This window comes from Pieris brassicae, chromosome 14, assembly GCF_905147105.1.
Source record: "Pieris brassicae chromosome 14, ilPieBrab1.1, whole genome shotgun sequence".
Lineage (NCBI taxonomy): Eukaryota > Metazoa > Arthropoda > Insecta > Lepidoptera > Pieridae > Pieris > Pieris brassicae.
In genome coordinates, this window is record NC_059678.1 from 4,718,561 (window position 1) to 4,851,147 (window position 132,587).

Below are 132,587 nucleotides of genomic sequence, written 5' to 3' on the forward strand. Positions count from 1 at the left end.
CCTTTGATGGAGTGCACTATAACTGTGAATACTTGAAGGGCGTGTCAGTCAGTCCACTGTTCGTTAACATCATTTATGCTAAAACTAAATGAATATTTTTTTTTAAAAGAAAACACTTTTACCGAATTGAAGCTGCACGCTGTAAAGCACGAGAAAGTTTTCTTTAAGTGTGTAAAAGCTATGTTAACAAAAGACAATACTATATTTTTTTTATTAAAAGTACACAAATTAGAGAATATTCAAGATGAGAATGCTTGGACACATGCTGGTCCTACAATCATGGAGCCTTGACAAAATCAAATTGATTGCTGATCTAAATTTATACATTTTTTAAAGTTCTACAATCTGTAATTATTTTATTTTTATCTCACACGCTGTTTTATTGTTTTTTTATTACTCTTTAACGTATAATATTCTTCGGCTTCGATATTTGTAAATATATCAGGAACATGTATACTAACAATACAATAATTGACCTGTATAGTAGTGTTATTTCAGGAGTAAATTGACTTCTCATATAATTATTTTACTAATGTATACAGATATTGTAAATCCTATTTTAGAGTAAGTGTGCCCTTTTGCAACTAGAATCATCTTAGTATTGTCTTTGGTTAACATAGCTTTTACACATAAAAAGAAAACAATTTTCACCGTGACCACGCACGCTTGAAAGCACGCGAAACGTCGGAAAAATTAAAATTAATAATTATGTAAAATAATTATAAGTTTATAATAAAACAAACAGCTTTAATCCGGTTATAACATAGTTTTCTTAGAAACATCTTTATATTTTTTTAACGTTCAAACGTGCCATTTTAGGTCGTCTAATTGGAATAAATGATTAGACTTGACTTGAAGGTGCCTTGTGTAACGGACCGGTACACATCCAGCCATCTTCAACCACGATAGTGGTTATACAATATTTCGATACCAATTTTAAAGTACGATTTATCTTCCTCAACATAGGCTTCAATTTCATTACCTCTTCATCAAAGATCAGCCTGAGAACAGGAACAAGTCACTGAAAGCCAAAAATAGATAATACGAAAGCAACACGATGACCAATCCATGGAATTTTGAAATTTTTCATAGATATTTGACGGTGCATGGTCTTGATGAAACAGTTCTTCTGCAAATGGGACCGTTGTCCAGCTATTTTGTTCTTCAAACGCTCCAATAACGCTACACTATCGCTGTTAATGGTTCATCCCTTAAGATAGTCGTAATGTTATACAATACGCGTCCTAAAACAATATGTTAGATTTAGATTTGTATGGATGGTATACGTATAATAGCAATGGTATGTATGATGACAATTTCCGAAATACATTTAGTTAAATATATGTAATTCTAGTATTGTCTTTTGTTAAAATAGCTTTTACACATTAAGAAAAACACTTTTTGAACGGATTAAAGCTGTGATACTTTTGACATTTAACACCTTTCGTCTTCAGTCACCGTGACCACGCACACTGAAAAGCACGCGAAACGTCGGAAAAAAAATTAAAATTTAGAATTATGTAAATAACTATAAGTTTTAAAAATAATACATAGCTTTAATCCGTTCAAAAAGTGTTTATCTTAATATATGTAATTCTTTTAGTAATACAGTTAATCAAAAATAATATAAATCTATGGCTCTACAACCTGTTTAGGTCTGGGCTTCAGATTTATGTATCTATCTCGTGATTTGTCAATCTAATAGGTTGTGTGTGACCTATTACGACTTTTTGGGTCTAAGGCAAGCCGGTTTCCTCACGATGTTTTCCTTTGAATGTTAACTCTCTATTCCATGTTCATTAACACCTACATAGTAATAATAAAAATTTATTTAAACAAAAACACAAATTTAAAAAATCCGGTTGTCTGTAAAGTCGATTTACTGACAATAGTTGAACGTGACAACGTCATAAGAAAATACTGATGAAAAGATTTTTCAAAAGAAAATTTCAATTTTATTTGTTTGATAGATATTTTGTATGGATATAGAGAAGGTAAATGAAAATCACAATTGAATTGATCAATTTACATTTATTTGTATGCTTAAATACAATTATGTAATTTTTTTTTAAATGTTCATAGTTTTTACAAGTATAAAAGCAGAAAATGAAAGGGAGTGTTCCCAGTGTAATGTGTCTTGAAAAATTGAACGCCTCAGAGCGAAATATTGCCGCATGAGTTATGTTTTTTCGTGCGTGCAGCCGGCTCCATCGAATTATAAGAAGTTGTCACTTTAAAAAAACATAACAGAATTGTTTCAAAGTTGACTATTATGTTATATTCTATGGTTAATAATCACTATCTTCTATAGAAAAATTCCCATTTTATTACGCATATGTCGTATCATTATTATAAACGCAAATGATAAAATTTTGAACAACAAAATGGCCAAATTACGCGCGCATTTGTGTCTGAATTAACGCGGGAAACATGTAGTTGCTACAGAACATATGTCAAGTTTTATTATCTGTTGAGAAAATAACACCTTCTTCAATTGACTTAAGGTTAAAGATATCTCTAGTAACATTATTAAATGCTTATTATTATTTCAAACGTAATTAATATACTACATTGCTTTTAATACGTTCTATGAAAGAAACAAATTTGCGACACGGGTGATACACACACCTTAACCAAAAATATATTATTGAAGTGAAACATCTTTATCGGTTTTACGATAGTTGAACTTGACAACGTCATAAGAAAATACTGATGATGGGTTGCTTTTTCAAAAGAAAATTTCAATATTATTTGTTTGATAGAGATTTTGAATGGATATAGAGAAGTAGGTAAATGGAAATTACAATTGAATTGATCAATTTACATTTATTTGTACGCATAAATACAACCGATTGTGCCTCTTTGTCGCTCGATCTGCGCTTTCGCTTGCACTTCAAGCCTTAAATGGAACACCTCAGAGAGAGGTAATGACGCATGAGTCAGGTTTCAGCGTGCAATCGGCTCCATCGAATTATAAGACGTTGTCACGTCAAAAGTTTGACCCCTGTGGCAGTGTACCTTTAACGCTGGCAGCATTTCCTCGCTGTATTAGTTGTTGAGGAAAACATCAGCTCTGAGGTCACCTACCAGACGCCAACATAAATCTTTAATCAGCTGTGTAAGTGAAACCCACGGCCCAAGTCTCTACTCCACACGGAAATAAATAAAACTACGTCCGGAAACGCGTTATCGCGATATGATTGAAAATTAGCTAAAAAGTGTTTTGACTATTAGCGACTCAAATAAAAAAGATTAAAATTTTAGCCAATTGTTTAGTTAAATATCATATATAACTGTAAAAATATAAAAAATTGCCTATCTTGGAGTGTTTCTACTTGTGTCGAGAATATTGTTCAAAAATAACTTTTTGCGATAGGAGCAATTGTTTTTGCGTTGCATTGGTTAAAACAGAAATAAATAGACACTCCCCAGTACCAGCTCCTTCCACTTGAACGTATTCAACGAAGAGCGGTTCGAATCGTCGACGACCAATCACTTTCCGTGCGGCTTGATCCCTTGGCGTTGCGTAGAGATGTTGGGTCTCTCTGCATCTTCTACGGCATTTACCATGGGGAGTGTTCAAGAGATGTTCGGTGTAATACCCGCAGCTGAGTTTCGGTATCGGACGTCAAGGCAAAATACAAAATACCATCCGTATCACCTCGAAGTCCGTCGTTCCACAACTGGGAGTTTTCGAAGGCAGTTTTTGCCACGAACCACTACTATGTGGAACCAGCTGCCCACTGAAGTATTTCAGAAGCAATTCGACTTAAGGTCCTTCAAGAAAAGAGCGTACCAATTTTTAAAAGGCCGACAACGCACTTGCGAGCCTTCTGGTAATGTGAGTGTCCACGGGCGGCGGTATCACTTAACATCAGGTGAGCTTTCTGCCCGTTTGCCTCCTATTACATAAAAAAAACACAACTTCTCCTCCAGTCGAGTATGGCAAGACCAAGAGGTGTTAGGTTCTTAGATCTCTCTCATAAGTATATCTAGTTATCTTGTACAGCTTGCACACATACACTATACAGACACTCCTGACATTTGTTACAAATCTGGCAAACTGTGCACTGCTCTTGTATCAAGCCTTGGAGTTTTAATTATGTTTTACATCTGAAATCTCACAGTTAACTTTTGTCTTGTGTCAAATAATCTTGACCTAAACTGTTTACAACTAAGTTGTTGATTAATTGTAGACAGAATAAGAAATCAAACACATGCTCCAAATCGTGTAAATTGTAGTAAGCTGATATTTGATGTGATATGGCTGTGATGGCTCGCCACAAAAAGTGCGCCTGGTAAAAATTATGAGCAAACATGTATTTTGAAGTAATTTGTTTTTTTCTTTCAACATACAAATATACAATGTTTAAAATATTCGTTTCCTACATTTGTATTTATGAACAATATTTTCGACAGACCAATTAGAAATACTTTAATAAAGGCTATTTATTTCTGTTTTATCTAAACCAAAGCAAAAAGTAAAAAACAGTTGTCCATTTTAAAACGCATCTTTTAACAATATTTAAAAAACAAGAAATCTTATAGTAATTACATATGCTTTAACTGAACTAAATCAAAAAACAATGTCCATATCTTAAATTTTATGAACAATATCGTGGGAACTAAGTATAGAGAAGTTTTATACTAGTTACAGATAATATTTAGTTATGGATAATTGGAATAAATAATGGAAATAAAGTACTTTTTAAATGAAACAAAAAAACAGTAAAAGTTGAATAATATAATGTAGTAGTACTTCCGAAAAGAACTTTTTAACTGGAACAAGAAAGTGCTTTGAAACCTCGAAACATTCAGTTCTGGTTGCGCCTACTGCGTAGATACTGCGCTAATGAGCTAAGATTTTTTTTGAATGAAATCTTTGTTGGCCTTAAGGGCCTGCCTTTACAGCTCAGCTCAAGCTGTTTTGGCGAGCGTAGCTCGGCCTGAATTGGCGTTTATCCCGCGGCTTGCGCAAGAGCGTCTCCTGTGAGACTCAAACTTCGGCTTGGGCCGTCGCAGGGTGGTCAATCGCCTGAAGGGCAGGATGGAAGCTGTCTGGAGTGAGCTAAGTACGAAGTAAAAGTCCTCGCCTTCCCCTCTGAAGCTGGTTTTTTTACCTTAATCTGTGTTTGGATCATCCGGATCCGTAAGTTGGGGCCTCCTACGAGCCTTTTTTGTCGGGAAGGACTGAGCACCTCGGCTTCCTGATATCGATGCGTCTTTCCCCTCCGCCCACGCTGCGTCACCCGCTACGCTACGCGTAACTCGTAGACCGTATTGATATGTTCTACATATTATATATGTCGCAGTAAAGTAGTTAAATCAGAGTTAATTGAATCTCTAGACAGATAATTAAATGTCGATATTCAATCAAGTCGCTAGGATTTTGATTCAAATAAAGCAGCGTCGAAAACGTTTAACTAACTGTCTGACCGAACGCCAGCGTGTTGATTAACAATGTAAAACAAGATGATGAAGAACTGAGAGCTTGGATATTCCGTGTTTTGCTTTATTATAAATGGTTAGGTTAGGTTAGTCTCGTTGCCTAGGAACGTTTAGGAATATCGTTAAACGTTTCAATCACTTGTCTGACGGAACTTTAGCGACTTGATTGAATATCGATTTTTAATTACCTGTCTAGAGATTCAGCTAACTCTCTAATTTAACTACTTTCTCTGACATATATACTCTACAAAAATTTTATATTCCATCATCAATAGTTTCGCGCTCGCGATTGTTTATGGATAATTTTTCACAGCTTGGTTAATATTATTGCATTTGTGTAATGTACAGCTTGCTAGCCAGTTGTGTACAAATTTATATAGTATATATAATGTGTGTTTTGTTATGAACAAGCTGCTCTAGATAACTACTCTCATCTCATATAGATGAATATAAATGATGATTAGGTTAGTAGTTAATTTATGTAAATTGTGAATATATATACGTAATAAGTATGGGTTGTTTGCACCCAGAGATCTAAGTTAACCGACGGAGTCCTGCTAGGATCAGAGGTTCAAGGTGGTGGGATTGTTTCAAAGAAGGCAGGCGGGCTCACCACGATGATGTAGTCTTCATCACTTTGAGTGGAAGCGAGAAATGAATAAGACAAAAAAATGTTCAAATCAAATTTATAGTTCAGACATTATCTTAAGATTTAGAACAGCCATGTGAGCCTCGTCAGCAGTTGATCAAAAAAAATTTTTTTTTTATGTAATAGCAGGCAAACGGGCAAGAGGCTCACCTGATGTGAAGCGATACCGCCGCCCATGGACACTCACATTGCCAGAAGGCTCGCAAGTGCGTTGCCGGCCTTTCAAGAATTGGTACGCTCCTTTCTTGAAGGACCCTAAGTCGAATTGGTTCGGAAATACTTCAGTGGGCAGCTGGTTCCACATAGTGGTGGTGCGCGGCAAAAACTGCCTTAGAAAACGCTCAGTTGTGGAACGACGGACGTCGAGGTGATACGGATGGTATTTTGTATATTGCCTTGACGTCCGATAATGAAACTCAGCTGCGGGTATTAGACCGAACAACTCTTCTGAACACTCCCCATGGTAAATGCGGTAGAAGATGCAGAGTGACCCCACATCTCTACGCAACGCCAAAGAATCGAGCCGCTCGGAGAGGGATTGGTCATCGACGATTCGAACCACTCTTCGTTGGATACGGTCAAGTGGAAGGAGCTGGTACTGGGGAGCCCCCGCCCAGAGGTGAGAACAGTATTCCATGTGGGGCCGTATTTGCGCTTTATAGAGTTGCAAGCGGTGGCCCGGAGTGAATTACCGTCTCGCCTTGCTGAGCACAGCAAGCTTTTTAATACTCAAATAAGATTAAATTAAAAAAATATATTTTATATACATTTTTTAATTATGTTCATTACTTACACTTCTAACTTTTACTATTATTATTATTTGTTTCTACTAAGTGTTAGTAGATTCTTCTTTTTTGCGACTGAGCCGCAAACTAGCTGCTGTGGTCTCTGGCAGAACGACCAGCGCTGTGGAACAACTCTGCTCCTCAGCATAATGCTGAGCCAGGGCCAATTACAACCACAGCACACACGCATAACACAACTAAACCTTTTTCTTTAAAAAGAATTGTTATGTCTCTATTATCATTATTGTTTATTTTTGATTATTGTTATTTTGTGTTTCTGTGTGTGTTGTTAGTAATAAATGTTATGTCTACGTCAAATCTTATTTGGACAATGTGAGTCATGTAACCAGTGGATTGATGTTCAGAACAAAATCTGAATATCAACAGTCAGTAACGATGCAGCTTTTTTATGAAAGAACTTTTGGATTCGGCCCAGTACTTTTTGTGTGACAACATTACTAACATATATACAAAGACATATTTATATATATTGTTATATTTTTATGACAAATTATTTGTATCAACACCATCTATATTTTAACGAATATATTAAGGTAAGTCAGTTGTCAGTAAAACTGCACGTTTTGACTTTTGATCGTGATAATTTTTAATAGGCAAGTATTGTTTTTGTAGATTTTTGGGTTTCCTCACCATGTTTTCTTGCCTAAGGGTCATTCATCGAAATAAAAAACATACCATACTATACATTATATATAACATATTTTTACATTGACTAGACATTTGACTAGATATAATTTGTGGTATTATAATTTACTTACAAATTAAAATAATTCTGCTAAATATCGGCAATACAAATATACTCGATTACCGAAGGACCAAAAACATCCAAAGCTGAATATTTCTCTAAATCAACACAAACTACGACATATATTTTGATAAATAGAAACAAAATACTTTACTATACATACACTTTGTAAAGGCTTATAGCAAGTATCAAGTATCATCAGGGCTTGGGGTTTGATCACGAGTTCCAGAGCGGTTCTTTGATTCAATGGTAGTCCTAAGTAACTTTAAAACACCGAGGAATACCTGAAGCTGTCTTATACCTGCGTCACTTTCGTCCCATTACAGGATTACATATACAGTAAATTTGGTGAATTGTCACTAGATGGCGTGGATACAACTATAAAGAGTTTTGACATATTTGACAGCGCTCACGACGAGATTCTTTTGATTGAATGAAGCGATAGATTAATCGGCTTTATATGCAGATTTTACGGTTCAATGATTACCAAATACATGCCATTTAATATGTAGACTAGAGCAAACATTACTAATTATTTTAGAAGAACTAAATTATACGACATTAAAACAATAATTTATATAAACTGAAGTCAAACAAAATATACGCAACACAATCATTCTGTATTGTTCACTCTTATATATTTCTATATATGACTGTCTCAATTTCGATATAAGATCCAATCTACATCATTCTTCGTCTAAGCTCACTGTTATAGTAATCCATAGAACGATATTGAAGACAAACAAAATATACGCAAAACAAGCATTCCGTCTTGGTCACTCTTATACATTTCTATATATGACTGTCTCAATTTCGATATAAGATCCAATCTACATCATTCTTCGTCTAAGCTCACTGTTATAGTAATCCATAGAACGATACTGAAGACAAACAAAATATACGCAAAACAAGCATTCCGTCTTGTTCACTCTTATACATTTCTATATATGACTGTCTCAATTTCGAAGTAAGACCCAATCTAATGCGTACTTCATCTCAGCTCACTGGTATAGTAATCTATAGAACGAGACTGAAGACAAACAAAATAAACGCAAAACAATCATTCCGTCTTGTTCACTCTTATACATGTCTATATATGACTGTCTCAATTTCGTAATAAGACCCAATCTATTACGTACTTCATCTACGTACACGGTTACTATAGCAACGAGGACAACAATAACAAATCGCGAAACCAACACGTAGTGTTTTGGACAAATTTCTTAAGTCTTACATTTAAAAACATTTACAGGCAAGGATTCAAATCCCCTGTCATATTGACATGTGAACAGGTCACCTTCTGGCCAGAGGGGACAGCGACCCTGAACAACTTACCCTGGGGCATACAAACACACATTTTGAATTGCCCAATAAGCCCACCACGTGTTAGCGGTGCGGCTATAGGTAAATACCTGTAAAGAAAAACTATACAAGTCTAAAAATGGATATCTCAAAAACTACTGAACCGATTTTGATAAAACATGGACTGTTCGCTAAGTAGGAATATAGCTGTGATAGAAGTGTGCTGAAGTCGTATATTCGAATTGTGCAATGCACTTAACTTTGTAAGGGCCATAGAGTGGGGCTGTTCATGTATTACGTAAGCAGATTTACTGCAATTTCGCCCCCCCCCCTACTCTTTTCAGCTAAAGAAAAGCTGTCAAAAATGACTATGTGTGGGTAATATATGTAAAAAAGTAAATAATTATTGATGACGTAATCACCAAATGAGAATATCAAAGTCCCCCCCCCATACTGCTTACGTAATACTTGAAAGACCGCCAGACCCCATTGTCAGGCATAGATGGCTGATCTTCCTGCCTATTATAAAAAAACATATACAGATGATTACCAATACAAAATGTTCCTTTGTTTCGTCACTGTCAATGTGTCGCAAGTGCGTTGCCGGCCTTTTAAGAATTGGTAATTATAGAACAGGGGGCAAACGGGCAGGAGGCTCACCTGATGTTAAGTGATACCGCTGCCCATGGACACTCTCAAAACCAGAGGGCTCGCAAGTGCGTTGCCGGCCTTTTAAGAATTGGTAATTATAGAACAGGGGGCAAACGGGCAGGAGGCTCACCTGATGTTAAGTGATACCGCTGCCCATGGACACTCTCAAAACCAGAGGGCTCGCAAGTGCGTTGCCGGCCTTTTAAGAATTGGTAATTATAGAACAGGGGGCAAACGGGCAGGAGGCTCACCTGATGTTAAGTGATACCGCTGCCCATGGACACTCTCAAAACCAGAGGGCTCGCAAGTGCGTTGCCGGCCTTTTAAGAATTGGTAATTATATAACAGAGGGCAAACGGGCAGGAGGCTCACCTGATGTTAAGTGATACCGCTGCCCATGGACACTCTCAAAACCAGAGGGCTCGCAAGTGCGTTGCCGGCCTTTTAAGAATTGGTAATTATAGAACAGAGGGCAAACGGGCAGGAGGCTCACCTGATGTTAAGTGATACCGCTGCCCATGGACACTCTCAAAACCAGAGGGCTCGCAAGTGCGTTGCCGGCCTTTTAAGAAGTGGTACTTATAAAACAGAGGGTAGCTGGTTCCACCTGGTTCATGTCCGGCAGCAATAGAATTGATCTCTGCCTGTTACTGTGGACCTGCCCCCATATTACCTGACATCAATGAAGACGCCTTCCTTCCCGCTTAAAACAATGGACCCATTTATGGACTTTAAATAGATGTCTTGGTCAGCAGACCAGTGGAGCATTTTGGCTTCCATATGTGTGCCCTCAGCACCCTGCAGATGAAGGGAACTGTCTGCCCGGATTAACAGGTCCTCATCGACTGGAGACGATATACGCTTTGTTGACACTTGCTGGAAATTATTTGAAAGATATATAAACAATATAATATATTGTATGTCATGTATTTTTTTAATTATATTGTTACGAGCTAGGGGATCGGATAGAAAATGCGCGTGGATTTATTCAAGGGTTTATTTCTTGATAAATCAATGAGGAATTTATGGGCAGAAATTAACCGCAGAGATGCACTAATTACTTATCCTTAACACAGGCACTAATTACTTCACTTATGCACACTTCACACAGTACTTTATCACTTGTATTTACTTTATTCGCACTTTATCGCTTCGGTGTTCCTCTCGTGTTATCGCATTCAAAACTAAAAGCGACTAGTCGCGTTTCGGCTCGCTTATATATCCCTGGGAATAATTCTAAACAATATTCGAGAACTTTCTAGGCGGGCTTGCTACTGAGTAGCGATTGCACAATTCTAGAACGTCCGCACTCTTTGTCTCTTTCGCACATTGCTCCGTCCTTGTCGTACGGCGTTCTAGAGTGCTCAGTCTAGCTTCTAGAAAGTTCTGATCTTCTCTCTCTCTCTCTCTCGTATCATTTCGTCCTTGTCTCACACCTAGAAAGTTTGGTCTAGAATATTCCTTCATCAAAGGGTTATACCTAGGCCTGAAAACGCCTGAAAACGGGTCTCCCGAAAACTGCACCACTCGACTACACATGTTCTGAAACCGACTGAAAAAAAGGTTTCAGCTTCTTGAAAACTAGGGTAACATTATGGAAATTACAATTTTCTAATATGTGATTGACCCTCTCCTGAAACGGTCAGAAATCATATTACAGCCTGCTGAAAAGTTCTCTAAGTAGTGGAAAAACCTAGAAACATTCTGGTCGACCCGTCTTCGTAACAATATTAATATAATATTTGTTTTTACATATTTTAATTTAGCAACTACACAGATATAGTACTTGAATCAATATATAGCCTTACTAACCTTGGCAAGCAAATTATTCACAGACTCTGTGAGTGTTAACTCCGCACTGTCAGTACTGAACACAGTTTCACCAGTCACAGGTTCGTTTATTTCAAAAGAATTCACTCCGCGCACAAAGATTCCAGATGTGTTCAATGTTAGTCTCGTGTCAGAGCGAGAGAGTCTAAAATACAATAGAATTATATTGGCTTAAACAATTTAACTGTTTCTACACCACGGTACTCTCTAAATTTCACTAAATATAGTGATCCTTATGTGTTGGTTTTCTTGATATAGTTCTCTCAATACCCATAATGCTGATGACGCAACAAATTAATAAAATGAAAAATATTCGCACAGTATTCCTTTATCAAAAAATAGGACTTATGTTTTATGCTTATTTAAAGATTTTTTAACATTTCAAATTTACTAACACTATTTTACCTATGTTATCCAAATAAATATTTTATGACCTCGTCAGGAATTTATTTTAAGGAAAACCAATCTAACGCAAGATATGCCAAAATTGACTCACCTGGTCTGCAAATTAAATATAACAGATCCATTTTCACTCACAACACTCATTGGCACATCTTTAAAACCCTCAATAAGGCCATCCTTTTTATAAAGATGATCCAAGTTTGTCTCTCCAAAGAACTTGATGGCATTGTGCTCAGGGAGAAATTCCATGCTTTCTAGCCCTGAAATGACAGACATTTGTATGAAAATAATGTCATAATACATAATAAGCAAACATACATTGTAACTTATCAAGATTTATAATATAATCAATAGTAAAAACAAGTGTATTATTCTTATTAAGGTTCTACAGTTGAATATTTAAGTTATGGGTTTTACAAAACCTAAAAAAATGGTTTTAGCACACCTCGATTACTCACAAGTTAGGAACCACATAAGAATAGTTTTGCTTTAATTTATTAAAACAGTTATTGTATAAACTTGTTTATCAACAGCTGCGTAAGGCCTCTAAATAGACCAGAAACATACAACAGACCTAGTGAGAGTCTAAGTGCGGAAACCGAGTCCACAAACCATGCCATAGACCATTAGAAGTTAAGTAGGTATGTAGGTATTTCTCTGAATTTAAAGTAATTAAAAGTTATTTACTTTCTGGAATATAGTTAGAGAAAAATGTTTACCTTGGCCCAGTCTTAATACTGCAAGTATTGTAAAGGTTAAAATAAGATTTCCAATCGCCAGAACAAACAATAAACAAACCAGCGTCCAGAAAGCGAAAGTTTTTCGTCCCTTGTACACATTTTTGCAAACATCGTTTCCATTTTTATCAGAATAATTTCGCAATCCAATGTTCTTGTGAGGCAAAGATGAGGTTTTTGAGATTAAAGCTTTCTCGGCACGTTGCCTTTCGATGGTATTATCCGACATTGTTTCGGACAGCGGTGATACCCCACGTAAATTCGTTAGCATCTCGATGTTTATAATTCTCCTTATATCAAAAATAGAAATGTATTTATACCACAACACAACACACACAAAATGCAAAGTCAAACTCAAATTATTGAGCGAAAAATACGGATTCTCATTGGCTATGCATTTACCAATCACAAAAGGCACATAGCTATAGTAGCAAACAACTCTTTAGTCGATAGTCGATACATACTAGTATATTAGATTTCTGTCTTCTGTTAAGTTTGAATATTAATAATTTTAAGACCAACCATAGATAGACCTCTAGAGTGATAGCACATCGTAAACACAATTAGAAGGAAAAAGGTAGAACATACATTTGTTATCCCTTTCTACTCTATTATCTATCTGTTACCTAATAGAGGCACTCCTGCTTGATGACAAAAGTTAATTATCTATACACACGCGATATCTACGAAAAAATCAGTAGATATCGCGTGTCTGTATGTCTTAAAACGATTAGGTTGGTAGGCAATTTATTATTATCTAGCTGTATGTAGATATATACACGTTAATCTTTTAAATATTTACGATTTTTTTGTAGCCGTACCATTTGATATTGCTTTGTTGGTTAGTCGATTTATATAGATGGGTGGACTAATGGATATAGCAATTAAATAAAACGTAAATAATACTTGAAAACATTGTGTTAACTTGTATAAGAGAAAATATATAATTTATATCCTATAAATGACACCGGACATTAAAAGTAAAAAACAATCCAAATTCGAATGCAGTGCATCATATACAAGTATATTTGCGACCATCCAACACCTTTTACTGATGTACATACATTAATCTTGCAGTGTCCTTCAAACTTTACTTTTGACAATGGTTTTGTCATTGCGTCAGGTTAATTGAATTTCTGTGGGATAGTAGGTAATATTTATTAATCCATGCACGAAGTGTTCATGTATAAAGTACTGCACGTCTATGTACTTCGACCTTTTGTTGAAGGATCCAGACTTTACAACTTCTAACTTTGATAATCAACATGCAAATTTATTTTTATTTGAGATACAATGCCTCTTTGCAACAGTCTGCTGCGGCTGTGTACTCGGATTCAGTAGGACTCTTGGATGCCCATGATATTGGTCCATCGTCTATCATAAGCACGCAGCCAGAGGTGATTCTTCGCGTCAATGGGTCTCCAGCATAATCTCACTTGCTGTAAGTATCGATATTCTCTATCGGTATGTTTCTTTTGAACAAAATGCCTTTATCTTTGAAACACACTAAATATGTGAATATTTTCTTGAATTTTGTGACGTCTTCTCTAGTGGAGTTTTCGACCTTCCTGCTAACTAGATTGACGCTTATACGATATCTGGTTCTTGTACAGGACAGGTACAGTAAACTTTCCACTGCTTCCCTATAGTGATATTTTTACTGCATCTGCCCACAATTTTGCAGGGATATTGGCATTAGCATCAGATGCCAGGTGGGCTTTATCCATCATCGATCGATTATTTCTTTCACTCATGCTATTTTGCTGTGGGGTATGGGGTGTAGGTAGTCTTCGGCTTATACAGTTATCTTTTAGGAAATTATCGAACGCTTTAGACCTGTATTTGCCTCCATTATATAGATTTTGATTTTTTTTCTTATGAAACAATTAAAAATAGTTTTTAATATTCTTTGAATTTATCGATTACTTCGCTTTTTTCTTTTAAGAAATATACACAGCAGTATCGTGTATAATCGTCAATAAATGTTACGAAATACTTGGATCGTCACACGTCACTGTGGAGCATCACGACCTTCCAACAACATCACGTGGAGTATGAATAGAAGATGTTACGAAAATGGCAATGATTGATCCTATTTAAGATCTTCCGTTGCGTTAGTCAGTATTGATGGTTATGGATGTCATGTTTGACATAATCGTTTCTTTTTAGAACGACTGTCAAAAGCTACCAACAAATATTTTAAAGTAAACTTACTATTTATTTTTGAAGTGAAACTTCTTTATCGGCGTTGGTAAAAAAATTCCTTCACATTTTTCCGTTACGCGTCAAATTCCACATGTACAACAAATCTTGCAACTAATCAATAAACTGGATCCGAAATCGCAGGACGCAGAATCAAGTTGTCATACTGTGTTGTGCAGTATGAACAAAAGTTATTTAATACCAACTACAAATTGCTTGATCGATCACAGGTTGAATCCGATGTTTTATTGAAAGTTTTGAAATGGAATGGTCTCGGAAGAAAACCTTGAAATTAGTCGGATTACTTCAAGTAAATACAGCGCTTTGGAATCCTAGCTATTGTGAAACTAGGCGCGAGAAACAAAAACGCAAACGAGAGCTTCGTTCGATTGCAAATGTATTTAGAATATCGGTTTTCGACATAACAAAGAAAATACAGCATCTGAAGATTCAATATAACAGAGAATTAGCTCGAGAGGCTCTAGCCCGTTCTCAAGATCCAAATGATAGATACGTTACAAATTGGTATGCCTATGATTACTTACACTTTTTAAAGGACTCAAATAAGCCATACAGACTTATTCATTCGGTAAGTTGTATTCCTATAAAAAGTATATTCAAAAGAAATTACTTACTGTCATGGCAATTATACAATTAGCCTTACTCGTAATTAAGTTTAGGTTTGTATTTTAATAGTTTAGTTATTGCCCAATTAAGGAATGTGACATTTGAAAGACTACTTTATCTCCTATTACTTTTCAGGATATTTATACATTTAACAATACATCAACTGATAATGCAATATCACCAGATTTAATTAAAAATTATGCCTTATTACCACCACCAAAAATGGCAAGAACTGATAATATATTGGATTCCGACTTAGTTTACTCATCAACAGCAAAGAGAGATGAATTTTCAGTATTTGGTGAATACATTGCAAATGAACTGCGTTCACTAAAATGTGAAAGAAGCCTATTACTTGCAAAAAAGAGGTTACAAGACGTAATATTTGACGTTAAAATAAACATGTATTTATTTAGACAAAAAATGTAATTCATGATTACATAAATTTGGTAAATTAATTCTAAATGTATATAGATAGTTGTATATAAGATCCAGTATTATAGATGTTTCAGTTACCTTAAGCCATTAATAACTAAAATATATAATAATGATAACAATGATAGTAATCATTCTATTACAATTAATGAAATTCTGTAATAATCTTAGTAGTAATAAGGTAAAATGAAATAATTGTATTATTTGTATTCATGTCTATGATAATAAAAGCCTTTTGTTAAAATTTATTTAACCAATTTCTGTAGTTACCTAAAAATAAGGTCATAAAGAAGGTTCACTTCTTCTGTGTATACACTAATACACACACACATAGTCATCCCTAATCAGTATTTTATAATTGAATCGCTGTGGATGCGTCGTCATGGCGTCATTTATTATTTTGATAAAGATATTTGTATTTTCCACTCATATATCACTTTAATTAATATAATCAAAAATAGATACTTGCCGCCTATTATTAAATTATAATTATGGCTTGTATCTATCAAATAAGTGTGTAATTATGATAAAAAACAGATTAGTTATACCAATATATTTTATTTTAATTCTGGTTTGGATTGGTTCATTTTTCGTAGACAGTTGTTTAATTAGTAAATTTATTTCAAATAAATCCTTGCCTGTCGCCTATAATTTACAAATAATGGCCGCTTAGCTTTGGCCTCGAGCTCACTGATCAAAAGGAATAAAATAACAGTAAACTAAAGGAGTTTATTTTGGTTGAACTATAAAACAATTGAAATTTCATACTGAACTTTATGCTATAGGACGCTTATGTGACGTTAAAAGATACAGCCGTCCCTAGACATTCACATTGCCAGAGGGCTCGTAAGTGCGTTGCCGGCCCTTTAATAATAGGATATAACCCACACACAAATACACAGTATTTACAATATTTTTATCCAACGTATAATAATTAAAACAAATTTAAACAATTCTATGTAGCAGGTTTACCTTTGAAGACTGGCTGTATTGCGATATTAATTGAACGAGTGAAACACCAGCTCTCAGGTCAGCGGAACTATATACCAGTTTGCGTCTTGTTCCCACGAGAATGTAAGTGCGTGCTCCTATTTCACCATGCCTCCTGCTGATAGAGGACAATTTTTTTTATTATGATTAATTAACTATTAATTACTTAAGCTATCGTGTGGAACATGGTGTAATGGTTGCAGCTCCCCACAAGCGTTGTGTAAAACAAAAAAATTGGCGATTAAAAAGAGTGGCGGAGAGTTTATTGCCTTTATTTCAGAATTGGCAGTAAATGTAAAATTAGAAGCATTTAATATGTACTTAGGTAACACTGAAAATTTTTAGAAAATGAAAAAATGGCTGAATGTAGAAAGTTGCCAATACTTTATTGTTTTTCGGAGCAATCTCCGTTCCTCTCTACACATTATCGCATTCGATGGAACCACTGAGAAAAGCAGTGGTCCCTCTTCTGTGGCATTTTCGTACACCGCATCTTCAGGGCTCGTAAAGCGAATACCTCGAATTTTATCTTTAGTTCTTGGGTATAAATGAAAGTCACACGCCGCCAGGTCAGAACTGTATGGCAGATGACTCATTATCTCGACACCTGCCACCGTCAAATATTCACCAGTCAATGCGAAGGTGTTTCTGATCGTCGGTTAAAGTATCGGGAATCCATCTGGTACAAAGCTTCCTGACGCCTAAATGTTCGTGTAATATTTTTTGAACTTGACTCATACCAATGCCGAGGCTTACCCGTATCTGCTGATAGGTCACTCTCTTATCTTCCTCTATCATGTGTCGCACAGCACTGATGTTATCTTCAGTAATCGCTGTTAAAGGACGTCCCTCACGCGGATCATCATTGAGATTGCTACGTCCACGATTAAACTCGTTAAACCAATTGTAAATAGTGGCACGAGATGGGGCTTCATTAATAAATGCTAATCGCAGCCTTTCATAGCTTTGTTCTTGAGTAAGACCACAACGAAACTCATAATAAATCATTGACCGAAAATTTTATCGCGTTAGGTTCATTTTCACGTGTAACAAGAGTTTTAGATGCGCCGCCAATTCACAAAAACAAATGACAAATGAATGCAATATACTACATTAGGTTACCAAAGAGTTCTAAAATTAATATTCAAAAAAAGGATTCTCTCTTCTTACCATGCTTTGAACAGGTTTTAAACAAAGAATATAAAAAATTGAGTATAATAATGATTTAATTCATTTTATGTTGTTATATTTAACATTAGTTCTGGAAGACCTGGAACGCAGTGAAGGCCTCCAAATTCATCCATTAGTCTCTCATATTCGCTACTATTTTGATATTTTATAATATTTTATTTTATCCCCCTATTTTATAAAAAAAAAAAAAAATTATTTTCCCGCTATATATTCTATTTTATCTTCCCAGGTCTTGGGCGTACTCTATTTTATATCCTCACTGGGCCTCAAGTAAGGTATATTTGACTCAACTGTAATCACAAACTCGGGCAATGAGACATGAGACCGGCCCATTTCCATTTTGAGTGTGTTACGACGTTATGTTTTTATTGTATTATCCTGTTGTTTTTGCCTTTAATTTTCAACTGATGAATTAATTCAGTTATGTCACTTAAAATATAGTTTTATTAACACTATAAATAGAATTAAACTTATCTCGCAAGGAATTAACCTACTTTTACAGATTATATTTAATTGTAGATAATTTTCTTAGTCAAATATTATATTTGTTACCTTATGTTTATTCTTCAGTGCTAAAGACCAGCGAGCATTTTATGGTCTAAGGACAGGAAAATTCGTTAGGGGCTTCATCTGGACTACATATGAAAATATGTTATAGAACGTATATACTACAAACATAAATTAACAGTCAACTGGTTAGGCGAGTAATGAAACCTCATCGATCCAAGCCTAGCTGTTTCATCAACTGCATATCTATCAGGCCGCTATTTAAACGGGGCCGTTTAGATAAAAGGTTAGGCTGTCACAGATACCGGCAAACTTCTTGAGTAAAAAACAAGGGAGTGGGGGAAAGTTTGCGCATCGTACACAGCGCAGGACACAAACGTTAACTGATTTACCAATCACGCGATCGACACGTCACACCACCTAAGAATCGCTTCTGCGCAGACAAGGACATTTGTTCAAGATGTTTGCCGGTATCTATAACAGCTAATTAAGATAGTTGACTGCGATATATAGATAATCAGTTGCAAAATTTTATTGCGAAAAATACGATAGTATAAATGACGTACTAATCCGAGGATATATGATAAAAATTAAGTTATCATGACCGTAAATAATGTCAGAGATACGAAACATATGTCAATTATATAACATGTGCTATCTGTTGTATTTTATTCAACATATAGTAAATTTAAATGTATCCAAAGAACATTATCAGAGTCCCGAACCAGTGGAATGATGACTTCAAAAATTGAATTGTGATTTTACCCATTATAATTTACTCGGTACGCAACTTCACAGTTTTAATTATATAGCAATTACCTAAATCATGGGAGTTACTCCCCGAGAGCTTAGCCAGACGTAGGACTGGCTTTGACTGTTAAAATTGCATCGGTACATAGCAATTAGCACGTCATTATTTCGCTCATATTCTATTGTAATACGCGAGTGGTTAATATAGAGTTGAACAAGAAACTTCTATTATCTAAAGCACTCCGATAACCCAGGAACCGTACACAATAATACAATTTAATAATTTATTTACTCATCATTAAACAATTACATTATACATAAAATCCAAAAACACCATCAAACATAATTTTAGGCTTTTATTTAAAAATATTATAAAGCCGAAACGACGTTCTCGGTGACAACTAGGATATTTATAATAAATTCTAATTACATATATATAATATAAAGGAAGAATAACGAAGCCATTATTAATAAAAGATAACAGAGTTTTATATTATTTAAAAAAAATAGTTCCATTATATATATCGTTTTGCTAGTAATATCTGAATGTATCGAACCGTATCGTACAAGACTGAGTTACGTAAATAGTTTGTATTAGACTAAATTTTAAATATTTATACTTTTTAGTGTATTTTGAAGATCACTTTTTTGCCACTTACATATTATTAGACCAAGTGTGGATCCCTAATTCTATATTTCTCTAAAAATAGTCTTAAAAAGTAGTATGTTACTAATTATTTAAAGCCGCTATAAGCTTGACATGTTTAAAATTTTATAAATACTTAATACATTTGCGGCGTCCCCGTACCCCGCGCCTCTGAATGATGTATGTTAGCCTTGACACACTCCAAGTTCTGTACAAATGATATAATCATGTTCGGTTCGCACTTCCCTCACCTGAGCGATTCCAATAAAATCCATATAACAAAAATCGTTAAAAATTCTCATAGTTATTCTTACAGTTGGTTCTGTTAATTTATATAATTGGTATTATGTTTGCAAGTTATGTTAGTACTATATTTAAAAACTTGTCTTATTAGACTAAAAATAGAGATTAATTATAATGAATCCAAGTAAGATCATTATTCCAATTCGATTTTCTTCTTTAGCTAAATACTGAATCACTCATGGTTTCGCAACAGTCATCAATGATCTGTGAATTTGTAATTATCTACCTAATCCACCAATCAATGGCCATTCTATATATCATTCAGATTTCATCACTCACAACTGTCAGTTGTCAAACTGTCAAGTCATTCGAGTTAAGAAGTAAACTTTATATTCGTAATTACCAATTCGATCATTCATTCACGTTCTGTGTGACATGGCGGTCGTGTGTTTCTCACGGACTAGTGGTTTAATCCTATTATTTTTAGTAAACACACTCGCCGTATCGCCATGGCTTACGTTGGTGAAATTAGATAACGTTACATGTAATGACTTAAAATGTGATTATCGTATAAAAGTGGTTGGTGATGTCGATCAGTGGTCTTTAACCTCGAATGAAAAAATACGCGGCGAAATATGTGATGATAAATTAATAGTTCAAGAATCAAATGTTTTAGTAGAATTTAGTTTACCTGTAACCAGAAAGGCGTATTTCTGTGTCGAAAAGGATGGAGTTTGGTATCATCAAGGGAAGAATTTGTATTTATTCGGCGATGACGTCACCCGCCTGGACTGGTAAGTTTCTCCAATTATTTTTCGTATTGTAATCCATATCAAAAAGCGAATAATTAGAGGCTTGTTACATGTTTCATAATCTTGTTAAGGTAATCCCTTGCATCTCGATACATTCATTCTGACATACGAACGTTTACAAAAAAAACGGGTAATTTTTTTAACAAACCTTAGTTATCTTTGTACAGATTAGATGTATTATTTATATAATTATTTATCACTGCTGTAAAATGTAAACAGATAGTAAAAACACTTAAAACCATGAATTCATTACAGAACATTAAAAAGTATTATTTCCATGCATTATTTTGGAAATAAATGTATCCTATTTGCTTTGCTGTTGAGAGATCATGTAGTATTGTAATGTGAAATAATTTTAAAATCGATCAAGTGGTTTTATAAATTTGTTACAAAATGTTTCTTTATAAAATTATTAAATAGGCTGTCACCGCAAAAGTACATCACACTTACCATCTACAGTTATTTTTAGCACATGATTTTAAACTGTAGATGAATCATGTTTTTTTGTGGGTAGTTATTTGCCATGTCAGTCAACTGTAAAAGGGTGTGTGAAAATGTTTTTGAAGCTTCAATACTATTATTATTAGTATTTGAAAAAATATGTGGACTTATGATGACCTTTGGAAGGACTTTATATAAGGTGAACTGGGAATTGCAGCTTGCATTGTACCACCCAGATACCCTCCCACTCATAAATTCTCATTTTTTAAACATGATATGGAAAAAAGAAACATCATGATAATTCAACCCTTCTAACTTAAACACTACATTAACATATATTTTTAGTTTTATCTTGATGATATAGCAATCATGTGAGATGTTTGGTAGCATGACTAAATAATTAAATAAAAGTTCATTTGTTTAATCAAAGTGACACAAGAGTGATAAGGGAAAATATTTAATAGTTATTTGAGGTAGTATCTAAATAAAGCTACAAGTAGTGAATTTGAAATCTATATTTGTATTGTTGAGTATTTTTAACATATAGTTCTTTGTAGCTATACTATCTGTAGTTTTGGACTGGCACTTGCCTAGATTACATCCAAAGAGTTTTAGTAATAAACCATGGTTTATATTCAAGTCTGATTGTCTTCACTGTTTATGCAATGCAGTGCATATTTATAGTAACATACAATAAAACAACTTTAGGCTTTGGACATTATACAAGAACTGGACAAAATTTAATTACAATTATTTATGTTAAATGATAAAATGTTACATTAACCGGATGAAGACAAATTTTAGCTCTAGTTATTTATTTTATATTTTAATTTATGTATTCTTATCTGGTACAACTCAAACAAAAATCAATGTTTAATTAACCAAAGCATATTTGTAAGTCCTAAGTCATTTATAAATGAAATATTGCTCTTGGCTTAGCCGTCAAAACGCTAGTTAAAGCTATCATGATACTATGTCTAATGGTCAAATCTGTGCTCTGTAACTTCCATTAGTACCACCATACCAACTTCAATATTGAGTGTTTCTTGATTTTTTTAAACTTCCATAGTGCTGATGATGCAAACTTGGGATTGCATTGTACAGAACATTGATATTACAGTCAAGATTGTCTGGCAACAGTTGCATAAGTGAGATATTATAACCATATGGTGAATGAAAATGAAATAATTATAGATTTTTTCTTGAAACATTACATTTAATTATTTACATGAAATGATTATAGAAACAACAGTTAGAGTTTGTCATATTATAAGTTTTCTTAATATTATAAGAGTTCTTAAAAACAATTATAACAATGTTATTCCTTTAAAATCGAAAACAGGAAAGTCTTTTATGGCCTGGTAACAAGACCTTTTAGCACAGTCCTATTTTCAATAAAAATTTCTTATAACAAGCCAAAAAACTAGCCTCTTTTTCACACTTTTATTATGACAAAGTTATGTCATTATATCAAAGTTTTCATATGGATCTTGGACTTACAATCCCTTCTTATGACGAAAGAATAATTGAAATTCGTCAATCTGTGCTTCTATTTTGAATGCAAACATCAAACCTTTATACTAATGCAGCCAATGTGTCGGCATTCCTGTATCTGTCACATGTAGCAAATAAATTTAGGGTTGTAAGTTTCTAGGCTAACAAATATTGCTACAGTTTTATAAGAATTACAATTATCCTTATAAACGCCAGACTTAGTCATGAGGATAAATGTAAATCACAATTAATTTATATTCAAAATTTGTGTGACATCATGTCAAGGGAAATTAGATGTTATTTACTTGGTTATCTTTAGTTGTGTTTATTTCGGCAGGTTGTGTGAATATCCGCGATTAGTATAACATAGTTGTTTCATATATATAGGGGCCATGAGGCACTAGATCAAGAGGATTTATTACTAATGTAATCTGAAATAAATAAGTTATTATTGTAATTATTATTACCGGATGGGTGAAGTATGGCTGGATATAGCAACAAATAGTACAATGGAATGCCTTGTGAATGTTCTGTTTGTATTTTCATGAAAAAAAAGGAAACTATATTATTATTATTTGCTAGATACTATATGCATGTACAATATTACGTTGTATGCCAGTCACATGGGCGTGCAGTCTATACAGGTTGTTCAAAAAGTCGTGGATCAAAAGCAACTAGGTGTTAGATGGGGTCATCAGCTGCAAAAAATTGTTCTACAGGAGGTCCTTAAACTCGACCCCTGCAGAGTTATAATTTATTTAAGGAATCACGGACCACTCTGTGAAAAAAAGAAATTGGAGCCACTTATTTCAATGGCTAATACCTTTTTAATTGTAATTGATTGGTGCGAAGTAAACAAAAAGTTATGATTTGAGAAATTTTCATTTCGTGAAACTATGTTGATGTATATAAAAACGTACGTAAATCTATAGATAGTATAAATAACATACAGGTGTAGAATTTTTCGTATCTTAATAATAATTAGTAAAAAAAGTCAATTTTCTTACAACTTTCTTAGTTGAAGAGAGAATTGAAGAGAGTCAGGTCTCCAGTTGTTTCCTAGCATCCAGTAGCTCCTGGTTTTCACTGTATCAATTTAGTTCGTTTTCATCACGTAAACGCGCGCAATTAAGATTGTTTTGATCTTATTCTAGGTAGTGTGTGGTGTCACTTGCACTGTCGAGAATCGATTCATTTGTTCAATGGCAACGTGATGATCTTTTTAACTCGGCCGATCACATATATGTGCTTGCTTTTGTGTTACGCTCGGGGTTGTGATGGACGTGTTTTTTTTAGTTTGATTACCGTTCTCAATAAAAAAAAAAGTTCACTATAACTCTTGTATAACTAAAAATACAGGGTGTATTTTTAGTTAGATTCCGTGCGGCTTGATCCCTTGGCGTGGGAGATGTGGGGTGTCTCTGGATCTTCTACCGAATTTACCATGGAGAGTGTTCAGAGGAGTTGTTCGGACTAATACCCGCAACTGAGTCCGTCGTTCTGAACTGAGCATTTCTTAATGCATTGTTTGCTCAGTATGTGGAGCCAGTTGCCTGCTGAAACATTTCCGAACAAATTCGACTTCGACTCAAGAAAGCTGCGTAGCAATTCTTAAAAGGCCGGCAACGCACTCGCAATCCCATTGGCATTGAGTGTCCATAGGCAGTCGCTTAACATGATGTGAGCCGCCTGTCCGTTTGAACCCTGGTACATAAGTACCAATTTTTAAAAGGCCGGCAACGCACTCGCAAGTCCATTGGCCTTGAAAGTCCATAGGCAGTCGCTTAACATGAGGTGAGCCCGATGCCCGTTTCCCCCTGCTCTATAAGTACCAATTTTTAAAAGGCCGGCAACGCACTCGCAAGTACATTGGTATTGAGTGTCCATAGGCAGTCATTTAATATGAGGTGAGCCCGAGGTCCTTTTGTCCCTGCTCTATAAGTACCAATTTTTAAAAGGTCGGCAACGCACTCGCAATCCCATTGGCATTGAGTGTCCATAGGCAGTCACTTAACATGAGGTGAGCCCGAGGTCCTTTTGTCCCTGCTCTATAAGTACCAATTTTTAAAAGGCCGGCAACGCACTCGCAAGTCCATTGGCCTTGAAAGTCCATAGGCAGTCGCTTAACATGAGGTGAGCCCGATGCCCGTTTCCCCCTGCTCTATAAGTACCAATTTTTAAAAGGCCGGCAACGCACTCGCAAGTACATTGGTATTGAGTGTCCATAGGCAGTCATTTAATATGAGGTGAGCCCGAGGTCCTTTTGTCCCTGCTCTATAAGTACCAATTTTTAAAAGGCCGGCAACGCACTCGCAAGTCCATTGGTATTGAGTGTCCATAGGCAGTCGCTTAACATGATGTGAGCCGCCTGTCCGTTTGAACCCTGCTACATAAGTACCAATTTTTAAAAGGCCGGCAACGCACTCGCAATCCCATTGGCATTGAGTGTCCATAGGCAGTATCGCTTAACATGAGATGAGCCTTTCGTCCGTTTGCTTCCTGTTCTATAGAAAAGGTATATACGTGGTCAAATCTAAAACTCAAGAGTTTTGACGAGTGTCAATGAACCTAACGCGAGAAAATTTTTGGTCAATGATTTATTATGACTTTCGTTATGCTGCGATCAGCATTTCTTCATGAAGCCTCATCTCGTGCCACGATTTACAATTGGTTTAACGAGTTCAAGCGTGGACGTAGCAATCTCAATGATGATCCGCGTGAGGGACGTCCTTTAACAGCGCCTACTGAAGATAACATCAGTGCTGTTCGACCATGAGCAAGATAAGAGAGTGACCTATCAGCAGATACGGGCAAGCCTTGGCATTGGTATGAGTCAAGTTCAAAAAAATATTACACACACATCAGGCGTCAGGAAGCTTTGTGACGACCAGAAACACCTTCGCATGGACTGGTGAATATTTCACTATGGCAGGTGTCGAGATAATGAGTCATCCGCCAAACAGTCCTGACCTGGCGGCCTGTGACTTTCATTTATACCCAAGAACTAAAGATAAAATTCGAGGTATTCGCTTTACGAGCCCTGAAGATGGCGGTGAAAGCGTACGAAAATGCCATAGAAGAGACTCCTAAAGAAGAATGGGCCCACTGCTTTTCTCAGTGGTTCCATCGAATGCGATGATGTGTAGAGAGGAACGGAGATTACTACGAAAAACAATAAAAGTATTGGCAACTTATAGAAAGTTAGAAGAAAGAAGATGCGGTGAAAGCGTACGAAAATGCCATAGAAGAGACTCCTAAAGAAGAATGGGCCCACTGTTTTTCTCAGTGGTTCCATCGAATGCGATGATGTGTAGAGCTAAGTGGTATTGGTACGGAAATACTTCAGCGGGCACCTGGTTCCACATAGTGGTGGTGGTTAAAAACGCTCAGTTGTTGAACGGACGTTGAGGTGATACGGATGATATTTTGTATTCTGCCTTGACGTCTGATGATGATACTAGAATGCAGGTATCTACCTGTGCAGAAAATAACCACACTTGGTTGTAATATAATAATGGGTTATAAGATGCAATATTTATAGTTGAAATTTGGAGCAGATGTTCAAAATATATATAGGTATGTTATTCCAGACAGAGATTTTAAGATATTTTCTAGGTCATGTAATAATAGTGGTCTGAAAGTGAAATTAGTGCTAAATGATTTACGCTCTGGCGATGTGCCAGGAAAGTGAGAGCGTGATGCTGCGGTTAATAACGTAAAAAGTTTTATATCTATGTTTAAAATGAGGACAATCACATATGTAAATATATAAAAGGACTAGCTGCCCCCGCGAACTTCGTTCCTCCTTAATGTGGTTTTAGTTAGCCTTAATACCGTGACACGAAAGAATAATTTCACTGTATTATCGTGACTATATTTTGAATTTAATTTACACTTCGGTCTAAGTAACACGTGGTTGGCTATGCTAACACCAAAAGTTAAAAAAGTAGAAATAATTCAATTTCACGGTATTTCGTTTACTACAAAATAAATTAAATTTATACTTTAGCCTCAATAACACGTGGTAATCATGATATTGAATTGTAGCTTATACGACACGTTTGTCGGTTTATCATAGCAGTGCCATCTATTGATTACTTACTCAATCCAGTCGAAAAGTATCGACATCTGTTAGGATCTTTTGGATTTACAGGTAATTGTGAGTGTCAATTAATTATAGACAAATAATTTGCAATAAAATAAAATTGCGACTATAATTAAAGATCTAAGCTATCCTATCTCTTAAGTTGGACCAGACTGCTCACGGTGTGCCAATTTAATTTAAAATCGGTTAAGTAGTTATGAGTCCATCGCGGACAAATATCGTGACAGGAGATTTATATATAATAAGATAAGATAACGTGGTACAATGACGTGAGAACTTAACAAGGTGCCGGACCAGATCCATGCATTCTGCAGCAGTATCCCGTGATCCCGGCTCCAGAAGATAAACAACTATCCATTAATGTACCCAACATTATTTCTCTTAGGGATGGTGGGGTACAATAAATTGGAGACCAGACGGGACTTACAGTTGGTTATGTAGTAGACATAATGAAAGCCTTGAGGGGTGTAGTGTGCAAACCAAGTGTACTCCAAGAACTGGGTTACTTGGTACCTATAGGATATGTTATTGGCAAGGTTATTTGCGATACCAAGGTCAAAGAACCAGTCTGTTGCACAGATCCCCGTCATCCAGGACGTTGCGACTACTGAATGCTGACTCCGCACTATTGATATATTTATATGTTCGCAGAGCGAATTCACAGTAGCGATATTGTGTAAGTTATATGTTTAATATTATATACGTATTTTATTATATTTTAATTATTTAATGATTCTCGACATTATTAGTTTTTCTATATATTTTTAGTTTAGTGTGGTTTTTTTTCCTGTTTAGTTTTGTCTTAATAACTGTGTATAACATGTATTTTTGCACTACTTGCCTGTGTTATGTAATTTAATACATGTTTTTACTCACAGTGGTTGCCTGGAAGAAATCGCTCGAAATCGCTCGAAAGCGCTAAGGGCGCCAGTTGCCCTCCTTTTGATTTAATTATGTTCAATTTTTTTTTATAATGTAGTGTGACGAAGTGTAAATAAATAAGTACGTTATCGTGTTGCATAGGCTGTAAGGAAAATGAAAATGTGTGTATTTTTGTAATAAACAAACAAATAAATAACACCTTATATGGAAATTGTATTCCTTTTTACAGCAAATACATTCCAAACTCTCTTTGAAGGTACAATAATCAATAAATCTTTTTATCAGACGAATATTCCAACCATAATCCTTGGAATTGATGGAGCAAATAAAACAATTTGTATGACTCAAAACTTGGTGAAATAAGAGTGGCGGAGAGTTTCTTGCCAGTTCTTGCACGCTCTACGCCCTTGACTTGCGAACTGGTAGTAAATAAGAAGCTTCCGCTCTTCCGAAAACTATATCCTTGAAATTCCATCTCATAACTCCTCCCTTCTTCGCGATTCCTTTAAGGTCTCTGCAGTTAGGCTATGGAATTCACTTCCCGTCCATATTTGCTTGGCTGCTTCTCTATCTTCCTTTAAATTTCTTCTGTACAAACATTACCTGTCCACATCGTATCCCTGACTTTCTTACTAACTGCTAAGAAGAGACTGATCTTAAATTATCGTGATTTATGTGTCCTTTTATTTTTAATGTATCATCTTTTTTGTTTAGTTTTGTCTTAATAACTGTGTATAACATGTATTTTTGCACTACTTGCCTATGTTATGTAATTTAATACATATTTATCTTTACTCACAGTGATTGCCAGTTGCCCTCCTTGTGATTTAACTATGTTAATTTTTTTTTATATTGTAGCGTAACGAAGTATTAATAAATAAACTAATGTTAATTTAGAATCATTTAACATTTGTCCTGCTGACGTTCATAAGTGTACTAGGTTAGTTATATGAATAAAGTTCATCAACTCTTTGTGTTGAAGACAAATGGGTCCGTCAATAGGTCAGCGAGATTTATAAATACATAATACATACATAATTATGTAGGAATAATGAAAATATTGACAAATGATTAACACAGCAAGGCTGCTGAAACTCGGCGAAAACTCTTCATGCAAACGCAAATGTCAACGCAAACGCAATCGTGAGACAAGCGTGTCAATGAGATATTGTATGCCAACAAGCCAATGTATGAAAGATGCACTTCATCATTATACAGTCAATATCTATTATAACGACATCAAAGGGACCCATATATACTTACAAACTGATTGTAACAGTTTTTATTTTATTATATACATGTGTCTTTTATATCATGGAACATTACGATTTAGCCTAACTTAAGACTAATAAGGAATTTAAGTCTAACCTAATTTACTAAAAAGGATTGTTATCATAAGTGTCCAATAACACTACTTAAAGTCTCTATTAAAGGCAAGGCAAGACACTCTGTTCTTGTGTTGATTCACTGTTTAGCACTTAATATTAAAGTACGAAAACAGTATTAATGTCGTAACAGATGATGTTATTGAGTACCTAATACATAGAATACAGCCGGGACTTTTTGATTTTGTTCAATATAATTAAAGCTCTTTGTATTATTATAAACTTATAATTATTTTACACAATTTTCCGACGTTTCGCGTGCTTTACAGCGTGCTTGGTCACGGTGAGTGAAGACAAAAGGTGTTGAATGTCAAAAAGTATGACAGCTGTAAGTTGTTAGCTTGAATCCGGTTAAAAATTGTTTTCTTTCAATGTGTAAAAGCTATGTTAACGAAAGACAATACTAAGAAAAATGTTAATACATAATTTACAGGATATTTAGGTAAAGCAAAGTGTGCTGGCCTCCACACTAGGAGTCCCTGTGTTGTGGACAGCCAGTATCTTCCTTTTAACATATAAACTGTGTTTACATTTATGATTTCTACATACTATATTTGCACAATACGAATATTTTTTTGTATAGGACAGGTTGACAAGATATTCTTTGAGATTTTTAGTAAGTGTATGTAATGTCAGTTTTGAAATGTTAGTGATAATGTTGTTGTTAAGGTAGTGGTTGAAGATGATAGGTCCTCGCCAGGAGAGAAAGCGTTGCGTGAAGAAAGTTCGTTTTTTGGGTTGCTTATATAAAGGTTTGCGTTGTTTGATGTGGTGTGTCAGGTGTTTGCTTCCAAAAAAGTCTTTATATTGCAATTAAGTATAAATTGTCTAACAGTTAAACGCTTTGTTCCTTTGAGTATAAGTATAATTGAGTATAATAGATATATATATATATATATACAGAATAATAGCGGACCCGACAAGACGTTGTCCTGTCTTAACTGTGAATATTGATTTCGAATTGGTATAATTAACTTTATTATGCAAAAATGCTTTATTATGCAACATTATTTGTTTGTTTTTCTGACGCGTATATAAATAGTTTTGTTGGTATTGCGACATATAACTGGCCATGTGAAAACCATGGATTTCCAAGATTAATGCCACAAACAATTAGCGACTGTAATTATTTTATATGTATTGTATCAATATAATAACTCTGACTCATTTTCTTTCATCCTCTTTGACGATATTTGCAGCACGCACTCTGTCAATGTTATGTCAAACGCCATAAGATTACATCAAAAAAGTATGAATGTAATAAAAAACATTTTTTGCTGTCGTAACAAAAGTATTCTTAAATTTTCTAATTTTCCGCGCAATTTTCTTAAGTTTTTCTTTTATAAGAACCTTCTCCTGACAATAACGAACACAACAAAAAAGGAATTAGCGAAATCGGTCCAGCCGTTGACGCGTGATGCCGTGACCAAGGGAAATAGGGATTCATATATATATATATATATATATATATATATATATATATATATATATATATGAAATATCAATGCTTGTCATCCATCTCTTGATTGTAGTATTGGACGCGCCCATACTACCTATACATACTACGGTGTCTTCTGCGCCTGCGCTTGCGTATTATTAGTACAAGAAGCAGTGTTTCTTCATCGAAATCCATCTTGTAAATGAACTTACATCAGTATTTTGCGGTCGAACACAACTGTGGAGCAGTCGGTCTTGACTGCAACACGCGGTCCGTCCATGGCCAGCGTTAGATGTTCATAAGTGTCGCATCAATGTATCATTAACATACCATCAGGACAATTGTTTTTTTTAAGATCTGACCCCGCGAATTTCGTTTAGCCCTTATAAAATTAAACTTAGCCTACCTTACCTCTGAGCGTCCATCATCGGAACAGTCAATATTCGGTGGTGGATGCACAGGCTGCCCTTCGTATTCTGGGCGGGGCAAAAACTGCGCAAAAAACTTATGTTACTAATTATTAAAAGGCCGGCAATACACTCGCGAGCCCTCTGGCATTGAGTGCGGGCCACCACTTAACAACTGAGATCCTCCTGCCCGTTTGAGCATTCAAAGTTATAGTTTAAACTGATTATCAACAGCGAATGACAGACAGGACCAGAGACAATGGCTGGAATACAGATGATTGTGAGAAGTTTAATTTTTTTTTTCTTATTTTGTGTTTCTGTATGTATTTCGTGAATGTAAATGTAAATCTTATGTGAAACTGCCGAAGTCCTGAATTGCCCTTGTCAAACGTCATGGTCTGGTATATATTGGTTTTTGGTGGAGTTTTTTTAAAATAAACATAAATTAATGTATAATTAGTAACTTTACTGTGCTATAAAAATAAAACAAAAACACCATTAATTATCTGTGTTTATGGCATGATTTATCATCTGTATTTTTTATTACACCAATGTTTGCCGCCAATTTTATTTCCATCACTGGGTCTCGTTTCTGAATATTACCACAGGTTTACCTGATGTTAAGTGATACCGCCACCCAAAGACACTGAATGCCAGAGGGCTCGCGAGTGCATTGCCGGTCTTTTTAAGAACGCGGTTCGTGGTGGTTCCACATGGCGGTGGCAAAAGCTGCAACGCAGGTCGATGCTGTGTTATGGTTGCTCGAGTCTTCGCATTGCATGAAGTGTCCTCTATACCTCCAGCTTCAGACACGAAGCTTCCAAGTATTTTGTAATCCCTGGAGATGTCTAATTTGTATTTATCACTTGAAATGACGTGATCGTAAAAAATTGGTTTCGCAACGCATGTGTCATAATCGTGGCAGTTGTAACACAACTTGATAACATTCAATTAACGGTTAATTGGTCTAAATTTGTGTTTGGTAAATTCCTATTGTCAATACACATGGATGAGACTGATGGTTGTGCCGGATACCGAATATTCGGCCAATCTTCAAGCCGAATATAATAATAATTATAAGCCTTTATTCGTCTACATCATATCGACATACATTATACATATATGTCGGTGTGATGTCGTCACTCCATCAATATGGAGTTAGTCAATAGCGGGCCTTAGTGGGCGTCATATTGGTAAAGTGCGATCACGGAAGGCAGGAATTTAATAGATTTCCTTTTAATACTACAAATAACACTTTAGCTTAAATAACGAGCAGCTTGCACCGATCCCACTTAATCACAACCATCTAGATCCAACTCGGTCCAACCTCATCACCACAATGCTCCAATGAGGACTCGATCAGTCCAGTCCTGCGTTCCCTGAACTGTCCACAGTCATGTATTTGCTCTGCCCTGATTGGTCGTAATTATATTCGTTACGTGCAATGATCCCCAACTAAGAAAACGCAAATTAAATAATAAGTCTTAAAAGATTAGAAGAAGAAAGAAGAATTGACTCGATCAGAACATTTCCTGATAAGCCGAGCATTGCCTGACATGTATACAGAATTTTACTCTACCATACGGACCCTGTCCTGGTGAAGGCCTCCTTTTTTCATACCATTTGCCACCGTCATCCAATTTCTTCCATCTATCATTCCGATCCTGTCGGCCCATCGCTCTATTGGTCTGACCTTGTTTCTTTTTCCTTTTGGACCGTTCCATTCCTTTACAGTTTTTCACCATCTGTCTTCTGTAAAATGGGCTACGTACTGCCCATCTCCATTTAAATTGTGTGGCCTATTGCGGATACAATCACTGTACTGTTTGTCGCATTGGTGCCATTGTAAGGCGAGAAGGTACTTCTCGGGTCACCGCCTGCAACTCTATAAACCGTAAGTTCAGTCCCACATCGAGCACTGTTCTCGTCTCTGGACGGCAGCTTCCCAGTACCAGCTCCTTCCACTTGACCGTATTCAATGAAGATCGATTCGAGTCGTCGACGGCCGAATCACTTTCTGAGCGGCTTGTTACTTTGGCGTTGTGTAGAGATGTGGGATCTTTCTGCATCTTCTACCGTGTTTAACGTTTTGTTCCACATGTGAAGACAGCATGCTAACTGTTCTAACGGGTATTTGTGCAACTGGTTCTGGTCCTTGGTATGGCAAACAACCTTGGCCTTCACGCATAACCCTCAGTATAAAGAAACCCAGTTCCAGGAGAACATTTGGATCGCTCATCATACAAGACTAAGTGGATAGTAGGCCAACTGTAACTGTTGTCTTGTTAAAATTGTCACGAGAAGGATAAAATGAGAATGGGAATGAGGGAGCAGTGTTTCTTGAAAATTGTCACTTAAGGATGAAGGTTGATGATGATGAGGTTTTAGGAAGTTGTTAACGAATCACACAGTAAGTAAATTTCTCTAACTTTTGAAAATAAAATTCCATATAATTTTAATAAAATTTTGGAAAATACCCCTTAACAATCACGTTGTCCCCTCGTGGGGCGTGGGCCCTACGTCGGGAAACACCTGGTGAGACAGATATGATGGGTGCATGCATGATGGGTCCGCCAAGCATCCGCGAGTTGCTGAAATTGTCCACCGAGTAGTTTTTCGTCACAATTAATAACGAAATTATTTTGGCAAAATTGTGAATGTGAAATGAGACAAAGTTGACGTCATGATACTTTCGCAATGTCTCTGAAAATAATTGTGACGTCATTTGACAAAGCGCCAACAACGGCCAGACGGCGTTTATGTGCGCCGGCGCAGATTTCATTTTGGGATAATTAAGAGGCACTAACTTCAAATACACCCATCCACTCCGAATGATATTTTAATTAATGAAACGATTTTGATTGATCTGGTGATTAGGGGTCGGGGGGGGGGGATTTGACTATGCCTACTATTTTGGGTTCTTTTTCTAGGCAAGTACTTGTGAATGGTGATCAAAGTGTCTGTGCCTGACATTCGCCGATTTTTGATAGTACGTTAGCAAAGATGTTGCCTACTGAATGCGTCTCCAACACAGACATATATACATTACATAACTATATATATAAATACCTATGTCTTCGTAGAATGAGTTCACAGCGATATTGTGTTACTTATGTATTTATTATTATATAGGTATCATTATATATTAATCATTATGTATGTATCATTATATATTAATCATTATATATTAATCATTATGTATGTATCATTATATATTAATCATTATATATTAATCATTATGTATTTATCATTATACATATATGTATTTAATTTCGACATTATCGTATTGGCTTAGGAAGTACTACAGAAAATTTGCAACCTCCACTACTAGAAACATATAGTACAAACCTATGTTGAGTTCAGCCAATGATTCGGTCTCTATATCTAACGCGTTGTAATTACTACGATTCGTAAATTTTTGGAAAATCAATATGTAAAATAAATTTCCTTACAAAAGTTCATAAGTGTACATTGTGTTACCTATATGAATAAATTATTTTTTACTTTGACTTTCTCCACATGTCTACCTTACTTCGACTTCTATATATATACATATATAGATAATATGATATATTAGCTTAATATGTTACACGATGAAGAAAACACTTTTTAAACTGATTGAAGTTATGTATTATTATTATAAACTCATAATTATTTACATAATTTTTCTTAATGTGTAAAAACTATGTTAACAAAAGACAATACTATGTTACACTATGTCTCAATGAAGACGTATTCTAAAGAAGTCTGGTACCAATTGGAACTCGTAAATTGGTGACGGCTGGCCGTGCTCGGAGATGACCTCATGCTAACAAGGAATTGTCGCGTGACTATGGTTTATCCCATTCGTCGCTTCAATATTAAAACATCGTGTATGCATACACATACATATGAGACATGAACTAGCAAGTGGCTGTCCATTAAGGAACTATACAGTCGCCAAACTCCAAAAAAAGTACATTTTTTTTCATTTTTTGTCAACGTTTCATGAAGTAGGGCGAATGGAAAAAATATATGCTGGAGTTGAGTAGTCTATGTATCCATTTTGAAAGATCGATACACGATTTAGATAACTTCGCTCGATAGAAAAAAAATCCAAACATAGCCAATTTTTGACACTTTCAATTCATTTGACGAAAATGTATATGGAACATGATTTTGAATTTTACACTATATATGCCATCGCAAGTCAATCCATTTCAGAAAATAATTGATAGAATTACATTAATTTAATGTTTTATGTAACTAATTGTTATTAAGGACAGGCGCGCCTCAGCGCTCCAGCTCTCCATTGCGTACCGCAGTCCACCACGAGACACACGTTCACAATTTTGCCAATAATGAGACATTTTTTTTGGGAAAAGCGATACTCTTCGTTAATAAAATCCCAGAGGCTCTTTGTCTCTGCCTTTTAATAAATTTAAGAAATGTATTAAAGAAAAGCTTTGTAAAAGGCTTACTATAAAGTTAACGATTGTCAGGTTGATGAAAGGGCCTGGGACTAGTGCTGGACTGGACAGGCTACTTCTAATTAATTTGCGATATTTATTTTAAAATAAGTGTTGTTTGATGATTTGCTATTTTAAGAGAGAGTTTTTTACGCCTGCTTTTTCTCTCGGCCTACATCCTCTGTCTTCTTTGCCGATGAGTAGGGATGTCTACCTTTTCAAAGTTAATGACCAGGAATGAGTGATGCCAGTATCTTATGTTCCATAATAAACATATTTTATTTTTTAAAGAAAACACTTTTTAACCGGATTGAAGCTATGTGTTATTATAAACTTATAATTATTGAAGAATTACTGAAGACAAAAGGTGTTGAATGTCAAAGCATGACAGCTGTAGAGAAAGTTGTGTTATCTGTATTTATTTCCCCGGAGTTGGTATCGACTAAATGATGAAGGGGTTTTTGCAGAAATGACTCACGGTGTCCTCTGTTTGTTTTCGGGTTTTTATTGGATCCCAGGTGTTTGATAATTTTAGGCCGTCTTCTCTATTGAAATAGGGGTGTTTTTTTTTTTAATTCAATGGCTTCGCGTACCAATCTTGGGAAGAATATTTTTTCTTTCGCAAGCACTTTCAGTTGGTCAAAGCGTATGTGAGGCATTAGGCCTTACTAGTGTGTGTGCACAGACGAAGTGTTTTCTTTCAATGTGTAAAAGCTATGTTAACAAATGACAATACAATATAGTTTTAGTTTCGATTGTAGTTTTATCAAATAATCATTAAATGCGACAGTTTAAAACTAAACAAAGACCGTTAATATATATGTAATATTGCCGCTAAGAAAGGATTCATTATCACGTTCTGGACAGTCGTCGAAATTGCCGTCGTAAAGTGTCGTCCGTAATTATGTTTAAACAGTGAAACAATCGTAAAAGGCTCTGCTCGTCAGTTTAATAACATGAATTACTGTAATAATAATCGTTTATTTGCCAAGATCCGCAATCCGCAATATCCGCACAATCAGCCATTTAAACAGGCATGCAAATGTCATAACAATTTTAACAATGTCTTATAGTGGGAACATTAACATAATGTCAAAGTTAAGCTATTTACAATTGGTGTCAAAGCTATGGTCCTAATACTTCTTCAATTACTTGCCTTCAAATATTTAATTATCTGTGTAATTGTAATGTATATTTAGTTTTTTTTCAACGAATACATAACAATAATATTTATATCGTCAAATAGGCATGAAAATAGCTTTCATGTGAAATAAATCAGTGGCGCTACAACCTCTTCAGGTCTGGGCCTCGGATTACTGAATGTGTTTCATTATCATTTATCAATCTAATAGGCAAGTCGCTGATCAGTCTCCTGTGTCTGACACACGCCCTCGTGTTGGGTCTAAGGTAAGCCAGTTTCCTTACGATGTTTTCCATCATCATTCAAGCGAATGTTAATGCGCCTTCGAGCATCAAACCTACGACGTCAGGGTTGAGAGTCGCACGCTGAAGCCACTAGGCCAACACTGCTCATTCTACTCGTTCATTTGACATATATATATATATATTATATATATGTCACCGTAAAATTGTAAATACATTTAGGTTGTAATCGTTTTTCTCGCGAGATTGTGAACTGTGTAAAGATCCTCAACGTATTGCTTATCGTACGAATTATTTTTCGGTAAATTGTAATCTATCAAAGTGAAACCGCCATTAATTAGACCGAAATTAGTATATGGACTTGGGTAACAGTCCAAGAACTTGGGAATTTTGGAGATTTCGACGAGTTTTGGGGTGGCGAGCAAACCGAGTGTTCTCCCATGAACTAGGTTACTTTGTACCCAGGGGTTATGTGCGATGGCCATGGTTGTTTGCGATCCCACAGGCCAGAATCTGTTGCAAGTAAAGCTGTTGAAACTAGCACAGATCTCCGTATAACGGAGAGTTTCCTACTGAATGTTGTCACCAACTATCGACACCTTTACGTATTTGCAGAGTGAGTTTACGGGCTGTTGTGTATCGGAGCGTTCAAGTATTACGTCACGCAATTTTTGGAGATTCCTGACCCCCCCCCCCACATGAAACGCCGCCGTAACGTTTCTGTATCCGATAGTAAAACGCTTCATGACCAACACCAGTGACTCTTTAAACCTAAAGCTTACCATTATGTGGTGTAAAGTACTGGAAAGTGCAAAATATTATTAACAATAACGCGTAATTCAATCCCCGCCCCGCATCGTAACGTTTTACAAGAGGAAAGTGGTGGGGGGGGGGGCCAAATCCGTTGCGTTATACTCAATATTATATTATATATTTTTGGATTAAACTCTAATAGTGTCTGTATTTTTGTTAATAAATAAACACATAATGTTTTACTATGTATTTCAAATGTCAATCGATCGGTGAAGTGTCAAATAAGTAACTTTGACCTATTTATTGAAGTGTGTAGATAGACTAGAATGATATTGCATATGTGTACTCATAAAGTAGGTCAAGTAATTACGAGTTTGTTCGGTTCTATGAATGATAATGTAGGCGCTGCAGCCCTATATTGGCCGCGGATTGCATTCCATTGCTTTCATAATTTTTATAGGCAAGTAGGTATTTTTGGTGGTTAAGACATCACCAAGACGATCAACAAAATCCCAAGCGAAATTAGGTTTTATTACTAAATACATTCAAAGCTCTCGTTAAACGTAAATTAATCAATAAAGGTTTTTACAAATTTGACGTATATTCCAATCCTAATCCTTGGGATTGATTTGCTCCAGTTGAAACAATTTGTATAACTCAAAACTTGGTGATTCAATAGAGTGGCGGAGATTTTCTTGGCCGCTCTACGTCCTTGACTTGCGAACTGGTAGTAAATAAATTTAACATTTGTTGACGTTCATAAGTGTAATTGGTTACCTATATGAAAGTTATTTTGTGTTTGATGTCTGCCTTCACTGTAGAAGAAAGCGTTTTTAAAGGCAGTTTTTGCTGCACCACCACTGTGGCACCAGCTGCCCACCAATTTGATGTGGGACCTTCAAGAGCGTACCAATTCTGAAAATGACGCACTTGCGAGACTTATGGCATTGAGAGTGTCAACATAACATCAGATTAGACTTCTACCCGTTTGTCCCATGTAGCAAAGAAACCTGATGAAGTGTTCAATATAAATATCTAGTGCAATGTGTTTGATTGGTTAATAATTAAAATCTGTTCATAGGTCGCAAGAGAATGAAATTGCACCAGAAGAAACAGATGCCAAATATACTATTGATCTCAGTAACCCTGATCTCGAAGACACAATCGATGTTGATAACGAAGGCAAAAGAGACAAACGTCAAGCCAACGCCACTGTGCCAGATGAAGAGGAGAAGCCAGAGAAACCCAAAGCAATTATCAAACTACTAGGCCTTCGAGTCGATGAATCTGAGAAGGAACCGAAAATTATTGATGGCGTTATACCGAGCGTGTTGAGTGAAAAGGAATTTGTACTGAGGCTGTTTGGTGAAGGTTTTACAGAGGATACGACTATCGTGTTCACCAGTCACCCACAGGAGTATGGAACGAGCTGTCATTTCCAATATGGAACTTATTATAAGGTAAATAAGGTTCTATGATAGCAAATATAATTTTTTTACTTGCAACGTGTTAAGACGTATCAAAGGCCTATGTCGTGTCAGAAAATACCTAATTAATAATTTTTCATGTATGTCAGTATGCCGATTTATCATTAAGAACTATTTTAGTGTTTCCCACCCCCCACAAGGGGCAATTAAGGGGAAAATTCGAAAATTATTTGAATTTTTATTTTTATTGTTTTGAAGACACTGCGTTACGTTAACAATTTCCTAAAGTCATATCATTTTAGTTTCATAAGGGAACAATTCAAGTTTTTAATATTCAAATTATGTTTGCATTGTTTCACTCGCGAGCCCTGGTATTGAGAGTCCCATGGGCGGTATCACTTAGCATCTGACGAGCCTCTTGTTCTGTAAAAAAAGAAAGTAGAAGAGAAGTTTAAGATATTGTTGTAATTGAAGTGGTTTGATCAGTTTAGGCTTCCTTTTAGAATTTCGTTCTAGTTAGAAGCTGATATTTTATTTTATCAGGTCTTAGGGAAGTTTAATAGTTCAGACAAAATAGAGTCTTTGTGATATCACTACTGAGTCATAATATATGATAGCGTTTATCACGGAGTTCTTAATATAGGCAGGAATTGTTAATCAGAATTTATACATATAAGAGGTAACAACGAAACTATGTGAACAAGAGTTTTGATAAATAATATTGATATTTTTTTTATTTTGACCTGTAATAAATTCCCCAGGCCTCAAAACTGGAAGGCGACTCGGCAATCTTCAAAATGAAAGTACCAGAACCTGAACAGGACCTAACCTTTTACATCTGCGCTTCGAACAATGCGACTGACGAGACAGCAGACTTCATTCATCAGGGCAAAGAACCCTGGAAGATTCTGGGTATCCACAACAAGCTGCTTCCATTATGGGCTTCCCTTGTCCTCATAGTTATCCTACTGGTCCTGGCGTCTCTCTTCTCCGGTCTGAACCTGGGTCTTATGGCCTTGGACCGTACGGAACTCCGTATCATTGCTAATACGGGTACGGAGAAGGAGAGGAAGTACGCAAGAGCGATTATGCCTGTCCGTGCGCATGGGAACTACCTTCTATGTACGATTTTGTTAAGTAATGTCGCCGTGAACAGTACATTTACGGTGATTTTGGATGATCTAACCTCTGGATTGGTTGCTGTTATTGGATCTACCCTCGCAATTGTGTTCATTGCTGAGATTACGCCTCAGGCGATTTGTGCTAGACATGGGCTGTTTGTCGGTGCTAAAAGTATATGGATAATGAAGGTAGGCTATTGACATATTAGATTCAGGATATTCGTTTACTAATTCGTTTACTACGAATCCGGTATGTGAAAATACAATAACTTTTTGTGCTCGCGTCAAACTGGATCGCTGGATATTAATCCAGAGGCAAAACAAATTCTAGGTCTTCTTGGCTATTTTCTTAATAAGCAAGTAGGTGATCAGGCCCGGCTCACGTTCTTGGGTCTAAGGTAAGCATTTCCTCACGATTTTCTTTACCTAAGCGATTTGAAATGCGCACATATAATGCATTTGTGAGGAGTCCTGAAGCCCCAGGCCAACACTGCTTTGATGTAACAGTTGTGTCGACTCTTCTGCTCAGAGATGCATAACTTCTGCGTATGTGGAAGCAAGTAGTTGATTGCTTTGAAGAAAGATTATGTATTTAGTCGTTCATGTACATATAAGAATATATACAGAAGATAGGCAACATTGAGAAGATAATGAGTACTTTTAGCCATCAGCCTGACACTTGCCATAAGCATACTGTTTTCTGTTGATTTTTTCGTCATAAGCCAGGGTTTGAGCACATGACCAGGTCTGACAATGGTATACCTGAGTACTACCATAAAATTATTACCTAGTTTGGATTAGAGCTTCATCATCGGCTGCCGAGACATATGAAATTCCACCAACTCCACGTCACGTCGTTCCACAAATGAGCGTTTTTTAAGGCAGTTGCAACCAACACTATTTGGAACCAGCTACCCACTGAAGTTTTTCTGAGACCAATTCGACTTAGGATCCTCCAAGAGCGTATCAACCTGGCAACGTACTTGCCTTCTGACAGTGTGCATCCATGTGTATCACCTAACATCAGGTCGAGCCTCCTGCCCACTTGGACCCTGTTCTATGAAAGGTACCCGTTGCTGCCGTGTGTCGTAAGCTTCTATGTATGTTACTCTCCGTTTGTTCCATAAGAGTTATTTTCAGATTGTAATGGGCATATGTGCCCCGCTCGCATGGCCGACTAGCAAATTGCTAGATTACTTCTTGGGAGAGGAAATTGGTACACATTACAACAGGGAAAGACTAAAGGAACTTGTCAAGGTATTGTAATTTATATTATTAAATTACCATATTTCAATAGTGAGATCCTCACCTCACAAATCCCCTAGGTACTAAGAAACCGAGTTTGTGGAGAACAGTTTGGTTGCTCACCACCACAAGGCTTTGAGTTGATAGTAGCTGATCTATTTATGCTCTAGAATGTGGTTGGTAAATCAGTGGTGCAACAACCTTTGTAGGTCTGGTCCTCAAAATTGTATATCTGTTTCATAAATATAATAGGCAAGTAGGTGATCAGCCTCCTGTGACTGACACAAGTCGGCGACTTTTTGGATCTAAAGCCGGTATCCTCACTATGTTTTCCTTCACCGTTCGAGGACTTCAATTGGGACAGCCGGTGTTTAACGGCCTCAGAGATGAGGGTTGCACGCTGAAGCTACTAGGCCAACACTACTCCATTTAACGGTCCAAGTTTCATTAGAAGCTGTTCTGTTTTTAATAATATTGATTTAGCTCAAGTCACGTGACACGACACTGTCACAGATAAGTGGAATAGATGACGTAACAAGCTTGTAAACAATTTCTTCGTCTGTCAATCTTAATACTGTGGAGTCTGAACATCGAGATAAAATGTGTAATAAGAATGACAGTTGGCACATTAACAACCTTGACATCTGTTTACGAGCATGGTACGTCATAGCGACGCCATTTTGTCTAGAGAAGCGTTTTGGCGGGTTTTTTTTTACAGTGTAACCTAAATTGCAGGTGACAAATCACGTGAACGATTTGGACAAGGAGGAAGTGAATATCATCTCTGGTGCTCTTGATCTTCGTAAGAAAACCGTGAAGGATGTTATGACCAAACTGAAAGACTGTTTTATGCTGCCAATCAATTCCATACTGGACTTTGAGACCATGACTGATATTGTCAAGTCGGGTAAGCTTTTGTATTACTACAATTACCGATGACGTCATACGTTAAAACGCGGTATCGAAGTAATTCCAGTTGAGTATATCAATCGATGGGGAATGGATTGGGAAATAAATAAAAAAGCTAATAATAATAATATGTAGAACTGATTACGGTAAAAAACCACTTTCACCTTTACTGCGTACTTCGCTCACTCCAGTGAGCCGAGGTTCGAGTCTCACAGGAGACACCCTTGCGCTAGTCGTGGGAAAAACGCCTATTCGGATCGAGCTACGCTCGCCAAAACAGCCTGAGCTGAGCTATAAAGGCCCTTAAGGCCAACAGCGAGATTCCTTAAAAACAAGGGATTGGGCCAGTCAGTGGTTAGAGTGGTCGAACTCGTAGATTCTCCCTTTTGGAGATTTTTCAGTTTTTGGTTTTGGGAACCTTCAAGTATTATGTCACGCAAGTTTTGGTTCATGACCCCCACCCCATGAAATGCCCCCGTAACGTTTTCTGTATCCAATAGTAAAACGTTGGTGTAAAGTACTGGAAAGTGGAAAATAATATTAACAATAACGCGTAATCAATCCCCGCCCCGCATCGTAACGTTTTACAAGTGGATCCCCCAAAATTAGTTACGAAATACTTGAACGCTCCCTTTGCTGTCGCTGGTTATCTGTAAAAAGAGCAAATGGAGGAACTCCCTGCTCTGTTCAGTTCATTATATCTTTTATCCCTAATGTTTTAATAATCCGTTTCCAGGCTATTCCCGTATCCCAGTGTACGAGGGTCAACGCGGTAACATAGTGACGGTGCTCTTCATCAAGGACCTGGCCTTCGTGGATCCTGATGACAACACACCACTGCGGACCCTCTGCCAGTACTACCAGAACCCTTGCAATTTCGTTTTTGAAGACGTCACGCTGGATGTCATGCTGAAGCAGTTTAAAGAAGGTAAGGTTTAAGCATTTAAACTAATTTTCATTCAAAAGTAGAGAGAGCCATAGACTAAAGAATATTATATTCATATTTTTTGTATTGACATTATTACCTCTTCTTCAATAAAAGAGGGTACCAAGAGGTTCTTCAAACAACGCTTGCGCATATAATATTAACTCGAAAATTATTTCCAGGTCACAAAGGTCATATGGCATTTGTCCAGCGTATTGAGGAAGGTGATGGTGATCCCGTGTATGAGACTGTGGGTCTCCTTACCCTGGAGGATGTCATAGAGGAGATGATACAGGCAGAGATAGTGGATGAGAGTGATGTCATCTGTAAGTTGGATTAACAAATACATTTCGTAGCATCGTTTCATCGGACGCCGAGGAACAATTGAGCGTTTTTTAAGGCAATTGCTGCCACCACCATGTGGAACCAGCTGCTATCGAGCCTTCGGGTAGTGCGTGTCCATGGCTATCACTTAACATCAGAAGAGCCTCCTGTCCGTTTTCCCCCTGTCCTATAAAAAAAGGAAGATAGAGAAGGATATGAGCAGATAGAATGGAATTCCCTTCCTGCAAGACTGCATTTCTTTAAAATATAATTTTTGTTTTTCAGCTGACAACAGAACGAAAAAGCGCTTAACGAGACCGCTGAACAAGTTGCACGATATAGCAGCGTTTGCTGGGCATCAGCACCAGAGAGTCCACGTCTCACCTCAGCTGATCTTGGCCACCTTCCAATTCCTTAGTACAAGTTAGTATTATCCCCATTATCATACACTCTTGCGCATTACACTCTCTCTTACGAAGGAAAACATCGTTAGGAAACCGGCTGGTCCTACCCGCCTATTCAGAAACAGACACCGAAATCTGAGGCCCAGACCTAAAAGGTGATAGAAGAATGGTGAATAGTTCCTCCTAGGCCCGAAGGTTTCAGTAGTTAAGATCGAAAAGTTGTAGGTATATATGCATTGTTGGAAACACTTCGCTACCGCGTTTTAACGTGTGACGTCATCAGCCAAATCATCTCATTTGTAGTACCCACATTATCTTACATAATTATTGTGTAGGAATGATGGTGTACTGTTCCGTCTTAAAGGCAGTATCCTAAACCAGTCTGACCACTGACAGGCTCGAAGAAGTGGAGATGTTGTAGGTATATATCCTCAGGTGGTCATTATAAGAGCCTCTATAAATGGGGGGGGGGATGTCGTTTCTTGCCAGTTCTTCTTGGCTTAATTTAAATTTTGGGTCAGATTATCATCTCTTCTGTTGAGGTTCATAAGTATACTTTATATGAATAAAGTTATTTTGGATATAGATTAATATACACAATACAAATAGGTGTGGACCCGTTCCGTGCTGATATGATATCGGAGACTGTTCTGAGGAGACTGTTGAAGCAGGACGTCATACAGCACATCAAGTTACGCGGAGATGAAGAAAAGAATGATCCGAAGAGATTCGTTTATCAAGAAGGAAAACCGGTAAGACTTTTTTATAAGGGTTATTTTTATTGCCGATGGAAATATGGAATAATGAGAAACTTGGAGAATGGAGGAAAATGGGCAGTATAGGCAATTGGGACAATAAAAAAAGCAATATATGAAATAAAAAGGGGCAGTGTAGAAATTAGCAGTATAGTATATAGGTACATTAAAAAGGAGGGGATATTTAAAAAAAGAGCAATATATGAATTAAAAAAGGGACTGTGTAGAAATTAGCCATTTATAATATGGGGGCATTAAAAAAGGGGGGGAGATATATAGAAAAAAGAGCAATATATGAATTAAAAAGGGGTGGTGTAGAAATTAGCCATTTATAATATGGGGGCATTAAAAAAGGGGGGGAGAGATATAGAAGAAAGAGCAATATATGAATTAAAAAAGGGTCTGTGTATAAATAGCAATATAGAATATGGGGGCATTCAAAAATGGGGGAGGTATGTATATACATGAACAATTTATGAATTTAAAAAAGGGGCCGTGTAGGAAATAGCCGTATATAATATGGGGACATTAAAAAGGGGGAGATGTGTAGAAAAAAAGAGCAATTTATAAATTAAAAAAGGGGCTGTGTAGAAAATAGCAATATAGAACATGGGCGAAATCGGTTTAGTAGTTTTTGAGGTATCCTGTATGAGATATACCTGTTTAAGCTACCAATTTCCAAAATACTATTACATTGTTTTCAGTCGGATTACTTCGTGCTGATCCTGGAAGGTCGTGTGGAGGTGACAGTGGGACGTGAGAACTTGGTGTTTGAAGCTGGTCCCTTCACGTACTTCGGGGTTCAGGCGCTCACGCAGAATGTTGGACTTGGTTAGTACACTTTTAGGTTATACGGGTCAATTATGACGTTCCTTTTGCGCCTTGTTTTTTATTACTTTAAATGGCTTGTCAAACCAAAATTATCTTTCTTTTCAATCCAATTACACATCCCGATTCATTTTACTTTTTTTTAAACTTTTCGATTCTTTTTAATTTTTTACACTTCGATTCTTTTTAATTTTTCACACTGTAATTCTTATACACTTTTCGATTCTTTTTAATTTTTTACAATTCGATTCTTTTTAATTTTTCACACTTTAATTCTTATACACTTTTCGATTCCTTTAAATTTTTTACACTTTTCGATTCTTTTTCATTTTTTACACTTTTTAATTTTTTTCATTTATCGATTCTTTTTACTTTTTCAGCTGAGTCTCCAGCGCCCTCTACACTCGGCTCTCTTCAAAACCTGAACATGGACTCCATGCTGCGTCACACATTCGTACCAGACTACTCCGTTAAGGCCATCGCTGAGTTGTACTATTTAACAATTAAGAGGTAAGAAAAACCATTTTCTATGTGCCCATTTAACATTCGTGTCAGGCAAAGAAAGTGAAGAAGAGTTGAAGATAAAGGTTGACAATTGACTGTTAAATGCTATAACGCCATCTGTTGATGCCCAAAAAATTACAAATATTGTTGAAAGTCCTTTTTTAAAGAGAAGGCGTTGGAAAAAATTTAACATCACATTTTTCGGTTACGCGTCACATTATTCCGTTACGCGTCACATCTTTTTGTTGTCCCTACCACGGTTGATTCGAAGCCATTAATAACAATAATATATAATAACGACAATTAATGAAATTCTGTAACAATCTTAGTAGTAATAAGGTAAAATGAAATAATTGTATTATTTGTATTCATGTCTATGATAATAAAAGCCTTTTGTTAAACTTAATCTAATTTAACTTTATTAAACCAAAATCTGTAAAGTTCTATTTAGTAGATCCTTTTCGAGACATAAGGTCATAAAAAAGTATCACTTCTTACGTATAAACGTACACGCAAACATTTTTTTTTCTTTCTCTTTATTGTTTTTTTTGCATGATTTTCAAGATTTTTTTCTTTTTTAATATCGTATGAATAACGTAGCATAGAACTAGAAATTTTCTGTTTTTTTTTTTTTAAATTAATTTATGTATAAGTTGGAAGGACCAAAAGTCCTTGTGTGGACCTGGGTATCCGGAAGCTATTGCCAGCTCCAAAAATAAAATACAATTTTGGCAGTCGCGTGTCAGTAATAAAAAAATGACTCCAAGTATTGATCAGACATATACCAGTACTTACCATCAACGGTGTCTGTTAGTACTGGATCCATATCCAAGGATCCAAAGAAAATGCGTTCTTCTTAATTCCATCTCCTCATTCTTGCGCCATCACGCTGGAACATCTACTATTTCTGGTGTGTCAAGATCAGTCATGTCATCCATGTTTGACTGACACCGTTTTAACGCAAACACCGAATTAAAAAAAGTTTCTTTTTTCCAGGTCCATGTACTTGGCAGCTAAACGAGCCACTCTGATGGAGAAGGGGGTCCTGAACAAAGGTGGAACTAATGAACAAATCGAACCAGAAGTTGATAAGGTAGCGATTGAAGAGCTATTTTATTTCCAAACCTATTCGACTTAGGGTCCTTCAATGAGCGTGCCAATTCTTAAAAGGCCGGCAACGCACTCGCGAGCCCTCTAGCATTGAGTGTCCAACGGCCTCCTTAACTCCAGTAATGGAGAGGCACCAAATTCTTTTGCTTTTTATTTATTTTCATTGGAGTAATCCTACCTAGGCCTGGATGATCCTAGAGCAACCTGCTACTCTGCAACTTCTCATTCTACACGTTTATCACATTCCAAAGAGATTACAGAATTTTATTCAGAGAAAATCGAAATTGCAACAAAAATCTATTGAAGTGCGTGCGTATACGCATTGCAACGTCTACAGGATTTTTTTTTGTAGATTTCTTAATAAATAATGGACACAAAAATAATTATATTTCTGTTTTTGACGTTGTCCTGTTACGCTCATTGCCCCTTTACGCTCATTGTCTCTTTACGCTTATTGTCTCTTTACGCTCATTGTCTCTTTACGCTCATTATCCCTTTACGCTCATTGTCTCTTTACGCTCATTGTCTCTTTACGCTCATTATCCCTTTACGCTCATTGTACGCTTGTGCTGATCCACTGGATTGGACTATGCATCCGAGGATTCACCTTGGTATCCAAACAAAATAGTGATAATTCAATAAAAAAAAATTAACGGTATTTATAAAAGTTTTGTTGTGACGTCACGATAAACTATAGTCCGTAAACCGACCTTGGGAGCGTTCAAATATTACGTAACGAATTAGGGGGGGGGGGGAATCCTCTTGTAAAACGTTACAATTGACTTTCCAGTCCTTTACACCACATAAAGGTAAGTTTTAGGTATAAAGGGTCACTGGGGTTGGTCACGAAACGTTTTACTGTTGGATACAGAAACGTTACGGCGGCATTTCAGGGGGGGGGGGGTCAGGAATCTCCAAATTGCGTGACGTCATACTTGAACGCTCCCTTTACAGGTAACCTTCTTTTTTTTTTCAGTTACTTCGTGAAGGAGATAGGCTTGATGATATAATTGAAAATGAGAAATCGCCAATTAAGCAGGTGAGTCATTCATTTATTTCCATTTACTTATAAAAGCAGGTTACATCAGCCTTATCCCTAAGAAGCTATTCCAGACAAGTATGGCAACATTAAGAAATATCTTCCGAGTTCTGAGAAAAAATCGTAAGGAATTCCGAACACAAAAATTGAGGATACGGAATGATCTCCTGGTGGAGGGCAAATGAAGCGTTTTTTTCTGAGTTTTATTGTAAATACTGTGTTACTGATCAATTGTGGTGGACGAAGATGAACTTTTCCTCCTATAAGGGAGGAATCATCACCAATTTGTAGATATATATGCATAATTGGAATCGTTATTGTGACGTCATCAGCTAAATCGTCTCCTGCAAAGTACCCACATGATCAATATTGTTCAGAAACGATGGTGTTCTGTTCTACTGTTCCTCCTCAAACAGAAAAGCCAGACCACTGACTGGCCCGAAGGCCCTAGTGGTCATCTAGAAGTTGTAGCTACAATCCATCTTATCGTCTAGTAATTGCACTGTAGATCCATACGTAGATGCTTCAGATCCGGCTCGAAGGACCAAAATGACAAGACGCAGTTTGTATCGCTACAGATATTTATGATTTAAACTCCAATGCTGCAGCGGGGGCGAGCGTGTGATGGTCTAAAGTCTCGTTCATTCACTTGAAGTCACACCACTCGCAGTACTGCTTCCGTAGCTGCACAGATTACAATATTCTTTTACACGTTTGCCTAGTCATTTTGGTCCTTCGAGCCGGATTTGAAGCATCTACGTATGGATCTAAAGTCCAATTACTAGACGATACGATACACATACACAAATTTGTGTCTTAACTGTGTTTAAACGTGTGCATATTATAACTGTTGTATTAATAAATATTACTTCTTTATGCTGCTAGAATTTGGAAGTTCCTAAAACGAAATATTGAAGGTTTGTAGAGGTTTTTTGAAAAAAAATATGTAGTTAATAATAATTTATTGCAAGAATGTGGTACAAAATGGTGGTACACAATTTGTCTTTAAAGGAGTTTTACATTATTAGTCATTAATTAAAATCTTATATTATTTGTATCATACATATCGAACGTTATTAATTTTTATCAACTACAGTGTCTCACGCAAATAAACGTTTATTGAGTAATCAATTTTTTCCAAAAGTCTAGTCGGAAGATCTTTTAATTCTTTTGGTAAATTATTGTAAACCTTAACAGCCATAAGGGTGCTTTTCCTAAACAGTTCCGGATTGATTTTTGGCACAGCCAATTTCCCCCCATGTCATCTTTATTACCGTCATTGTATGGAGCAAACTGATTTCACCAATTCAGCTTTAGGAGCGTACCAATTCCCAAAAAATTTCAAGTCCATAGATCCTAAAGTCAGATGCGCCTCCAATTCCCCTTTGCTTTATTTTTGCGTGTTGTTCCCACGATAATGTAAGTGCCTGCTCCTATTTCACCATGCCTTGCTGGTAGAAGATCTTTGACAAATCTTTATTTTTAATTTATTTTTATTAATTAACAACTTAAGTATGTCACGTGGAACATGGTGCAGTTGCAGTTTACAAACGTTTTGTAAAACAATAACTTGGCGAACTGTCACTGTCAAATGTTCAATTTGACACACAAAAGCACTCGGAATGTTATAACGTCTCGTTTATATAAATGGTTGACAAGGCTGACAGCTGTCAAGTTATGTTTTGCTGAACACATTAGGCGTCTCCTGACAATAAACAAGAGAAAATTTGCAACAATTTGTTAACGCGTAATAAAATGTGGTAATTTATATATGTCCGGGAATACTCGGGAAATGTTCTGATCGTGTCAATTTCCGGTTGATTTTTATTACTACTTTGGGTATTTGTGATTCTATTACCTTTTCTATAAAAGTATATAAGTAAGAATATTGTTACGACCAATCAGAGCAGAGCTTTTCTTTGGCTGATTGAGGATTCAGGTGATGAGACATTCGACCTAGTTAAAAGGAAATCTAAATGAAATTTGTATCATTTGCGCTCGAACTTTACTAATGACGATGAACTAGCTTCATCCTAAATAGACATTTTTTTCGCGTTTTTAAATTATATATATATATATATATATATTTATGTCTCATAAATTTACGTAATATTTTTTACAGTTTCTACCATCCAGCCTCCTCACAAACTCTACATACAAAACCGATGAGAACAATGCCGAGGAAGAAAAACTACTTAAGAAGTAGCACAAACCAAAATGATGCTTTTCGGTAACTTAAAGTGTCAACTGTCAATGTTAAATTCAGATTTTTTGCGCCATTTTTACATCACGAGTTACTGTTTTTTCGTCAATTTTATAAAAAGGTTTTAATGTAGCTTTAAAGGTATAAATTACAGAGGATTGAATGATCAATATTAAATATGAGTTATATTGTTAGAGGTTTAAAAAATATTAATCTGGTTACAATAAGGATTACCTACTAACACGATGGGCGTGGCCAAATTTGGGGTCAAACTTCAACTTAGGGTCCTTCAAAGAGCGTACCAATACTTAAAAAGCCGGCATCGCGAACGCACTGGCAGTGAGAAGGCGCTATCGCTCAGGGGAGCCCGATTGCCACTTTGGCCTATAAAAAAAAACTGTCACAGACCTAGATGACGTCTCGAACTTCGGTAACGGTAAATTGGGCATGTCAAATGACGTCAAATGTTCAAAATTCTTTGTGTGTCAAGAGACCGGGGGCGCACTACGACTGACGTATGCCAAAATTCACACATATTCGACGTACGGAAGTCCTTGGTGTTAAATCTCGCGATGTCGAACGTCATACGAAAATGGTTTGACAGCTTTTGTAACTGTTTGACGTTCCGGAATACGTGCCTTAGCTCCATGGTCTACCGCGAACCGAGACACATATTATCTCGGTTCGCGCTGTCAAATGTCAAACGTCACGCAGAAATGGTTTGACAGCTCTCGTAACTAGATTCATATTTGCCGTTCTGGAATACGTGTCTAAGATACATACGTTAATTCGTATCTCGGTTCGCGATGTCAAACGTCATGCGGAAATGGTTTGACAGTACTTGTAACTAGATTTATGTTAGAATATGTAAAAGTCTACTGAAATGTTGCCATATCCATTGCAATATTCCATAGACAACTGCCAATTTTTGAATGTATTGAATCTTTGAATCCGCTGTACTTTGTTTACAGGCCCTTATGACAATTTCGCGGCGAATGCTTAAGTAGAATTTTTGATTAGATATAGATTTTTTTTGAAGTATTTAAAAGCATTTTATACGTAGTTATTTACGCTTACTGCATTTTGAAGATGACAGTTAGTGTAAACTTGTTTTTAGATGTTCGAATAATTTAAGAAAAAAATCAGTTCTGCTGGAGACAATTTATTTTTGGGCTTCCTTGCTGTTCTAAGTAATAACAGTGCCTACTTTTCTTGGCCGGTAAGAGCATCGCTGTCATGTATTAGTATTGCCAGTAAATAAAAATTAACAATTATAAGGCTTAACTTATAATTTGTTGAAATGCCTTAAGAAAACAATGTATACTATAGTATCTAGTATAAATGTCACACAAACTTAGTAACAACTGATATGATAGGTAGTTATCTGTCAGCAGTCATAACCGTGATTAATAATGCAAAGAATAAAAATAAATACATTTTAGTTGGCTTTTTATTAGATGTTAGTAAATAGTAAAATTATTTATTTATAGTACGAACAAAAATGGTGACGGTAGTACCAATTTCAGCCGTCGGCCAAGAAAAGTATGTGGCAGTATACTAAGGTAACTTACAAAGTCGATACAATGCACCTATGTCTCCAAAACGTATTGAATTTGTCACCCTAAGCTATAAATTCCAAACTAAAATGTATTACCTGTTTTTAGGAGCTTAAAAAGTTTCTATGGAAAATGGCAACACTAATCAATGTTTATAAAATTAAATTATTTGATCCGTCTAAAGGCTTATATTCTAGTTTTTAAGTGCAATTGTGGTACTTATTATAATCGTCCATTTTAAATCAAGCATCACAATAATATTATTTCTATAGAAGAACGCTAGAATTTATTTTTGAATAAATCATGCGTAATCCTTCCAATGGTGCCTTACCTTTATAAAGTTTTATTCGAGGTGATTTTCGCTGTGTTAAACGGTCCCTAGAAATCAGATAAGTAGTAGTCTCAAGCCTAGTATGAACGCCTCACAATTATTTATCATAAGTAAAAAAGTCTAACAATTTCTTATTATCTGTAAGTGTTTTTACGTATATTAAAAAGGAAAGGTATGCTTCTTATTTTAAAAGTGATTCTACAAGATGGCGATGTAGCACCGATTTCCGGTGAAGCTACGTTGCGCGGCCAATTTCGAATTTTAAAATTTGGAGCCATTCGTTTTTCAAGATGGCGTCGCTAGTGCCGATTTCCGGTGACGCTTCTTTAAGCGGGCAAATTCGAATTTATAAATTATGAGCAAAAACATTGTACAAGATGGCGACTAGTTTCACAAGACGCTTTATTAGTAAACGTTTCCACAGCGAAAATTATTAATTTTTTATGTCAATATACTCCGGTGTTTTAGACAATTCTGTCAGTTTTAACTCACTTAGGTAATCTTAAATGTTATATTTATGAATTAATGTACAATCGAATGTGAATTATATGTTTCATTGATTACATGTGTTTTATTTAGTACCCCAAACGTTATGATATGAGTGAATAATCTCGTTAAGATATGAAAAATAATCATCTAACAGAATCATATAACAAAAAAACATATAGCCAAAGATGGAATAGATGAAGGATTCAATCATATACGAAAGGAGAAAACAATAAAAATTATTAAATCAATTTTATTGAGTAATACTATTTGGCTGTCATGTGTGATTTAGGGCTATATCCATAGAACATCCATTCTTAATACTCCTTAAGCATATATATCACGATATCTTAAGTCAAGGTACAGATACCGGCTAACATCTTGAACATCATATATACTTGGTATCTTTGGGAGGTCGGCGAGAGTTACGTGTCGATCGCGTAATTGGTAAATCAGCTGGGAATAGTTAGATTTGTTTTGCTTTGTAACGTAATGGACTAACGAAAAATTTGTATTCATATTTTGCGTTAATTTGATAAAATACATATTGTAGAATGTACTATTAAGTCTTTTAGTAAATTTAATCAAGTTTTAGTAAAACGGTTTGCATAATATGGTCCGTTACGTCACCATATTATACTATAGTACATGTAATTCTAAAACTATGTGGTTATCACTATATAATATAACTTATAAACTATAAATATTGATTATGATACAAAATAATACACGAAATCCTTTTTATTTCAATGCAATTTGTAATGGACTAAATTAGGCAAATTGTATTGTCACTTTCATATCTTTATTTTTCCTTTAACCAGTCGAAATATACATTTTCATCCTTTTATAGATTTAAAGTACAGTGCACTCATTGGTTATATTTTGAACAAAGCATTTATATATTTTAGATATCAAATATAATTGTCATCTTCCAAATAATGGGGCAGTTATTATATTTACGCCGGCCGGTATTAGATCCCAGATCAAAGATGTTTCTAACCCAAAGTTTATAAGTAAAAAGCAATCCACCAATTGAATAGTAAATTACGTAATGTGAGAAATGAATTCAATAAAACTAAGCTTACCTTTGTTTCGCAGCGTTCGTAATGGACAAATTTTTTTGACAACTACAAAACAATCCTTTACAATCGCATTTTACAGGGCAACGGTCGCTTTTTTTGCAATAAGACGTCTTCCATAGACATACTAAAGTATTATTTATTAAAATCCGAACCCAATACGGTAGTTTTTAGCTGGGAAGTGGGAATAATAAGACCGTTCCGTCTTATGGATAGTCCGCCATACCAAATTTTTGGGACAACACTAATGTCCTAAAATCAACTTTATACCTTAACCGATGGTTTAATAAGGTTTTAAATTGAAAGCTGAGTATAAAAGAGGAAATAATGATACATGGGTGCAGGAGCAGGCCTAGTGGCTTCAGCGTGTGACTCTCACCCCTCACGCAAGTTCGATCCCGGCTGTGCACCAATGGACTGTCTTTCTATGTGCGCATTTCACATAAGCTCGAACGGTAAAGGAAAACATCGTGAGGAAATCTTGATCACCTACTTGCCTATTCAATTTACAAATGATCATGAAACAGATACAGAAATCTGAAGCCCAGACCTAAAAACGTTGTAGTGCCATTGATTATTTATTATTATTATTAATCACACATGGGTATAACTACAAACTAAGACTTCAAAAAGCACCCCAATCAGCTAGCAGGACAGCTATGCCAGAAACTACACGACGACTAAAAAAGCGGTGAGACATTTTTGACCAGGACAACCCAACAGACTTAATTAAAAAGGATAGGCAGGCTCCGCTGGGAGTAGCGCCTAACACGTGAAGAAGCACTCAACGTATCTACATATAGTCTCAAAGACAGATTGTATGAGTTTAAAAAAACTACATAAAAAGATACTTAATAGTAAAATACTGTTTATGAGCCTCCTGAAACATCATTGGTTGTATAGCCGCAAAAAGTTAAGCAAAAAAAACGAACTATTCCCAGTTGACGTTTGTGTCCCGCGCTGTGTACGATGCGCGAACTTTCCCCCAATCCCTTGTATAATGCTCAAGAAGTTTGCCGGTATCTGTATAGTACTCGTGTATCCGATTGCGCGATACAAAACTGAGTTGATTTAAATAAATCAACTCAACCCCGGCTGATTTTTTATTTTAAATTGAGGTTGCTTAGCAGAGCTTATAGAGCATAAGAGCTTAGATATAAAAACGTATCGTACGAACTATCGTATGTCAAAATTGTTATAGATTTAGTATACGGTTGTTTTGTTGTTGTGTTTCTCCGGTTCGTATGGAATAAGTTTAGGGATTAAATATTATGACACTATCTGGTCAATAAATTCTTGAAGTCTTGTTGTATGTACAAAATAATATAAACGATTTTAAAACAAATGGTGACTTTCACCAGTATAACACTCGAAACAGAACCAATTTGAGTGTACGACCAACCAGGCTCCAGAAGATAAACCACTCCTTAGCGACATTAAAGAATTATCACTAAACACATTCAAAGCCTTCGTTAAACGTAAATTAATTTTATTGATTAATTTACGTTTTTTTCAGCTTTTTATAAATTTGACGAGTACTTAAATGATCCTAATCCTTGGGATTGAATTGCTCCAGTTCAAACAATTTGTATGACTCAATACTTTGCGATTAAAAAGAGTGGCGGAGAGTTTCTTGCCAGTTCTTCTTATCCGCTCTACGCCTTTGACTTGCGAATGTAAATTTACAATTAATTTCTTGTTTAGCTATATGAATAAATGACTACATACTACTATATGAATGAGAAACTTTTGACTTTGGGTTTATAATAATACATCCCAGAAACGATTCTAGATAGTAATTCTCATATGTTGCACTATGATAAACTTTGTATCGAAATTGTATTCGTTTTTGCAAATTAAAGAATTATCACTGATCTGCACAACCCTCGTAAAACGTAAATTAATCAATTAGCTTTTTATAAATTTGACGAATACTTTAATAATCCTTAATCATTTAAGTGTTCGTCAAATTCGTCAGTTCAAACTATTTCTATGACACAAAACTTGGCGATTAAAAAGATTGGCGGAGAGTTTCTTGCCAGTTCTTCTTACCCGCTCTACGCCTTTGACTTGCGAATGTAAATTTACAATTAATTTCACTTCTTTTTGACGTTCATAAGTGTACTTGAATAAAGATATTTTGAGTTTGAGTTTGTGGTGAGCAGTTTTGGATTAGTGTTACGTTTTACATTCGCTGGAACGATAACGCAAAACATTGTGAGGAAACCGGCTTGCGGAGCCCAAATATTAGCTAATCGCCTCTTTATCTATTATTATTTAATTATTTTTAAGAAAAAAATATATAATATCCCAATCTATATCTATAAAATAAAGGGTTGTACAGCACTGGATTATTTAAATTTTATTTTAACAAAAAAATAAAACAAATACGAAAAATATATTATTTTTATTACGTCGCCAATTTGCTAATATCTTCGTATTGTACATTCTTCACTATTCTCCCCGTAAGCGGACCCACTGATACCTGTAAAGAAAAAAAAGTTAAAATATTGAAGCATATTTCTTAAAATCTAATCCGACATTTTCCCCTGGACCTAAGTCCTACATACCTCCACAGTACAGCAATAATTATCAGTATCTATATCTCGTAAAACACCACGTAGACCACGATAAGCCCCGTTCACAAATCGTATGGGACGATTGGCGCTCGGTATCACGGTCTCCACGTGATTCTAAAAAAAAACTAAATATAAAATATTTTTTCATACAGGCAACATTGTACGGTTACGAAACGTCAATGTCATGGTACTGAATGTCAAATGAAGTTTGACATTCAGTACTAGACAGTTAGATAGTTATCGGTATATCATGATGGGTCAAAAAAGCCCTTACTAAATGGACAAGTGGGAAGAAGAGGTACAAGAGAAAGATTGGATGATAGTAGCGAAGATGAGAGACAAATTGAAGAATTTGGAGGTCTTGCAAGATGTCGGTTACTGATATTAAATATAACAAAGTTAATGTACTCGTTAGGATATTTTTCATATTATTTATTTATTTATAAACTTCTCTACTGCTTTTTAGGGTGGATTATTATGAACTTTACTAAGTTATATATAATTTTAAAAAATATAAATATGTATTTTCCATAGTTCAATAGCCAATGTTAGGGGAGACTAAACTCTGAAGTCATGGATTCAATCTCCAGATATGCAAAAAAACAGTTACAGTAAGAAAACTAGCATACCTGATCCAACTTTAATTTGACATTTTCATCAATTAATTTAACTTGAGCTCCATATTTGTCAAAAACATTTTCTACAGTCGCTTTTCTTTTGTAAAATTTATCACCAAGGGATTTGGTTACAATTTTCACTATAATACCCTCGGTTAGCCAGTAATCTTTTCTGAAAAATCCATTAAAAATATAGTTATTGAACAAATTAAGTTTAGGTAACAAAAATCGGGCTGGAAGGACCAAAAAGTATAGTTTTGAGGATTTCGTCATATTTTCTAAACTTTGGATATAGAAAATATAGTTTTAACTAATATATCAACCATTAGTTGTGCTCTGTGGTTCCTGTATTAATTTGGTCGTAGCATGCTGCTCCTTGCCAGGATGCATTATAAGAGAAGACAAATAAAAATGGACAAAATAAGCGATGGAATGGCTCTCACACTATGAAAAATATAAAACAAGGTAGACAAACATATGGGAAGATGATAAGTAAAGGAGCTGGGCCTATGTGGGCTACGTAAGGCTAGACACTGAGGAAAGAGGAAGCTCTTCGAGGAGGCCTTTGTACAAGGACAAGCTGTAAAACATAAATTAACCAGCTCACAGTTTAATTAATAGATTTAATAGTACTTAACAATGCCATGTACTAGGATAAGTATCTTACAGAAATATTATTATGATATACATTTATCCCCTGCCTCTTTTATTACCATAATTAAACCCAACACATGTCACAGAAATTACCTATTAGCTCGTTCTTTTTGCTTTTCCTGCATTTCCATAATCTCATCTAGGGCTGATTTTGAATACATTTTTTGTTTCTTCGACGATTCTTTACTCGGTTCCTTTGTCTTTGTAAATAATGTTGCTTTTGGCAAGTCAACCTTCTTTTCTGTATGAAATTCATTATCATAATATGAATATTTTAAATATAAACATGTATGTATTACATTATTCATAACCTTTGAGTGCTCATCATCATTCAGCGACAATCAAACTTTAATTTTAAAATGCATATACAAACTTTAACCATGAAGGTTAGATAAATTTTATAATAAAACCTGTCCTTGGTGAACAAGCCTTCCCTCCACGGTTCGTCACCGCGGAACTATCAGACCACAACCCTCTGACAAAAAACACAATATATATCACAATAATAACTCCTGAATCATCTAGGCAACAACTGGAGAAGAGTAGCAAAGGATAGAGAACAGTGAAAAGGGTTAGAGGCGGCCTTTGCCATGAAGCACACCAAACTGAGATATACTGTAGTAAAGATGACAGAGTTTCAGAATATAAGGCTATATTATTATTATTAATAGTTAAATATAAAAAAAGCTATAACTCACCGTCTGTTTTCCTCTTTAAATTAAGATTAAGAGTTAATTTCTCTTGACTGCTTTCTCTCTTGAATTCTGTGTATTTAGGCTCTTCGTCAACTTTGTCTTTCTTTCCCTTCTCTACTTGCTTTTGTATAAACTCCAACATTCTTTCCTAAAATTATTTAATTTACGTGTAATATTTGTTTTTATTGCCAACACAAAGATAAACATTATTTTAAGGTTTTGTAATGGAGAAAGGGGGTGTTCTAGTATGTAAGCAGTATAGGGGGAGGGGGACACCCGTTCTTACCCCCAATCATTATTTACTTTTTTACACATACATATCCACAAATTGTCTATGCATGAACTATGGACCAATTTTAAAATTCTTGCATCTATAAAAATCTATATGATAAGTGTGTATATGTAGGAAAGTCGTTAAATCAGAGAGTTAATAAACAATATTTAATCAAGTCGCTAAAGTTCCGTCAGACAAGTGAGTGAACGAGACGTTTAACGACTTTCCTAAACATTCCTAGGCAACAAGACTAACCTAACCTAACCATTTACAATAAAGCAAAACACGGAATAAGCAAGTTCTTCACAATCACATCGATATAACTATAACAAATGAAATAATCATGGTGGAGTCTTGTTTTACATTGTTTATAAACACACTTGCTTTTGGTCAGACTGATAGTTAAAAACTTTCCACTCTGCTTTATTTAAATCAAAATGCTAGTGACTTGATTGAATGTTAATATTTAATTAACTGTCTAGAGATTCAATTAACTCTGATTTAACTACATTACTGCAACATATATATTATAACTATTAGAGATCTCTACAAAACTTAATTAACTACTATCTACTCTAATTGTGATTATTTGTTTATTATAAAACTACAAAACTATTGTTTCAGGCCATTGTTAGAAGACTAGAAATTTCAATGAATACCAAATTGGTCTTATTTAATATAATATGTGAACATCACATATTATATTAAATAATGTGTGTGTGTATCACATAATGTTCAAACTCCATAGAGTCTTCTAATTATGCTACCATATAGAACAAAGTACAACCATCTTAAAATACATTATAAGTGTCTAAGGCAATATGAATTTTTTTCACTGTCTACTGATACAATACTGTTGTGTTGAGTTACTAAGTAGTTCCTACTATTTTTTATTAATAATATTGTTTATAAAGAACCTCAGTTGTCCCCCAGGTCACAACTACAACAATAAATGTAACATAATGTTGGTTATAGTTGATTTTACCTGATCATCCTTATCCATTTTCTCTTTCTTAGCCTTTGCCTCTAGTGCGGCAATAGTTGCTGGATCCCTGTCTATATATGCCACGAACCATCCCTTCTCCGTTTCATCAACAACACATTTACCCTCACGACCCAGCCACTTCACAAATTCAGTTAAGGTCTCCCACTGAGTAGCATTCATATGCAGGTGATCTCTGGAATTTCAAATGGTTTTTTTAATATATGTCTTGTTTATTGGACTATATGGTTTTTAAAAAGTAGTAAATAAGCTTACCGATTGGATATATAATCTTGATACACCTTATTGGCATTCACGCGTTTGGTACCAAACTGTCGACTTAATAATTCAAGGTACCCATCAGCAAACTCCTTTGAAAAGTCATCTATGTACTTGGATGAATTATCTGCAAATAGCAGAAGCTGTCTTTGATGTGACTCAGACATTGTATGGCACTTGAAACCATTTTCATCACGACATTGTTTTTGGCACATTTGACAATACCAACGAAGTTTCTGCAAGCCTTTTGCCTTAATTTTGTTTGCTATATATTTAGGAGTACCCTTTTCTGCTTTTCCACCCATTGTATAAGATGAATGTTTTGATGTATAACAAAAACGTAGTTCTTTCCGTAGATATTTCTTTAGTATAGTGGCTTAAAGGTAGAGTAGTTATACCTTATTTTATTGTAATTAACATAACAATGTATAAAAATAATCAACATTTAGAAAAAAGAAAGCAATCAGAATACACAAACACTTATTATTAAAGATCGACTGCTATAGGCTATTTGTCAATATCTCAATGTCGAAACGCATCTGTCAGCTGTCATGTAACTACATTGAATAAAACCCACAGGTATATTAAAGAAATACAAAAATCTAATCGACCTTTTAAAACACGCACCTACCAGAGTTAATTTGCCATTACATACTTAAGTAGCTTGATACTTTTTCTTAGTTTACACAAGATACATTGCAGAACCCACGCGTAAATATTTGACAATAAACATATGTATCAATATCCGAATATTGTGGATATACCTTATCAATTCGAAACTTTTATTTAAATACCTACGTTCTTTAATTTGAGGGGATAAACTTTTTGTAAAGGTTACGAAACCCATACCATATTGTATTGGATTTTAAACCATAAAAAACGTACAGCCATTCTCGATTTATAAGTGTTCGGACAAACCTGACTTTGTTTTATATATTAAAACAAGATGATAGAACTCATAGAACCATGGTTTACTGGGGATCCTGGGTTGAATTTCAGCGTAATATTGCCCCCCTAATTGAGTCAATTAGGGGGGCAATACCAAGTCAAGTCAAGTAATTGAGTTTGAACAATCAAAGTGAGAAACACTGCTCCAAAGATAAAACTTTTTAGTCTTCAGTAAAGGAAAGTACTACAGCATCAGCTGTCAAAACATTAATGTCATTTCTATTCTCTCGAAAGCACAATATTTATCCTACCATAAAATTATTTTGAAAATGTTTATAATAGCCTAAACGAAAAGATGGATTACATATGGCCACAAGAAAGACTTCTAAAAATATTTAGTAAAGTAAGAATGTGATTTAGTATTCAAGAAGTATTTTATAAATATTATTATAAAAAAAAAACCGAAAAAAATTATCATGGTTTGTGTGTTTCGATATGATAGATCTTACAAAGCTTACCCTTTTATAGGAATACATACTCATAAACTATTATTTTTAATATGTTGTGTACGAGCAATTTGTCGTCATCGAGGAATTGGTAGTTTGATGCAGCATCACCTTGCAGTCTTCCACAATCCACTTCACAATTTTTAAAAGGCGCTTACGACCTTTTGGCAATGCGGATGTCCATGGGCGGCGTTATCACTTAACATCAGATGAGCCTCCTGCCTCCTGCAACATGTAAAAAAAAACTCTTTTGCAAACTAGCTGTGTAATCGACTCAACATTCCTGAGAGACCTTCAATTGTGCAATGTAAACTCCTCTGTCAAAGGCCGGCAACGCATCCACTAAAATAGCTGTCCACGGGCTGCGATGACTGCCCTTTTTGGGCGTCCCATAGGCTCGTTTGTCCTGTGTCAATTACGCACGTAATTTACATTCCATATCGACTATTCGCCATATATTTTAACTATATATATAATATATAATAACCCTTGATGGGGCAGAGAGCGTCCGCAGTCAGAGAGTCTCCTTCACGTTCGATCTTGACCCCCACATTTCAGCTCGCTTCAAGTCTTTCCGGCTCCCTTTGCCTCATCTGCGACTGTACGACGGCATCCTTGGGATGGCCACGTTTCCGCTTACCTTGCGGGTTCCAATCGATCTGCTTGGGGATGTGATTGGAATCTCTTCAGCCTATCTTTTCCCACTTGATCTGATGGCTAATCGGGATTTCTGGACAAAGTTCCCAAGTTACTCGTTAGACATCTTCTCGGGCCAGTAGATTCCCTGAATGCGGCGATAGCAGTGGTTGACGCAGGCTTGAGGCCGGGGCAAGATATCTTGGTGGTTGGTGATCTTTCACATTTCATACCCATATAGCGGCAGGGATTTGACGTTGGATCTGACTCTTTTAACCTTGAGTCAATTCCGTGCAATTCAGGCCCACGTTGTGCAAAGGTAGCTGGAATTAGCAAGGTGTGAAGTGATGTCCTCTCCAGCTTCAGACACGACGTTTCCGTATATATTTTGACTCAAATATTGGACTTTTTGTTTTGTTTTCATTATATATAATCATTAAATTACTTTTATTTGCTTTTCTAATTAAAACAAATCAATGGCAAACAACTATTTTCGGTCTGGGCCCCAGTTTTCTGTACCTGTTTCATGATCATTAGTTAATCGAATAGGCAAGTAGGTGATCAGCCTTCTGTGCTTGCCGCACGACTTTTTGGGTCTAAGAAAGGCTTCCTTCGGTTTCCTCACGATATTTCCTTTACCGTTCGAGCAAATGTTAAATGCGCACATAGAAATTTCGGGATCGAACCTACGACGGATGAGAGTCGCTGGCTGAAGCCACTAGGCCTGCACACTGCTTTTCCAATTAAAACATTTCATTATTCACATTTGTGGGTTTTCGCAGAGTTCAATACGTTTAGCGGTTGCGCACGCGTCGGGTGATGGCGTCTTAAACAGATGTTGCAGGTTGTGTGGAAGCGAAAATAATCTTCGATGCTTTTGCACCTCTTATATGTGGGAAGGAGTAGAAGAGAGATACGATCAAATGTTGTTTAGTAGCTTTGGAATAAGAGTGAGTATACTAAATAAAATATATCGATTATTTAAAAAAATCTGTAAAATAAATTATTGTATATAGGGCCAAGACAACTTTTGTTAAAAACAACATGGCGGCGGAGTTTGCACGGCGACTTTACTTACTACTTACTTACTTTTTGCAACGTTACAAAAATTGGTTAAATAAAGAAAATTAGATAAAGTTTAACAAAATGCTTTTATTATCATAGACATGAATACAATTATTTAATTTTACCTTATTATTACTAAGATTTTTACATAATTTCATTAATTGTAATATAATTATTACTATCATTGTTATCGTTATTATATATTTTTATTATTAATGTACGTAACCGAATAATGTGACGGTAATTTTTTTCCAACGTCGATAAAGAAGTTTCACTTCAATAATATATTTTTGGTTAAGGTGTGTGTATCACCCGTGTCGCAAATTTGTATCTTTCATAGAACGTATTAAAAGCAATGTCGTATATTAATTACGTTTGAAATAATAATAAGCATTTAATAATGTTACTAGAGATATCTTTAACCTTAAGTCAATTGAAGAAGGTGTTATTTTCTCAACAGATAATAAAACTTGACATATGTTCTGTAGCAACTACATGTTTCCCGCGTTAATTCAGACACAAATGCGCGCGTAATTTGGCCATTTTGTTGTTCAAAATTTTATCATTTGCGTTTATAATAATGATACGACATATGAGTAATAAATTGGGAATTATAATATAGAACGGTAATAGTGATTATTAACCATAAAATATAACATAATAGTCAACTTTGAAACAATTCTGTTACGTGTTTTTGACGTGACAACGTCTTATAATTCGATGGAGCCGACTGCACGCACGAAAAAACATGACTCACGCGGCGATACCTCGTTCTGAGGCGTTAAATTTTTCAAGACACATTACAATCGGAACACTCCCTTTCATTGCTTTCATCTACTTTACCCATCATCGTCCTATTCTCAACAGAATAACATAAATTGTAAGAAATTAAATAACATACATGTTTAAAAGTTGTAAAACAATTGCTCAACGCACATTCAAATTTGTAAAAACTATGAACATTGTAAAAAAAATGACCAAATGGTATTTATGCGTACAAATAAATGTAACTTAATCAATTCAATTGTGTCAAATCCATTTACCTACTTCTCTATGTCCATACAAAATCTCTATCAAACAAATAAAATTGAAATATTCTTTTGAAAAAGCAACCATTCCATCAGTATTTTCTTATGACGTTGTCACGTTCAACTATCGTCAGTAAACCGACTTTACAGACGACCGACTTTTTGCATAACGTTTCCGAACGGAAACTCCGAAACATGTTTTAGGGTAAGAAAAGAGACTGTATTTTATGAGTCAAAAATGTATTTGATTTTGACAAACAGCAGTCTATTTCGCGCCAAATATTTTTCTCAATCAACCTTTCATGTTCCACCTTTGTTATTATTGTATTGCCTTACAGATTACCTCAATAAATGAAGGGTATAATTAATATCTGTATTTTCTAGGTGTCACCCCCAGATTGCTCGGTCTGTGAGAATTGTATCAGACAACTTCGGAATATAAATAGATTTCGAAGCTTGGTTTTAGCTGCTTTTGCAAGGGCTTCCAGTGAATGTGAATATTTTTAAAGATATATAACTATATATATATTTATACAGTTTATTATTTGTTGATATATATATACTTTAAAAGACCATTTCTCGTATAAGGGATAAGGTAGCGTCCTTAATGACAGCTTCAAGGCTTGACCTCTTCCGACACTCTTGAGATATAACCAAGTAAATTCATATAAACCTTATATCCAAATATTATATACTTTTTTATGTAATAGGAGGAAAACGGGCAGGAGGCTCACCTGATGTTGAGTGCTACCGCCGCCCATGGATATTGCCAGAAGGCTCGCAAGTGCCGGCCTTTGAAGACTTGGTACGCTCTTGAAGGACCCTTAGCCAAATGGGTGCACAAATACTTCAGTGGACAGCTGGTTGCATATAGTCGAATTTCTCAATACAAGTAGGCATTTTTTTTAGATTCCACTCATTTATCACAAAAAAGTGGTAAAGGAAGTCAGAAGGCAAAAATCAAATGCAAGAAATCGTCAATTTCGGAATATCTGAAAAATGATTCGAAGGCGTACGTGAAACAGGCCAGTTCAAAGAAGTCCTCTTTAAACACGAATGTTCAACTCAAAAGGACAAATGTGGCTTGCTCTATGTGTAAGCAAAGGTTTGTATGGAGTGAACCTTGTCCCGAAGGTTTAAACGACCTGTCTCGCCATAGATATCGTTCTCCACATCATTGCAATTTAAGACTTTATTGAGTCACATTGAAATAAAAACAATTCTACACATGACTCCTGTGGGTCCTTAATTTAGGCTTGATGGGATATCTCTTCTTCTTTTGGTCCCTCTCCATTACTGGAGCCGGTCGCGTGAAGTGTGTCTTGTCCTGTGCCAGCACAACTCTTCCACAGTTGCAGTACCCGTTCACTCCCTGACGATGCAAAGTCAGGAGTTTTTCCTTCTACCAACACGGTGTTCACCCTGGAATTTACCCATTATAATTAATTTTTGGTGGTAGCGCTCATGGCGCAACACGTGGCTCAGGTACGCAACTTTCCCCTATTTAAACATCGGCATAAGTTTTTTAGACATTACAACTCGATTAAGAACTTTCTCATCAAGAAACCTTATCGATCCAGCCTAGACGAAGCAGGCTACGATAGAAACACCTCTCAAATGCTTCTAAAAGATATTCTACCACGTCCCATAGCAGTCCCCAAAGAATGTGGTCTCTGCATAGATATCGTTCTGTTCCACATAATTGCACAGATTATTGGATTACATGGAAAATGTTATCTTTTACTTAGCTTACTGCTGTTGACACAGGTTTAATGAGCTGGCTGGAGCTGGTAATTGTTACCAGATCTGTTTTATCGATTTTGGCGTCATATTGGTCAGTCTTTTAATCTGAACCAGGTTACATGGAATCGCAGTTGTATATGAGCAGAATAATTATTATATTCGTATATTGTATGTAACCAGAGATACAACCTTTTTAAGTCTGGGCCTCAGATTTCTGTATCTGTTTCACGATTTGCCACTAATAGGCAAGTAGGTGATCAGCCTCCTGTGCCTGACTGAGGTTTCCTTGCGATGTTGGCCTTCACCGTTCGGCGAATGTTAAATGCGCGCATAGACAGGTAAGTGGTGGACAGCCGGGGATCGATCCTACAGCCTCAAGGATGAGAGTCGCACGCTGAAGTCGCTAACACTGATCATATAAAACTTGAATTACGTACTCTCTTAGTGAAGAAATTGGTTTTTTTTTAAATCTCGTTTTGTGTAGACCATTCATCGAAGAAGGTTCATTTTTCACCATTAATGATAGAGCGGGGCAAAGCTAATAAATGAATGTTAAAGGTACCCGATGTTGCTACCAACGAAAACATCGAAGATTTTCATATGCTCGCGTTGTAAAAAGAAATCGGCACCGCGTAATACAATATGCAGAAAGTGTAATATTATATTGCCGGCTAATAAACTACGCGAACATTTGGAAACTCACACAAGGAACGAAATGAAACGAAAAAGCAGGTAAAATGTCTGTATTCGATAAAAGATCAACTCAATGATCACTTTACCGAAATTTTTGCTAGCCATAGATTATATCCGTTATTGTGTAGTACTCGTGTAAACCACAGACAATTAAATCTTTAGTTATAAAAATAACAATTGACAAACGCCTTTTATGGTTATAGATTCTTTATTTCTGCTAAAAATTTTAAAATATTTACACAAATATAAATATATACCTATAATTAATCTATTTTTACTATTAACAGTTACACAATACGTTATAAATAATGTTAGATGGATGTAATGTAACAAATAACATCCAAATCTATAATTTATGGTCAATCATAAAAATAACTGTGGCACTAAAATATTTTTAGATCTGGGCTACACATTTCTGTACTGTGTATTTTATCATTGTTTATTAATCAAGGTAAGTAGTGGTGTAATGAGGATGGATACTTTTTGGGTCTAAAGCAAAACCGGTTTTCTCACTATCTTTTCCTTCACCGTTCCAGTAAACGTTAAATGCATACAGAAATAAAGTCCAAGCATAGCTGGCGATTGAAACTACGACCTCAGAGATGAGATTACTTCTCATAAATATATAATATATATTGTATTTTATATTACTCATTTCATATTTCTCCATCGGAGAGGATCAGATGATTAAGAATTTGGTTTATCATGTATTCAATTTGAGAGAGATTACATTACTGTAGAAATAAATTCATCGGATTGGAAAAATAGTATTCGTGCATCGAACCCTTATCATTATATCAACCCATAGAGCCTTAAGCAACAACCTTAAAAACAAAAGGCAGTCATAAATAATTTTGTCAATAAAATTATTATTTCAGATTATGTTTGGGTTCAAAAAACATTAATCAAGGAAGAACAGACAGTCATTTTCCACAATTAAATCAACACTATTGCGCCGAATGCCCCAAAAAATATATAGTCGCGCAGCATTTGGCAACACATATGCAGAGAGAGCATAAAAAGAAGTCGGATTATCTATGCGCTATCTGTGGGAAGGACCTAAAATCACGAGATATGCTCGATCGTCATATGAGGACGCACACGGGCCAACCCATATATCAATGCGATGTGTGTTTACGATATTTTAAAGGCAAGCAAAGTTTTCAATCGCATTATTTGTCACACGGAAAATAATATTTTTTATCTGTTGAATTATCCGTTTACACATTGTCAAAAGTTGAAGTTTGTGAAAATGTAGTTACTCTGTTGTTTATTTTGGCGGCAAATTCGTTCTAAAAGCGTTGATCGATACATGATATAATTGTAAAATTAATCTCTAGAGCGCAGGTAGAGATTAATTTATAAACTTCAAGTACGAAAATAAAAACTAAAGAACGATTTACTCACATTGTATTGTTTCAAATATTTCTTTTGTCTAAGCAAAGATTGTTTTTAAGCCTTTTGGCGGGAACCGTTTTGGTCCTTTAGTAAGTAAATAAAAGCCATTTAACTGATAATGTTGTTTATTTTACACACACACCAAACATATATAAAATGGACGACATTCAGTTATTTTTAGCAGGTAAAAGAGACAATTGCTAAATATAAAAGTGTAGAAGATTAATAATATTTTTATTAAATAAATAATAACAAATTAGAAATACCATTGTAGTATCTGTGCACGATAAAATGTTGTTTTTGTTTCGTGTTTAAATAGCGGGATACATCTGCGGGGAGCGGGGGACGGGCTAGCGTCACACGCAACATTCTTCACACATTCTTCCCGAATAATCGTTTTTCATTTCTCCGCCTCATCAACATATTAAGTTATGTATTTTAATAATGATAATAACTGACACAATAGTGTACGTTTTATGTTTTAATGTTGTGTATCTATCGAATATGAGTGGAAATAATAAGAAATAGCGAATATTTTAGTGGAAGTGGATGTTAGAAAAGAGAGATTAAGAAAGGAAAAACAGTAAGCGCTACGATTTGAATAGGTAATAACGTATACATAACAGACATTAAGCAATCTATAGAAAAACGGATAAAGACTCAAAGAGAAGTTAATGTTCCTATCTACTTAATGCGGAGACCATGTATTTACGGAAGAATTCTTTCCGATAGGGATAATCACCCATATAAAATCAATCTTGATGTGGAAGGCCCAAATTAAGCATAGTTATTGTAAAGTTTTAAAAACTCATCTGTCTCTTATTATAACAGTTAGACAAAAGGTATGTGTTGAGTGAACGAGTAGAAAAATCGCTTAAATACATTAATTTGTGTCAATAAACAAATTTCGTTCTTTGGACATTTTTTATTTTTAAATCATGAATTTTGTTTTCTCTGTGGTGAAAAAAATATAAGTAATAGTATCTATATAAAAACAGTTTTAAATTACTGTATTTTAAACACATTTTCGCTGTATTATAATTAAAAATATTTTAGTAATAATAATATATTATTGGTAAACATGTTATATTTGTAACAATGTTATATTTCGTTCAAAACTTTAGGCGAATTTTGCGCATGGCTTCTTTTGTGGCGCGGGCAAAAGCCGTAACGACGCAATGTTGCTTTTTGACGCAGACAGCTCCTTCCTTAGTCGAACAATGTCGTTCTCAACCTGCCGTTTACGCTGGAAATAGACTGATATTTTTTTACATCTATAAACTGTTTGTGTAATAAAAAAATGCTAGGCAAGTCAATATTAGTTTCACAGACACATGTCGTCCCTTTTTAATGTAGGTATTACTTCATACATTTATATTATTTTGGAAATGTCAACGTTTGGAGAAAAAATCTCAGGATAGAGAGAGATGCAGCCAGTTAGAAGGAGGATCATACTTTATAAAAGGTTTTTGAAAAAAGTTTATTTCTTTATAAAGTGTGTTTATAGAGATGAATTATTGTTTCATTTTGCATTTCATGAAATTATTTTGGAAATTTCAATATTTGCGTGAATATTGCCAGATGGATGATAACAAGATGGAAAGGCCCACCAGGGAAAATAAAGCTCTTTCACGGTTGGCAGATGAGCTTAAATAATTTGGCAGGGATTTGAAATGCTCATGAGCGAGGTGGAGCCAGTTGGAAGAGGCCTATACTCTATAAGAGGTCATTGAAAAAAAAAACTTGCTTCGATAGTTACCACCAATAACTGAAACTTTTTGTAATAATTTTTTCTAAATAAACAACTAGATCAATCTTTTGTGTCAGGCCTGTCTTCGATTTTGGGTTAAAATCAGATTTTTGTGCCACCTTAGCTTTTGTAAAATTCTTATGCCTCTTTGTAATAATTTTAACATTAAAAAAATGTAATTGTTTACTTGTTTGTTTGCTTACATTGCTTTTAGGAAATTGTTAACAAATTACAGTAAGTAAACTTTCTCAACATCGAGACCATTTTCGAATTCCTTTAATAATCCAAACGCCTGTGGGGCTTGGATCCCACGTTGAGAAACACTGCTCTAATACTGGTTTCCTAACTGCTTTTCTGTGATGGCATTCGAACATTCAAAGAAAAGTTCATTAGCCCAGCAGTGATTGGACCACAGCGTATTGCTTAATATAGCAAAGATATATATGTAGCACTTTGAATAATTACCTTGAGTTCATTGGATAGCTTAGCTTCAACCTGCGCAAGACGCTGTCGTAAATCAACTATGTCGCGCATCAGCCGCGCGGCATTTAGTTTGTAGTCAGCCTAAAACACAACAATTTAGTTTTAAACGGGAATTCGATTGGATGTCGAGAATAAAACGAAATTCAACCCGTATAACGTTACACAACTCAGCGGTTTTTAAGGCAATTTCACCACTTTATGGAATCAACTGCCCACTAGTGGCGTAACAGAGTGGCAGAGGCTTGGAAAAATGCCACGGGCCCACGACCCAAGAGGCCGTCAGCTCAAAAAAATTGTTTTTATTTCATTGTATGCAGTTTTCGTCACGTTTCCTTCACCGAAAAGCTAGCGAATAGATGATGAATGCATTATGTTCTATGGAATGCAATACGCATTAGGCTTGCGTGGGGACTACAGACCAGTCCCTCTCGCCTAAGATAGGACTTATTATTCTGGTATTATTATTACATATACAACGTTTATTTGTGTACGCTGAAAATCTCGAAGATCATTAGAATTAAACTTAGTATCAGCAACGTGACGATTTTTACTGATCAAAAGAAAATGCCACTGAAATATTTCCGATACAATTCGACTTAGCGTCCTTCAAAGAACGTACCAAGTCTACAGCCTCGTGGCAGTATGTTTCCATGGGTATCACTTAACATTAGGAGAGCTTGCCCTCGTCCTGCATTATAACTTTTTTTATAACGGGACAATCGGGCAGAAGGCTCTCCCGATGTTAAGTGATAGCCCATGGAGACTCAATACCAGAGGACTCCTGCGTTTGCCAGACTTCGTTTCGGGTGAAAGAAACCGTTGTCAGACTAATATGAATGAACAAATGACGTTGCCAGAAGTGGAGGGTGGCTTCTACAGAATAGAAACTCTTTTATATTTTATATTGCTTGCAATTGTACAGTACCTCATACTTTTCTCACCCTTTGGTCACTGACAATAGGCAATATAGATATATCTGCTGGATCGAAAAGTCAATTGAAGAGAAAAGAAAAGAAAACCAAAATGGATATTTAGTTAAAAGTGGAGTACCCTCGGTAAAAACCAGGGTGAACGGCGTGATGGTATAACGAAGATATCATGGCTTCGCAACATTAGGGAGTGTTGGAAGAGTTGCTGCATCTGGCACAGGACAAGTCACACAAGAGACTGACGGCCGACCTCCAGTAATGGAGAGGCAGGAAAAGAAGAAGAGAAAATTGAGTAGCCAGTTTAAAAGCCTATATTAAGGACCCACAGGAGTCACGTGTAAAAAAACTATAATTTTGATATGAAAAAGTATTGATACTACTTAACGCCGTGTTTCTCCTAGCGTAAGATAACATTTTCAATGTCACCCAACGTCACAATGAGAAGAACGATATCAATGGCGAGATGATAAAATAATGGGGGATGGTATGTACACAGCTTTAGGCCTTCGGGACTTCATACAAACTTTCAGTAATGGAGAGGCACTAAAAGGTATGGTAGCCTCCAGGATTGCCTGTCTCTTCGGTTTGAGATGTTAACGGTAATTGACAGTAAGTCAGTTAAGAATATTTTCCGTTTCAGCATACAGGTGGTGTTTAAATTGTGGTTAAAATGCGTGTAAAATAGTCTATATTTAACCAAGTACCAGCAAACATCTTGAACAAATGTCCTTGTCTGCGCAGAGCAATTTTTAGGTATCACAGCAAGGGGGGGGGCGGGAGAGTGACGTGTCGATCGCGTGATTGGTAAATCAGTTGACGCAAACTTTCCCCTACGCCATTGTTTAATGCTCAAGAAGTTTGCCGGTACCTATAAGCTTACGACAAATTTGTTTCGATCACACATAAGTACTCACAACTTTTGATGGCGCGTTCTTCGCGACACTTCTACAGACAATATCGGGCAGTTGAGACACAGAACACGACGTGAAAAGCTCCATTGGTGATTTTGTTACACTCTGGATTGCCTAAAAAAGATTTAAGATTATAAATCTTCGACAGAGGCTCGAGCCTAACAGCCTGAGTAATAGGCTTTTTCGAAGTATTGTCTTGGACACTTGTCCCTACTCTCGCATAGACATATCAGACAGTCAATATGCCGGTCCAATATCGATATCTGTCTCAATATATTATATTGAATCAACTGGTCGTGCTACACTTTCAATAGATATCGTCAGTAGTCATTTTAGTAGTAGATCATTGTTCGGAGTAGACGTGATTCGTTATAATCCTATATATATATATATATATGAATCCCCATTTCCCTTGGTCACGGCATCACGTGTCAACGGCTGGACCGATTTCGCTAATTCCTTTTTTGTTGTGTTCGTTATTGTCAGGAGAAGGTTCTTATAAAAGAAAAACTTAAGAAAATTGCGCGGAAAATTAGAAAATTTATGAATACTTTTGTTACGACAGCAAAAAATGTTTTTTATTACATTCATACTTTTTTGATGTAATCTTATGGCGTTTGGCATAACATTGACAGAGTGCGTGCTGCAAATTGTCAAAGAGGATGTAAGAAAAATGAGTCAGAGTTATTATATTGATACAGTACATATAAAATAATTACAGTCGCTAATTGTTTGTGGCATTAATCTTGGAAATCCATGTTTTTCATAAGGCCAGTTATATGTCGCAATACCAACAAAACTATTTATATACGCATCAGAAAAACAAGCAAGGAATATTGTTTAGTTAATTATAACAATTCGAAATCAATATTCATAGTTAAGACGGGACAACGTCTCTCGGGTCTAGTGGACAATATGATTATTATAAATACACTATTTATGTGTTAGGCTTGTAACGTTATTAGGCCTCTATTATATATTTAGTTATCTAATGCAAGACATACTTTACAGACACACCTGACATTTATTACATATAAATTGCTAGACAGTTCATAGTCCACTAGCTGTCAAGCTGTAGAGACTGAAAATCAAAACTCTGATACCTGGGCAACAGCTGTCCTCGCGTGTTGAACATGATGAGCTTCCTCCTTCTCTAGATGCCGTTTGAGATGCTCTATCTCCACTGTAATGCTGAACTTTTCCTTCTCCAGTCGCTGGTTCGCTTGCTTTAATGCCTATTAAAACAATTATAAAACAAACCAAACACGAGACAGGAAGACTCTGATTTTGTTTAAGCAGAATTTTAAATATTAATTATTATTTGCTGTTACAAATGCTAAACTTCAGTTTTGTTTAGTTTAATTTTATAACTTTGTATTAAATTAGTTTTAATTAATTAATAAAGTCTTAAATTAAGGTCTAGGTGCAAGACAGTTTATATAAATTCAAAATGTGTGCATGTACTAGTGTACACGTAAGAACTGAAACTTCTTTATGACAGAAATTGGTTTAATAAAGTTAAATTAGATCAAGTTTAACAAAAGGCTTTTATTATCATAGACATGAATACAAATAATACAATTATTTCATTTTACCTTATCACTACTAAGGTTATTCCAGAATTACATTAATTGCAATAGAATTATTACTATCATTGTTATCGTTATTATATATTTTTAATGGCTTCGAATCTCCTCGAATCAACCGTGGTAGGGACAAGAAAAAGATTGCTCGTAACGGGAAAATATGACGCGTAACCGAACAATGTGACGGTAATTTTTTTCCAACGCCGATAAAGAAGTTACACTTCAAAAAAATACTTGAAAACAACTAATCTAATCAAATTACTTTCAAATTATCCCTTTTGTCTAAATGACAGTCTTCTACTCTCCTCTTCAATTTCCTCCTCAACTCTTCGAGAAGGGAAGAGAGGGTTAGTCGGTTCGATTCCTGTTCAGCCCTCTGTTGTACAATTTGATTGATGGCAGTTAGTAATTTGATACCTGTAAAAAAACTACTTTTACTGAGCTGAACATATATGACAATTATATAAAAACTAAATTTTTAAAGGCGTGCGACAATAGACAAGTTTTGACTAATAAATAACTGTCATTATTATGACATTTGCATGCCTATTTATATATTAGGTCCTTACATATGAAATTGGCGTTTTGTATGGGAGGAACAAAAAGTCGCATATTTTTTAATATAATATATTTAATTAATCAAAGTATGAACCATTGTTTTCTATGCACTTTTGCCATCTCATAGGTAGTTCATTGATCCCTTTACTAAAAAAAACAGTCGGACGGGAATCAATAAAATCTGTGAAGGCGATTTGGACTGCCCCATCAGAGTTAAATTTTTTCCCTTGCAAGAAGTTGTCCAAATTTCGAAAAAAATAGTAATCTGTTGAAGCAAGGTCCGGGGAGTACGAAGGATGTCTTAGACATTCCAATTGAAGCTCTTCTAATTTGGTAGCCGTCTGTTGTGCAGTGTGTGGTCTAGCGGTTTCGTGAAGTAGCAGTGGCGTGGAGCGATTGAGCAGCCTAGGTTGTTTAGCCGCTAGCTTTTCCATCATGGTTTGCAATTACTGATAATAGACATCAGCCGTAATAGTCTGGCCAGATTTGACAAAACTGCAATGAACAATACCGGCACTAGTCCACCAAACGCTTACAAGTAACTTTTTTGGGGTTAATTTTCGCTTGGGGCAGGATTTGGCTGGCTGGCCAGGATCCAACCATTGCGCTGAGCGCTTCCGATTATCGTAAAGGATCCATTTTTCATTATTTCATTTCATTATTGTGCCGGTCCGATCCACTTCCACAATAGCCTTCAATATGTCATTATCAACTTGGGTCTCAGGCCTTCCACGGGCCTTGTTCTGCAGGTCGAAATTTCCAGAACGAAAACGTTGGAACCAAAAACGAACTGTGTTTTCTTTTGCAACATGACCGCCATACACATCATTCACCCTTCGAGTCGTTTCCGCAGCACTAGTGCCACGGCGGAACTGAACTGGATGAGTGACGCAACCAGAATAAAACAGAAGGCGGTCATCGAAGCACAAATACATGAGTAAATAGCTGTACAAATTTGAATTTGGAATTCCTTTCCAAAGAGGAGAACATCGTGATTAAAGTGGCCAGTACGAAATACGCCAATTTCATATGTAAGGACCTGATATATAGTGCGGTTTCTCCGACACACGAACATAGTGTCAAAACATTACAGAACACTAAGACTGTTTAATTCAATAGTGTTCTAGAAAATTAAGTCAACATACTTATTAGCCATAATTATTGTATAGGCTAGATTGTAATTCATGTATAGGCACACTCTTTTTGTGATCTTTATTGCAAGAAAAAAAGAATGGTATTTTTAAATCAAGCTCAATCTGAAAGGCAAACAATTTCTCTGCAAATAAACGATGTATTATTAACCGCTCACGATCGATTCATGATCCTCGTACACTGTCGCACTTGAGCACGCACATCTTTTAGAAATTTGCGGACTAAAGTTTCTAGAACAAGCGGGATAAAGCACCAAATGTCACGTTTGCATTGAACACATTTTTTTGGCAGGCGTTATTTTTTACTCAATCACGTACGCTACGAAAAATTATCTGACATTTAAAAGTAAAGTAAACTAATGAGTGAAGGGTATCCATAAAATAACAACAAATACTTATCAAATATATTAACTTAAAACTTAATAATAACTTAATAGAGGTCAGGAGGATGTTGAATTATTTATTAACACTTCGTTGCCAGAAATACAGAAACTGTAGGCGCTACAACTTTTTAGATCACAAATTTGTATATCTGTTTCATGATTTGTCAATCTAATAGGCAGCCTATTAGCCTCATGTACCTTACATTGTCGAATTGAGTCTAAAGCCAGTTTCCTCACGAAGTTTTACTTCCTGTTCGAGCCGATTTTAAATGCGCACATAGACCGAAAGGCCATTGTTGTATATACGAATCTACGACTTCAGGGATGAGAGTCACCCGCTGAAGCCACTAAACTAAGATGGCTCAGCACAACTATATAAGTTGTACAATTACTTAGACAAAGATTGGACTAAAATTAAAACATATGTAGACAGTGTAAGGGACGCATGAAACACGATAATTTCAGTTAGATCAGCTAGTACGTACATAGATACCATGTGGAGAAGTAATCATTGTATCATAATAATAATATCATGATAATATCTGTCTTAAAGAAAGGATTATCCTACAAAACCCTTTATTTTCTCTATTACTATGGTATTGTTACGAAGACGGGTCGACTGCAATGTTTCTAGATTTTTCCACTAGTTAGAGAACTTTTCAGCAGGCTGTAATATGATTTCTGACCGTTTCAGGAGAGGGTCAATCACATATTAGAAAATTGTAATTTCCATAATGTTACCCTAGTTTTCAGGAAGCTGAAACCTTTTTTCAGTCGGTTTCAGAAATTGTGTAGTAGAGTGGTGCAGTTTTCAGGCGTTTTCAGGCCTAGGTATACCCCTTTGATGAAGGAATATTCTAGACCAAACTTTTTAAGTGTGAGACAAGGAAGAAATGATACGAGAGAGAGAGAGAGAGAGAGAAAATCAGAACTTTCTCGAAACTAGACTGAGCACTCTATAACGCCGTACGAGAAGGACGGAGCAACGTGCGAAAGAGACAAAGAGTGCGGACGTTCTAGAATTGTGCAATCGCTACTCAGTAGCAAGCCCGCCTAGGGAGTTAATATTGTTTAGAATTATTCCCAGGGATATATAAGCGAGCCGAAACGCGACTAGACACTTAGTTTTGAATGCGATAACAAGAGTGAAACACCGAAGCGATAAAGTGCGAATAAAGTGATTACAAGTGATAAAGTACTGTGTGAAGTGTGCATAAGTGAAGTGATTAGTGACTGGTTTTGTGCGTGTTATAAGTGCATCTCTGCAATTAATTTGTGCCCATAAATTCCTCATTGATTTTTCAAGAAATAAACCCTTGAATAAATCTACGGCATTTTCTATCCGATCCCCTAGCTCGTAACAGTATTTATAATAATTCCAACAAATTGAAAAAAAATCAATCGAGATAGTATTTAACTAAAATATAAAGATACATATATCAAAAGAAAAGTTGTTTGCTAGTCGGTCTAGTCGGAATTTACACTATGTTTTTACCGAAGTTATATGAACTTGTAATGAATTGGCGTTCAATTCTCATACTTACGTTGTTCATTAATCCTAAACCTCTCAGCGGCCGGTTGGAAGGGAATGTCTGGACTGGGAGCCCCAGAGTCGACTCCAGAAAAAGACTGCGGTGATCCATACTCGGCCAACGATGGCTCTGTGTGTTCCTGAAACGTGTGTAAATAATTTCAAGTCTAACGTTTGAGACTAAGAACTTGAGAACAAAAGGCGGCACCTTTAAGATCTTCGTCACAAATGTTGTTTTAGACGAGTTGCAATTACGAGGGGCATCATGTTTGACTAGACGTGCAGGTTTATTCACTTACTGACTTTATTAAATTGATAAATAAACTTTATTAAATTGAGATATAAACTTTAATAAATTGAGAAATAAACTTTACTAAATTGGGCTATAAACTTTATTGAGATGTAACTTTATTAAATTGAGATAAAAACTTTATTAAATTGAGATATAAACTTTATTAAATTGAGATATAAACTTTAATAAATTGAGAAATAAACTTTACTAAATTGGGCTATAAACTTTATTGAGATATAAACTTTATTAAATTGAGATATAAACTTTATTAAATTGAGATATAAACTTTATTAAATTGAGATATAAACTTTATTAAATTGAGAAATAAACTTTATTGAGATATAAACTTTATTAAGACATAAACTTTATGGGGCTATAAACTTTATTGAGATATAAACTTTATTAAATTGAGATATAAACTTTATTAAATTGAGAAATAAACTTTATTAAATTGAGAAATAAACTTTATTAAATTGAGTTATAAACTTTAATTAATTAAGATATAAACTTTACTAAATTGAGATATAAAATTTATAGATATATAAACTTTATTAAATTGAGATATAAACTTGAAATTTCTAGAATTTCATTTGTTTTTTCTGTATCGGCCGTCAACACTTTTGGGCCTTACCGTGTTTTCCCACACCGTACGAGAGAATGTTGAATGCCTTATGTCCATAGGTCCACAGCCGGGGAACAAACCTACAAAGCCACTAGACCAAGACTACTATGCACATAGTATAAATATCATTATTAGATTCATTACATATATATTGTTTATTTTATTGTATAATAAACTACTCAAATATAAGAGTCTTTCCACCAACTTTGATTTTCTTCCCTTTGGAAGAGAGACTCTTGTCCCGTGGGGTTCAAGTGAATAGATAATTAAAGATTAATGTTATCACACAGGTGACCCCAGAGCTGGTGCTTTCCTTAATGAAAAAGACATTACAGCGAAGAAGTGTTGCCAGCGTTAAAGGTACACTGCCATAGGGACCAAAATTTTAAAACTTGTTTTAATTTCCTATGTATTAATTTTCAATTATTATTATTACTAGGTTAAGAAAATTGTTAATACTGTATATGTGAATGTTACTAATAAATCTATACGTAATATTTTTATTATTATTGCTCTCACTTCACATATATTAAAATATGGGCAATCACATAACAATATCTTATGGAATGGATATACATGTGTAAAAATGGTATTAGAACTTAAGAAAATGCCAGAAAAGATCCATGCATTCTTCAGCAGTAGCCCGCAATATAGCATACCTACAACCAAAGGTATTGAAGAATTATTCTTACCAGGGATTTATATCTTGGTAAATCATCGCTGGAGAATCGGACAGTGTGGTGTCGATGTTTTTGAGGCTGCAGCAGCTTCAGCGACATTTCTGTAACATCAAAACTCACTTGACATTTCACAGGAGCGCTACTTGTGGTGACTGGTCGGACTTGAATTCGTGTATGTTATTCGTGAATATTAGTTACGACTATTTCGTCTACGTATTTGCGTGTTGTTCCAACGAGAAAGTGCGTGTTCCTATTTCACCATGCCTACTCCTGATAGAGGACAAATATTTGTTTTAAACTTATTATTAACTTTTAATTACTTAAGATGAACATGTGGAACATGGTGTAATGGTTGCAGCTCCTTACAAACATTATGTAAAACGAGAAACTTGTCGATTTAAAAGGTTGGCGGAGAGTTTATTGCCAGTTCTCTTCCGTTCTACGCCCTTGATTTGAGAACTGACAGTAAATGTAAAATTAGAAGCATTTATTATGCATTTCTTTTTTAGCGTTCATAAGTGTACATTGTGTTACCTAAATGAATCAATGATTTTGACTTTGACTCTGACTTTTCTTTAATTATGTTCGTTTTACAGCAGAGAATCTTGGGCCGTGAGGTTCTAATTAAAGATTTAAGCTGGTACATAGAACCGGTCACTCTAGAGCTGGTGCTTTCTTCACTTAACAAGTAAGTATCGCAATGCAGCGAGAAAATGCTGCCACAGGGACCAAAATTTTTAAATTTGTTTAAATATTCAATTTATCAATTTTTAATTCTCTTGGATGTAATTTATTTATTTCTTTGAATAAAAATAATATTCCTCACTATGTAATAAATGTCAGAGACATAATTAAACTACAATTTAAAATATATAAATAAATAGATGTAAATTCTTACCACGAGCTTTCGTTTCGTTTCGTTATTCAGTTGATTTTTGCATGAGGTTTCGTACATTGAAATTCACCCAGTTGGAGTTATAGGCTGTTCATTTTATTGTCTTAAACCATTAGTTTTACTGGATTTACCAGACCATACGGAAGGATATGTACGTAATAATACACACTAATAGTAATAATGTACCTACATATATTAACAATTTAAAGAAAACACTTTTGCAACGGATTGAAGTTATGTATTTTTTTTCCGACGTTTCGCGTGCTTTACAGCGTGCGTGGTCACGGTGACTATAATTATAAGTTTATAATAATACATAACTTCAATCCGTTGAAAAAGTGTTTTATTTAAATCTGTAAAAGTTATTTTAATAAAAGACAATAAAGCTGAGAAAGCATCGCTCGGGGGTTACCTATCAGTTTCAACTTAAATATTGATAATCTCTGTACTGGACCGCACGTGTCAATAATATCATCAAAAAGTTGCAGGAAAGTCTCATTTATTCACGGTGATGTTTTTGTGCTTGTCCATAGAATAAATTAAATAAATAGATCTCTTCTTAGTCTCATTGAAATCGCTTTTAAATTAATTAACGCGTTTTATAAAACATAAATATTTATAAATAAATACTTGCGTACAAAGAAATTCAATGCTATTTTTTTTATTATTTAACAGGAAGCAAACGGACGGAGCTGCGGCCAGCTGCCGTCAGAAGTATTAGTAGTAAGTTCAAAAGAGCGTACCAATTCTTATAAAGCCAACATTGGCGAGCATGCTGGCAATGTGAGTGTCCATGGGCGGCTTCACTTAACATCAAATAAGCCCATTCGCCTTTTGTTATATAAAAAAATGCATGGTAAATGTTATGAAAGTGGATGAAGCAAGAGAGGGTAGCAAGTGGCAAGTGGAGATCAGAAAAAATATAATTAAATAAGTTTGTGAGCATACTGTATAAAACTTTAACAAGCCGTACTTGGTACGAGCTCGTGCATCATAAAAAATATCATAACATTGCCAATGAGCGTTTTCCATACCATTTTGCGAGTGATCTGCTCGGTGGACCGCTGCATGCAACTGTAAAAAATTTCAATAATTATTATTATTCCTACGCCCAGGATAACGGTTTCAGACCAGTGCTTCCTTACTCTTTATTCTAAACCCTTAGCTTATTGTTTACATTAGAATTTAGATTTTAATAAGAAATTTTCTTCTCAAGTGATAACATATGGGAAATATGTGATTATCCTGTGTTAGTATGTATCAGGGACTCTCTCCGATAATGGCCTCCTCCAAGGCTTGCCATATTTTTCTTACCCGAGCTATTTGCATTGATTGAGAAACCGCGATTTTTTTTTAATGTCTTCATTCCATCGTAAAGTCTGCCTCTGTATCGTTTACCTAGTGGGACTCTCCATGTAGTTACCGTTTTCGTCCACCTTTGATGCGCCCACATGCCCACACACTTCCACTTCAGTTTTCTTTGCGTGGCTTTGAGCATCAATTGCTTTCGTATCTGATCATATTTTTCCTTTTTTAATGTTTAGCATGCTCCTTTCCATACCCCGTCGACATGTATTTATATTGTTTTATTTGTAAATTTCCATGTTTGGCATGCATATGGCAGGCATGAGTTCATAACTCTAATCAACATCAATATACATAGTATAAATATATATATTTTCGCGCAACTTTTGCAAATTTTGAACTTCTTTATCGGCGTTAGAAAAAAATTACCGTCACATTGTTCGGTTATGCACCATCTTTTTTTGTCCTTACCATGGTTGATTTGAAGAGATTCGAAGAATAATAACAAACAAAATATAATAACGATAACAATGATAGTAATAAATCTATTACAATTAATGAAATTCTGTAACAATCTTAGTTGTATTAAGATATAATGAAATAATTATATTATTTGTATTGTCTATGATAATAAGCTTTTAGTTAAACTTTATCTAATTTAACTTTATTTAACCAATTTCGGTAAAGTTGCATATAGTAGATCATTTTCAGAAAAATAAGGTCATAAAGAAATACACGCACACATTTTTATTTATATGATAATATATATTTAAATAAGTTTGTGAGCATACTGTATAAAACTTTAACAAGCCGTACTTGGTACGAGCTTGGTTTATTTATATGATAATATATTCGATTACATCCAAAATTCGCCAGCATGTTCAAAAGGCCAATCCTACCCACTTGCCTCTATAAACAATGGACCAGGCAATATTTACAGAAATCTGAAATGAATGAATGAATTTTGTAATGTTGCATAAGCACATCCTTCTTTTGACAGAAGTTCGGTAAGGTTTGAATTATTTTAGCAAAGCACGCGATGCGATCACGCATAGTTTTTATCTAAATAAGTTAATTCATTGCAGTTTTTAAGCAGGATTTTCGTGAAGTTCGAAAATGATATTTTCATATGATGTATTTTAAATGTTTAAAACCGATCCGACGAGAAAGTACAGTTTTAAACGAGATACTAACAGCCTTCTGAGACAAGGAACCACTTCGGAAACATTTTGTAATTGGAAAGCACATATTGAAATTACAGAATAAAGTAGACAACTTCGTTTGTGTTATAACGACTAAGAGAAACTGTTAACCATGATACGGTATTAGCTGTTTATCACGCATGTCTCATGAAATTCAGTCAAAGTCATTAAGGTATAAAATATGTATTAGAGCAAAATGTTCTTATTCGTTCACAAAAAATGACTATTTTTAAGTCAACGGGAATAGACATCAGTGGAAGAAGACATGGGGAGAAATTGGCTGTGCCAAAAATTCATCTGGAATTGTATACGAAGACCAAATTTTGTATGGCAATTAAGGTTACCAAAACATTAAAAGATCTTCCAACTAGAGTTTTTAAAAGTCGACTTAAATGTTTATTGTGTCTTAAATTTTACATAAAATACATGAGTTGAGACATATTGAGACGGTTGTTAGAAAATAATACAAAACAAAACCCTGCCATGAAACAAAGCCGGTAAAAAATTAAATAAAATGTAATTCTCATAGTGTCTCTGTAAAATCTATGAACTTATTCTATTCATGCGTGTTTTGTGTGTGTATCTGTGTGACTGATTGTGTGCTTGTTATTTATGTCTTAAACTAACGAATTCGTTCTAAAATGTTCTTTTGGAAAAAAAGATTCTATAAATAATGTGTTAAATTAATAAATTTTATCACTACAAATAATATAAGAATGACATGACTCTAAGAAAACACTTTTTAAACGGACGGTCACCGTGACCACGCACGCTGTAAAGCACGCGAAACGTCGGAAAAAAATTAATTTAAATTTATGTAAATAATTATAAATTTATAATAATAATACATAGTTTCAATCCGTTTAAAAAGTGTTTCTTAATGTGTAAAAGCTATGTTAAGAAAAGACAATACTATGATATGACTCATAATATATGTTACTTCTATGTAAAATTCGTTTTAAGACAAATTTGCACGCCTTTGTCAGAATATGCGAACTTTAGATTGTACCACTATAACAAATAAATTATTACACTTTTATTCAATACAATTCATTCATAAACAATTACAGCTAGTACTTGATATTGTTTTTAGGTTATAGTTGAAGCTATAAATAGCAGTATGGCAATCTTTTGTCTCTTTTTGACAAATTGTGCCCATATATGCCCACAGCCAATATTGAGCAAAGACAATGCTAGTTCTAATTGTCTATGTATCATTCCTAAATACCTCTCACTGCCTCCAACACTTCTTATTTATATGAGATATCAATTTAATCAGTAAGAATTTGTGCCAGATCTGATGAAATGTTTAGTCAATTATAAAACACCAATATCTTTAAATATCCAACTGCAATACAATGGAATCCGGTTTTTTTTAAAGAATAGAATCTCACCGTTGGCCTTAAGGGTCTTTACAGCTCAGCGCGAGCTGTTTTGGCGTTTTATCCCGCGACTAGCCAAAGTCCTGTGAGACTGAAAACCTCGGCTTGGGCGGTGGCGGGGTGGTCAATCGCCTGAAGCTCACTGGAGTGAGCGAAGTTTACAGTAAACGTCCTCGCCTTCCCCGGTGAAGGTGTTTTTTTTTACCCTAACCTAATTTTGACTATTATTTTCGGCTTTTAATTTGTTGTCTTGTAATACATTATGATGCGGTACGCGGATTGAATTTCATGTTATTGTTAATATTATTTTCAATTTTCCAGTACTTTACACCACATAATGGTAAAATTTAGGTAGGTGGTCACGAAACGTTTTACTATTGGGTACTGAAAACTAATGGCGGGGGGAGGTTGTTCAAAAATGACTCAGTCTACAACAAAATAGATAATAAACACAGTTAAAATAAAAAACAATCAACTTTCTTAAATTTATTTGTTAGCTTATTCATTCTCCTGGCTTCGGAGACGCGCCGCTGCGTTTGTCACTCTGATACTGAGCTGTTGGGCGCGCTCGACGATCGCCTTCCGCTTCTTGGAGGATACAGCGTGTGCAATCTCCGCACAGTATTTACGGTTTTGCATCATAAGGATCTCTAGCTCTTTGACGTTGTGTACTATCACCTGGATTAAAATAATTCTAGCTTAAAACACCAACTTTCTTTACTCCTATTAAGACAAATTCACGATAACCCGGTCTGATTATATTAATTGTATTGATGTATGTTTTTAGAATAATAACTATTATATCTTTAAGCAGACAAACACATACATTGGTTAAGTACTGTGTTAGTTACTAGGACACAATGGCCCATGTAGGAACGGTTCAACAGTTAGTTCAACGGTTAGTTATACCATATATTACCATACCAAAATATTATATTATTAATATGGTTTGTAATGTTAAATATTATTTCTATTCTATTAATGCTCTTTATTAGCACAACTCTTGAGATTGCTTATAATTGATAAGGCAACAGGTGTTAAAATAACCAACTTGTTTGTCAAAAGATCTCACGAGGTTTATCTTAACGTACAGCTTCCATTGACATATATGTGTGGACTATGTGATGATTTGGACAGATACAATAACTTATGGATTATGTTTAGGACTTATACTGAAATGTTATTTTAATTGTTTCTACTAATATGACCAAGTAACCATGTAGTGGTTCTCGGAATAGGGTTTAGTAGAATTTAATCTAGCAAGGTAACAAATTGTTACTAACATATTGATTATGATTAGCACAGAGTGCCCTCGCATATATAAAGGTATATATTTAGAAATTTATAATTAAATATTAGTGAGTAACTAAGATTCTTATTACTTAATTCTCATTAAGGAATATAATTAGGGTCCTGTTTACTCTTGAGGTATTTTAGATAAAAATACTTTGTAATTGAGACACAAGCCCATAGTTGTCAATGTTAGTCCAGGAATATTATGTTCACTAAGCGCCTAATATAAACTTTATTGGTTTTACATACAGCTTTTTGGCTTACATCCTTAGTATAAGGATTGGATTCCCTTCCCTTAGATTAACATTCTATGTAATGTGCTTTTTATATACAAATATAGTTTTCAGTCAATAGTAAGTTGTATAAAGGCAAGACATCAAATGAAGTTTATTATTACAGTTCCAAGAGGACTTTTAATATGCAGGGTTGAAGTTAAGCTGGCTTAGTAAATTGATTAATTGGATGAGTTAAGTTGTAATAACTATAAGCATTGTAATTACCTTGCGGAAGCCATTGGGTAGCATGTGACGTGTCTTCTTGTTTGAACCGTATCCAATGCTGGGCATCAAGTACTGTCCCTTGAAACGCCTACGGACCCTGTTGTCAATACCTGAAATTCACAAAAGGAGATTTAAGTATTATAAATATGTTGTATACACTACCTATTTAGTCTGTTAAAAGACTATACTAAATATTGCATTAATTTTTTTAGCAATACTTCCAAAAATAACTTAATAAATATCAGTGTAAAGAACTAAATATAGTGTTTGTAAGTAAAAGTTGTCTCTACTAAGATGACCAAGTAACCATGTAGTAGTTCTCGGAATAGGGTTTAGTAGATTTATTATAGCAAAGTAACAAATTGCTACTAACTTATAGGGAAATTAGCACAGAGTGCCCTTGCATCTTAATTATGTACCCTAATTTGTATAATATTCACTTCTTATGAGATTCACGAGGTTGAGTCTATTTCTAAGATTTAACTACTTATGTGTACTATTTTTTTTTAAATCATTTCAAAGAGTGATACAACATCATGCATAAGAATTACAACTATTCAAGCAGATGACAACTACATGAGCGTTTAAAGAACTAGCAGTTTCAAGACTACAAAGCACTATGGGTAATATAAACGGGTATTTAATATCATCTAGCGTTACAGGTTTTGCTATGATATATAAATATAACCTCAAAAAATATGGTTGATAAATATAGACAAAGTGTGATCTTTGTTATGCTAAAAATAAAATGCTATGGAGTTATACGATGTGAAATATATGTAATAGTAAATTCTTGACGATTATTTTGAGTAAAACGTGCTCGAGTTACAAAAAAACACCATCTTACCTCTGGGTTTACGCCAGTTGCGTTTAAGTTTGTCATAGCGATCAGATTGATGTCTGATGAATCTTTTCGTCCTCTTTTTGACGATAGTAGGCCTATATACAGGTCTGATTGCCATTTTGAGTTTTGTTTCTTACACGAAACACGGCTGTGAACCACGCGGTGACACGGCCGCACAAAAAGGAAGAAGGTATAGACAATTACAATTCCCAGAGGTTATATGTGTTTTCACTGTCAATATTTCAATTATTTTTTTTATCAGAAATATATTGTCTATGAACTTCCACAGAAAATTTCCTTATTTTGGATTTTTGAAAACATTGTTTTTAAATTGGTTTAATGTTTATTTATATCAAAATTATTATTTTGCCGCTACGACATTTTTAATCATAAATTAAAACAGTTTGTGGTCAGACAATCATTTAACTTATGCAATATGTAAGCCATGACGTCATGAACGTGCAATGAGACAACATCAACACCTAGAGCAATGTATCAAATATTTTTCATATCCCTCTTTTTTCAGTCAGTAACTCATGTCTGAGCTTCGTGATAATCAACGAAACATATGGAGCGAGCATTCTGACCTGCACTTATCTTATCAGTTTTGAGGAAGATGAATCTTTCGCTTCATCGGTCCTTATGGTGGTACACGATAAGTTTCTCCAAGTTCTCGTCACCTGTGCGCATTGTATGGCCAAAATGTCAGATAATTCTTTGTCGGCAAGTAGCAGATATGTCCTTTTATGGTACATACCATGTAAAATAAATTATATAGGAATTACACATATTTTCACATATACATATTACGTTAAATATGACTTCAAATTTTATTTAGCTTTCTTTCTAATTGAATAATAACGTATTTTATTTTCGCAACAATATTATAAATGCGAAAGTGTTTGGAGAAAAAGTGGAAAATGAAGTGGGAGTTTTATAACCGTGGAATTGATATTATATTGTGTTTTTCATCAAAGTTAACTATTGAAATTGTAGTAAAGTATTTTTTTCTTTATTGCTTTTAAATTAAAAATCATATACCTTTATGAAATTCAAATCCTTGATTAATCCTTTTGATTTTGCACTCTCTTAACGTTTACTAATGCCCGCCTTCCGTAGTGAGCGGAACGGACCCATTACAGACTCCGCTATACTTGTAACGATGATTTTCATACATGTACCAAAGAGGAGAGGAGCGGAGCGGAGTTAGCGAGTTGAAAGAGTCACATACGAGAATAGAGATTTGAGCGAGTTTCCCATGGACTCCGTGTGAAACTCGCTGAACTAGTTTTATTATATTTCATATAATTACTTCCACTGCAAAAAGCTAAAGCAGAGCGGAGCAACCGAGTAAAGTCGAGTTCGCTACGTATGCTCTTGAAAAATAGTATTGAACGGAGTCGTCTTGCAAATTGTTGTACATTCATAATAGATCTCCTTTTGCGGGCCTTCCTCAAATGTGATAATTGATCCAAAATCTTGATTTGTGCCGGTTATGCTTCTGTTTATAGCGATAAAGTTGTAAGATTTTATTTACCATATTAATAAAATCATCTTTACCGGATGAATCTAGTATTTATGAAATTTACAAAAAAAACGTCTTGATGCTACGAAGTGCTGTTTAATACTGGTGCTCAGCACCCCGTTTCCAAAAAGACGCCCAATCTCGATGGATGGAGGGAGAACTGGGAACAAAATGAATGGAGTAGTCGTTCATTTTTCACTTCTCGCTCCACCTAGTAGACATCGTTGTCAGTGGACGGCGAAGTAGATAAATTTAAAAATCTTTCTTAGTGGAAGGCAAAAACTATTATAAATGATAATAGTTTTTGCCTTTTTTCGTTTAAATTAATTAATTTAAACTCCGTTCCGCCGGTAAACTATTTCTCGCTCAACACTTACGCAGTGGAAGGCGGGCATAAAGACTATACCATAACTCAAAACACTACTGAAAGCTGACTGAGTTTAGTGCAAGTAAAAGTCTAAATATTTTTTTTTAAATGACAATAAAAAGATTTTTTAACAATGCGATGCAATAAATAACATCACAATCGTTATTTTCTCATATCAAGATAAAATATTTTGATTATTAAATAATTTCGTGTTATAATTTATTTGAAATAAATGCAAGCCATATTTAATTTTTTTTTATTACTTCCAAATGAATAACTTAATATCATTTGAAATATAATTATTCAATTAATATAAATACATACATGCAATGAAAAACGAATGAGTAAAAATATATAATTCGTACAAAAATCTAATTACCTTTTATTTGTACTCTGTTACATTATATTTAACTGTTTGTTTAGTCTGTATAAACCATAGTCAATATTATATGACATAACAAAAATGTACAGTTGGAAATAGAAAACAATCCGATTTCTCTATGCCACAGACGCCAAATGTCGCCATCGATCAATGACATTTTGTGTAGTTGAATTTATTGATATAAAGCGTTAATGTAAATAATAAACAATTCTAACATAAACGTCGGCTTTCAGTCGATATGTATGCCAAGGGCAAAGGCTCTACGGTACCTTCGGACGCTCAGGCACGCGAGAAGTTGGCCCTCTATGTCTACGAATACTTACTGCATGTTGGGGCACAGAAAGCGGCGCAAACTTTCCTTTCGGAAATCCGATGGGAGAAGAATATAACGCTTGGAGAACCCCCTGGGTTCCTTCACTCGTGGTGGTGTGTGTTCTGGGATCTTTACTGCGCCGCGCCAGAACGGCGGGACACATGTGAGCATTCTTCAGAAGCGAAGGCATTTCACGACTATGGATTTGTCAATTCTGGATACGGTGTTAACGGAATCGGTCACAATGCTGGCCCAGCGCCGCCAAACGATGGTAAGCGAGCTATTTTTAACATTCACCCAACATAAATGAGGTTGTTAACATCTAGAAATTGGATTTCTAGGACACTATGTTTCTTATCTTTTTGTGCAAATAATGTTGTGTTTTCGACGTTTTTCATTTGGTTATAATGAGTTTACATTGTTAATTTATCCATGAAAAAGAGAGAGTGCTGAGTAATTGTGAAAATGGCATAGCAACATGAATTTTTATGTCCATCTATTTGATCACTTTTGTATAAAAATAACTAAGGATATAATATACAATTATAGCATCTAGCCAGTATAATTAAAAAATAAACAATCAATATTATCAATATGTAAAGAAAATATTTATAGTATAGTACTATATATATATCAATTAATAAGTAATTAATAATAAAATCTATATTAAACAGTAAAAGTTCAATGTGAATTTGTATGTTGAATTTGAAGGTTGTCAATAATCAATATAATTCATAAAGTAGATATAATAAGTGATAAGAACATTCAATACCTTTTTATAAAATGAGCCATGGCTAAGTTTGTATGATCATTACAATATCTAGCTACCAAATGGATTGTGCTTTCTCCAATACTAACAGAAATACACTTATTTCATGGTAGGTTAATACAGTTGGTATTATGCTTAAAAACTTAGTATTTACCCTATTACTTAAACAAATCTATAAAATGTAGTACAAGTTTTATGTTTCAGATATGTTTTTAGGGTCTCCAGAGTATGTATCTGATTTGTTCAAAAACATATTATTTTAGGTGTATATAAAAAGTGTAGCATATAAAAAACTCTATTAACTTAGTACTTTTGCGACCTTGTCAATCCTGAATAATTTATTTTGTGTATTTTAATTGGCAAGTAACGAATTCGTAATAAAGTTGACAGAGAAGGCATTATCTTTCTTTCCTATCTAAATTAAAATATATAAGAACTGTTTAAACACAGGGCTCTTTAAAGACACCTCTTAATGTATAATCATATTTTTGAAAAGTTTTAAATTCTCAAGTATAACACCTTCATAAATTGCAGGTTCGTCCCTATATACATTGCATTCATTTAGGCGCTATGTTGTCACAGCATACAAGTGCATGCATGCTTTAAACTTATTATACCCTTCTTTTGTGTTATGGGTTAAAAATAAATTACTTTGTCTGTCATATAGTTGTATAATTCAATTATGTGTAATAATTAGGTGTGGGCAAATTAAATTTTCTTAAAAAACTGGTAGTAAACTGATAGTTAAAGAACTTTACATACAGAAAATATTGAAGTGGTTGTCACCAGGTGTTTACATTGATATTTGTATTTTTAACAAATGTCAAGACTTGTATGAGATTAACTTTACCTAAGACTGGCTTAATTCCTTACAGTGTTTACAAATTATGTATAGTGCATTTAAAAAGAGAAATATTTGGTTTGGATGGACTTGTATGTTGTCTGAATTTATCAATGACACGTCGAAAAAATCAGTTATACCTTTTTTTGTTCAATATTACATTTACCACAGAGGAGTTATTGTCCAGTCAACTATACAGGTCCTTGGTCCTAGTACTTGGTAAATGGTTGGTGGTCTCAGTTTTTGCACTTAGACTTTCATTAGGTCTGTTGTGCATAATACTAGTTTGAGCACTTGCCTTAGTATATTATTGTCACTATAATAATTGATAGAAAGTTGAATGAAAGATTTAAAAATTGTCATATTTGAGTTTTGACCTCAAGAAGAGTCGTACCAGATTCTTAATTAAATGATAATTAATTCCAGGCATGGGTGGAGGTGGAATGCCACCCGGTTTCTTCCCCAACTCCTCACTCCGGCCGTCACCACCAGCCCCACATCCAGGTTCTCAGCCATCACCCCACGGGCCACAGCCGCAGCTGATGGGCTCCGGACAACCGTTTATTGGACCATGGTATTCAGGCGGACCACGATCAGCTGTACGAATGGGAATGGGCAACGACTTTAATGGACCACCAGGTGGGATTGGAGTTTTTTTTTGTTTGCAGAATATAGTAAAAAAATAAAAATTGTAGATTGAATAAAAAGTCTCCGCCCTGATCAGCATATGGCAATTGTAAAGCTCATGGTGTATATAATATAGTTAGTTTGATTCCTAGCGGAAAAATTATTTAGCATGGAAAGCATAAGAGTTCATTTTTTTTGAAGTGAAACTATTTTATCGGCGTTGGAAAAAAAAATTTCGGTTACGCGTCACATTGTTCGGTTACGCGTCACATTTTTCAGTTACGCGCCATCTTTTTCTTGTCCCTACCACGGTTGATTGGAAGAGATTCGAAGAGTAACAAAAATATATAAAATATGGTACAATTTACACAATTTTTAAATCATAAAATTTTACATTTGACTTAGTGTGAAATCTTTTTATAGGTTAATTTTTTTTCCTCAGGACAAGGTATGATGGGCAACTCGTTGGAAAGGGGTGGTGCGGGTGGTGCCGGAATGCTCGGCGGGCCTCGTATGACACCTCCGCGACCAGGCATGGGGCCCATGAGCCCCGGGGCCTACGCTGCTGGTATGAGAGGCCCACCGCCGCAGGGAGCAGGTATATTATTACTTATTGTTATAATGCTAGTTATTTGGCTAGTCAGGTTAAAAATAAAGGTTTTCATCTAAATACCATCATCATGACATCTTCATTCGGGTCTTTTTTAGTCTCCCTGTAGCCCTCGTACACAATTTGAAATCTATAATTACAATTAGTTGATGGATCACTGTTAACCTGAATAGTAGAAAATTTAATTATTTTTACAAAGAATGTTTTTATTAATTTTGGAAAATTCATTTTTAAATTTGGTAATACAATTTTTTTTTAATTTTGGATACTACTTTTTTTTAAATTTGGACGTACCACTTTTAAATTTGGAAATATCACTTTTTTTTTAAATTTGGAAATATCACTTTTTTTAAATTTGGAAATATAACTTTTTTTAAATTTGGAAATATAACTTTTTTTTTAAATTTGGAAATATCACTTTTTTTAAATTTGGAAATATCACTTTTTTAAATTTGGAAATATCACTTTTTTAAATTTGGAAATATAACTTTTTTTTTAAATTTGGAAATATCACTTTTTTTAAATTTGGAAATATAACTTTTTTTTTTAAATTTGAAAATATCACTTTTTAAATTTGGTAATATCACATTTTATTCGAATTTGGAAATATCCTTTTTTTAAAGTTGGAAATACAATTTTATAAGATAGAAAGATCTACAGTACTAATAACATTAATAAAATTTGCTGGTGTAAGATTGAAAAATAAGGTTTATTATTATGTATTTGAATACCAAAACAATCAAAAATAGAGTTCAACCTATTCTCACAAAATATACTCTGCTGTTTCACTACACACTGACACAAGAATAAGCATTTGGCTTCACCGAGCGACTCTCATCCCTGGGGTCAGTCCTGAGGCACAGAAGGCTGATCACCTACTTGCCGATGGACACAGAATTCTGAGGCCCAGACCGCCGCTGGTATTTGGGTTAGATAGGTAATACAAATATTTAATGATACAGGCATGCCTCCAATGGGAATGGGGCCGAGGGGCGCATGGGCTGGCGGTAGTGGGTCAGCCGGGGGCTCAGCGCCCCTTAATTACAGCGGCGGCTCGCCGGGGGCGTACGGGGCGCCGCCGGGGTCGAATGGACCCCCGGGGCCCCCTACACCCATAATGCCGAGCCCACAGGATTCGTCGAACTCGGGTAAGTGATTTTTTATATACTATGATAGGAATTTAATTTGGATATCCTGTTAACAATACAACCGATCCCACTTAATCACGACCTTCTAGATCCAACCTCATCACCACAATGCTCCAATGAGGACTCGATCAGAACAGGCCTGCGTTCCCTGAACTGTCATGTATTTGCTCTGCCCTGATTGGTCGTAACGTGCAATGATTCCAAACTGAAAAGAATAGAAAGAGAAGAATTGACTCGATGAGAACATTTCCTGATTAATATTCATTATATTTCTTGGTTTAAAAATATGCGATGGCAATTCCGTAGAGATGAAGGGTTTCTCTTCATCTTCTGCCGCATTTACCATGAAGAGTGTTTAGAGGAGTTGTTCGGATACCTGCAGCTGAGATTCATTGTCGAGGCAGAATACGAAATACGATCCGTATCACAACTGAGTGTTTCTTAAGGCAGATTCTTCCGCCCACCACCATGTGGAACCTGCTGCCCACTGAAGTATTTCCGAACCAATTTGACTTAGGGTCGCACTTGCGAGCCCTCTGGCAATGTGAGTGTACATGGGCGGTGGGTATTTACGAATTAATTCGACATAGGGTCCGTCAAGAAAAGAGCGTACCAATTCTTAAAAGGCCGGCGACGCACTGGCGAGACCTCTGGCATTGAGTGTGTACATGGGCGGTGGGTATTTACGAATTAATTCGACATAGGGTCCGTCAAGAAAAGAGCGTACCAATTCTTAAAAGGCCGGCGACGCACTGGCGAGACCTCTGGCATTGAGTGTGTACATGGGCGGTGGGTATTTACGAATTAATTCGACATAGGGTCCGTCAAGAAAAGAGCGTACCAATTCTTAAAAGGCCGGCGACGCACTGGCGAGACCTCTGGCATTGAGTGTGTACATGGGCGGTGGGTATTTACGAATTAATTCGACATAGGGTCCGTCAAGAAAAGAGCGTACCAATTCTTAAAAGGCCGGCGACGCACTGGCGAGACCTCTGGCATTGAGTGTGTACATGGGCGGTGGGTATTTACGAATTAATTCGACATAGGGTCCGTCAAGAAAAGAGCGTACCAATTCTTAAAAGGCCGGCGACGCACTGGCGAGACCTCTGGCATTGAGTGTGTCCATGGGCGGTGGGTATTTACGAATTAATTCGACATAGGATCCGTCAAGAAAAGAGCGTACCAATTCTTAAAAGATCGGCGACGCACTTGCGAGCCCTTTGACATTGAGTGTGTCCATGGGCGTTGGGTATTTACGAATTAATTCGACTTGGGGTCCGTCAAGAAAAGACCGTACCAATTCATATAAAGCCAACATTGGCGAGCCTTCTGGCAATGTGAGTGCCCATGGGCGGCTTCACTTAACATCAGACGAGCTAACATCACCGCATACACGAATCCAAGCACGACCAGTCACCACAAGTAGTTCCAGTTGGGAACCTCCCAATCACATACTTGACTTAATGTCCTAAAAACCGTATGGGACATATGGTGTCCACAGTGAGTCTCCATTGCGTTGTCTTCACCTCACTCCAAGCCTTTCCAGCACTCTGCCTCATCTGCCGAACGACCAGATTTGCTTTTGCCAAGCTCTAGCGGGTTCCACTTGTGTCGCTTGATTTGCTGGCTATAATAAGATTTCATAAACAATTTCGATTCATTATTGACTATAGAGCCTATACGTGGCAGTGTTGGGCTGGTGTCTTCAGCGTGCCAGTCTCATTCCTGAAGTCGTAGGTCCGAGACCCGGCTGTGCACCAATGGACTTTCTCAGCACATTTAACTTTCGCTCGAACGGTGAAGGAAAACATCGTGAGGAAACCGGCTTGCCTCAAAAGTCGTCAGACACAGGAGGCTGATCACCTACTTTCCTGTTAGAATGATAATTTATTTATGAAACAGATACAGAAATCTGAGATCCAGACCTAAAAAGGTTGTAGTGCCACTGGTTTACCATGTTAATAAACAAGAAAACACTCGTATAGTGTGATTGAATTGTATTCTTATTTTAAGATTTGTTCGACTTTTGTAATGGTACATCGTTGTCTATGGGCCACTTTGACATTTGAAAGTTCATCTCTCAACTCTTTCTGGGTCATCCCCAATAACGCCTAAAAAAAATTGCTGCCATTTTTTCATTCAAATAATATGGGCACTTGACAATTCGAGATTTGACATATGTCAAAGATCTTTTTGGTTCACGCGCTGACTTAACAACTTGACAGAGCTCACGTTACGCCCACGAATAGAAAATTGTTTGACATCAGTGTGGTCGAGTGTTAGACTTTTTGACGTTTTTATGATGTTACTATTGAAACGTTTCGTAAATATAAACCATTTTAAAACAAATGGTGACTTTCATCAGTATAATACTCGAAACAGAACTAATCTAAGCGTGCTACCTACCAGCCTCCAGATGATGAACCACTCCTTGTACGTAAATTTAGAACTAATTTATATTATATTTTGAGTTTTAATTAATATATTCATGCATTTTTAATTAGTTACAACACTAGTTACTTTTTGGGAACTTATTTTAGGTATATATATACGTATCATGGAGTTGTATGGCTTCTAAGTGGGGCAATGTTGTAAAGTACAGAGATTGCCCTTATCTGTCAAATTGTATAACATCGCTATTAACATCGATATTTACGGCAATATATTGAATTAGAAAAAGGTTTTTTTTTACTATCTGATAAAGAATACTATAAAGCACAGCTACATGTAAATTTGCGGACTGTCAATGTCATGCAATGTCAATATCAGAATGACAACACGTACACGATGATAAAATCCGTGTTTCTGATTGCCGGCGAGCATAACCCATGGTCGCAGCACCACAGCCACAACGGGCAAAGCGAAGGTGACACGGACATAATTTTGAATGTACTTGTGCTCCAATCTTTATTAGTTGACGATGTTTGCTCGTTTTCGATACAGTAGAAAGTTTAGTCTGTTATAATTTATCACTGGTGACCGATTTCTAGAACGTCACTCAAACAAGAGCTGTCAAATCGGTCTGTTTTTCTATTCGTAGCTTGACATATTTGACTTTGCCCTAGCGAAGTTTGTGGCTTGTGATGCCGATGATTGATGAATGATGATGTGGCTTTTGGACTAAGGGACTAGGCTGTGCGGAACGAGAACTGTCCCATGGCTTTTTTGAACCTTTTTCCCTTATGTACCTTACTTATTCTTGCCTCATACATCTGATGGCTGACTAAGTAATTTATGTTTGCTTAAGTTGCCTGAAAATGTCAAAACCCATTTGACATAAAGATTTCTAAAATTGAATATATTGATCTTGTAATTTCTGTGTCTAAGTTGCCTGAAAATGTCAAAACCCATTTGACATAAAGATTTGTAAAAAATTAATACTGATCAAGTAATTTCTGTGTCTAAGTTGCCTGAAAATGTCAAACCTATTTGGCATAAAAAAAGATTTGTAAAGAAATTATGTAGTATGAACGTATTTAGTCCAAACAGAACTGACCAACACAAATTGTTTTAGTTAATTCCTTTGTATTGTTCATGTATAACAGGGTTAGGTGGTGTTGATGGTATGAAGTCGTCTCCGGGTGGAGTCGGTGGTGGAGGGCCGGGAACGCCCCGCGAGGACTCGGCCTCGGGAATGGGGGATTACAACTTAAGTAAGTGTTTTATGAAGTACTAGATGGCGCGTTTGTCAATTAAGCACTTTAGGCGATGAAAAGTTTGATGCTTTGGGGGCTTATCAGGTTCGACCAGCCAAGTCAAAAATGTACAGGTAATTGCTATGATAGCAAAAATGTGGAAAATAAACCAGTGCGGTGACTCTGTAACTTCTAATTAACGGTTATTAACTGAATATTGACAGAACAACGAAATTTTATAGAAACATATCGGAATCGGCATTGCAAGTTACGGAGAACATTCAGCAGTAAGTAACAAACAAAGCAGTAACATTCGTGGAGATAACGGTAGAAAAATAAACACGACTCGGGAATCTAAGAAATGTTCGGTCACGTGACCCGGGTTTTTTGACTGGCAAAATGTCCTGGTAGGCCCCTAACCTCTCTAAGCTTGACATTTTGTTTGACAGTGCTCAAGAAATGTTTTGGAATATAGTCCTAAGTTTTACAAGGTTGTTTTGGCTGGGCTTTGTTAACAGCTACGGAGTTTAAGGTGATTCAGTGTCAAGACTCAGCGCTAATTACTTCCATAGTCTAGAACATATGAGTCTCGACTCAGAAAGTGAGATTCCGAAACGACTTGTTACTCCCGTATGTCAAAATCGAATCGATTGATCGAACACGTGTTTGATGTACAGTCAGGCAAAGCGCTAAGTTCGTCAGAAGCGAGACTTGACGCCTTTTTGTCAAAATCGATCACGTTTTTGACGAACAGATGTCAAACAGCAAATCTCGTGCCTGAATAAATTTCCATGTTTTCGTTTTTTTGTACCTACGCATTATTAACTGCCAAAATATCCTTGTAAAACTGCTGATGTTTTAAGCTCGGTCTGCTAAAGCTCTCAAAGCTTTTGATACTTAATAATGAACTATTTATTGATTTTAGCATTGCGAGCTTATAAACAATTTTATAATACCGTCCTAATAGGCTAAGTAGACTAGGTGTCGGCGTAAAGTCGTGTTATGTATATAATCTTGCCATTGCTATTTGCGCCATCTGTTGCTCTGATTTAGAAACTCATTGTAAAGTGTCGTGTGACATTAATTGACATTTGTAAACAACATATGTAAATACGATTTGACATAATTTTGTTCATTTTAAATTGAATTGTAAAAGTACATTAAAACTTATATTTTGAAACTTTTGTTTTATTTTGTAATGTACTTCCAAATTTCAAATATTTAAATTAAACTCATAATTATTGCCACCGAATGATATGGACGCAAGCACGTACTCCAGGACGTGTCGTTTTGACATTTGTGACAGTTGCTGTGTTTTGACATACGTTCTGGGGTATGGGCCTTCGAATTCAGAGCATCAGATGATAATTTAAAACAGGTGGTGTTGTTGATTTCTGATTGAAAGGTTTCGGTGGGCCCGGCGGGGATCAAAGTGACCAGACGGAATCGGCCGCCATTTTGAAAATTAAAGAGAGCATGCAAGAGGAGGCGAAGCGATTCGAAAAGGACCCAGACCACCCAGACTACTTTATGCAGTGAGCGGGGTTCGACGTAACATACCGGGATTATACATTGATTCGTGATGGCGCCAACTGTCAACTGTCAGATGTCAGTGACGTGAAGTGTCGTTTCAATGTGTGCGTCACGTTAGCGTAGAGTTATTTTTGAATATCGAATTGAAATTACGCGGCGTTCAGTAAATTTTTCGAAATTTGAATTTGGCGCCATTTCAAGCGAGTCTGATCTCAGAAATGGGAGACCGGTATGTTGGCAACCCCGCGCGATCCGATTGGCGCGTTTATTAATTTTAGTGCACCGTTTTCTATATTTGAATTTTGGCGGTTTGTCAGCGTTATGACATGCGAGCTTCCTGTTATGAAAGTTTGGAATGGGAACGTCATATATTTTCGACCTGTTCTAAGTGGTTTCATACTTTTTTATTGTTGCATAACGGTACGATCTGCCAAAATATAGCACAGTAGATGTATGTATTGATATTGGCTACTGTTTAAAATACAAGGAACGTAGTATTCAGCGAGCCTAGCACGAATTTAATCACGATATTGGCGTTTATGCGAAACGATTCGCGGTGTATATGTAACTATTTAGTTCGTGCTAGGACTTCAATCAATTCATTTGCAATTTTTTTTATTGTGTCGACGATTTTTGTTTTGCACAATTGAAGTTCGAAATTTGAATTTTTATGGAGTGGCAGTTTAGGAAAAATTTTTTCGCCGCCATCTTGTGTAGCGAATTTGTAAATTCTTTATTCAAGTTGTCGTACGCAATAGTGATGTTCTATACATGTCGATATTAATTTTATTTCGAATATATGTTTTTAAATAGAATTAATTTAAATATATAAATGTATTGTGTATTAATACATTAGTATTGCTTGAATGGTTTTCGATGTTTTAACATTATTTTTTTTATATTGACAACGGTTTTTAGCCAAGATTACTTAATTCCATATTTATTTTAAGTAAAGATTTTTCAGTTATATTATTTTAATAAGAAACAACATTGTAATCAATTTAGTGTTATCGGCTTTTTATTTGCTTAAAAAATATTTGATTTTGGTTCTAATGTGTTTTTCACGCTGAACACTTGATTTTTAAATTCCAAAATTGAAAGAAGTAGGTGTACATCTTCCATTTTTAATATAAATTATTTTAGCTTTTGTTTAAGATATAATGTTCCTAGATTCGTATTTTTATTTATAAGTTTCATTGGTTGCCGAACTTTTGGGAAAATTATTTTTATATGGCTAAAAATCAGCTTTTAGGCGATATGACGCTGGCGTATGGAACCTAAAATCGACTCCTGCGCTGCCGGTAAAAGTGGGGAAGGTAGCTGTAGATGCCCAACTAAAATGGGGGTTCAGGATGACTGCCCTTTTTGGGCGTCCCGGAGGCTTGTTTGCCTTAAAAAAAGTTGTACATTTCTGATAATTCCCATAGCGAAATGTGTTTTTGAAAATATGCATTTATTCATAAATTATTATAATTATATAGATGTAGCGCGGGCGATCAATTACAGGAATTGATTTTGTGTCCAACCTTTGGGAGCCCGCGAAGCGATTTTATGAAGGAAATTTTGTACTAAAATTTCATTTCAATCCGGTACCTATTTAATAATTTTTTTTCGGGGTGTATGGAAATTTGTATAAAATAGGTTATTATAGAGATTTTTCGGTGAGGTAGCATCTAAGTTAGGGCTCCGCCCTGTCCATAGTCCGCAAGTTTTGGGTCCTCGGCTTCGAACGAAATTCGTATTTGGAATCGCAAAGTATCGATAAATGTTTACGAGTGCACATCACTAGTTTTGTCATGGATTTGTAAATATTTTTGTTTTTTTCTCTTTGTTGCCAGGACCGAAAAATTGTTGAAACGTGCAGTGTTTATAGATTAAGTTAGCGTAAAATAGATCGATAAATTGCAAATGGACATGAATTTTTAAAAAATGGAATTTCTATTGGTTTTTTTTTAATTTAATATATGTAGTGTGATTGTATGTTAAAATATAGTTTAGCTATTGTGAGGGTACTTAAGACATTTTGTTGAATACAGTCCATAAACAAGTATACATTGCTATGTAAATTTCACAAGGAGACAGCGCGTTTAAAAATTCTTCCTTAAATCTTCAAATGGCGATAATCTAAATTTATCGCAATATATTCCGATATGAAAGCATAAACACTCACGTCTGTTTAAACAGCGCATAACGTAGACTATCTCACCTGTCTATGACTCGATTGGAATTGTCAAACGCGTCAGCTGTCAGCGCGCGAATTTTAACGCGAGCGCGGGAAAAGTGGTGATTGACATTTCGGCAGTTGTCAAATTGAATATTACGAAATAATATTTTTTTATTTTTATTATTAGTTTAGATGTCTTTCGTCAACAATAGTTTTACTATATTATGTTTAATTTCGATTTAGGTAAATGAATTATTTTTTCTTATCGATGTACTGTTTATATACTTACATAAATAGTTATTATATATTGATTGGTCGTTTTATTTTTAAACCTGAACGAAAGGAAGCCTGTGCTAAGATTTTTCGCCCATGGAATACTGTCGCATGGAATTTACGTTTTTCGTTTATGAAATGGGGATGAGGCTCATTTTATGTTAGGTATGTGATACCGCCCATGGGCAATGCCAGAGGGCTCGCAAGTGCCAGGGCTCGACCGTAAGTCAAATTGAAGAAACGCTCAGTTGTGGAACGGACGTTTAGGTGATACGGATGGTATTTTGTTCTGCCTTGACTGATGAAACTCAGCTTCACTTTTAAGGCCGTGTGAGTGTCCATGGGCGGCGGTATCGATTAACATGAAGTGACCTTCTTGCTCGTTTGCCCGCTGTTTTATATAAAAAAGCTTCAGTTATTAGTCCGAATAACTCCGACGACGCTATGGCGCTACAACATTTATAGGTCTAGGCCTCAGGTTTCTGTCAATCTAATGGGTAAGTAGGTGATCAGCCTTGGTTAACACACGCCGTCGACTTTTTGGGACTAAAGATGGTTTCCTTACGATGTTTTCCTTCATACGAGATTGTTAAATGCGTACATCGACACACGCGACAGAAACTCAACCATTGATGCACATCCGGGGTTCTGTGACCTCGGGGAAACGCACTCGCACGAAAATGCCACTAGGCCAACACAGCTAAGAAAATGTCTACAAATCACATATCGTAACACAGGGGCTGGTCCATCTTCGTACGTGATACGTAAGCCGACTTACTGCTAATTATCCCGGCTCCCTCTCAGCAAAAACCAGGGCTCTCGAAAATAATAGTACATAAACGTACCAATATTTTTGTAGGAATCCTCAAAAATGCATTTCGTTTTCAAGCACATACCTTTTAAGGTACTAAGTGCCTGTCTTAGAAATCGAACCGTCCCGTCATGTACAGGAGGATGTTTCAGGAGTTAAATACTGTATAACCATCCCAAACGCAACCGGGAATCGCAACACTCACCAGGCAGACATCCAATAAAACCACCACAAGGTTCTATCAAATTAGGCCTGGCAGAAGGACGAAGAATGGGACTTAATCGAGAAGGTTAGGTTTTTTAATATACAAATTAAAAAATGACAAAGCCCTCTTAAGCTTCAACGTGAGACACTTATGGACACTAATTCTGGAGTCGTTCAAACCCCGTTTGCATTTGAATGTCTAAATACTAAAAGGGCATTTGTCCCCTATTTATTTCTGAATGAAAATTTACAAGAGAAATAACTGTATAGTTTTTGAAAGAATGAAGATACAAACTTGGTTTTTATGTATGCTACTGAAAATGTACATGACAACATAATCTATATTAAAAAGTTGCATATTTCTCTGTGAATGCTTAAAAACAGCCATAAAAATATCATTTACAAGTTACCTTTTAGTAATTAGGTATGTATTACCATGGACAGCTCTTTTACTACTTAAATCAATCTAAGTAATATTTAAATAAAATCAAACACAAAGTTAATCAAAACAGTTATAATGTATTCGTTAACCATCTATAGTTATCACCTATTAGTTTTATTCTAGTATAATTCTTCTTATACTAGTTTTATTCTTATTATTCTACAGGCCAATTATAAATGCTATTCCAAAATGACAGGTATTCTTCCGGACACGTGCTGTTTCGACAGAAAACGGTGTAGATATGTGTTGACTAGTGATTAAAGCATAAAAAAAATTGGGTTAAAATGTGACATGTACCCTTTTAGTATTTAGACATTCATTTGTACAATGGAGTTTGTGTGCATTTAATATCCTCTCACACTGTAAAGGAAGACATCGTTAGGCATACACCTATTACAAATACCTGCCTATTTGGAATTATCACAGTACTCGAAACAGAACAAATCGAAGCGTACGACTAACCAGGCTTCAGAACAACTCTTTATATGGATCGTGTTTACAACAAACTCCCAAGCGAAATTAGACAATTATCACTGTATCAAATCAGAGCTTTCCTTCAACATAAATTAATGAATAAAGCTTTTTATACATTGGACGAATATTTTAATGATCCTAATCCTTGGGATTGATTTGCTCCAGTTCAAACAATTTGTATGACTCAAAACTTGGCGATTAATAAGAGTGACGGAGAGTTTCTTGGCCGCTCTACGTCCTTGACCTGCGAACTGGTAGTAAATGTAAATTTAGAATCAGTTTCACATCTATTCTGTTGACGTTCATCAGTGCCTTTGGTGCCTATGGTTACCTATATGAATAAAGCTATTTTGAGTCTGAGTTCGAGATATCTGAGATTCTTTAACTTCATTTAATTAAAAGACAATTGTAAAAATCTAACAACGAAAGTGATTAACAGTGTCGGCAAAATCAGTGTCGCTTAACTGTGCGACTCATTATAAACTCCATGGACTAAAAAATTTAACAAAAAGCCATGAGTATAGCCTTCTTTAATCTCTCATCGTACTTACTAAATCCGTTATTACGCAGAGGCCAAATCAACTTGGAGAAACTGTTTATGATAACACAGTAGGCACGTGGCCAACTCAACAGATCCACCGATCAAGTGAAAGACTCCTTGTCCTCAAAACTATACACTGTCTCATAAGAGGCACTGTACTGGATCGGTGGAACCAGATAGTTCGCTCCAGAAGCATTCCTGCTAACCACAATGTGATTTGAAAGCGCACGCACTTGGATAACATTGCTGTGCAGTGTGCAGTGCGACATATAGTCCCGTGCAGAGGAATCACTCACGTAGTCCTGGAATGAGTCCGTACTTCCAGAACAGAAATCCTCGAGGCTGTAAGATCACTCTTTAGTGTAAGTGCCCAGGAAACTTGAGAGCTTCTGAAGGAGCTGGGCTGGCCTCATTGGCTAGGTATCTATGCACAACGAACCAAATGGGCGTCTAAGTACGGAAAATGAGTTCACTATGTAAAACTTAGATGTATGAAAATTAAATAAATATTATGACTGAGTTAGATATTTTTTGGATACATTTATGATTTTCTGACAGAGCAGTGTTGGCCTAGTGGCTTTAGCAAGCGACTCTCAACCCTGCGGCCGTAGGTTTGATCCCTGGCTGGGCATCAATAGATTTTCTTTCTATGTGCGCATTTAATCTTTAAAATAATATGAACATTAGCTCGAACGGTGAAGGAAAACATCGTGAGGAAACCGGCTTGCTTTAGACCCAAAAAGGCGACGGCGTGTGTCAGGCACAGAAGGCTGGTCACCTATTTGCCTATTCAATTAACAAATGAACATGAAACAGATACAGAAATCTGAGGCCTAGACCTAAACAGGTTGTAGCGCCATTGATTTATTGTTATGATTTACAGAGCGTCATTTATTTGCAAAATATTTTGTCATTTTCAACATTCTGGCAAATTATTGTCTTGACTTTTTCAAATATTTGGTTAAAATCACACACAAAAGAGTTTAGCAAAATAACTGTATCATTTTAATGTCTTAAGAAAACTGTGTGTGGCTTTGAAACGAGAAATATCTGTACCCTGCTGGTGAAAACAGTCTTTCGCTCCGTCGTTCTAAAGGTACGTTAGTCCAGATACCTTCAGATCGACTGGATGCTAATCCAGGCAGCCATTGGGTTGCAAATAAGAAGATTCCATCCGTATTCCACGACTGAGCGTTTTTGAAGGCAGTTTTTGCCACGCACCACCACTATGTGGAACCAGCTGCCCACTGAAGTATTCGACTTAGGGTCCTTCAAGAAAACCAATTCGACTTAGGGTCCTTCAAGAAAACCAATTCGACTTAGGGTCCTTCAAGAAAAGAGCGTACAAATTCTTAAAAGGCAACGCACTCGCGAGCTTTCTGGCATTGAGAGTGTCCATGGGCGGCGGTAACACTTAACATCAGTTGAGCCTCCTGCCCGTTTGGCCCCTATTTTATAAAAAAAAAACAACTGAGCGTTTTTTAAAACACTTTTTTCCGACCACCAGCACTATGTCATGATGGTCAGCTGAAGTAATTCCGAAGCACCTTGACTTAGGGTCCTTCAAAACAGACCACAATCTTTGAGGGTGTCCATGGGCCGCATTACTTAACAGATGATTACAGATACCGGCAAACTTCTATCTGTATCCTGCTCGAATGTATTTGTTATATAAAAAACACAATATTTAATAATGGCTATTATATATATATATATAAATCAAACCAGATTTGATTGCTTATATTAGATTAAACACGTTGTTAACCGATACTTAACGTAATCATAGTCCTGAAGAATAATGTCTAAAGGGCGAATACATGGAATTTTGGCAAAAGGGAAACTTTTCTGATAAAAGGCCCTGGGACAAGTGCTAGACGGGCTACTTCTAATTAATTTGTGATATTTGTTTTACAATAAGTGTTGTTTGATGATTTGCTATTTTAAAAGAGTACCGAGTTTTTTACGCCGGCTTTTTCTCTCGGCCTACATCCTCTGTCTTCTTTGCCGATGAGTAGGCATGTCTACCTATTCAAATTTAATCTGGAATGAGTGATACCTGTATCTTATTTATTTATTTGTTCGTTACCATAATATACAAAGTTATACATATAAAAAACAAAAAAAGCAGGTTATATAAGTCATTAGGCAACGGGCGGCCTTATCGCTAACAAGCGATTTCTTCCAGGCAACCCTAATATGGGAGAGTAAAAAGGAATCACCTACAGAGGGTAAAGGTACAAGTAATTGACAAATAAACTGAAAATAACATATAACTATAACTAAAGTTAAATCTAAAGAAAAAATATAAATATGTATAGCCAGAAATGTAAAAGCTAATCCAAAGGTTTATTGAGTCACAATTAATATATATAAGTAGCTAATTACGAGGCAGAAGAAAAATTATCAAGAAAGAAGATTTTTTAATAAATTCAAACATTCAGCTCGTCTGATATCAATTGGTAGGGTATTCCATAGAAGGATACTTTGCACGGTGAAGGAGGAGTAAAAGAAATCAGTTTCATGAGTAGGAGTTTCAAGAATATAATAAACATAGTTTTTTTATAGGAAATTGTTAACTTACAGTGAATGAATAAACTCGGAGTTTCAGTGGCTACACCGAGAGACCGCTGAGAGTAGTTTTAATGTAAAAAAAATGTGTGTAATGTACATTGTCAGCCTTTATCAAGTAGGCGATCAGCGTGTCTGTCATTTCTTTTCTTTCACCAGCCAGAAATGCGAGACAATTAAAAAAAAAGATATGTTTATTCATTTTCAGTACATAGGCGTTACAATGTGTAAGATTTGGGAACCCTTTTAAGTAAAAAAATACCTGTGTCAGGGATTCTAGCTCTTTCATAACAAACTTAATCATACATTCCTTAATTAATTTATATATAACTTAGTTTCATCTTTTATTTTAGTTATTGATGTGTAACTGTTATCAACACGCTTGAGTGCTTAAGTGAGAGTGAGTGAATGAATAAAGTCTGTAACTACATACTAGGCCTCAGAAGAAGCTCTAACTCTGTGTAGGGTTATAGGGGTATGTTCATAAGCCAGTCCTTTAATCAAATTTTTATATTATAGACGGTGAGCGGGTAGATGTTAAGCAGCCTATTTAATTTACAGTTTTAATTTGAACATGTATTTATTTTAAAACGAGGTCCACAATACTATCGTGTTTGTTTAAAATTAAGTATTTTTAATAAAGCATTGCAAGCATAGTATAAACCTTGCCTTTGAACAGCCATTGGTGAAGTTCCCACGATTTCATTTCAAAATCCCGTATGGGTGAATAATGGGTACAGTCGTGGTCATAAGTGATCACACAAGACGGCCGAATGTGTTAGACAAATTGAATACTTTTTCATGTATTTATTCTTTCGTCAGTTATTGAACCATCTTGTACACATGTATTCCAACTTTAGCTATATATTTAGTAGTAGTGTTCGTTATATATACATGGATGTAGGAATACGTAATAAATAAACAAAAAATCCTGACGTCATGTTTATATTCTATCTTTGCAATTCTTGATGTTTTTCGTTAGGGAGCGTTCAAGTATTACGTCACGCAATTTTTGCAGATTCTTGACCCGCTCTTTTAACGCGCCATAACGTTTTCTGTACTCAAAAGTAAAACGTTTCGAGACCACACAGTGGCTCTTTATACCTAAAACTTACCATTATGTGGTGTAAACTGGAAAGAGGAAAATAATATTAACAATAACGCGTAATTCAATTCCCGCCACGCAAATTTACAAGAAATACCCCAAAATTCTTTACATAACACTTGAACGCTCCCTTATGTAAAAAGTAACTCCATAAATAGATATCACAGCGCGAGTGTACACACGAATAATTAATGAAAATCACTGTTTGCTTTGTTTAACGAAACTAACCCTTCACTTTTAATATTTGATTTCTGTATTATTACATTATACATTGAATCACGTCATATTTGTTTTGGCGCCATTTTTCACCCGTCACTTTTGCCGCTTCCTTCTAAGGAGTTTGTAGTCTTTTTTGTAAACGCTACCAAAGAGTTTTTAGTCGGCTTTTTTATGTTAGTCTGGGACGCGATGTCTTAGACATGTTTGAGAAATTGCGTATAATTTTCTATGTTTGTTTAATGTTATTAATTCCCTATTTATTACAAGAATATATTACAGTCATTCTTATTAATAAAGTCAGCCGTTGCAATACTTGTAGGGCTTGTGGAAATTGAAATGGAGATTTATATTTTATTTATATTTATTTTTTTGTTTAATCTATGTTGCGTCGCGTCTGAAGCGAGTCTAAAGTACAGTAAGTATCTTAAATTTTAATATATTTCGCATACTTAAAATAGTTATACAGATGTAACGATACCTACAATCTACGGCTACAAATCAATGCGATGATACTCATACCTTAAAACGCTGTATCGCAGTATTTCCAACATGTATACATACAACTTCTAGACTTTAGCCACCCTCTTCCTGATACGTAACGATAGCCAAAGACAAATTAAAACCGACGTAGATCCTTATAGTCGTCCACTACGTACTTCCCTCGCTCCAGTGGGCAGTAAAAGACAGTCCTAGTTTTAGTCACAAAAATATAGGCACAAATGTTGTGGATTAAAATAGCTCTTAATAGACCATAAGCTTGAAATTCATTTGGCGCTTCTAAGCACTTACTCGTGAAAAATAACGCGTCTCGCGCTTATAGTATTTTGTGCTATGGATTGTACAGATACCGGCAAACATCTTGAACTAATGTCCTTGCATGCGCAAAAGCAATTTTTAGGTATCACTTGGAGGTGGGGCGGCGGGAGAGTGACGTGTCGATCGCGTCAGTTGATCAGTTGACGTTTGTGTCCCGCGCAGCGTCCACGTTCCTGTGCCTCCTAAGTACACTAGAGAGTTAAAATTATATTAAACAACTCACAGTGATATCTGATATACACTATCTACAAAAATGAAAACTAACTATTTATAAAAGTTATCTACTATAAAAAGTATTCTACAGTTAAATAAAATAGTTTACACTTTTTTTGCTCGTATCTGTACGATGCGCAAACTTTCCCCCACGCCCTTGTTTAATGCTCAAGAAGTTTGCCGGTACCTGTAACAATTGCCGTAAGCATTGCAAGATAGGGTTGTTTATTTAGCACGCGTTTCGTGTAACGACCTCTTGCTCAAGAATACTAAGTGTATTTACTCCCCAACGGCCCAAGCCGAGGTCCTCGAGAGACTAGCGTTAGTCTCGGGAAAAGCCCATGCCGGCCGAGCTGCCCTCGCCAAAACAGTGGAGCTGACCAGTAAAGAGAGAAAAGTACGCAGAGATTCCAAAAAAATCCAGTTACGTTAAGCTAGGTCCAGTTAATGAGAGATAAGAATCTTCCTTCTTGGCAAAACATCCTTCTTACACACGGATAATACGAGAAAATGTATAACTTAAACTAACACTGAAGTAGTTCCGAATCAATTCGACTTACAAAGAGCGTACCAATTTTTAAAAGGCCGGCAAAGCGCTTGCTAGCCCTCTGGAATTGAAAGTGTCCATGGGCGGCCGTATTACTTAACGAGCATTTATTCTTATAGTACAATGTACACTTATGAACGTCAAAAAAGAAATAGAGATTTCATAAGTTTTTGTTTTACACAATGTTTGTAAGGAGCTGCAACGATTACACCATGTTTCACATGACATCTTATACTTAAGATTATTTCTAACTATTAATAATAATAAAATAAATTAAAAACAAATATTTTTCATATATCAGGAGGCATGGCGAAATAGGAGCACGCACATACACTCGTGGGAACAACACGCAAATACTTAGTCGAAATAACTAACGTCACCGCATACACGAATTCAACTACGACCAGTCACCACAAGTAGCACCCGTTCACGAGTATGACGCATGGTCAGCCATCGGCCCTGTAACATAAAAAAATATTAATGAATTTTGATGTGAAACATCTCTAGCCGCACGTAAAACCAATTTCTGGCATGTTCGAGCGCGGAACAACAATAGATGCTGTATTTATTAGATATCTTGATAATGTTATGTCCAATACTTATGTAACATACTTCAGTTACCATCGACCAATTGTCACAGTAATACCGTCCTCAGAGGCAACATCGAATATAACTATCACCGAGGTCACTGATTAAACGAATTAATTAGTCACGATTTGAAATAAATTCGTAAATTTTTGTATTTAATGAAAATAAATGTTTATTCAATAAATAGTCATCGATATCTGGAAAAAAAATCCTAATTTTTTCGACATATTTAGTTCCTATCACAATATGTTCCTTTCTGCATATTACTTTTACAAAATAATGTCGATGTTTCACATCTGCCAGGCGTCCCGTGACGGCTCACATTTTTTTTTGAAGTGAAACTCCTTTCTCGGCGTTGTAAAAAAATTGCCGTCACATTTTTCCGTTACGCGCCATCTTTTTCTTGTGCCTATCGGTTGTACCACGGTTGATTTGAAGCCATTAATAACATAAATATATAATAACGATAACAATGATGGTAATAATTCTATTACAATTAATGAAATCCTGTAGTAATCTTAGTAGTAATCTTAGTGGTAATAGGCATGTCTATGATAATAAAAGCCTTTTGTTAAACTTTATCTAATTTAACTTAAGTTTCTATAAATTTGCATATAGTAGATCGTTTTTCAAAAAGGTCATAAAGAAGTTTCACTCCTTACGTGTATATACGCACACAATTTTTACTTATTAATATATATTTTTTATTAATTCTTAACAAAACTGTCTTTATATATTCTTTAGTATTCATCCTTGAAAAACACGATGTGGATGTACCGGAACAAATTGCTACAGCAATCAAAACAATTGAGAAATCAAAACCAGGACTCCGTGTCAGTGATGACATCATATTTCTAGACAGAGAAAACGAAGAAGATGCCTACAATCAACGTAAATATCTTAAATAATAATTAAAAATTAAAACAAATTTACAAAGTTTGATCCCTGTGATAGACCAATGCTGGCTTTTCACTGATTTGCGTTACTTTTTCGTTAATGAAATCACCAGTTCCGCGGTCACCGTTATTATATTATAAAGATTTAAGTTAGCGCCTGATCCTACCGGGGATCCCAGAGCTCTCCAAGAGGTGGCCACACCAGCTTTTTGAAGGGACACTTCTATAGGTGCATGGGGGTAAAACTTTTACGGCAACGTTACGAAGATGTGCAGCGTTTTTGTCGAAGAATAGGAAGAGAGTGACTGAGAACGATTGAGAGAGAGTGAGAAAAGGGTCGAGAAAAAGACACGCTATTGGTTGATGTATTCGTTTAGTAGTTACATATTAGAACTTTAGATGACAATCGCATAACGTCTTGTGCAGTAAACGCAATTTTTTTATTTATTTATATCATCATAAGCAAGTATACAGTGTGTATATAGACATGGAGTGATCATATACTGGTACATGATCATCTATTGGGGCTTTTACCTTAGTAATAATTCGTCTACAAAGTAGTTTCACTTCAGACTTGTGCACTGTCGCTCTACGATAAATATTACTAACACCGTCATGACACATGTCCGACGATTCAGTTCCGAGTAAATTTTTAACAAAATGGTAGGTTACTGGGTGTGTAATGGCGACCTTTTACCTTTTTTTTAAACAAAAATCATAAATATTTAGACGAGTTTATGGTGCTCTCCTCACGCGCACCTATACGATCTTTATATGATTTATTAGAGTAAGAAAAATGGCTCCAAATCATGCCTAGAATACTTTCCTTCGGTCGTATTGTACGGTTCCCGATGCTGTTAATACAGGATTATATTTTTACTGTATATTTTACGCGCGTACAACAGAATATAAGCGAATTAATGAAATGTTAATTGCTATGCAACGAATAAATCAAATGGAACAATTAAAAAGAGTCCCTTCGTTTGTCTATACTCTCGGGACGTAATTCCGGCGATTTAGGAAATCCCCACGTTTATAAAACTAAAAAGACTGAGTGAGAAAAAGGCACAGCCTTGGCTCGTACACGTATTAGTAATTACTGATCACGTCCCTGTAACAGTCCCTAATCCTGGGTAAAATGCTTTCACTGCTAGTCATAATCCTTTTCCGACTAGTTCGATCTCTTGCGTAGACATGTGGGGTATCTCTAGCATCTTCTACCGCATCATCGGATGTCGAGGCAGAATACGAATTTCCACCCGTTCGTCGTTCCACAACTGAACGTTTTTTTTATTGCCACCACTATGTAGAACCAGCTACCCACTGATGTATTTCCGAACGACTTCTTAACTTTTTTTAGAGCCTGGCAACACAATTGCAAATTAAAAATAAAAATTAGAATTTTTATATCTTTTTTAGTTTGTTCCTCACTCTCCAAGGGCGTGTCTTCAATCATTGATCTGTCCTGGGCCTCTTGGGAGATGGGATCTGGTCTGCCTATCATCAGGTCGACTCTGGACTCACAGGATCTGATTACCGCTATGAATAGCTATTTAGAGTCGAGGAATGCGACGGACGCAGCTATTTTAGTTCAAAGTGAAAATGGTAAGTTTACTATGTATTAGATTATTTATTTAAATAAAACCTAAACATAACAATCAAATATATAGTATTTACAATTTTATAAAACTAAAAATGAATAAAAATAAAATTAAAACAAATTTAAAACATTGGTACCAGTGGTAGTTATAATTATATTATGTGAATTAGTTAACCAAACCACACTTATATTTAAAAATAGCGCGCACAAAGCTTCATAAAGCTATGGGTTGTCAGTTGTCACAAATATGAAACTTTCCGTTCCTCATATTACCACAAAAAACATAAATTATCATATCTATTAATGACCTTAAAGACCTTAAACGTTTTTATTAGTAGTTACAACCAAAAATATTTGTTATTATCGATACATAGTCTTACTTATTTTATTCCATTCCAAAAACAGAAAACTTTTAGTATGCGTGAACAAACATATTGCATTGAACGAAACGCGGTCGAGAGGGAAAGATCACGCCAAAGATTGCTTGCAATCTTTCGTCGAATAGACAATCGCGTAGCAGATTTGATATTGGCATGCAGATTGGAGATCGATCTTTAGATATGAATCGATCCAAATCTTGGATAATCTTAGATTATGAAACATTATTAATTTTGGGCGTATAGCCTATCAAATTTAAACCTTTAAATCAGAGATGTAAATGAAGATCTTCGTTTTTTTTATTACTCTTCACGGTCACAAATATAAAACAGTTAATAAATTATAAAATGATTATGTGTTGGACGGTTGTACAAAGAATAAATATTGTAAAAGCTATGGAATTACTGTTTGCTATAAATTGACTAAGCCCAATAGCGCACTAGCAGCCATAACCACAGCTACACTCGTCACTTGCAAGTGCAGCGCGCTTCAAAATGGACGTGGAGGAAATTGTAGTGCCTGTATATAGACGTATTCACAACAGCCCTCCTAGACTCAATCACAGATATAAATCTTTCTGTATCGAACGACATCGCGATGAGCGAAATTCACGGCCGCTGCGGTTAGTGCGCGCACACTGGTTTATCTACAGGAAAATTTTACCGACCACGGGCCTCGACGGGGCCGTTGGCTGCGTGCGGGCAGTTGCGCGTGGTTCATGGCGATTTCATAATAAAGTATCCATCGCGCTGGCCGCTGCAACCTGCCCGCTAATGCGCATTGATTACGAGAGCGGAAAGCCTGTCATTGCAAAGAGTTCCGAAAATTTTTGGTTGACAGTCGGAAGAAGTTGCAATGACGGTTCCGCACGTGTACTGAACAACTATTTTTAACACAGTTGCAAAAAAAATGAAGCAATTTAATATAACTATTTGCTTTTTTCTCTTCTCTTCACGCAATAAATTCGTATGTAGATATGTGTAACTACTTTTACTTTTCCAGTAAAATGTTCTCCGAAACATTTTGTTCAATTAGTTAAGTTCCGGTGGTGTTAATTCAAATAAAATATTGAAACTCATTTGTGCAACAGACAACTAAACTCGCAAGAACATTTTTGGAAAATGGCGCCAACCGTAAAAGAACATGAGCAGACATTTTTTTTTCACCCATTCTGTGTTGGCAAAGGGAACTATGCCCATAAAACCAAGTCTTCAGTACAATTGTGTTATTGATATGAAATGAAAATTAAATTTAATGGCATGAAATGAAATGAAACCTAACCTAACTCATTGAATCAAATCAGTAAATCTGATATTGAAACCAATTAGTAGCTTCTTTATAGAAATATTTGCATGAATCATACAAACGTCTATGATTTTTTTAGTAAAAACTTCGTGGTTGGTTTTTTCTTTTTAATAGACATTGTTTTGACAGTTGTGAAAGAGAACGCACGAGTGTGTAATAGCCCACGTCCCGAACGCTATACGTCCCTGCAAATACGCCAATTTTGAGCAACTGTATTAAAAAAATATTTGCATTATACAGTAACTCGTTTTTCGTTAGTTTAATTCGTTCCGTAACTTTGCTAGTATCACAAAGCAATTTTCCTCATTGATTTGAATTGAAATGCCATCAATCCAGCACCAAAAACACCATCTCAGTTTTGTTAACTGTTTTTGAAGTTGTTTGTGCTTAAATTCAATAGACATTCTCTTTAGATCTATGTTTACAAAAATGCGATTATGTTTTGTGAATGGCAAAGCAATAAAAAGGAATCCTTATCGTAAATGCTTCGAAGGGAATAAAGCAGACTGAGGTCCAGTCTAGGTGGGAGAAACTGTTAGTGTGCGAATCCTCTCCTGTCTCTCATCTCAAAGCTCATATCTGAGCGTCCTGGTCAGCAAGGAAGCAGCTGGAGTGGACTATCCGCCGGTTTCTGTCCAGCGCCTCTTTTATCATACTGTCTTGAGGACGAGGAATCTTTCACTTGATTGGTCCAGCTGGTAGGGGAACGGCCACGTGATTTGTTTTCTATGTTACGATCAGTTTCTCCAAGTTCTCGCCTGCATATTCTATGGCCGAATATGATATTCTTTGGCATATGGTAGACAGGCGAGTCTGTATGCAGAGCTGGGTCAGAATCTATGTATTGGTGAGCTTCTTTTACGTATAGGATGCTCGTATAACGAGGACCGTTCTCGACTTTTATTCGACTTCATCCTTCATGAAAAGAGCGTACCATTCCCTGATAGGTAACACATCCGCTAGACCCCGGTGTTGCAGGCGATTGTCATCACTTTATTCAAGGCCTGCTAGTTGGCCTTCTGTTCTATTCACAGAATTACAAGGCCGACCAGTCATTGTACCTTGGCTGGCCTTTGATGACAAAGATTTTGTTTTAAATGTCGGATTTTTTTTAAGATGTTGACAGGACGCTATACACACTCCTGGGTAGATCGAACGTCAGAGTGTGGGTCAATTCAGGTCTCACAAGGGACTCCGCCAGATCTCTGTCACGGATGAGACCTGATCCGAGCTTCTACATCATTGCAGGGGATAGAAATTTCGTCACAAGAACATATAAACGGGTTAGTTAACTGAATTCAAACCACAACCACCATTATCATCGTCATCTTCGTCATTATGATCCTCACAATCATCACCACCACCACCACTATCATCATCGTCGTCATAACGATTCTCACCATCACCACCACCACCATCACCACCACCACCACCACCATCACCACCACCACCATCATCGTCAGCATTATTTGAGGTCCGTATTTGGAGGTTTACCTCCATACTCCTCTAACTCGACAAGCATTGAACTCATTGCATCCATTGGATTGCATGCTTTGTGATGTCAATGGTCCACCTCGAAGGTGGGTTGCCCGGTGGTCTTTTGTTCTGTATAAAGGAGACGTTATTCAGAGTGTCCATTATTTAGACAACAGGACAACAGTGGGATTATTGGGACAACAGTGGTGGGGATAATATGGTCGCGTAATTTTTAATTGTGCCTTCGGGTCATAAATCATATTTATACATATTTACCTGTGAGTGCGAGACAGTCAGTCAGGTCTTATGGAGAGGTGTAGTGATGTGCGTAAGTGTAGTGTGGTGACACCTTGATCTCTAATATAATTGTGTTTTCTTATGTATCCAAATATAGAGCAGTCGTAAACTAAACATTGTTTCATTTAGATGTGTCAAGTCCTTACATGAATTGTAGCACTGCATATTAATAACGGTATAGGTACTATCGATATGCATAATAATGTTAAGTATTATTACGACTAATTTTACGCTATCTGAAAATGTTTGTACGCAATCATAGAGAAAAGGGACCGTTTTTATCTATGGGATAATTCTTAGTTCTTCAAAAATCTTCATCCGGATCTTCCCAAGCGTATCATAAATTCTCCATTGTACGTATTGCGTAACGACGCGTATGTAGTAGTGGTATAACAAACAATCTTATATTTATATAAAAACAACAACCCTTACTCGTAATGACCAATCAGAAGTCAGAGCGCGTGCGCAGGTTGCTTAGTATCGATAACGGATAGCACATTTCTACTGACAGGGACATTTATTGGTGATCTAGCCCGCTCCCCACCACTTTCTCGATATTGCCTCTGATTTTAGGGCCGTGTTTAGAAGCTTTTAGGGCTAATTAAACACTAAATATCTATTATAAACTGTTCGCCTATGGTCTTAGTTTGAGCATAAAGCTCTAACAAACCGCCTTTGTTTTGATTCTAATCTATCTAAATGAATTTTGTATCACGATTTTGTTAATATTGTGAATACAATTTAAACAAAGTTTGTTTCTGTCTTCCATTAAATGTATACATAAATTTAGAGCAGTAAGATATATATGTATATATGCTTCAACGCTATGTATATGTATTGTTTTGTATGTGATTAAAATTGGTGTAATCTGTTATAGGAGCTTATTTTGTTAAATAATTATTTTTTTAGGCTGTCAAAGAAAAGCTTGTTCGTCGCGATTACCGCTGGAACCTGGTAATAAATGATTACGAGTCGTTTGACCCAGCAGTGTTGGTATTGCCATCTGTCATTTTGCAAATAGATACAAATGAGTGTTGCAAGCTTATGGGTGTCAGCGACTGTACTTGTCCTACGAATACTCAGGTAAAAAGTGAGATTCATCTTGTACCTATATAATTAGCAAACCTAACCAGTGACCATATCAATTACAAAACACTAACTGTATCTTGAATAACAATTAACTTATGAACATTTTTCTTTCTAGCGTAAACAATTAATTCTAACCAATTTACTTCAGTACATATCAGAGACGCTAATTAAACTAAACGTAGGTTTAACGAAAATGACATGTAACGAAAACAATAATGACACTATAGACCAAATAGTCATGTTTCAAAATGGCGGCAATGAGAGCATGTTTTATTGGAATGACGAAGAGTGAGTATAATAATAATAATTTCACACCAATATTGTATTGATAATTAACGAAAATAAAAAGCCAACAAAAACATCACTTGTAAAAAAAAGTCTCGCAACGCAGTTCTACCGTAAAAAGAAAAAAACTAGTCGGATGTTCAGTCCCTATAAAGGCTTTATCCCTTGGTGTTGCCAGGAGTGTTCAGAGACGTTGTTCCTATTAATAGCTGCAGCTCAGTTTCATCGTCGGACATCAAGAATACGAAATTCCACCTAACGACGTCTATTGTACCACGACTGAGCGTTTTTGCCGCTCTCCACCCGCATGTGGAACCAGCTGCCCACTGAAGTATTTCTAAACCAATTCGACTTACCGTCCTTCAAACGAGTGTTTATTGTAAAAAATCTTCTACCCTTGGTAGAAGATTTTTTACGTATGTTTTATTGATTATATTTATAATAATAATAGTTTTTGTCAGTCCAGTTGCTATGTTCATATGTCAATAGATTTTGACATCTGTCATCTGTCAATTTTGTGTCTGAACTTTAGCAATTTTAGTTCCAGCCTAAACCTTCGAACTCCCTTCATCTTGTCCACCTTCAAACCGAATGAAGGTCTTCAACGAGCGGCTTCTTGGTCCTCAAACGAAGAGTATAAAACATTACCGGGATTTGAATTTGAGCCTTTAAGAGATTTCTTTAGGATTGGGACTTATCCGGTAAGTTGTACTTGGTTGCAGGCGACCGAGATCGTTTTTTATTCATTAAATCATTTTTATTAGAAAGAAAACAATAATTTAATGGCTAAATTATTGTTTTCTTAGTTAATTAGCGCTATAACTAGTTTAAAAATAATATTTTATAATGATGTAGCGACATCTACAATTTATGGCTACAATCACTGTGATGACGTCATACTTTAAAACGCGCTGACGAAGTATTTCCCGCTAAGGATATATACAACTTTTCATTTTCATTTTTTATGCCCCATCGGCTGCGCGCAGCGGGTAGAGACCGCGTCTTCCCGCGCGCCTCGACCCTCATCAAGGGTTATATGCCCGCCCTGTATCAGCAGGGCGCGAACCAACACACCACCTGAAGGGAGCATACGCCCCGAACAGGGAAAAACACCCCCCTCGCGAGGGAGGCTGTAGCATTAACTGCACATTTTTTAAGTTGCATCCGACTGTGCACAACTATACCCGTTCATATCCGTAAGCTCGTCAAGGTCTTTAGGGTCAACATTCATAAAATATTTTTTCGTCGGTTCTAGTTTTTAAAGAAATTATTATTTAACTGGAGGTGGTGGTGGCTGCGCATATTACGCAAAAAGCACTGGTAAGCTCCTAAAGGTTGAAGGCCGGCAACGCACTAGTGATCCTATTGGCATTGATAGTGTCCATGGGAGGGCGGTATCACTTAACATCAGACCGGTTTGACCCGTTTTCTCATGATATTCTCAAATCTGAGGCACAGACCTAAAAAGGTTGCGCCATTCTATATTAATTGTTTAGGCTGTGCCCTGGACTCTACCAAAACTGGACCCAGTGACAGGCGATGCTATGCACACAGAAGATGGACAGCCAATGTACGAAGGATATTGTGTGGATCTTATAGAAAAGATCGCTGAGGTAAGAAGAAATTATTAAAGTATTGAAAAAATAATGTTTTAAAAACCATTTTAGATTATTTATCACTTTAAACAAGATGACTTCGCGGTCCTGTCACGTGACAAGATTTCAAAAAAGGTTACGATGGTGTAGGTGTGAATATCAATAAAGATTCCTATATGCTGAGGAAACTATTGACAATTGACCAATGCATTACAGTTTTGTAGAGGACATCAGTATCTACAAGAAAGTCCTCAACAACATATGTCTAATAAAAAGTTTTTAATATTTATTTTAAAGTCTATTTCTAGATAAGCTTAGTATAGAACATTGTCCGACCGACTTAATATGAATACCAATAAAAAACCTAAATTGCGTACGCTGCGAGAACTATTGACAATAGAGCAAAGTACAATCAAATGTATTTTCTTGCGCTTAAAAGTCTATTTTTAGAAACGCTCGTCCTGCAGAGCACAGATTACATTATAAACAGGTAATATTTAATTACTAAACGTCTCCTTATTAGTCTTGAAGAACAAAGACTATGGAATATATCCAAGAAGATATCGAAGCCAAGCTGTAAATACCAATAATAATCCACAATAATATTAAGATGTAATATGTTTATGTACATATTTTGTTACAACTAGCTTATCCCTTTGTCTTTGTTTTGTCCCTGATGTCTTTGTTTATTTTTTCTCGCGTGTAGTTCTCCAACCTTTTAATTGAAACTGGCATAAAGTCAAAACTATTGCCATAATATTAAAAAAAAACAATATTTTTTTTAAATATCGCATACGCTGTGGAAACAATTGACGAAAGAGTAAAGTGATGTCAAAAAGCGCGCCATTTGTCTATTACATATTTAATCTATCGCGATGATATAAATCCGAAATTAATTAATTAATTTAAGCGGTTGTTGAAAGAAAATTACAATAAAAATAATTAGGAAGGGCTATTATTTCTCAGGAAATGGGTTTTGACTATGAGATAATTACTCCAAGGACTGGTGACTTCGGCAAGAGACTGCCAAATGGTACTTGGGATGGTGTTGTTGGTGACCTGATGACGGGGGTAATTTGTTAATTTCGTAATCGTATAGCTAATATAAATGTTATGTTATATATAACAAAAACTAATACAAACAAAGTGCGGTGCACGAATGGATTTCCTGTGCGGGCATTTAACATTCGCTCGAACGGTGTACGAAAACATCGTGAGGAAACCGGCTTTAGATGTAAAAGGGGTGTGTCAGGCACCGAAGGCTAATCACCCATTTGCCTATTAGATTGACAAATCATGAAACAGTTTTTATATACTTAAGTCATACTGCCAAAAAGGTCGCGAGCTCGTTGTTGGCCTTTAATAGGTATCCGCCTAATGTATTTGTACTTAGGATGATATTTTGATGTTATGTGATACCTTTGGACGATCCCAGAAGGCTCGCGAAAGCGATGTTAATATGTTTAATTTTACGTTTTAGGAGACTGATATAGCGATTTCCGCTTTGACAATGACGGCTGAACGAGAGGAGGTCATTGACTTCGTAGCGCCTTATTTTGAACAAACTGGAATACTTATTGGTTAGTAAATAAACATAACTTGTACAAAAAACCAAATAAACTTAAAAGTATGATCAATGTCCGGTTAATACAGTCCTTAAAGGACCTGATAACATCATTATTAAACAGTAATTATATTCTAGAACCTTCTACGTCTGCTGGAAGTGGCTTAGAGTTTTGATGATCAGTCAGAGAGTGAGAAAATTGAGAAACTTTGACTAGTTATAGTTTTAAACTACTAATAAAAATCATTTATTAAGGTAACACCATATACACTTATGGACGTCAGTAAATGCTTCTAATTTTACATTTACTGCCAGTTCTCAAATCAAGGGCGTATGCACGAGAATAACTGGCAATAAACTCTCAGCCAATCTTTTGAATTGCCAAGTTTTTTGTTTTACATACTGTTTGTAAGGAGCTACATCCATTGCACTAAGTTATAGTGAAATTTGAAATATACCGTGTATATGTCGCAGTAAAGTAGTTAAATCGGAGATTTAATTGAATCTCTAGAGAGTTAATTAAAATCGATATTCAATCAAGTCGCTAAAGTTCCGTCAGACAAGTGAGTGAACGAAACGTTTAATGAGTTTCCTAAACGTTCCTAGGCAACGAGACTAACCTAACCTGGTGGCCAAAAAGTCGTGGATCAAACGCATCAAGTGGTTAGGCGGGGTCATCAACTGCAAAAGCTTGTTCTACGGGAGGTCCTTAAACTCGACTTTTGCAGAGTTATCATTTATTTTGCGTTTTTAAAAGAAAATCTCCTTTTTCTACTAATTCTTATTAAAATTCGAAAAATCTACATTCTGTATCTTTTTCATAATGTTCACTAGATTGGTACTGGTGAGTCCTTGCGTTAGAAATGCTATTTATGGTTGTTTATTGGGTGTGTTGAAGATAATATTAAGTTTTACGTAATGAAAATTGATCAAATCATAACTTCTTGTTTACTCCGGACCACAGTGTTAAAAAAAAATACCGTAAAGTAACTCTGTATTACAAGTTTTGGCGAATTTAATATTTTATGAAAACGATAAATAAATTATAACTCTGCACAGGTCGAGTTAAAGGACCTCCTGTAGAACAATTTTTGCAGCTGATGACCCCATCTAACCCCTTTTGACTTTGGACTTTTTGGCCATACATACAATTCCTTAGTAACTGATAGTGCGCCAGGCACTGTCACCAGATCCTCTTGGATCCGGCGAACTTCGTATCGCCATATCCATTTATTTTTGAAAAAATTCCAGTAATTCGAAAGCCGATTCGTAAAACTTCACTGTTTAAATTCATGACTGTCTTACGAACGGAGGTGTGGCTCAGTATCGTCGCTGCCTTATTACTAACTGGCCTCATGATATGGCTATTGGAGAAATATTCACCGTATTCGGCCAGGAATAACCCAGGTGCATACCCATATCCATGCAGGTACCAGAATTTTTATCTTCTTATTGTAAAGATAAACTAAAGAGCAGCTGTACACCAATTACTATTATTTATTCCATAAAGCGTAGAGAATGAGCTCATGAAATACGATGACAGGTATAGGCAGTAGAGAGTAAGAGAAAGAGTGGAAGAAGTGGGGACGGAAAGTGAATTCTATGCAGAGAACTTAAAGGAATCGCCAATAAAGGAAGAGTTATGGGGGGATTTCAACGTTTTTGGAAAAAAATTAGAATTTCACTATTCAATGACACAAAACACTATCACTACTGCTACAAAGCCCTGTGTCAGTTGTCTTTACTCGGTTGGACTGGAGGAGACCTTTTCCCTTTGGATTTTCCTGCTACTAGCGCAAGGGTTTGCCTTGGGCCGTCGAATACCTGAAGGGCATGACGGAGAATTGAATGGTCGGATAACTTTCTAGGCAATAATTCTACTGATTAGGTGTTCTCGGCGTTCTAGAATGTTCAGTTTGGCTTCTAAAAGGCTCCCATCTTCCATATCCTCCGTCCTTGTCTTACACCTGGAAAGTTCACTCCAGAATATGCCTTCATCAAACGTGTATAACCAGTCCTGAAATAACCTGAATGTGGAAAAAAACTTATCCAACAGTACTTAATAATATCCCGTTTCAGGGAGTTCACTCTGAAAGAGAGTTTTTGGTTCGCTCTTACCTCCTTTACACCACAAGGGGGCGGTGAGGCGCCCAAGGCCCTCTCGGGTCGGACACTTGTGGCTGCATACTGGTTGTTTGTGGTGCTCATGCTGGCGACATTTACTGCCAATTTGGCCGCGTTCCTAACTGTTGAGAGAATGCAGGTATTACGATTGTTGGAGCTTCTAGGATATTTATTAATTATTTAATTTACTGAATATGGAATATTAAAAATTAATTAACTATTAAAAATAACTACTAGATAACACTGAAAATATTTATTTTAGTATTGTCTTTTATTAACATAACTTTTAAACATTAAAAAAAAAACACTTTTTTAACGGATTGAAGCTATGTATTATCATAAACTTAAATTATTAGACATAATTTTAAATTTTTCCGACGTTTCGCGTGCTTTACAGCGTGCATGGTCACGGACTGAAGACAAAATGTGTTGAATGTCAAAAAGTATCAGCTGTAGAGAAAGTTGTATTATCTGTATTTATTTCCCCGGAGTTGTAATAATTGTGTGTATGTAACTTGAAAGTATACGCTTACCCCTGAGAACAAAGTCGTAAAACACTAATACGACACACAAAAATGCGATAGTTTAAAAACAAAGAAATACTGATGACAAATCCCTGTGTACAGTGGTAATAGAGTATTACGTTCTAGACATTCGGTCAAAATTACCGTCGTAATATGCGTTTACTGTGTCGTCCGTAATGCAAATGAAACAATACTGTATACATTTAGTTATTTTTTTAACTATTTACACTAAATATATAACAACAATTTCAAATCATGAAACAGTCAAATAGCTTTCATTAGATATATTTATTTGTAAATGTCCCTGTTACGTCAAGGTCATAATATTTCAGCGAACAGTGTTAAATAGATTATTACGTGCTAGACATTCGGTCGAAATTACCGTCGTAATATGCCTTGTACTAAACGTAATGTACTTGGTATCCTAGTAATGTTAGTATTAACGTCTTTGATTTTTGCTTTTACGACGAAATAACTTAACTGTTTTTATTATGATAATGTATATGTTGGCATGCCTATTATTATATGGCTTATTGTGCAGTTTTTTTTTATTATTATATTTATTATATATATTGTAGACACCTGTGTCATCGTTGGAACAGTTGGCTCGGCAGTCTCGTATCAATTACACTGTGGTGGAGAGTTCGACGGTTCATCAATATTTTATAAATATGAAGTTCGCTGAAGATACACTATACAGGTTTGACTCGGTCACGTAATGCCGTAACGTAATATGATCTCGAATGTTGCGATACGGCCCAATCCTCATGTCAGTCACGTTTAAATGACAATAAAAAAAATATAATACATTTTTTTTTTAATTTTCTGAGGCCTGCACTAACACCTGCTTTCACCTTGTTTTTTATGGAACAGAGGCAAACGGACAGGAGGCTCACCTGATGTTAAGTAATACTACCCATGGACACTCAATGCCAGATTGCTCGCGAGTGCGTTGCCGGCCTTTTAAGATTTGATACTGATAGAATAGGGGGCAAACGGGCAGGAGGCTCACCTTATGTTAAGTAATACAACCCATGGACACTCAATGCCAGATTGCTCGCGAGTGCGTTGCCGGCCTTTTAAGATTTGATACTGATAGAATAGGGGGCAAACGGGCAGGAGGCTCACCTGATGTTAAGTAATACAACCCATGGACACTCAATGCCAGATTGCTCGCGAGTGCGTTGCCGGCCTTTTAAGATTTGATACTGATAGAATAGGGGGCAAACGGGCACGAGGCTCACCTGATGTTAAGTGACACAACCCATGGACACTCAATGCCAGATTGCACGCGAGTGCGTTGCCGGCCTTTTAAGATTTGATACTGATAGAATAGGGGGCAAACGGGCAGGAGGCTTACCTGATGTTAAGTAATACAACCCATGGACACTCAATGCCAGATTGCTCGCGAGTGCGTTGCCGGCCTTTTAAGATTTGATACTGATAGAATAGGGGGAAAACGGGCACGAGGCTCACCTGATGTTAAGTGATACAACCCATGGACACTGAATGCCAGAGGGCTCGCGAGTGCGTTGCCGGCCTTTTAAGATTTGATACTGATAGAATAGGGGGCAAACGGGCACGAGGCTCACCTGATGTTAAGTGACACAACCCATGGACACTCAATGCCAGATTGCTCGCGAGTGCGTTGCCGGCCTTTTAAGATTTGATACTGATAGAATAGGGGGCAAACGGGCAGGAGGCTCACCTGATGTTAAGTGATACAACCCATGGACACTGAATGCCAGAGGGCTCGCGAGTGCGTTGCCGGCCTTTTAAGATTTGATACTGATAGAATAGGGGGCAAACGGGCAGGAGGCTCACCTGATGTTAAGTGATACAACCCATGGACACTGAATGCCAGAGGGCTCGCGAGTGCGTTGCCGGCTTTTTAAGATTTGATACTGATAGAATAGGGGGCAAACGGGCAGGAGGCTCACCTGATATTAAGTGATACAACCCATGGACACTGAATGCCAGAGAGCTCGCGAGTGCGTTGCCGGCCTTTTAAGAATTGGTACGCTCTTTTCTTGAAAGACCACACAATGGTAGCGACGATTAATCCGAACAACGGTAGGTTTGCGTTGTGTGTAAATACAGACAGACTTATTTAAAAAAAATGTGTGCGTGTACTAGTGTACACACGAAAGAAGTGAAATTTCTTTATGATCTTTATTTTTCGAAAAATGATCTTCTATATGCAACTTTACAGAAATTGGTAAAAGTTAAATTAGATAAAGTTTAACAAAAGGCTTTTTATTATCAAAGACATGAATACAAATAATACAATTATTTCATTTTAACTTATCACTACTAAGATTATTACAGAATTTTATTAATTGTAACAGAATTATTACTATCATTGTCATCGTATATATTTTTGTTATTAATGGCTTCAAATCTCTTCGAATCAACCGTGGTAGGGACAAGAAAAAGATGACGGTAAATTACATCTAAGGCAAATAAAGAAGTTTCACTTCAAAAAGTCATTAAGTATCTAACTGTATCTTTTAACGGTTAATTTATTGAATAACTTGTAAATGTAATGTTTAGAGTATGGAAAGAAATAACATTAAATGCGACATCAGATCAGGCCCAGTACAGAGTTTGGGATTATCCGATCCGGGAACAATATGGTCATATATTACTCGCCATTAATGCATCAGGTAATAATGTTTCATAACATTTATTTAGCTTTTTAATATATATAACTATGCTTCAGTGTGTGCCTGTCATCCCTGAGGTTGCAGAACCTTGTCTGTTGACTCTTTGTGCGCATTTAACATTCGCTCGAAGGAAGGAAGTGAGGAAATCCACTTGCCTTAGACTCAAAAAGTTGTGTGTGTCAGGCACAGAAGGCCGATCACCTCAAGTCATGAAACTGATACAAAATTGAGGCCCGGGCCTAAAGACCAGAAGATACAAAACAATGTTTGCCTTTTGGTTTAACTTCTTCTTCTGACTTTAACAGTTTGTTTGACAAAATATCTTTTATACAATAAAAATAAATACAAATCCCAATGGCGTTTGATTTACAGATTAGATGATATTCTTAATTGACAAGTAGGGGGCCTGTGCCTGACAAGTAATTTTTTGGGTCTAAGGTTCTATACTTTGCTTCGCGAACCAGTGTTGCCAGATCAGAGGATTTCCCCCTAGATTTAAGGGTTTCTCAACCGATTTAGGCAGAATAGGGGGAAAGAATATTTAGGGTTTTTTTACGTCCATTTTCTATTATAGATACTTTGCGGAATGCCTTTCATTTTCCAAAAATCCCAACCTGACCGCCGCTTTGAAGAATCACGCTATGGTGTATGCCACTTGGTGAGAGCATCCTAGGGTATATCTATGCGGAAATCAAATTCTTCTAGGGGTACGACACCGATACCATCTGGCAACACTGTCATGAACGAATGTTAAATACGAACGCAAAAATATTTAATAACAAAATAGGCATTACAGGTTACGCAAATACCATGACATTTACACATAAATCATCTTACAGGATAGGAAGTGTAGATGCCAACATTTTGTTCACTCAAAGGACAATTAAAAACGTCTGTTAATCTAGTTCATTAAATACTTCCATACATTGTCATGTGTGATTAAGATTTGGTCAAACAGCGGAGCGGAGCGCGCCCGCCGGTAATAAATGAAAGTACGACGGGACGGGGTGCGAACGGGGCGTGAGTGCCACGTTCCACCTCGTGTTATATGGATATTCGTTTTAGTAGTCAAACAGACAGCGGGACGGGAAACGTCTCCAACGTGATAATTGGTTGAAGAACTAATCGAAAATCGAGGCCACATGTTTTTGTATGATTTGAGCCATTCCTAATACAGAATTCGAGCTTGAAATCAGCGATTTTGGAATAAATAGGTAGGGAGCTCGAAAAGTTTGTTTAAAAATTCGAAGTCTCGCTGGACCGACGCGACGCTTGTAGGATCATCACGTCCGCAGTTTGACATCCATCCGGCGTCACGTCGCCGTCCTCCCCGTCTGCTGTTTGGCCAAACCTTTAGTAGTTAAATAATTGTGCCGGGTGCTACAACCACAGATGACCTAGCGAGCTGATCAGCAGGGGTGGATCTACTTAAGAGATTTCTGGGCTGCAACCTAGGGGCTCCTGGATACAAAGGTCCCCCATTCGAGACTGAAAATAATAGGCGATATTTTTACTTAAATAACATATCTGAAATTTTATTTTAAAAAAAAATGCAATCATAATGTTGTAATGAGATCGACCATGGGAATTCTCCGACACTTGTTATCGGTCGGTATATTTTGTCGTGTGAACGTCTATTATGAGTAACTTCCACGTAATAGCCCAGAGCCTCACAAATTCACGATCCGCCTATGTTGATCAAACAGAAGTATCAGATCACTCACATCCAGGTCTTTGCAGGCCCAGTACCGGACGCAAAAACCGGTTTTCGACAAGTGAATGAACACACAGAAGCCGATTTTGCGTTCATACACGATTCAGCTGAAGTCAAGTAAGTTCTAAAAAAGTCAGCAACGCCACAACCTTCTAGCAATATGAGTGTCAAAAGGTATCATTTATCATCAGATCAGAAAAATCTCAACCGCTGTTTATTTCTGAAGTTCGTGTTAGTGACGCTGCACAAGTTCATCCTCTCCCTCGTGTCTTGCGCAAGCTCTTCAGCTCCTGAGGGCTTTTACTTGATCAGACAAGTTTTTGTAGTCTGGACCACTACAAGGCCCTTTTAAAACCTATGTTTATTATGGAATATAAGATACAGGTATCACTTATTTCACGTCATTAAATCTGTATCGGAGAAGATGAACTCATCGGCAAAGAAGACAGAGGATGTAGGCCGTGAGAAAAAGCCGGCGTAAAAAACTCTCGGTACTCTTTTAAAACATCAAATCATCAAACACTTCTTTTAAAATAAATATCGCAAATTAATTAGAAGTAGCCTGTCCAGCACTAGTCCCAGGCCCTTTTATAAACTCGATAATCGTTAACTTTATAGTAAGCCTTTACACAGCTTTTCTTTAATTCATTTCTTAAATTTATTAAAAGGCTAAGATAAGAGACTAACTTTAGATAGTCTAGTACGCGGCACTAGGTCTTAGCTTTATTTTGATCTTTTTCGTGATTACTAGTAGACAAGTAGGTGATCAGCCTTCTTCTAACACACGAGTCTAAGACATTCCTGTTCCCTCACGATGTTTTCCTTTACCGTACGACCGTGTGATGCGCGCATAGATTTGACTATTAGTGTCGAAGAAAAATCAAGTCATTTCTGAGGAAAACTCATTTTTTAGATACGAAATAACGAGAAATTGCAATCTCACTGAAGTTGGTGACATATTCGCCGAGCAGCCTTACGCAATTGCAGTCCAACAAGGTATTTATTGACAAATATACATACATTATTCTATCCATAAGCCAATAAAATAATCAAAATTAAATATATAATATTGAATACGATACACAATATCGCTGTGAATTCACTCTGCGAAGATAAAACAGGTCGATAGTTGAAGACGGCATTCAGTAAGCAACGTCTTTAACGGGGATCTGTGCAACAGATTCTGGCCCACCAGGAAACACCTTGGCCATGCCATAAAGAAACTCGAGATCTGGAAGAACCTTTGGGTTGCTGTTAGGCCAACCAAGTCCCGTCTAGTTCTTAATTTATTGTACTCCACCAAGTTTGTTAGGCATCTTTAGAGATTACTTAAGATGCCTATATAGATTATTTACTATGTAATAACTGTGGAACTATAAAACTGCCGAAAATTGCTACATTTTGCACAGAACAAGACACGCTCTTCAAGAGATTTCAGATTTCTTCACTAAAAGAAGAACGAAGAAAACGTGTAAACTTAAAAGGCGAGTTACAGTCTAACATACTGCTAACCAATGCGTTGTACAAGCTTGAGATGGTCTTCGTCTTCGATTCCAAAGATGCGACAGTTCTACGGTAATTAACAAACGAAAACCTCGCCACCTAAAAAGTGCTAAGCAGAGAAGAAGTTCCTTGCATTCAAAAGAAGGATGCTTCCTTCAAGTTCTGGACTTGGTCTCCCTTGCAACCACAAAAGCGATCGGGCCGGGATGCGGTCAAATATCGATTAAAATTGTGACGGTAATTTTCTATTTAAAAAATAGGTTCCAGGTTACAAGAGGACTTGTCAAGGACACTCCTGGATTTGCAGAAGGAGAGGTACCTGGAACAGCTGGCTTCCAAGTGAGAGTTTATTTTGAAAACAAATATCTTTAATACAGAATTAAAATGTAAATAAATACACCAGAGTGCTACCAACACATCCCAAACGGCTGAACCGATTTCTATGACTTTCCGAGGGGTTAAGTGGAAATTCATTCATTATTGATACTGTAATATTTAAATAACAATAATAAAGCCCGTTTATTTCCAATCCTTTCACGGGTAAAGGCCTACTCCAGCTGATTTCAAATAACTCTGGCCATTGCTTTCTCCATTAATTTCCTAAACGCTTCAATATCTTCTATCCATCTGTTTTTACGGTTGCCGCCTCTCTTTCTTCTCCTCGATCCTTGCCATATTGTCTTTGAAGTCCACTTTTTATGATCTTCCTGTATGCCCCGTCTTATTTTCGCGTTTTACTTTAAATAAGAATACAAAAAAGAACTCAATATAGAAATTATAATATATTCATTCATATTAATTGTTATTTAAGATACTGGAACGAAACAGCTCGTCAGACTTGTCCAGATGCTGACGAATCAGAAGGAATCTCTCTAGAGAGTTTAGGTATTTTTTAAAGACATTTTACAGAAATTATAATTCTAACACTGGGAGGCTCACCTGATGTTAAGTTATACCGCCGCCATTGGACACTTAATGCCAGAGGCCTCGCGAGTCCGTTGCCGGCCTTTAAGAGATACAATTAACAAAAACCGCTATGAGAATTATACCGCTAAAAGTGCCTTGAACGCCGTAACTTTTGAGTTTGACGGCAGAAACTTACGAAGTTTTCCTTCGTATGAGTAAGTCAGTGAACTAGGCTGCTGTCAAATACCTAAAATCATTTTTGAAGTTAAACTTCTTTATCGGTGTAAAAAAAAATACCGTCACATTTTCGGTTACGCGTCACATTTTTCCGTTACGCGCTATCTTTTTTTTGTCCCTACCACGGTTGATTCGAAGATATTCGAAGCCAATAACAAAAATATATAATAACGATAACAATGATAGTAATAATTATATTACAATTAATGAAGTTCTGTAATAATCTTAATAGTAATAAGATAAAATAATTGTATTATTTGTATTCATGTCTATGATAATAAAAGTCTTTTGTTAAACTTTAACCAATTTAACTTTATTTAACCAATTTCTGTAAAGTTGCAAATAGTAGATCATTTTTCGAAAAATAAGGTCATAAAGAAGTTTCACTTCTTACGTGTGTACACTTATACACACACACATTTTATGTATAATAAAAGATTAACACAATTTACAGGTGGTGTATTTATTGCGACATTATTTGGACTGGGATTAGCGATGATAACGTTAGCCTGGGAGGTGTTTTACTACAAACGTAAGGAAAATAAGGTGAACGTGTTGGAAAAGCCGAAGAAAATTGCATTTTCAAAAGTCAGGAAGAGGAGGGACCAAGTTACGTTTGGAGACACGTTTAAACCAGTGTCGCATATAAAGGTCAATCCAAAAAATGATTACATACCTTAGGTATTGTAAATAAAATTGTCACTAATCACAATTGCAAAGTAGAAATTAATTAGATTTTTAATTGTCGTAATAATACGATGCACTAATAAAGAAGTTATTTATGTACCCACAAATATACAGTGTTTATTTCACAGTTAAGTAAATCGGAGATTTAATTGAATCTCTAGACAGTTAATTAAATGTCGATAATCAATCAAGTCGCGAGCAAAGCAGCGTCGAAACGTTTAACTATCTGTCTGACCGAAAGCCAGCGTGTTGATTAACAATGTAATACAAGATGATGAAGAACTGAGAGCTTGGAGATTCCGTGTTTTGCTTTATTGTAAATGGTTAGGTTAGGTTAGTCTCGTTGCCTAGCAACGTTTAGGAAACTCGTTAAACGTTTCGTTCACTCACTTGTCTGACGGAACTTTAGCGACTTGATTGAATATCGGTCTTAAATAACTGTCTGGAGATTCAATCAACTCTCTGATTTAACTACTTTACTGCGACATTTACAATATTCTTTATCGAATTGCGTACACTACAAAATTTGAGAGATAGAAAAAGTACCTGGTGATAATGGCACAGTAGAGTATTCTTAAATTTAAAAAAATCTTTATCTACACAGTGATTATAAATAAAATATAAATAGAAAATTAAAACAACTTTAAAAATTTGGTACCTGTGCTTTATAGACGTCTATAATGGTGACATTTCCTCGCTGTATTGCGATACTTATTCGTTAAGGAAATCAGCTCTGTGGTCACCGATACTGTTAGGCGTCGACTTAAGTATTTAATTAGCAGCTTGAACCCCACGACCCTAAAGTCTCTACTCCAAAAGGGACTAAATCTGAGATTGATAAAATACTTGAAAATAAAAAATAATAATTGCATATTTCATTTAAGACTACATTACGATACTTATTCGTTAAGGAATGCACCAGCTCTGGGGTCACCGGTACTGTTAGGCGTACCGGTGACTTTTAAATAAATTCTTAATTAAATCTTTAATTAGCAGCTTGAACCCCACGACCCTAAAGTCTCTACTCCAAAAGGGACTAAATCTGAGATTGATAAAATACTTGAAAATAAAAAATAATAATTGCATATTTCATTTAAGACTACATTACGATACTTATTCGTTAAGGAATGCACCAGCTCTGGGGTCACCGGTACTGTTAGGCGTACCGGTGACTTTTAAATAAATTCTTAATTAAATCTTTAATTAGCAGCTTGAACCCCACGACCTTAAAGTCTCTACTCCAAAGGGAACTAAATCTAAGTTTGAGAAAGACTCTTATACTTAAAAATATAAAATTAAATTGCATATTTGATTTAAGATTTTTATGTCTTAATCTAGTTAGTCATTTATTTTCCCTTTTTTACAATTGTAATCCTTTACATGAATATTATGCACACAAATGTTGTGTGTTCTCTGTATGTGTATGCATGTGTGACGCTAGTGTAAAAAGTAATTACTAATTAATCAATGTTAGTTATTGTAGTTTTATCGGAATACTCTTACGCAGTGATTTTGCTGTTTTTTATGACATTAATTTTAGTTTCTATACGTTTAAGGTTTTTTCAATAAAAGTTAACACGTCTAACAATGTTTTTTTTATTAAAATCCTCTTAAAACCACCGAACATTGCGACGAACTCTCGACTTTGTTCGGAACCATGCAATGGCGTCCGGACACACCGTACAGATAAGCTTTTATGACAAAACTTTATAGCTTTAGCTTTGGGTTCCAACAGTTTTTACATTGAGGGTGGATTGCAGGAGTCACACAATCAACAGAAGTACTTAGCATTTTGGTTTTAACACCTATAGGTGGGCTGAAAAGTTTGTAGGGAATAGAAAATATGTTTTTTTATAGAATTTAAATTGAATTTTGAATATGGGGGTTCGAGAGCGATACAACGCTAGGAGTCATACAATTCGATACCATTTTTATATCCTTCCTCGTAATAGGTTTCAGTTTCGCCACTGCCTCTTCATCAGCGCAAAATTTGTCTTGAGGTCTGAGCACAGGAAAAAGTCACTGGGGACTATCCTGGAAAGTACGGTGGGTGCGGCAGCAATTCAAAGCCCGATTCATGAAATTTTGCCATCAGTTTTACTTATTTGAGACACGGTTTTCAAATGGAGCCGCGTTCCCGCGACTTTTTCCTTCAAACGTTGAATTTTGGACAAAATGCCAGTTACTCAATTTTAGTATGGCCACTGATTTCTGCAATTTCACATTTCAAGAATTTTTAATGAATATTTGTTCCTGATCATATTTAATTGCTTAAACACTGGCATCTATTGATCGGTTGCCATGATAATCAACTGATTGACTAAATAGTAACTCTTACTAATGTATTTTATTAAAAAGTCATCTTAATGTATACATCAATAAACCATTTAAAAAATTGTACAATAATAACGAGAATTTTTACAGTATATATATTTTAATAATGTATGGAGCGGTCATATTGGCCGCATTTGTGATGGCAGATGGGTCAAAAAGACCCTTAATTGGAATGGCTCCTTGGGAAGAAAAAAGAGAGGTTAAAAAGGTCTTCCCAAACACTTGGGAAGAAGAATTAAAAAGGTTAGCGGGAAAAAATTGGAAAATTGTCGCAAGGAACAGGGACAAGTGGAAGAATTTGGAGGAGGCATTCACTCCTTCGGAGGTCGAGTACTAGGAAAAACATATCTAACATGAACTTAGTGTAACTATGTGTACTCGAATAAAGGCTATTTTTATTTTG

General features: G+C 35.9%; 9 protein-coding genes, 1 long non-coding RNA gene and 1 other non-coding gene across 14 annotated transcripts; 6 read left to right on the plus strand and 5 right to left on the minus strand.

Annotated features, from left to right (window-relative positions):
• Window positions 1-7,580: 7,580 nt before the first annotated feature.
• LOC123718173 lies at window positions 7,581-13,000 on the minus strand. The gene is made up of 5 exons (XM_045674599.1): window positions 12,553-13,000; window positions 11,928-12,093; window positions 11,414-11,576; window positions 10,275-10,477; window positions 7,581-9,060 (listed from the first exon to the last, which is right to left on the minus strand). Exons 1-5 carry the CDS (start codon window positions 12,839-12,841, stop codon window positions 8,895-8,897), a joined length of 987 nt encoding a protein of 328 aa, XP_045530555.1. The 5' UTR covers window positions 12,842-13,000; the 3' UTR covers window positions 7,581-8,894.
• A 1,840-nt stretch (window positions 13,001-14,840) lies between these two features.
• On the plus strand, window positions 14,841-16,021 carry LOC123718225. Its single transcript, XM_045674678.1, has 2 exons — window positions 14,841-15,361; window positions 15,535-16,021. Exons 1-2 carry the CDS (start codon window positions 15,035-15,037, stop codon window positions 15,826-15,828), a joined length of 621 nt encoding a protein of 206 aa, XP_045530634.1. The 5' UTR covers window positions 14,841-15,034; the 3' UTR covers window positions 15,829-16,021.
• A 4,554-nt stretch (window positions 16,022-20,575) lies between these two features.
• Window positions 20,576-52,953, plus strand: LOC123717953 (unextended protein-like). The gene is made up of 14 exons (XM_045674237.1): window positions 20,576-20,955; window positions 38,791-39,169; window positions 39,898-40,446; window positions 41,398-41,514; window positions 42,238-42,409; window positions 43,148-43,339; window positions 43,519-43,662; window positions 43,946-44,083; window positions 44,674-44,816; window positions 45,524-45,650; window positions 46,028-46,157; window positions 47,148-47,244; window positions 48,238-48,300; window positions 50,423-52,953. Exons 1-14 carry the CDS (start codon window positions 20,597-20,599, stop codon window positions 50,504-50,506), a joined length of 2,694 nt encoding a protein of 897 aa, XP_045530193.1. The 5' UTR covers window positions 20,576-20,596; the 3' UTR covers window positions 50,507-52,953.
• LOC123717954 lies at window positions 26,939-27,916 on the plus strand. The gene is made up of 3 exons (XR_006754897.1): window positions 26,939-27,067; window positions 27,399-27,689; window positions 27,892-27,916. It is a non-coding gene; the product is annotated as an uncharacterized LOC123717954 (long non-coding RNA).
• A 3,394-nt stretch (window positions 52,954-56,347) lies between the features above and the next one.
• Window positions 56,348-60,530, minus strand: LOC123718180 (DNA/RNA-binding protein KIN17). Its single transcript, XM_045674619.1, has 7 exons — window positions 60,033-60,530; window positions 59,760-59,952; window positions 58,504-58,648; window positions 57,899-58,046; window positions 57,164-57,323; window positions 56,526-56,648; window positions 56,348-56,440 (listed from the first exon to the last, which is right to left on the minus strand). Exons 1-7 carry the CDS (start codon window positions 60,338-60,340, stop codon window positions 56,366-56,368), a joined length of 1,152 nt encoding a protein of 383 aa, XP_045530575.1. The 5' UTR covers window positions 60,341-60,530; the 3' UTR covers window positions 56,348-56,365.
• A 675-nt stretch (window positions 60,531-61,205) lies between these two features.
• Window positions 61,206-68,108, plus strand: LOC123718089 (zinc finger and BTB domain-containing protein 49-like). Of its 2 annotated transcripts, none has more exons than XM_045674474.1 (6): window positions 61,206-61,326; window positions 62,848-63,015; window positions 64,543-64,651; window positions 65,068-65,263; window positions 66,460-66,633; window positions 67,473-68,108. In XM_045674474.1, the coding sequence occupies exons 1-6, from the start codon at window positions 61,279-61,281 to the stop codon at window positions 67,786-67,788; spliced, it is 1,011 nt and encodes a 336-aa protein (XP_045530430.1). In that variant the 5' UTR covers window positions 61,206-61,278; the 3' UTR covers window positions 67,789-68,108. The 2 variants fall into 2 exon arrangements, with proteins under 2 accessions (XP_045530430.1, XP_045530431.1); XM_045674475.1 differs by having other exon boundaries at window positions 61,273-61,402.
• A 1,004-nt stretch (window positions 68,109-69,112) lies between these two features.
• LOC123718162 lies at window positions 69,113-79,001 on the minus strand. Its single transcript, XM_045674583.1, has 7 exons — window positions 78,881-79,001; window positions 77,288-77,414; window positions 73,914-74,068; window positions 73,169-73,300; window positions 72,069-72,179; window positions 70,208-70,306; window positions 69,113-69,238 (listed from the first exon to the last, which is right to left on the minus strand). Exons 1-7 carry the CDS (start codon window positions 78,965-78,967, stop codon window positions 69,113-69,115), a joined length of 837 nt encoding a protein of 278 aa, XP_045530539.1. The 5' UTR covers window positions 78,968-79,001.
• Window positions 79,002-84,125: 5,124 nt separating this feature from the next.
• On the minus strand, window positions 84,126-86,491 carry LOC123718138 (60S ribosomal protein L32). The gene is made up of 3 exons (XM_045674546.1): window positions 86,293-86,491; window positions 85,446-85,555; window positions 84,126-84,330 (listed from the first exon to the last, which is right to left on the minus strand). The coding sequence occupies exons 1-3, from the start codon at window positions 86,405-86,407 to the stop codon at window positions 84,151-84,153; spliced, it is 405 nt and encodes a 134-aa protein (XP_045530502.1). The 5' UTR covers window positions 86,408-86,491; the 3' UTR covers window positions 84,126-84,150.
• On the minus strand, window positions 84,838-84,969 carry LOC123718249. Its single transcript, XR_006754951.1, has one exon. It is a non-coding gene; the product is annotated as a small nucleolar RNA psi18S-841/snoR66 (small nucleolar RNA).
• Window positions 86,492-88,676: 2,185 nt separating the features above from the next.
• On the plus strand, window positions 88,677-100,514 carry LOC123717987 (single-stranded DNA-binding protein 3). Of its 3 annotated transcripts, none has more exons than XM_045674309.1 (6): window positions 88,677-89,147; window positions 90,913-91,125; window positions 91,556-91,711; window positions 92,686-92,871; window positions 96,417-96,524; window positions 97,912-100,514. In XM_045674309.1, the coding sequence occupies exons 1-6, from the start codon at window positions 88,802-88,804 to the stop codon at window positions 98,043-98,045; spliced, it is 1,143 nt and encodes a 380-aa protein (XP_045530265.1). In that variant the 5' UTR covers window positions 88,677-88,801; the 3' UTR covers window positions 98,046-100,514. The 3 variants fall into 3 exon arrangements, with proteins under 3 accessions (XP_045530265.1, XP_045530266.1, XP_045530267.1); XM_045674310.1 differs by having other exon boundaries at window positions 97,885-98,022; XM_045674311.1 differs by having other exon boundaries at window positions 97,897-97,973.
• Window positions 100,515-107,158: 6,644 nt separating this feature from the next.
• On the plus strand, window positions 107,159-129,948 carry LOC123718007 (ionotropic receptor 25a). The gene is made up of 19 exons (XM_045674344.1): window positions 107,159-107,255; window positions 109,749-109,895; window positions 111,320-111,505; window positions 114,300-114,466; window positions 115,866-116,039; window positions 116,161-116,333; window positions 116,872-117,031; window positions 117,827-117,943; window positions 118,892-118,996; window positions 119,406-119,505; window positions 120,741-120,918; window positions 121,569-121,752; window positions 122,716-122,837; window positions 124,691-124,803; window positions 126,544-126,634; window positions 127,431-127,513; window positions 128,281-128,359; window positions 128,832-128,905; window positions 129,618-129,948. Exons 1-19 carry the CDS (start codon window positions 107,177-107,179, stop codon window positions 129,842-129,844), a joined length of 2,559 nt encoding a protein of 852 aa, XP_045530300.1. The 5' UTR covers window positions 107,159-107,176; the 3' UTR covers window positions 129,845-129,948.
• Window positions 129,949-132,587: the final 2,639 nt, after the last annotated feature.

Bases quoted from the DNA above. Each gene is read 5' to 3' on its own strand.
- LOC123718089 (XM_045674474.1), top strand. From the start codon at position 61,279: ATGGATTACATATGGCCACAAGAAAGACTTCTAAAAATATTTAGTAAA. The intron at 63,016-64,542 runs GTGAGTATACTA...TGTATTTTCTAG, and splicing joins TTAGTAGCTTTGGAATAAGA to GTGTCACCCCCAGATTGCTC. The intron at 64,652-65,067 runs GTGAATATTTTT...CATTTTTTTTAG, and splicing joins TGCAAGGGCTTCCAGTGAAT to ATTCCACTCATTTATCACAA.
- LOC123717987 (XM_045674309.1), top strand. From the start codon at position 88,802: ATGTATGCCAAGGGCAAAGGCTCTACGGTACCTTCGGACGCTCAGGCA. The intron at 89,148-90,912 runs GTAAGCGAGCTA...AATTAATTCCAG, and splicing joins CCCAGCGCCGCCAAACGATG to GCATGGGTGGAGGTGGAATG. The intron at 91,126-91,555 runs GTGGGATTGGAG...TTTTTTCCTCAG, and splicing joins CGACTTTAATGGACCACCAG to GACAAGGTATGATGGGCAAC.
- LOC123718173 (XM_045674599.1), bottom strand. From the start codon at position 12,841: ATGCTAACGAATTTACGTGGGGTATCACCGCTGTCCGAAACAATGTCG. The intron at 12,094-12,552 runs GTAAACATTTTT...CTGTCATTTCAG, and splicing joins AGTATTAAGACTGGGCCAAG to GGCTAGAAAGCATGGAATTT. The intron at 10,478-11,413 runs GTTAGTAAGGCT...AATAATTTCCAG, and splicing joins TGAATAATTTGCTTGCCAAG to CAAGTGTCAACAAAGCGTAT.
- LOC123718138 (XM_045674546.1), bottom strand. From the start codon at position 86,407: ATGGCAATCAGACCTGTATATAGGCCTACTATCGTCAAAAAGAGGACG. The intron at 85,556-86,292 runs GTAAGATGGTGT...TGTGAATTTCAG, and splicing joins CAACTGGCGTAAACCCAGAG to GTATTGACAACAGGGTCCGT. The intron at 84,331-85,445 runs GTAATTACAATG...ATTTTAATCCAG, and splicing joins TACCCAATGGCTTCCGCAAG to GTGATAGTACACAACGTCAA.
- LOC123718180 (XM_045674619.1), bottom strand. From the start codon at position 60,340: ATGGGTGGAAAAGCAGAAAAGGGTACTCCTAAATATATAGCAAACAAA. The intron at 57,324-57,898 runs GTAATTTCTGTG...TGGATTTTTCAG, and splicing joins CAAAAAGAACGAGCTAATAG to AAAAGATTACTGGCTAACCG. The intron at 56,649-57,163 runs GTATGCTAGTTT...GTTTTTTTTTAG, and splicing joins TCAAATTAAAGTTGGATCAG to AATCACGTGGAGACCGTGAT.
- LOC123718007 (XM_045674344.1), top strand. From the start codon at position 107,177: ATGGAGATTTATATTTTATTTATATTTATTTTTTTGTTTAATCTATGT. The intron at 117,944-118,891 runs GTAAGAAGAAAT...ATTATTTCTCAG, and splicing joins TTATAGAAAAGATCGCTGAG to GAAATGGGTTTTGACTATGA. The intron at 127,514-128,280 runs GTATTTATTGAC...TTTAAAAAATAG, and splicing joins CGCAATTGCAGTCCAACAAG to GTTCCAGGTTACAAGAGGAC.
- LOC123718162 (XM_045674583.1), bottom strand. From the start codon at position 78,967: ATGTCGCTGAAGCTGCTGCAGCCTCAAAAACATCGACACCACACTGTC. The intron at 74,069-77,287 runs GTAAGTATGAGA...GTTTTTTTACAG, and splicing joins GTTTAGGATTAATGAACAAC to GTATCAAATTACTAACTGCC. The intron at 73,301-73,913 runs GTAATTTGATTA...TTGTTTTAATAG, and splicing joins ACAAAAGGGATAATTTGAAA to GCATTAAAGCAAGCGAACCA.
- LOC123718225 (XM_045674678.1), top strand. From the start codon at position 15,035: ATGGAATGGTCTCGGAAGAAAACCTTGAAATTAGTCGGATTACTTCAA. The intron at 15,362-15,534 runs GTAAGTTGTATT...ATTACTTTTCAG, and splicing joins CATACAGACTTATTCATTCG to GATATTTATACATTTAACAA.
- LOC123717953 (XM_045674237.1), top strand. From the start codon at position 20,597: ATGGCGGTCGTGTGTTTCTCACGGACTAGTGGTTTAATCCTATTATTT. The intron at 46,158-47,147 runs GTAAGAAAAACC...TCTTTTTTCCAG, and splicing joins TACTATTTAACAATTAAGAG to GTCCATGTACTTGGCAGCTA. The intron at 47,245-48,237 runs GTAGCGATTGAA...TTTTTTTTTCAG, and splicing joins TCGAACCAGAAGTTGATAAG to TTACTTCGTGAAGGAGATAG.